At 41.1% G+C, this 144,179-nt stretch overlaps 2 protein-coding genes and 1 pseudogene across 3 annotated transcripts; 1 reads left to right on the forward strand and 2 right to left on the reverse strand.

The window, feature by feature from the left end:
* Positions 1-1,262: 1,262 nt before the first annotated feature.
* LOC109427366 (proton channel OtopLc) lies at positions 1,263-98,792 on the reverse strand. Of its 2 annotated transcripts, XM_062845037.1 has the most exons (9): positions 97,705-98,792; positions 74,525-75,113; positions 28,008-28,568; positions 27,809-27,926; positions 18,373-18,478; positions 18,076-18,285; positions 17,840-18,000; positions 17,551-17,716; positions 1,263-2,485 (listed from the first exon to the last, which is right to left on the reverse strand). In XM_062845037.1, the coding sequence occupies exons 2-9, from the start codon at positions 74,953-74,955 to the stop codon at positions 1,524-1,526; spliced, it is 2,715 nt and encodes a 904-aa protein (XP_062701021.1). In that variant the 5' UTR covers positions 74,956-75,113; positions 97,705-98,792; the 3' UTR covers positions 1,263-1,523. The 2 variants fall into 2 exon arrangements, with proteins under 2 accessions (XP_062701021.1, XP_062701020.1); XM_062845036.1 differs by having other exon boundaries at positions 17,840-18,285.
* On the reverse strand, positions 77,213-84,689 carry LOC134288734 (uncharacterized). The gene is made up of 4 exons (XM_062854505.1): positions 84,458-84,689; positions 84,330-84,396; positions 78,711-84,267; positions 77,213-78,617 (listed from the first exon to the last, which is right to left on the reverse strand). Exons 3-4 carry the CDS (start codon positions 84,008-84,010, stop codon positions 77,771-77,773), a joined length of 6,147 nt encoding a protein of 2,048 aa, XP_062710489.1. The 5' UTR covers positions 84,011-84,267; positions 84,330-84,396; positions 84,458-84,689; the 3' UTR covers positions 77,213-77,770.
* A 2,486-nt stretch (positions 98,793-101,278) lies between the features above and the next one.
* On the forward strand, positions 101,279-110,096 carry LOC134285283 (uncharacterized; annotated as a pseudogene).
* The last annotated feature ends 34,083 nt before the right edge of the window (positions 110,097-144,179 follow it).

Below are 144,179 nucleotides of genomic sequence, written 5' to 3' on the forward strand. Positions count from 1 at the left end.
TTTTTGTCTTTATTTAAGAGATTTTCAGCTTTTGAGAATTCAAACATTTCTTCAGAAGAAAACCTACATTTTGACAAAATAGTTTTTAGAAGTTTTGCCCGACATGTACACAAGATAACAGTGGAATATTGATAAAAAAATATGGAAAGAATTTATCAAAAACAATTGCGAGGAATTTATCAAAGATTCTTCAAAGTTGCTGCTCATTACAAATATCAGTAATGCTGAACAAAAGTATTTTAAAGTGGTCATGCAAACGGTTTTTGCAAAATCAATGAACAATGTACTTCAGAATAACTAGGGATAACTCCTCATGCAAAGCATTTTAGTTATATTACAATCAATGGAACCATAGAGTATCTTATAAACAATTTCAAAATTCTCTGTGATAGTTCCATAGAACTTCTAGTTTTTTTTTCATTAAATAGAACTGTGACTACCCAACCCAAGTAATATTTTGATGACCAATTAGTCTTCAAGAAGTTTTGAGAACCAAAACAAAACCAAATATTTTTTATTTTGGTTTTATGATGGTTTTAAGAAACACTTGTAGTCTATTTTAAAATAAAATGTTACTTGGTAAGTAACATTTTTAAGTCATTTTGACTAGCAGAGGTTCTTGGACCAACATGAATCCAAAAGAAAAGTTATAAAATTTCATGACGGTTCTTAAAACCTGTACAAGACTAATTGGCCATCAAAATGTTACTTAGGAAACTTGTGAGCTCAACCCTTCGAGAACATTTAGCAATGCAACATACCCTTAAACTCCTTCTATAAAACCCGTCTATCTGTCTACGCTACATCTTCTACTACGGCTCTAAATACGAACTGCTTCCGATTAAAATTCCTATCAAAAAATTGTGTGATTGTAAAATTTGTCTGAACTCGTGTGGTCGATTGGTGAGTGCATTAGTAAAATTAGAGCTTCGAAAAAACCGGTTCCGGTGGGCTATTGTATGTGTGTTAAAAATTGGACTTTACCGTTTCCTATACGATTACACTTTGTTGTCCCGTTTTTGTTTTCTGATTTTGTTATTCGACGTTTGGCTAGTATCAATTACAAGGTACATATTTTCTTCTCTTTTTTTTCAAGGGGTATCGATATTCCTAGTTTTATCATATTTTCGTCGACAGATGCTTATTTTGTTTTGTTTCTTTAACATGGTCTACATATCTTTTCGTCTTCTTCTTCTTCTTCGAGTAAACATTGAGTTCTTCCATCAGGATATTTGAGGTTTTATGAGAAAATGGTACAAGAGTGAAAGAGATGCTAAGAAGGGGTATGCTTTTAGTATAGTTGAGCAGAGGTTCTCCTAACAGTTACAAGGTGAGGAAATGGATTGTGGAAACAGTTAATACATAATGACTATAACGAACAAGGTGGTTATGGATTTTCCCTTCCAGTCCCATTTTCGGTGCGCAGCACCACAGCTAATCACATTCAACGACGACCACCGACCACCACCACCGATGTGTCGGCGGGTACCTATCTAGACAGTCCGGCCGGGTTGGGGATCGGATTACATATAAGCCGGTTTCATTTTGTACGCTCGTTTCCAAATTTCACACAGACACACGGTGCTGTGGAACCGGTAGAAGATGGCCAGCGGCATGGAGACGTGCGTGATGATGGTCCACGCCCAGAGGCCGTAGAAGTGCAGCTGGATTGGGTGCGACTCGGCCCGGGACTTTTCCAGCGTGTTGATGGCCCACATGGCTAAATTGCTGACCAGCAGGAAGGTCACGATCTCCCGGCCGGGTTTCTTTCGTATGTGCTCCTGGGTGGCAGCCGATCGCCGGCTGGCGTCCAGAATGAACATGGTTTGGCAGGCGGTTTCCACCAGCGATGCCAGGGCAGTGATAAGGACTAGAACGGTGTCCCTTCGCATCATGAACTGGCCGCCGATGACGGTGAAGGTACTGTAGAGGAACGATCCGGTTTGACCTCCAACCAGCAGAATGTCATCCAGGCTGAAACTCCGGAATGCGTCGTACTGCATGTGTCGGACTTGGATCATCCCTATTAGGGTTGCGGCGGTCGTTGTACCATACAGGGTCAGCTCACAGATGTTCACCTCGGTGACGGCTAGATTGACGAACTCAGGCCTTGAAATCAGTACGAAGAACAGAATCAACGAGATGATGGTCAGAACCAGGATCAGAATCCCGATGAAAAGCCCCTTGTGAGCTCCGGCGCAATCAACCGAGTAGTGATGGGGTGATCTCTTTAGTGGATGCAGCTCTTGTCGCTGCGGTGGATCTGTCTGAGGTCGGCTGATGCTTCGCCACATCACGTACAGAATGGCCGCACAGATCAGTGAGTATTCGATTGTGCAGGGAAACAGGAATGGCGAGGCATCCTGCACGAGGGTTCCGATGATGTTGGACCGCCGACACTCAAAGATATTGTGCGGGCCTTTGAGCCCTCGAGCTACTCGGAGATGTGCCACGGTGTCGGCTGGGTGAGGGATCATTTTGTGACCTGAAAAAGTAACGAATAAGATTAGTTGTGTTACATTTTTTTCAATGTTTTTGTTTCAAGAAAAGGAGAATGCTATTCTACAACTGAAATTGAAAAATTGATATCTCAGAGAAAGATTTCGGAACGACATCCAAGAATTAGAACTGAATTCTACTACGTAGTTGTACAAAATTCAAACTCTTTCCTTCTCTTGGTAAAACGTCCAAATTGGGAAAGCATCTGCTTCTTAGTTAAGAGTTTCATGAACTATTTCCATAGGCATTTTTTGTCGATGGACCTTGCTTACATTCGTTCATTGGGTGTCCGGCCATTTGTCCGAATGTGTTTTGGCCGAACGTCATTTAGCCGAATGCCATCTGGCCGAATGGGTCGTTCGGCCGAATGGCGTTTGGCCAAATTATTGTCAAAAGAATTCAGAGTAAGTTTTTGATATTCCAACTGCTAATGTGATCCTCAGAAATATTTCTGATAATAAACTGCCAACATTTTATCAAAGATTGTTCCTTCTTTGAGTCATAGGCTGTTCTTTTGAGTTGTATGAACAGGGACATGGTCACTTAAGTTCATCATTCATTTTTCGGCTGAATGTTGTTCGGCCAAATAACCTGGAAACCGTTTATCGCATGGCCTAAGAAGTCGAACAAAACTACGAAAGTCTTAGAGTGTAGAACACTGTGACAGGGTGTGAGCTTGAGCTTGATTGAACACCCGTTAATGCTCTTCCAGTACATATTGCCAGCTACACTCACACAAGAGAACCGCTGCCGGGGACTAGCAGGCAATTTCTGCGTGTGAGTGTTAGTGATTTTCTTTTTGTAGGTGACAATGACGCCTGCCACGTCAGGTTGCACGATATTGTGAGGAAGAGGAAGAAAGTGATTGTTGAAATCGATGGTATCTACATCAGACCGCGAGTATAGCTCTACGTCTGTACAAATTCATGCGGATGCCGAAGTGTTGGTGAAATATGTTTGGCAGAGGGTTCACACTTTGGTACATAAATGCCAGGCGTAAGATGAAGAATTAGTATGTTTATTATTCTGAATCTGAAGGTTCGTTATCTACCAGATGGACACTGTGCTGTGAATGTTGGAAGGAAGGAAAACGGATTTTTTCAACCTATTTCTGGTTCTAGTGATGGCTATTGACAAGCATATGAATATACATGAGTTGCATATATTAGAGGAGGGAGAAAGTACATAGAAAGACACAAAGTAGGAGGAAATGGACGGGCCAGAGATTGAACCCAGGACCAGTCTTGTTAGAGATCACAGTCATTTGAACGTTTTAGTCGATATTCGGCCTCCTTTGTCTCCGACATTTTGCACAAAAAGTCAAACGAATGCGCTTCACCACGATAGCGTCTTCGGGAGACGGTTCGGTTTTTATTATTCCTGTGTTCTTCCATAATGAGAGCTGTGTTGGCCAAATGTGTGCGGTATTCAATGCAACATGCAAGAATAAACTAATACTAACATTCATAATCGGAATTGGCTGTAAATATATGCGAAAATCTAGAATTAGACAAATGTCATCGTGTCAGATGACAATGATTTGACGCTTTCTTATGTTTGTTGAACTTTGTTTTACCGCTCGTGTTGTGTGCAAGAGGTAAAGGTAGCGCACGAATGTAACAAAGCAAGCTGACACTCGACTGCGGCAACGAAATGAAGGTAGTGAAAAATGTCGAATGTTTACAAGACTGCCTAGGACCTTCTGCAAACGAATCGGAAGCGGCAGCCACCACAAAACATGTTTATAAAAGGATATAATTCAACGGAAGCCGAATAGATAAATCGAACTATTCAACATTTCTCCCACTTTGACCGGTGCTTATTTAAGTTATACACGCAATGTTGTTTTATCGTCAAAAAGAATAAATGAACACTTACCTACAAGGAAGATATTCCAATATACACAACTTGTTGCTCCTGAAGGAATCACAGCAGGAGCTCCTGGAAGAATCTTACCAGAAAGTCATAAATTAGCACACCTTTAAACCCGGAAGGGGTTCAACCGTGGCTGCACAAAGTAAGCATCGAGTTTCAAAAAAATACGTCCACAAAGAACCCGAGATGGCTGGAACGTTGACCCCTTCATCATCTTCAAATGTCCGAGAAGCACCTCCCGCTGCTTCGGTACCAGGTGCCGAACCTCTCACCATCTCAACCAAACCATCAAACAGCAGAGCACATGCCGGCCCACTCCGATCCAAGGTCGTCTATTCAACATTGTCTCGCAGCAGCCGCTCCTTGAGCGCTTCTCCTTCAGTTTGGGGAAATCCAGGACGCAGCACCCACTGGATGACGGCAATCGCTTTTCTACACCAGGGATTATGGGATTCACTCAGACCATCTTCGAATGGCAACTCTCCAGCCGTTCCTAGCGGGACTAAAGCAACGCCACTATCAATCCACATCGCCATAATAAAAAAAAACTCACCTCTAGCTTGAGCTATCCGATTCCATACCAGACTTCTGGATCGTAAGGTTGGACCGGTGTGACTTTGATGGAGGGGTAGTTGCCATCGACTTGCGGTCTAACATCAGCAGACACCTGCTGACGACCTCTCTGATAAACTTCGTCAGATCCTCACAAGCTCACTCTGTGTCAGAGGTAGTTCTAATATAGTCTTAGGCAAGATATCTTAGTGCAAGGAACGAAGCGTTGGGAAGCATTCTCTGCCACCAAAACGGAAGAATCCTTTAACAGGGGTCGGAGGGGGGTTCGGACGTTACCACTTGGTTGAGCCGATTTGAGGCCGACTCCATCCTCGACGTTTTCTTCACCAACAGGGTGTACCATATGAAAAAAATTTAATTCAAGCGTGAACTGTAATGTTTTTATTATTTTAGATAAATAAATCGAAAAAAAAAAAAAAACATAGCAAGCAGCATCTTCTAGCAGATTGTCTACCAGAATCTCAGCTCGAACCACTTACCGATGGTGGCCAAAGTTGGCTCCCTGGTCAACTGGCATTCGACCACTCACTCGTACCCTCAAGTCGACTGGGGGCAGTTGCAGCGGTATGTCAATCACTGCTCAAAGTATTCGTGCAGATGCCCTGAAATTCACCGTGCGTCTTTGCATATTTTTATGAAATCCATACCAACCCTAACGACGAAGAGCACTCGACACGCCTGAAGACATCAACTGGCAGCATCGAGGCGAATATCTCCTTGACCCGAGAACAGCATGTACTGAAGTCCCGTCCGGCGAGTAACACTTTCACCTTTGATAGACTTAACAAAAACCTCATTCGTTTGTGCAACACCACTTCGCTGGCACAGCGAACAAGAATAAGGTCCTCAGCTCGTTACCATGCAACTCCGATCCCTACCTCCAAGTTGGAACCGCCCGGGATACGAGCCACCTGAGGGAAGATCGTCTCCGGTGTTCCCACCGTTTGCAGGCAGGGACGAGGGTTATGCTTAGGCATTTTACTGGGTCCCTGCGGACAGTAAACCACATGGTGTAAGGCCATGCAAGCCGGCCTTAAAAAAACCCGCATCGAATAATCCACAAAAGCATACAAACCGAGACCCATGGCAACGCCCTGCGAACAAAAATTACTTGCGATAGGAAGCTTGATACGTGAAACTGCAGATCCCTTTATTTCATTGAGAGCACCTGCATACTTGCCGATATACTGAAGGACCGCGGGTTCGGAATTGTGGCGCTGCAGGAGGCGCGTTGGACAGGAGCTCAACGGTGCGAACGTTTAGAGGGAATCATACCATCTACCAGAGCTGTGGCAACAAATGCGAGCTGGGAACAGCTTTTATAGTTATGGGCGTAAAGACCTCACGTAAGACACGAAGCCCGGATGACCACTACCTAGTCATGGTCAAAATGCACCAAAAACTCTCCGTGATCATTAACCGACGACGGTCAACTCGATGTAATCTGGAGCGACTGAAGCCTCAAATACAATGACGACGGCAAAACGGCAAGAATGGAACGGCAAATTCCCAAATGTATGGAGTTCTGAACAGTTGCTTACAATGCATTGAAATATGACAGCGCAGCGATGGCAACGGCACTGTACTCAAACGCACTTTCATCCAAAAGTCTGGAAAAATGCAAAACGGTAGGAACGACAGAAACGAATCAAAATATTGGCTTCTTCTTTTTGTCATTTTATTTATGATAAGTGCGCTATGTTTTCATCAGTTGGAAGATAGAAGTTTCTGGTTGAATTTTAAATCAAAAATCTTCCAGGATTTCTACGGATATATCTCAAAGATTCCATTCAAGAATTTATCCGGAAATTGCCCCAAATTCATTCCGACCCTAAATCCATAAAGTGCTTCGAAAATCATATTGCCGAAGTATTCTTCATGAAATATTCAAAGAATCCCTCCAGTAGTTCTTTCCTGGGTTTCCTGTGGGGGGTTTTCAGAGATTTCACGTTTTATCCAGTAAATCCTGCCTGAATTTAACAAATAGTTTTTTTTATGTGGTTCCTCAAGGAGTTCCTTTCAGTATTTTTGCAGTTCTGCGCGGAAATCTTTGATGATTTTTTTTCCAAGATTTCTCCAGGAAGTTCTTCCTCTTTGGATTTTTTCAGGACGTCCTCTATGGATTTCTCGAGAAATTTGGAGGAACCTCGGGAAAATTTTCTGGAGGTATTCCAGGAAGAATCACTAGAGGAAAACCTGCAGTATTACCTAACGGGATTCCTGCAGCAATTCATACAGGAATTCTCAGACACATTTCCAAAAGAATTCCTGGAGGAATTTATACAGAAATTCCTATAGGAATTCCTGGAGGAATTCCTAGCTAAATTCCTGGAGGAATTCCTGGAAAAAATCTTAGAGGAATTGCTGGAGAAATTCCTACAGAAGTTCCTGAAGGTCCCAAAGGATTTTTGGAGGAATTCCAAGAGGAATCTCTGGAAAAAATCTTAGAGGAATCTGGTGGACTTCCTGGTGGAATCCCGGGGGAATTCTTGGAGGAATGCCGAGAAAAATTTCTGCTGGTATCCTGAGAGGGATTACTGGAGGAATCCAGGGATGATTTCCTGAAACATATACCGGAGTTTTTATATCAGATTCTGATTTATCGACCGTATTCTTATCATTTTATGGCTATATCGATCTTTTTCTACTCAGAGTGTAAGGGAGTAGAGATCAAAGTGGATAATGAAATGATAGATATAGCCATAAAATAATTGAGTTATAAATAGAATACGGTCAATAAATCAGAATCTGATATAAAAAGTTTGGCTTAAAAAGAAAAGTGTTCTATCCAATAAGATCGAATAAAACAAATTGGAAGAACACGCCGCGATATAGGCATACTCCTATGAACGGAGTGCGAATTCCGAAAAAGCTACCGATCGATAGAATTTGTGATGAAAACAGAACAATACATAGGCAGTCGGGTGCCTGAAACTTTTGCCAGTCTTGGTAAGGTGGTATGAACTACCAACCAAGCCGATCTGTTTAAAAGCACAGGTCGCACGGCAGAAGTTTCACGCATTCGATGTATTCGTTCAATACATGGCCTACTTGCCTAATTTCACCTTCTATAAAATTTTCACACTTGTTCGCTACCTAGCGAATTCTATGATATCTATCATTTCATTATCCACTTTGATCTCTACTCCCTTATACTTATGAGTAGAAAGAGGCCGATATAGCCACAAAACCATCAAGTTAATTATAGAATACGGTCGATAAATCAGTACATGACATGTATTTTTACATTCCAAATAACTTTGTAGAAGACGCAAAAAATCTAAAAAATCCCGTTAAAAAGGTATGATGAAATATATGATTTCTAGGGGTCATGCACATACAACGCAATATATCTCGTAAAGTATGAGATTCAGCATTATGGCGTCTTTGACAAAGTTGTTCAAAACTGCATTTTACACTACTTTGTTGAAGACATCAAACGTCTATCTGCATTTTTCGAAAAAAATATTTTTTCATCTCACTTATAGGTGGATTGATCATTCAACTCTTTATGTCAAAAGAAGCGCCTTGTCTAATGTAGAAACTTCTCCGAAGAAACTATATCGCAAAAATCATCGGTTGAAACGTTATTAAAAAAGCTCGCGAAATCGGCAAAATAAAACACTGCGGATTTTTCAGAAACTCCTACAGAAATTCCTTCAGAAAATTTTCCGGAGAGGCTTTCAGGAAGTTGTTTTAGATATTTGTTGCAAAATTTGCTAAAATATAATTCCTTAAATATTGCTACAAATATTAAAAAGGTTATTGATTTAAAACAAACTTAGTCTTTAGTAGATTCTTTAAAAATTTCCTCCGGTGATTATGACAGAAAATCTTCGTCGTGTTGCTGCAGAAACTCTTCTTAGATTTTGAATATAAATTTATGCTAAAACAATTTCATATTTTTTTTCAGAATATCTTTCAGAAACGTCTCCAGGTATTCAATCAAGATTTTCCAAAGAAAATATCCATAGATTATTTTGTCAAGTTCTTTAGGAATTTCCTCAGAAATCTCCTCACAAATTCATTTTAGAAATCTTTCACGAATTCCTTCAGTAATTTCTCTAGCGATTACCTGAAAAATCTTCCAGGGATTCTTCGAGAAACTCGTGTAGGAAATTATTAAGAAATTGTTCATGGTGTTCCTACACAACATCTTCCAAGGATTCCTTTAAAACCATTAATTCGTCGAGAAATTCATCTACAAATTCCTTCAGAAATTTCTCTAGAGGTTCCGCTGGGACTTTTTCCACAAACTCTCTTAGAAAATCTCTCATGGATTGTTTCCAAAATTTAAACATTTTTAGAAAATCGCCTAGAGTCATAAAAATCGTCATAAAATCTTCCACGGATTCATTTAAAAATGTCTTCTTGAATTCTCTATGATAATCTCACATGGATTTCTTTAAAAGTTTATTCGCAAATCTCGTTAAAACTTCTTCAGATTTTCCTTTTTAAATTTTTCTAGAGATTCTCTAGAAATTTCATTAAGTGTTCCGCCAGAAAAATTTCACAGATTCCTTCAGGATTTTTTTGTGGCGGTTCCTGACCTCGTTTAGGAATTTCCCCAATGCTTGCATATATGATCTTGCATGGATTCCTTTGAAAAAATTCAAAATCTTTGATTTGAAACTTCTGCAAAAATCTATCCAAAACTTTGTAACAGTTCATTCTGAAAATGCTTTTAAGATTTCCTAAGGATTTCCCCCAGAGAAAATGTTCCACGGATCAATTCTCCCAGGTTTTTTTTTAATAAAATACTCAAGCGATTCAGCCCGATATTACTTCAAGAACTTCTACAGATATTTATCTAAAGATTTTTTAAGAAAGTCTTCACAAAACTCCTTTTAAAAAATCTTCAGAGATGTGCTCAGAATATCTTGATTTTGAAATTCTTTTTAAAAAATCCCCAGTCATTTCTAAGGAAATTCGGCAGGGATTTCATAATGATTTTTTTTTCAAAAATTCTATCGAAAATTCCCATAGTAATACACTCTTAAAAAATTAGAAATTTACACGTGACGTAAACCATCAACGTACGTAAACATTTCATGACTGAATGGTAAATTTGACTCAACTTTACATCCATCATGTAAGTTCGAGTTGGTTGCACAAGATGTCAACAAACTCATCTGACCAGGTAGGTAGAAACAGTTTCACATTTATCGTTCAGCTCACAACTTGCTGATATGGCCGAGAGGTAAAGACTGTGCCTCTCAATCAGCGGACCAGTGTTCGAATCCAGTTCAGTATTTTACATTCATATGTTTTATCTGTCGATTCGGCTCTAGCGATTACTAGCTCGACTTTATTTGTGATAAAAGATGTAAATTTGCGTCAAACGGGCCGCTCCTTTTATGTGCATCCAAGTGAACTTAAATTTACATGAATTTTTCTAAGAGTGTATCTTTAAAAATCTTCTATGGATTCCTTTACGAACCTTCACGAAGTACTACAGGGACTCTATTTCTCCATAGGCTGTTGCATGATTTCTTGCAATTCATTCAGATATTTTCTCAGGAAGTCCTCCACATATTGCTCTCATTTGAAAGTTTTCCTCGGCTTTCTGACGGAATATATTCAGATATCTTCATAGAAACATTCTCGAAATTTCAGCGTAGAATATGATGAGCTTTTTATTGAGAGGTCATTATTTTCTTGTTTTTGCTCTAGAAATCATCACATACTTGTAAACCAGTATGAGATAAATTTTACGATCAATTAGTGTTAAGGAGTTTTTTATTCCAGCAGGAGTTCTTCTACAAAATTTATCAAGAATTTTTTAAGGAACGCTTCTGGACATTTCTACAGGAATTTTCTAGAAAACTTCCAACAGATTCTTCTGGAAGGTCTCCAAAATTTTTTTTTCATAAAATCAGTCATTTCACCAAAGAATCTCTCAGCAATTGTTTCAGAAATTACTATAAAAGATATTCATTGGATATTTTGAAAGATTTTTTTTATTAGAAATTTTAGTATTTTGCAGATGCTTTAGTCTGACACAAATTTCGATTTCTGTTTATGTCATCCCCCCCTCGGATTTTTTTTGTTGTCGAGAAAATTTCTCAACAAATCCGATATCAAACATGCCTAATTGTTTGGATAATTTTTCATCAAATACATTTTTCACCCCCCCCCCCCCTTTGACGAGTCAACGAGGAAAGTGACAAAAGAAGAAAATGAGATTTGTTCCGACCTTACAATGTATTTTTTGAAAGATGTTCAAAACATTTTTTTCAGAAATTTCTTCAGTGGTTCTCCAAAAAATTCACCAGCTTTTTTTTATTTCTATAGGATTTTTGTGTATTCAGAAGTTGTATACATTTTTTTTTTAAGAATTTCTCAAGAGATATACTTAAGATTTCTTGCAAGGATTTCATCCGCAAATTCTCCAAGAATTTCTTCAAGGGATTTCTTCAAGAGTTACACCAGTACATACCTTCGTCGGCGGATTCTGCTGACTTTTTTTCTGAGTTATTCCTCCCAAAATTCCTATACGGTTTTCTCCAAGAATTTTTTTTTCCAGAAATTTCTCAAGCAACTTTACTGATCGGGGATGAACCAGCCTCGGGCTGAAAATCCACATAATAAAGAGCCAATAATAATAATCAAGCAACTTTTGCATAGAACTTTTACATAGAACAACTTCTTGAGTTCATCTAGAAAACCGTGAAATTTTTTTTCTAAGAATCCTCAAAGATATTATCAGAAGCTTTCAAGGCAGTCATACAATTTTTTTTTTTCGAAGAATCTCCTTTAAGGATTCTTTTAAGAATGCTTACGGTTATATTTTGTATATATTTTTGGAAAAACGTTTGTTGGATTTAAACATGGAAGAATATTTCAAGCAATGCCTACTGGAATCCCAGGAGAAATTTCAGAATATAATCCTTGTAGAAATTTGTGCTGGATTCCCTGGAAGAATTTTTGGGGAACTTTTGGGAGAATTCAAAAAGGAATCATTGTAGGGTTTTTGTGGAAATTTTTGAGGAATTTATGAAAATCTCCATCTTTTCGCCATTCTAAAGAAATCCCTAAAATTCTGAAGAAGTTTCAGGAGATATATTTGAAGAAGTTTAAGAGCAATATAACTAGGATTATCTGAAAGTATTCCTGAACGATTTTCTGAAGATATCGTTACTAGAATCCCTGTAGAAATCTCAGGTAGAAGTTATGAATGAATCTCTAGAGCAATATCTGAAGAAATTTTAATGCTATTCATGTAGGAATCCCAGGATGAATTTTAGTTGAACTTTCTGGAGAAGCACCTGAAGAAACTTCTCGCAAAACCTTTAGGGAAATTGCGAAGTTCTATAACAAGTTTGCTTCAGGATTGTTTGAAAGTATTCCTTGAGCAATCTATGAAAGTATTTCTGAAGGATTTCTACATGGAGAAACGTTCAACTGTCAAAATATTGGGTAGCACTGTTGAATGCTCGGTATGCCTTTAAAATGCTGATATAGTGCTAAATTATTGCTTGTATGCATACTGCCTTATCAGCATGTTTAAATAATGCAATTCAAGGGCTTTTATGTATTGTGAATGCTGATGATAGCTTATTTGCAATGTTATTGCTGAATTAAAGCTTGAAAATACTACCAATGCTGATTCGAGACCAATTATAAATGTTTATGGTTACTTGGGAGTACTTTCTTTATAACGTGTTCTCTCAATAATACGAATTTATATTCAAGAAAAACTCAAATGCACCATTAAACAAAATAAATATATTATATTTGAATGATGGAGACATTACTTTGATGAGTGTAAGAAGGGTTCTGTTCATCATAGGTGGATTAAATCAGGTTTTTTTCAGACATTTTCTCAGTGGTTCTCTAAAGAATTCATCCAATTTTTTTTTGTATCAGCAGGATTTCTTTCGGGATTTTTATGTACTACTTCATTCAGAAGTTGAATAGAAAATTCTTCTAAGAATTGCTTCAGAGGTACCCCCAGGGAGCGTCCATAAATGACGTAGCGTTTTAGGGGGTAGTCTAGGACTGTGTGACGAGCCATGTTTTAAATATGGGAAAACATGCAACGAGAGGGGAGGGGGTGTAAAAAATGGCCATAAAACGGACGCTTCCTCAGGAGTTCTTCCAAGGATTCCTCCAGAAAGTTCTCCAGGAAACCCTCAGAAATTTATTGAGGGATTTTTTTTCTAGAATTCCTCCAGTATCTTAGTCTTCCAATTCTGTTCTTTTTACGGTTCCTTTACGGTTTCCTTCATTAAATTCTCAAGAAGTTTTAGAAATACTTCTAGAGTTCTTCTAAGGAGTTTGTTTTAGTATTTTCCAGGCATTCAATCAAGAATTACTCCAGAAAACTTTAACAGTTGCTGTAGGATTTTTTCCAGGAATTCCTCCAGAAAACTTTTATGAATTTCTTCTAGGAATTCTGAAAGGTTTCACCAAAATTTAACGGGATTCCTTCAGACAATTTTTAAGCAGGGATGCGAACACTCACTTGCAAAGAGTTACACTCACTTACTGTTTTCTCAGCTCTGAAGCGTGCAATCAAGAAACGATGTATAGACAACTTCTGCCTTGTGGTTTTGTCTAAAAGTTTGCCGAATAGAGTAGGGGTCATACACGCATACCAAAGTCGTGACAGAGCTGTGAAAGTGACTCTCCACAAGGTGAGTGTAATTTACATTCACCTCGTGAAGAGTTGGCTTCGCAGCTTCCTCACGACTTCGGAGTGCGTATGCGACTCCTACTCTATTGGGCAAACTTTTAGAAAAAACCACAAGGCAGAAGTCGTCCATACATCGTTTCTTAATTACACACTTCAGAGCTGAGAAAACAGCGAGTGAGTGTAACTCTTTGCAAGTGAGTGTTCCCATCCTTGTTTTAAAGGGATTTTTTTAGAAATCCCTTCAGGGATTGTTTCATAAATTCTTCAGAATTTTTTTTGTAGAATTTCTGGAGCATTATTTTTCAATTGAGGAATGGAGGAATATCTGAAACTTTTCTTCTAGGAATCTCTCAATCTCAGAAGATTCATATTTTTAAATGTATAAATTTTATCACGAATAGCTGGAAAAACTCTTGGAGGAACCCTTGAAAGAATTTGAAATTTTTCAAAGAATTGTTTTAATAAATTTCTAAAAAAAAATCCGTTGAGGAATTGTTTGGAATCCTCAAAGTTTCGATAAAGGCTCTAGAGAAACTTTTGAAGGGTTTTGAGAAGCGTTCTTACCAGGAATTTCTGGAATAAACCCTGAACTAATTTCTAATTAAATCGTTATAAGAATCCCCGTAGAAATCTAAGGAAGAACTCATGAATAAATCTCCGGAGGAATATTTGAAGAAATCCCAAGATAAATTTCTAATGAAATTTTACGTGAAATACCTGAAGAAACTTTTCGGTGAATATTTGGGGGAAGGTGAAAGAAACCTTGTACGATTATAAGACCAAATTCCTAAAAAACTCTGACCGAATCTTTGGAAAAAAAATCTAAATGAGTCTGTGATAGATCTTCCAAAAATCCTGGGAGAAATTTTCTGTTTTTATTTAGTTTTATTTTCTGTTTTTCTTTTATTCTGCTCTGGAAAATCATTGCAGCTTTTCTAAAACAAAATCTTGGAGAAATTGTTGGCGGATCCTCAAGAGGAAATTATGAAAAAATAATCTGAGGGAAACAATTTTTGCTTATCTTCTTCCTTTGAAGAATTCCTGAAGTTTCGCAGGATTCTCTTTATTTTTTTATGGAATCATTAAATTATTAATTAAGACGTTCATGGAGTAATTTTTGTTGTAGCATTCCATGCAAGAGTTTCTGGAATAATATTTTGAGAAACGTCAGAGAAATGGACAGTAAAATATCTCAAAAGTAATTTCTGAAATCTCGTAAAAAGTTTCCGAACAAATATTTGAGAGATTTTTTGAATAGCCCGAAGAGAAATGTCTAGTTCTTGAAAAAAAAATATTTCTTTTTCAGGGACAAAATGAAGTTCCCTAAGTTTTCCTAGTTTTTTAAGGGGGTGATTTGAAAATTATAAACTCGAATTTAATTCAGTGATTTGGCGGAATTTTAAATAATAATTCCGAGAAATTTGTAGAACTAATCTCAGGAGGATCACTGCGAAAAATTATGTAAATAACTGGAAATGGCTGGAAAAAACTCGGGACCACGGGACTCCATGGGAAATGTCAGCAATAGATCCTGCAGAAACCCTTAAAGGAAAACGGAGAGAATCTCAGAAGAGAGTCCAGAAAAACTTTGAGAGACCTCTCAGGACGACACCGAAAGCAATCTTCTGCGAGAATAGGGGAAAACTTCGAGAGAAATCCCGCGAGAACCTTAAGGAAATATCCCAACTGAAACTCCTATAGAAATTCCGGGAGAAACCTTAGAACAAATCTCACGAAAATTTTGGAAATTTCTTCCTGGCTTCCTGTAAAGAACCCTCATTATAACGGTAAAATATTTGTATTGACAGTTCTTATTACAAACATGTAGTAAAAGCTAACGTCCGAGAGAAGTAAACACTACATATTCAAGAGCTTCTGTATTCATACCAACAATTTAGTTAACTCCATGAGCATTTCTATTGAGAAGATATACACCTAGTAAAGCTAATTGTGGAAACAACTGATTTATTGACAAAAGTATCTCTCTTCGGTTGTCTTCTCACTACGGGGTGATATGTAATAGTATCACCGACGTTTCAACCTACTTCAGGCTTGGGCCTTATTCAGGGACGTTATAGGAATACCAACATTCTAAAAACAGGAGCGCAGTAGGCGTAGCCGCGTGCAGACGTGTTTTGTTTTGCTCGTCGCGTTTCTTTCGCGTTCGCCAATTTTTTTTGTGATTCTGCCGACGGTTTGGCCGGTGCTACGCCATCCGGATAGATTGTATGTGTTTGAATGCCGCTGCTAAAGTAGTTCGGGTTCGGAAACGGTGCTGAAATTCGTTTCGAGAGTGTAGGAATGTGCCGTCTATTACGCGTTTTCACGTAGAGCGGTCAATGGCGCTACGCCTTCCGGTAGTTTTTCATTCCCTATGACTGCAGTTTTATTCCGTGTTTTTTTTTTTTACGTATGTGGTCATTAAACTACCACCATGCCAGCAATGGTTCGCGAGGGATTAGAGAATCATCCAGTGTGGCTCAGCATTCATATTTTCGTGGGAGCTAAAGTGACGTGTGTTCATATGATGACTCACTGCAAGCGCAACGGTGGCGAGACGAAGAGGAAGCCAAGGGGGAGTCGCTGAGCACATCTTTACTAGCGCCAATTATTTTCAGTGTGCCACCGGGTATTGAATTGTGCCTCAGTGTGCCCTGAAGTGCCACTGCTTGATGATTCAGATTTTGCTTGGCAACTACCAAGGAAACCAACTGTTTGTTTTCATTTTGCAGGTCAAATGCACATGGTTGCCTTGTTTTTTCACCCAAACTCAAGTGTCAAAATTGTGCCTCAGAGTGCCTCGGTGTGCCACACAGCGTATAGGACGGTGGTCTTGGCACCTCTTGGCACAATGTTCCAAGCGACTAGCCCCTTGGAGGAAGCCTGACTGCACAATAAAGACGTTGCCTTGGTGATGGCAGCGCTACCTTGGATTGGATGGATTCCGGTGAGAATGTTCCGATTACTTTTACTGAAACAAAATGAACTAAATACGCGCCAGATTCAAAGATTCTCTTTGAATCAGGAAGTGTGTTTGCATTATCATTATCCAAATGATAACGGTAATGTACACATGCGGGGCTTATTGTAAGTGAAAGTGACTTCTGAATGGACGTGTCTCTCCAGCCATTCTGAAATTGGTCTCTGAATCTGCAATAGAGCTATCACATTCTAACTCCCGGACTAAAGCTTTTTGCAAAAGCATCAAAATGATATTGCAGAAAACTTTCTTCCATAATACCACTGCCGGACAGTGGGGGTTAGTTGGATCACACACACACACACACACCAACATTCTAAAAACAATACTCACACTCAGTCTTGTTAGAGATCACAGTAATTGACATTTTCTTGCCGATATTCGGCTACCTTTGTCTCCGACATTCGCAATACAAGCAATCCATCTACCGTACGAAACAAAAATGTCAAACGAATGCACTTGACCACGATTGCGCCTTCGGGAGACGGTTCGGCTTTTGTTATTCATGTCTTCTTCCACAATGAGAGCTGTATTGGCTACATGTGTGTCGTATTTAATTCAACAAGCATTCATAATCGGAATCAGCTGAAATCCATGCCAAAAGCTTGAATTAGACAAATGTCATCGTGCCAGACGACATTGATTTGTCTCTTGTTTATTGATCTTCGTCCTACCGCTCGTGTTGCGTTGTGTCAAGAAAGCATGAAGCACAGAGGACACGATGGACGGACCAGGTGGAGCGTTATTTGGAGATCATTGGGCGTTGCCGAGGATAGAGAGAACCAGCTGCTATCCGAGTATTGTGTCTTTATATTGTTGATTATGTTATGTGTTCTCTTAATCATGATGAACACTAAATAAAAGTGTGTTTGTAGATTACCCTAGTGCTAAAATTCAACGAAAAATCATCAAAATGTCTTCAAAGAATCTCTAAAAAAAACTCTGAATGGAATAACACAAGCATTTGCAACAATCAATCACTCACCCAATCGATGCGATATCCGCAGCGTGCGATTCTCCGGATTGTAGAACGTCAAAATCTCGTGTTTGGTTTCCTGAATCAGCACCGAGAACCACACCGACAGATTGGTCCCGATCATGTGCATCAGTCCGAAGCGAGCCAAAATCTTGTGCCGGTAGACTTTGATTTGCTGCAAAACACGAATCAAACCCGGATCGTTAATCATCGTCGCATTTCTGTGAATCACGGAGTAGCAAAATCAAAGGAGAACGGCGAGACGGGACCGCTCATCTCACAAAAATTCCAACCTTACCTCATTGTTGAGGAATATGAAATACATTTGGATGAAGATGAATGCCATCCGGGTGGCCGGGGTAAGCGCGAGCAGCACGTTGTGGCATTTGGTGTCCCGTTCTAGCTCGAAGTACTGCCCAAACTCCAGGCCCGAGTAGATCATGCTGCCGATGCCGAATGCTGAAAACAAGAGAAAAGCGTTGCTCGTTGGTAAATAATGATCGTGTATCGTTCTTTCGCAACAACGCCACGTACCAACGGCGCCCATCCGCAGGTAGAAGCTGCCGAAGTGCTGGATCCGGGAGGCGGCTGACGACGACAGGGACATTCGTCGCACCGGAATCATGACCTTGGGCTCGGAGCTGACCGTGTCGTCTTCGCTGTCCGATCGTTCGCCGCTGTCGGTGGAACAGGTGGTGCTGGCGCGGTGGATGATCTTCGCTTTGGTGGGAGTCTGGTGGGAGTCTGGAATGTGGAATGTGGGTTTTCATTTTCATGGATGGTCGATTGTGCTGGTGCGGGTGACACGTGATCGAGAGAATGGGGACTTACTTTTCACTGGAGATACGAGGGGCGTTTTTGGGCGGCCCCACAGAAGCGTTGTGTACATGAATAACAGGAATACCATACTGCCTATGTAGAGATATAAATAAAAGCCCTGTGGAGAACGAAATGAGCAGAAAATTTCAATTAGGAATGTGGAATGATGAACTTAGCGAATCCAATTTTCTTTTGGCAAAAGTCTACTATAAACAAATTATTGTTTCTCAATCAATAGTTAGTGGGATTTCGGCTTTCAATCAAAGAACAGCGTTTATTTTCTTATTACATATCATCGCAATTTGCGAAGAAGTTTCTTGTCAATTCAACCCAAAATTCCGAGAATATCTTATTTATTGAATTCTTCCTCGTACCTTCCTGTAATTGTCCTGGAAACACTATGCTACTTCCCTGAAACCAATCAAAGTTCACCTGAAACTCCTCCAAATTCCCTAAGATTCTCTAAAATCGCATGAAAGCCCTTCCCTCACCCAAAATCTACTCTGGAAGTCTCATGCATACCAGAAATACTTCAAAAAATTCCTGAATCTCTCCTGAAACACCGCTACCGTCAACCTTCAAGAAAGCCCTTAACCCTCTGTGTACTCATAGAGGTCATCGAGTCACATTTCCAGAACACATCTCCAGAACTCCACAAACTCCAGAATTCATGAGACCCCCCTTTGTTTCACCCCCTATTTTTGGCTGGTTTATTACTACTTCCCTCCCCACCACTCTCTTCTACCAAGTGTCTTCAAACCCGCTCCCGTCCCACCACTCTTCAACCCATGGCTTTTTGTCTCCTTGTTGGGTCATCTGGGACCACTCATTGCTCCATATGAAATTTCTTCCTCAGAACCTTCTCTTCATTAATCCTTCCTGAGGCTTTTGGTCAAATTTTCGTGTTCTGGGACGTGTTTCCATGGAGCATCGTGGGTTGTTGTTTGGATTTCGCTTACCATATTGGCCATGGAAGATTTTCCAGTGGTATGATGGGGTCTTCAACCATTACGATGGAGCTCGACCAAAAGTGTACGGCGTCGAATTCCAATTCCAGTACTTGAGTGACTTTGGTGTATGAGCGAGCGGCGAGTTGTGCGGCGCACAGTTCAAGTCTGAGGATGTTGCGTCGTTTCAAGGGAGTGACCTGGGATTTTGCTGATATTAGTTGAACCTTCACCGTACCATGTCCAACCACAGTGGGTGCGTGCAACAACCATATGTTACCATGGACGCGTCTGCGGAGCAATGCAACTGCGCCTATACTGCATTTGGTAGAAATATGAATCGATTGACCTTGTAAGCTGCCAATTCGTTGATTTGAAAATGGAACTACTGCCACCGTTCTTGGAGATCCTTGGGTACTTCGTCGTCCCATCCGATCCCTATGAACCAGATACGTTGCATGATGACCTTTGCAATGATGATAACCGAAGAAATGAGTCCTAGGGGGTCGTAGAATTTTGATATGCCCGACTGGATTTTCTTCTTCGTCAGTGGGTCGTGAGTTTCCGTGATGCCAATGTCTAACTTCACGCATTCGAATTCTAGTTCCCAGGTGATGCCCAGCATTTCAACGATTTCGTTCGGATCGAAATTGATGAAGGATTGTGTCTTAATTTGATCTTCAGGAAGTCTTTGGAGAACCTCCAGACGATTATATGTCCATTTCCGTAAGGGAAGTTCGCCTTTGGTCATCAGATCACTCATCTCATTTCGCAAAGTAATAGCTGCTTACACTTTTGTCTTCCTCACCCAAGTAACATTTTGATGACCAATTAATTATGAAGAGGTTTTGAAAACCCCCTTAAAACCAAATATATTTATTTTGGTTTTATGATGGCTGTAAGAACCTCTTCCAGTCTATTTGACTGAAAAATGTTACTTGGGCAATGAAATCATCGACGTAGTAACATGTCGAAATTAGTAGTGCTGCCTTCAGGTAATGTTGTTCTTCGTCCTTGGCGAGTTTCAGGAGTGTTTTGGTTGCCAGATACGATGATGATACCAGTCCATAGGTATACGAAATTGGAAGGTACGAATGGGTTCAGATGTGTTGATCTACACAAGATTTGTTGAAGAGATCTGTCCCGATGGTGTACCGTCTTCTGACGATACATTTTTTTCCATGTCTCCAACCAAAGCCTCAGCATACCTCCGGATATGAAATGCAATGTGTAGAAACTACGACAGAGCCTGCAAGCAGTGCCTCATTTAGTAAGCACCTAAAGTTATCGCCGATCTGTCGAAGACAACCCTTAATTTTAAAGTTGTGCTGGAAGCCTTCAGAACAGGATGATAAGGCAAGTAGAAGCTTCATATGGGTTGTTGTTCTGAATGAAGAACTAACTCCACATGTTACAAGTCAAGGTACTCTTGCAGGAATTTGTGATGAGCCGTTCGATGTTCCTCGTTCCTTTCGAGACTTTTCTTTGAAACGATGTAGGGCCGACGCCTTACATTCTCCCAACATTTGATCGATCATCGGTTTCTTCGGCATTCTGACGACGTATCGCTCGCGTCGTTGTTGCATTGTGGAGCTCCTTGCAACCCTTCTCTTCGATAGAAAGTTGTTTCGAAATCGGTCAGCTCCTTAACTTCCCAGAAGCGTTCTATATAACGACCCAATGCAATGGTTCAGCTGAGGCACAGTTAGAAATGGTGATCCCAGAATGTGATTGATGCGCTTCCGGCTATGACCCACCCAGGGGGAGGTTGGGTTGCAGCAGAGAAGAGAAGGGCATCTCAGAACAAACCTAACACACGAAAAGTGATAAATTTTAAGCGTGAAAAATCGACTCGATTTATTTTGTTTCTACCCATTTCGTTTTCATCGTGTATAAACGTCAAAACAACTGCATGGCTCAAAGTGTATTGATTATTTCAGGTATAATCAAAATTAATTAACAGATGACGTCATATCGATGATTAATTATCTTATTCTTCGAAATTTTGTTTCATTGAGAGCATATCAATTGTTGTTTCGACCACTATTGCAATAATATGGTGCACGTACCAAAGATGTTTTTTTGCAATTGCAGGCTGTTATAAAGCATAATAATGGTGTTTTAACAATTTTTCTTGATTATCATAACGGTTTCATACATATTCCCATCACTATTGTATCGAGTACCCTATTTACGGTTTTAAGAGATAAACAACTTTGACTGTGTCCCCGAAATACATTCTAGTTAAACACATTTTTTTTGCGAATCAGTTTTTGAGTTGGTGTACCTGCCTCCGAAATGCTTTGCTTTTTCGTGTCAACACGGTTGAAATTTTCCGTGTAAAAAGTGTGGCTTCAACCGCTAGGTGTCGCGACCAACAGCATGAAATATTTATCAATTTCTGACTCGGGAGATGGCCTTCTCTTCTCTGGTTGCAGGCACAAATGTCTCAAATGGAGGATAACGTGGCTCTGGAGGCGGTCTTTCGGGTCTCAGACAAATCGAAGGCAGGCAAATAAAAATCCCAGTTTTTATGTAAATGGCGGCCTGGTTTCAGCGAAAATTACCCAGTTATGACCAAGTCTGTCTTACCATACAAATATCCAGCTCACTACTTTCAATCTAGTGCTTGACTGATTGTTTCCTACTGTTTAACATTACTCAAATGTTTAACAGTTTCTGAAAATCGTATCATAAATCACGCTTAAGTAATTCTTGCCAGAAGGCCTGATATTGAGTGTTCCAGGTTAATTTATAAAGTTCCAGTGTGTTTCATGGGGTTTCAGGAGGTTTCAAGGACGTTCTAGTATTGTTCCAGGGGTCTTAGAGTGTTTAAGGGGTCTCCAGTTAGCCTTGTGGATAAAGCTTCGGACCGTCAGTCCAGAGACGGCGGCTTCGATCCCCGTTCGGGTCGGGAACTCTTCTCGACTTCCCTGGGCATAGTGTATAATTATTCTGGCCTCACAATATACAAATTCATGCATTGGCAGGCAAAGAAAGCCTACTATGGAAGTGCTCAAAGAACACAAAGTTGAAGATAAGGCAGGCCAAGTTCTAGTAGTAACGTGGAGCCACAAAGAAGAAGAAGAAGGGTATTTAATGGGCGCTCCGGGGGGTTTCAGGAGGTTGAAGTGGATTTCACGCGCGTTCCGAGAGAAGTTCCAGGGGTGTTCGATGGGGCTTTAGAGACATTTCAGCGGTATTTCAACGAATTGCAGGATGCAGGAGCACTCAAGAGGGTATTTTGGGGTGCTCAGTGGATAAGAATGGGTATGAGCGAGTGGGCGAGTGGGTGTTCCATTCAGTTTCAAATGAACTCCATGGAGTATCAAGGGGTGCCAAGGAATTTCAGTTAGATTTTGAGTTAGATACTTACTTTTCTGAGGCGTTCCAGGATTTTTCTACGGAGGGTTTCAGAAGTTTCCTTGAAATGCCTTGAAACCACTTTGAAAATCTCCTGAAACGTTTTGAACTACCTTCAAATCTCAACGATACATCCCTGGAACTTTCCTGAGAGTATCCTGCAACCTTTTTAAATAACTTCAAAATCCTTCTGAAACAGCACGAAACACGCCTTAAACTCTTCTGAAAGCCTTCTCAAACATTCATGAAAGCCCTCCTGAAGCCTCTTGATACCCCATGGCCATGACAAGCCTTGATACGCCTTGAAACTTCCTAAAACATCAATGAAACACTCTTAGAATCCTGGGAACTTCTCCATAACCCTTCTAAAACTCCCATAAAACTTGAAAGTGCAAATCGGACAAGTTTGTAGCAGATTAATCTAAAATTTTCACAATCACTGTAAACGAACAAACAATTGGAAAGCATCGGTGGACATAAGGTTGATCTGACTTAACCTTTTGGAGCAGTATTATTTTGCCGCTTTGAAAATGAGTGTTATGCTCGATTTCATCGCCGGGATCATATACACTACCCGCCATAAATATGGAATTGAATATTGCAGCACCCTAAAAAGTTTTGCATCACCCTTATCTAAATGTGATTATTTCAGGTTCTTGAGGCACAAATCACTTATGACCCCTTTAATTCTCTTTGAAAATGCAACTCGTACCCACAAACTAATTGGTTCTATGTTTACTCCATCCATTTCTCCTCCTTATTTTGGGTGATGTAAAACTTTTTGAATGTTGCAATACTGAGTATTGCAACGATTCCATATAATTAGCGAGTAGTATATAATCACTTTGGCCCAAAGGGTTAAGGATGCACAAACCTCAAGAAATTGATGGTTCAGGATGCGTTCACCATTTGGATTCTCGACTACCGGTAACGAATGTGTTAATATCTCTTAGGAAACTCAATTAAGAGTGCTTCGCTTCTACCGTGGTGCATAATACCAATTTAAAAATGTGCATCTAGGCAATGCTGGAACCTAAAATGGGTAAAAACGCCATTTCCCTTCCTTCTTATATACCACCGCACAGTGTCTATCTATCACATAACGCCTATAGATTATACAATTTCATAAATAATTTTGATTTGAAATTATTATTGGAAATTTGGTTGAGTTTTTGGGTAGATTTCTTCCCGAATTTATGGCATAGTACCCGCAGAAATTCAAGGAATTCTTGAGGGAATGGCATAAGAATTAGATGAAGAATTTGAAATAGATCTTGAAGGACTTCAAATAGTGTTACTAAAAAGATTTGTTTTTTTTTTATTCTTAATCACTTAAGGTATCTTGATGCATCACTAGGCTTTCAAACAAATCATTGACTTTTTGCATTTCAATGATTGTTTGCCTCGCGTTTTTTGAAGTGATAAAAAACTTGTAATTCTGCAGCAGCGCAGCAGAAAAAGTATCATCGCAATCACTGCGAGTGAGCAAATAGGATGCTACTTTTTCATATGAATATTCGCTTTGGTGGCAGAGAATTATCACTTTGAAATTTCGAGCCACATATCCAACATGGCTGCCGGTGCTGATGATGCCGTAAAAAGCCGTAACCTAATTTACAGCTCTTTTGTCCACTAGGGCACTACGTGAGCGATTCCGATTGGACGCTGCACTTACACATTGTACAGCGCCTAAATGTATGCTTTTCTAATTCAACTATATCGAACTGGTGCCTTTGCGCTGCTTTCACTTTTCTACCCTGTCCATAGTAGAATGATGAGCACGATGATGCTGATGTGTGGCTGCTCTTCCTTTTCCAGTCCAATTGGGGGTCGTCCATTATGAGTTGCGGTTCGCCGATATCTAAAATTCCGAGTACGTTAGAGCTATATGCTCTGAAGAGGGTCAGGTGTCAGCTGCTCTCGGGGGGAAGAGCAACTGACAAAAAATTGCAAGTGCCGGGGCTGGGATCGAACCCATGACCATCCGCTTATAAAGCGAACGTGTGGACCACTGCGCCACGGGCCCCGACTAGATTTGTTTTGTTCGACCGAAAATTTCCGTCAAAAACATTCTATCGAGTAGTGTTTTCAATAAATCTTTTCGGGTCTCCCTTGAGTAAACAGCATAGAATAAGCGAGAGTTAGGGTTATGAATATGGACAGACTCTGGTCTCTATGTTCTATCATATCTCAAGTTCCATGATTTAAAAGGAGTATCCGAGAACCTTCTGGAGTTTAGTGCCATCTGATCTACAAATAAAATCAGTGATCTGTTGGAACATTATGGAAGAAATTTATGCTCACATAACCTCATGTAACTATGTGCTGTCAAGTGGTGAATTCATTGTCAGTTTGAGGATCTCCAAGAACTTCCTTGAGTATAGGACATCGGATCTACTAAGGGGCTGTTCATAAACCACGTAGACTTTGGGGGGGGGGGGGGGGTTGTCTGACCAAAGTCTACGCTCCATACAAATTTCAAATTGTTTGTATGGACAAAGTCTACGAGGGGGGAGGGGGAGGTCTGAGATGGCCAAATTTTGATCTACGTAGTTTATGAGCAACCCCTAACGTATTTGGATGTCTCAAATAGCTTTAGAACTAAGGTTCATACTCACACAGCTTTATTTAAACATTGGTAGTAGCGCTTACCAAAGTAGTGTAAAGTATGTAATATGCTTTAAACACCCGTGAAATTCACCTGAGATCCTCTGAAGCGCCCTATAACCCCTCTGGAATATGCTGAAACGCCTTGAAACGCTCTAAAACGCCTCTAAAACCCCCATGAAACCTCCGTGAGCCCCATAAATTCCCACTGAAACCTCCTCCAGCGCCCAGAAACACATTGAAACTCCTTAAAATGCTATGGAACGATAAGAAATGTCCATGAAACCTCTGTGAAACTAGCCTGAGCACCTCCAAAGTATCCTAAAACATCTCTCAAACGTCCCCTCAAACGTATGCGTTTTAGATTGAAATGCTATAAACGTCTCAGAAATCATCGTGGTGCTCACCTGAAAATCTATAAAGCCCTCGAAGCCACCTGAAACAACTTGAAACGCTTTGGAATATATGAAACGTGTTGCAGTACCTCTGAAACCTACGAGAAGTTCACCTGAGAGCCTATGAAGCCTTCTAAAAGCCCTCTGAAGCCTCCTGAAGCGCCTTAAAACGCTTCCTACCCCCACAATTAAAACTTCCTTGAAAGGATGGTCACAGGCTTCCTTCTTTACATCTGCTAGTCACTTGCCCTGACCAATCTTCTTTGCAGAGCGCTTCAGATGCCTTTCAAATCGGGTTATGGAGTGGTTCCTGGGGGTCTTAGGGGGCTACACAGGCTTTCCGGTGACCTTTAGGAAAGTTTCCTGAACCCCAGGTATCCCTTTTAGGATTAATAATGAGTTCCCGGGGACTTTGAAGGGCATTACGGGCTTTCAGGTGGGCTTCGGAGTTGTTTCATGTGAGTTTCAAAAGCGTTTCAAGGGTTTCACAGGGGTTCCCGAGGATTTCAAGGGCTGCACAAGCTAAATGGTGAGCTTCGGGGTGTGGAGGGGGTGTCAATGTGATTTCAAGGCGTTTCAAGGCTATTGAGGGAGATTAACAAAAGTTCCCGGGGGTTTTAGTAAACTTTACAGGCTTTCAGGAGAGCTTCAAGAGCGTATAAGAATGAAGCTCTTAGAAATAACTAGTTGCATTTGCAGATCCGGTGACCTATACCTAAGGGAGTTTTTGGAGATCATTGAACAGTCATTCAACTACCCACTTGACAGCACACCCGAGCAAAGCTTGACAGCAAATTGAAAACTAATTTTGATGTTGTGATATTGCAAATTATGATAACTCAGGTTGTTGTCATTTTGGTCGTTTTAACGGTTAAAACATCAAAGATGAAAGCAGAAAAATGTTCCGGTAACAGCAAGTTGAAAACAATTCCTGCCATCAGTGATATCAAATTGATAACTATTTTTGCTATCAGAGCGAAAAAATGGAAAAATCGTTAAATGTATAGTTTTTCGAATGATATGAAAACTTAAACGCAATATGTTAATTGCACTGATGGTATAGCATTAGTTGTATTATACAAGGTCGCCTAGAAGTTTTAAAATTACTTAAAAACTTTTATATATATTATAAATTGAAGTGACAGCAATACGAAATCAAAATTTGAAAACAAATTGAATCAAGACAATCTGATATCAAAATGTGATATCAATTTGCTACTGATTGCAAATCGTGTTATCGATTTGCTATCATTTTGTTATTAGACTTTGCTCGGGCAACGCTTCATGGGGCTTTGAAGATCCAATAGCTCTTATTCCAAAAAAAAGATCAGATCAGATCAGAAGATCAGATAGATGTGCATGACTCACCGCATGGTATAGCCAACCATTGCAGCCATTGCAAAATGTATTGGGCTTTGTGATCAAAATTGCGACCCATAGCAGGTCAGGTGTTCTGAACAGTGAACACACCCTTGACACACCCAGTTTTGAAAGATATTTGTTGAAAATCGGCGTGAGAGAGAATTCGATTGCCGTGAGAATAAATGAGAGTTGCGAATACTAGGAGTATGATATGATCAGAAACGCAGTTGCTGAGGATGACCTGGTCGGTTCAGGAAGTTTTCATAGTGGATATATTCTTGACTTCCTTGGGCATAAAGTATCTTCGAGCCTGCCACACGATATTATAACTTTGGAAGTGCTCATAGAACACTAGCTGAGAAGCAGGTTTTGTCCCAGCAGGGACGGTACGCCAAGAAGAAATCGAAATAGAAGATTTTTGAATCGAATCCGGCTGATAGCGGCTAACAGACCTGAATGAAGATCTTCCATCAAGGCTTTGTGCATCGGCGAAATCATTTTTGTGTTTTCAATAAAAAAATCCCGAAAAGCATATACACGCCAAGGTAATTTATTCTATTTTTATTTTTATGATCCAGCTCAACCAGCTCAAGTTCGTCCTCCCTGTCAAACCTGACCGGAAATCTCCAATTGTCCAAGGTCACTGCCGCCACTTTACCCACTAAACAAATCTCGTTATTAACAAATTCACGCCTCTCAACCACCACACATCACTCGAAATAATCCGTCAGTCGATTTTGTTCATCATCACCACTACCCGACCAGAGCACTTACCTCATAAAACGAAGGCGGAATGTAGGTGGAGATAACCTCGGCCATCGGGAAGGCAATCCCCATCACGACCAGCAGCTTCCCGTAGAGCGCCGACAGCGTCGTCGCCAGTGCTTCACCCCTGTCGTGGAGAAAGCGGGAAATATTATGTACCAGATTAAATTAGGGTCGTTAATGGTTAGGGGCTATCGGATGAACTCACGGTTTAACCTCCCGCTGCTGCTGCTGTTGGTGGTAGTAGATCGGTTCGGGGAGTCGCGAAGGTCGTCGGGTGGTGTTCAGGATCGGGTGCAGATGATGGTGGTGGGAATGGTAGAGCACGGCCAGGTGCTGAGTAGTGGTGGAACCGGTCGCGGTGGGTTGTCGCTGCAGGGCTCCGGGGGATGGTTGGGGAGGAGTTGGTGTTGACGAGCCCGGGATGATGACCACGGGATTCGTTTTGACGCTGAGGGTTGGCGTGTGAACTCGCTGGAAGGCCGACGAGGTTGAGGACGAGCCGAGATGCGTTTTGCTTTGGGTTTCCAGCGAGGAGCCGACGCGGGATTCTTCGCTTTGGAGGGGGAAGTCCTGCTGGTGGGGCTGAACGTCGTGGATGAGTTGATGAGCCTGTGGGAATGCTGGAGGTGTTGGTGTGGCGACTCCTGCCAAGTGCTGTGATGATTGACCTGGCGAGGAGTGATTGCTGAATGTTTCCGGCGAGACGATAGCATTCTGAGGCACCGATGGGGATGGCATCAACGGTTGCAGGGGAAGGTCGATGTCCCTGAAATGGAGGAGAAGAATAGTAGGATTAGAAGGTTTGTTGGACACTTTTGAAGTTCTAGATTGATTCGAACCCATTAAACACAATTTGTGGAATGGTACCATTCCGTCTTAACGATTTGATCAGCATAGTCTCCAGAAATCGTCGTCAACAACAGTCAGAAGCTCAAAGTCAACTGACCCAGTCGATTCCGGACTACGAGGACAGTTGCTCCATCTTTGTCATGCCCAGATTACGATCATAAACCAAAACGGAAGAGTCAGTGGATGAATATCATCTCTCTTTTATCGCCCGAGAGCAACAATTGTGTCTACATTAAAAATTGCCATCCCATGGAGACGCTTCATCTTTTTTGTACCAGCAACAGTAGTCTTTGCCCCGCGAGTAATCCAGTCGTCGATTGTCGTAAAATTATGCGAGACATATTTCGTGTATCGACGACCGTATACTTCCACTGTGATGCCCCCGACCTTGCTTCAGGTCAACACTGTTCAGACAAACTACGATTTGCACGCAAATGACCGGCCATCAGCTGTGTAGATGTCCAGCAACACTAGACGTATATACTCGACGATGATGGGCATTTGATGGGGATGGTTTACTTTCATTGGTAGTGTTCATCTCACTTTCCGTTGCCGGCGGCGTCTCGCAATTTTGTAGCCGGATGAAAATTGTCAGCTTCGTAATCATGCATAACTGTATCAAAGTCGCGGATTAAAGAGGAGCGTCGATGAACGAGATAGTCACGTGAATCGGAAATGATCAGAGAAGCTCAGTTAAATCCGAAATACAGATGAACAAACTCACTAACTCATTTTACAATGATTTATTACAAAACTTTTTATATTAAGAAATTTAAAGAGGAATAAGTAAAGCCATTCTTGCCAGAATCCCGATGAAAACTCCATCAAAAATTCCTCCAGGAATATCCATAGGGATTCCTGGAGAAATTTTCGGAGAAATTCCTGGAGGAGTTTCCGGAGGAATTCCTGGAGGAATTTCCGGAGGAATTCCTGGAGGAATTTTCGGAGGAATTCCTGGAGGAATTTCCGGAGGAATTCCTGGAGGAATTTCCGGAGGAATTCCTGGAGGAATTTCCGGAGGAATTCCTGGAGGAATTTCCGGAGGAATTCCTGGAGGAATTTCCGGAGGAATTCCTGGAGGAATTTCCGGAGGAATTCCTGGAGGAATTTCCGGAGGAATTCCTGGAGGAATTTCCGGAGGAATTCCTGGAGGAATTTCCGGAGGAATTCCTGGAGGAATTTCCGGAGGAATTCCTGGAGGAATTTCCGGAGGAATTCCTGGAGGAATTTCCGGAGGAATTCCTGGAGGAATTTCCGGAGGAATTCCTGGAGGAATTTCCGGAGGAATTCCTGGAGGAATTTCCGGAGGAATTCCTGGAGGAATTTCCGGAGGAATTCCTGGAGGAATTTCCGGAGGAATTCCTGGAGGAATTTCCGGAGGAATTCCTGGAGGAATTTCCGGAGGAATTCCTGGAGGAATTTCCGGAGGAATTCCTGGAGGAATTTCCGGAGGAATTCCTGGAGGAATTTCCGGAGGAATTCCTGGAGGAATTTCCGGAGGAATTCCTGGAGGAATTTCCGGAGGAATTCCTGGAGGAATTTCCGGAGGAATTCTTGGAGAAATTTCCGGAGAAATTCCTGGAGGAATTTCCGGAGAAATTCCTGGAGGAATTTCCAGAGAAATTCCTGGAGGAATTTCCGGAGGAATTCCTGGAGGAATTTCCGGAGGAATTCCTGGAGGAATTTCCGGAGGAATTCCTGGAGGAATTTCCGGAGGAATTCCTGGAGGAATTTCCGGAGGAATTCCTGGAGGAATTTCCGGAGGAATTCCTGGAGGAATTTCCGGAGGAATTCCTGGAGGAATTTCCGGAGGAATTCCTGGAGGAATTTCCGGAGGAATTCCTGGAGGAATTTCCGGAGGAATTCCTGGAGGAATTTCCGGAGGAATTCCTGGAGGAATTTCCGGAGGAATTCCTGGAGGAATTTCCGGAGGAATTCCTGGAGGAATTTCCGGAGGAATTCCTGGAGGAATTTCCGGAGGAATTCCTGGAGGAATTTCCGGAGGAATTCCTGGAGGAATTTCCGGAGGAATTCCTGGAGGAATTTCCGGAGGAATTCCTGGAGGAATTTCCGGAGGAATTCCTGGAGGAATTTCCGGAGGAATTCCTGGAGGAATTTCCGGAGGAATTCCTGGAGGAATTTCCGGAGGAATTCCTGGAGGAATTTCCGGAGGAATTCCTGGAGGAATTTCCGAGGGAATTCGTTTAGGAATTTTCGGAGGAATTTTCGAAGAAATTCCAGGAGGAATTTACGGAGGAATTCCTGGAAGAATTTACGGAAAAAAATCCTTGAGGAATTTTCGGGGGAATTCCTGGAGGAATCCCTGGAGGAATTCCTGGAGGAATTTCCGGAGGAATTCCTGGAGGAATTTCCAGAGGAATTCCTGGAGGAATTTCCGGAGGAATTAATGGAGGAATTTCCGGAGGAATTCCTGGAGGAATTTCCGGAGGAATTCCTGGAGGAATTTCCGGAGAAATTCCTGGAGGAATTTCCGGAGGAATTCCTGGAGGAATTTCCGGAGGAATTCCTGGAGGAATTTCCGGAGGAATTCCTGGAGGAATTTCCGGAGGAATTCCTGGAGGAATTTCCGGAGGAATTCCTGGTGGAATTTCTGGAGGAATTCTTAGGGGAATTTCCGGAGGAATTCCTGGAGGAATTTCCGGAGGAATTCCTGGAGAAATTTCCGTATGAATTCCTGGAGGAATTTCCGGAGAAATTGATTGAGGAATTTCCCAAGGAATTTCTGCAGGTATTTCTCAAGAAATTCCTGCAGGATTTTCTCAAAGAATTCCTGCAGGAATTTTTCAAAGAACTCCTGCAGAAATTTCTCAAGGAATTCCTGGAGGAATTTCCCAAAAAAAAAAAAAATCCTGGACAAATTTCTCAAGGAATTTCAGGGGGAATATCCCAAGGAATTCCTGAAGCTGTTTCATAAGAAATTCACAGAGGAATTTCCCGAAGAAATTCCTGAAGAATTTTTTGGATTCCTCCAGGAATCCCTCTGGGAATTCCTCCTGGAATCCCTTTGGGAATTCCTCCAGGAATCCCTCTAGGGATTCCTCCAGGAATCTGTCTGGGAATTCCTCCAGGAATCCCTCTGGGAATTCCTGCAAAAAATTCTCAAGGAATTCCTCCAGGAATACCTCTGGAAATTCCTCCAGGAATTCCTCCAGGGATCCCTCTGGGAATTCCTCCAGGGATCCCTCTGGGAATTCCTCCAGGAATCCCTCTGGGAATTCGTCCTGGAATCCCTCTGGGAATTCCTCCAGGAATCCCTCTGGGAATTCCTCCAGGAATCCCTCTGGGAATTCCTCCAGGAATCCCTCTGGGAATTCCTCCAGGAATCCCTCTGGGAATTCCTCCAGGAATCCCTCTGGGAATTCCTCCAGGAATCCCTCTGGGAATTCCTCCAGGAATCCCTCTGGGAATTCCTCCAGGAATCCCTCTGGGAATTCCTCCAGGAATCCCTCTGGGAATTCCTCCAGGAATCCCTCTGGGAATTCCTCCAGGAATCCCTCTGGGAATTCCTCCAGGAATCCCTCTGGGAATTCCTCCAGGAATCCCTCTGGGAATTCCTCCAGGAATCCCTCTGGGAATTCCTCCAGGAATCCCTCTGGGAATTCCTCCAGGAATCCCTCTGGGAATTCCTCCAGGAATCCCTCTGGGAATTCCTCCAGGAATCCCTCTGGGAATTCCTCCAGGAATCCCTCTGGGAATTCCTCCAGGAATCCCTCTGGGAATTCCTCCAGGAATCCCTCTGGGAATTCCTCCAGGAATCCCTCTGGGAATTCCTCCAGGAATCCCTCTGGGAATTCCTCCAGGAATCCCTCTGGGAATTCCTCCAGGAATCCCTCTGGGAATTCCTCCAGGAATCCCTCTGGGAATTCCTCCAGGAATCCCTCTGGGAATTCCTCCAGGAATCCCTCTGGGAATTCCTCCAGGAATCCCTCTGGGAATTCCTCCAGGAATCCCTCTGGGAATTCCTCCAGGAATCCCTCTGGGAATTCCTCCAGGAATCCCTCTGGGAATTCCTCCAGAAATCCCTCTAGGAATTCCTGCAAAAAATTCTCAAGGAATTCCTCCAGGAATACCTCTGGGAATTCCTCCAGGAATTCCTCTGGGAATTCTTCCAGGAATTACTCCAGGGATCCCTCTGGGAATTCCTCCAGGGATCCCTCTGGGAATTCCTCCAGGAATCCCTCTGGGAATTCCTCCAGGAATCCCTCTGGGAATTCCTCCAGGAATCCCTCTGGGAATTCCTCCAGGAATCCCTCTATGAATTCCTCCAGGAATCCCTCTGGGAATTCCTCTAGGAATCCCTCTGGGAATTCCTCCAGGAATCCCTCTGGGAATTCCTCCAGGAATCCCTCAGGGAATTCCTCCAGGAATCCCTCTGGGAATTCCTCCAGGAATCCCTCTGGAAATTCCTCCAGGAATGCCTCTGGGAATTCCTCCAGGAATGCCTCTGGGAATTCCTCCAGGAATCCCTCTGAAAATTCTTCCAGGAATTCCTCTGGGAATTCCTCCAGGAATCCCTCTGGGAATTCCTCCAGGAATCCCTCATGGAAATCATCCAGGAATCCCTCTGGGAATTCCTCCAGGAATCCCTCTGGGAATTCCTCCAGGAATCCCTCTGGGAATTCCTCCAGGAATCCCTCTGGGAATTCCTCCACGAATTCCTCTGGGAATTCCTCCAGGAATCCCTCTGGAAATTCCTCCAGGAATCCCTCTGGGAATTCCTCCAGGAATCCCTCTGGGAATTCCTCCAGGAATCCCTCTGGGAATTCCTCCAGGAATCCCTCTGGGAATTCCTCCAGGAATCCCTCTGGGAATACCTCCAGGAATCCCTCTGGGAATACCTCCAGGAATCCCTCTGGGAATTCCTCCAGGAATCCCACTGGGAATTCCTCCAGGAATCCCACTGGGAATTCCTCCAGGAATCCCTCTGGGAATTCCTCCAGGAATCCCTCTGGGAATTCCTCCAGGAATCCCTCTGGGAATTCCTCCAGGAATCCCTCTGGGAATTCCTCCAGGAATCCCTCTGGGAATTCCTCCAGGAATCCCTCTGGGAATTCCTCCAGGAATCCCTCTGGGAATTCCTCCAGGAATCCCTCTGGGAATTCCTCCAGGAATCCCTCTGGGAATTCCTCCAGGAATCCCTCTGGGAATTCCTCCAGGAATCCCTCTGGGAATTCTTCCAGGAATCCCTCTGGAAATTCCTCCAGGAATCCCTCTGGCAATTCCTCCAGGAATCCCTCTGGGAATTCCTCCAGGAATCCCTCTGGGAATTCCTCCAGGAATGCCTCTGGGAATTCCTCCAGGAATGCCTCTGGGAATTCCTCCAGGAATCCCTCTGAGAATTCTTCCAGGAATTCCTCTGGGAATTCCTCCAGGAATCCCTCTGGGAATTCCTCCAGGAATCCCTCATGGAAATCATCCAGGAATCCCTCTGGGAATTCCTCCAGGAATCCCTCTGGGAATTCCTCCAGGGATCCCTATGGGAATTCCTCCAGCGATCCCTCTGGGAATTCTTCCAGGAATCCCTCTGGGAATTCCTCCAGGAATCCCTCTGGGAATTCCTCCAGGAATCCCTCTGGGAATTCCTCCAGGAATCCCTCTGGGAATTCCTCCAGGAATCCCTCTGGGAATTCCTCCAGGAATCCTTCTGGGAATTCCTCCAGGAATCTTTCTGGGAATTCGTCCAGGAATCCCTCTGGGAATTCCTCCAGGAATCCCTCTGGGAATTCCTCCAGGAATCCCTCTGGGAATTCCTCCAGGAATCCCTCTGGGAATTCCTCCAGGAATCCCTCTGGGAATTCTTCCAGGAATCCCTCTGGGAATTCCTCCAGGAATCCCTCTGGGAATTCCTCCAGGAATCCCTCTGGGAATTCCTCCAGGAATCCCTCTGGGAATTCCTCCAGGAATCCCTCTGGGAATTCCTCCAGGAATCCCTCTGGGAATTCCTCCAGGAATCCCTCTGGGAATTCCTCCAGGAATCCCTCTGGGAATTCCTCCAGGAATCCCTCTGGGAATTCCTCCAGGAATCCCTCTGGGAATTCCTCCAGGAATCCCTCTGGGAATTCCTCCAGGAATCCCTCTGGGAATTCCTCCAGGAATCCCTCTGGGAATTCCTCCAGGAATCCCTCTGGGAATTCCTCCAGGAATCCCTCTGGGAATTCCTCCAGGAATCCCTCTGGGAATTCCTCCAGGAATCCCTCTGGGAATTCCTCCAGGAATCCTTCTGGGAATTCCTCCAGGAATCCCTCTGGGAATTCCTCCAGGAATCCCTCTGGGAATTCCTCCAGGAATCCCTCTGGGAATTCCTCCAGGAATCCCTCTGGGAATTCCTCCAGGAATCCCTCTGGGAATTCCTCCAGGAATCCTTCTGGGAATTCCTCCAGGAATCTTTCTGGGAATTCGTCCAGGAATCCCTCTGGGAATTCCTCCAGGAATCCCTCTGGGAATGCCTCCAGCCCTCTGGGAATTCCTCCAGGAATCCCTCTGGGAATTCCTCCAGGAATTCCTCGGGGAATTCCTTCATGAATTCATTGGGGAATTCCTCTAAGAAATCCTCTAGGAATTCCTCTGGCAATTAGTCCAGGAATTCTTCTGGCAATTCCTCCGGGAAATCCTATGGGAATTTCACCAGGAATCCCTCTGGGAATTCCTCCAGGAATCCCTCTGGGAATTACTCCAGGAATTCCTCTGGGAATTCCTTCATGATTTCATTGAGGAATTCCTCTAAGAACTCCTCTGGGAAATCCTCCAGGAACTCCTCTGGGAATTCCTCCAGGAATTCCTTTGGGGATTCCTCTTGGAATTTATCTGAGAATTCCTCCAGGAATTCTACTGAAAATTCCTTCAGGAATTTCTATGGGAATTCCTCCAGGAATTCCTCTGGGAATTCCTCCAGGAATTCGTCTGGGAATTCCTGCAGGAATTCCTCTGGGAATTCCTGCAGGAATTCCTCTGGGAATTCCTCCAGGATTCCTCTAGGATCTCCTCCAGGAATTTATTCAGGTTTTCCTCTAGGAATTCCTCCAGGAAATCTCGTAGGGAATATCTATAGAAATTATTCTGGGAATTCCAGTAATTCATCTGGAAACTCCTCCAGATAATTTTCCTGAGAATTCCTTTAGCAATTCCTCTGGGAATTCCTCCAAAAATTCCTCTGGAAATTCCTCCAGGAATTCCTCTGGCAATTCCTCCAGGAATTCCTCTGGCAATTCCTCCAGGAATTCTTCTCTCAATTCCTCCAGGAATTCCTCTGGCAATTCCTCCAGGAATTCCTCTGGCAATTCCTCCAGGAATTCCTTTGGGAATTCTTCCTGGAATTCCTCTGGGAATTCCCCCTTGAATTTATCTGGGCATTCCTCTTGGAATTCCTCCTGGAATTCCTCCTGGAATCCCTTCTGGAATTCCTCTGGGAATTCCTCCTGGAATTCCTCTAGGAATTCTCCTGGAATTCCTCTGGGAATTCTTCCAGGGTTTCCTCTGGAAATTTCTCCAGGATTTCCTCTGGGAATTTCTCCAGGATTTCCTCTGGGAATTCCTCCAGGAATTCCTTCAGGTTTTCCTCTTGGAATTCCTCCAGGAAATCTCGTTGGGAATATCTCTAGAAATTATTCTGGGAATTCCAGCAATTCATCTGGAAACTCCTCCAGATAATTTTCCTGAGAATTCCTTTAGTAATTCCTCTGGGAATTCCTCCAGGAACTACTCTGGGAATTCCTCCAGGAACTCCTCTGGGAATTCCTCCAGGTATTCCTCTTGGAATTCCTCCTGGAATTCCTCTGGAAATTCATCCTGAATTCCTCAGGGAATTCGTCCTGGAATGCCTCTGGGAATTCCTCCTGGAATTCCTCTGGGAATTCCTCCAGGAATTCCTCTGGCAATTCCTCCAGGAATCCCTCTGGGAATTTCTCCAGGAGTTCCTCCAGGAATTCTTCTGGGAATTCCTCCAGGATTTCCTTTGGGAATTTCTCCAGGATTTCCTTTGGGAACACCTCCACGAATTCCTCTGGGAATTCTTCCAGGAACTCCTCTGGGAATTCCTCCAGGAATTCCTCTGGGTATTCCTCCAGGAATTCCTCTGGAAATTCCTGCAAGATTTCCTTTGGCAATTCTTTCAGGAATTCCTCTAGCAATTAATCCAGGAATTCCTCTGGCAATTCCGCCAGGAATTCTTCTTGCAATTCCTCCAGCAATTCCTCTGGGAATTTCTCCAGGAATCCCTCTGGGAATTCCTCCAGGAATCCCTCTGGGAATCACTCCAGGAATCCCTCTGGGAATTCTTCCAAGAATTCCTCTGGGAATTCCTCCATGAATCCATTGGGGAATTCCTGTAAGAATTCCTCTGGGAATTCCTCTGAGAATTCCTCCAGGAATTCCTTTGGGAATTCCTCTGAGAATTCCTCCAGGAATTCCTCTGGGAATTCCTCTTGGAATTCCTCTGGGAATTCCTTCAGGAATTTCTGTGGAAATTCCTTCAGGAATTTCTATGGAAATTCTTCCAGGAATTAATCTGGAAATTCCTCCAGGAATTCCTCTGGGAATTCCTCCAGGATTCCTCTAGGAATTCCTCCAGGAATTCCTCTAGGAATTCCTCCAGGAAATCTATTCTGAATATCTCTAGAAATTATTCTGGGAATTCCAGGAATTCATCTGGAAACTCCTCCAGATAATTTTCCTGAGAATTCCTTTAGTAATTTCTCTGGGAATTCCTCTGGCATTTCCTCCAGGAATTCCTCTGGGAATTTCTCCAGGAGTTCCTCCAAGAATTCCTCTGGAAATTCCTCCAGGATTTCCTTTGGGAATTTCTCCAGGATTTCCTCTGGGAACACCTCCAGGAATTCCTCTGGGAATTCTTCCAGGAACTCCTTTGGGAATTACTCCAGGAATTCCTCTGGGAATTCCTCCAGGAATTCCTTTGAAAATTCCTTTGGCAATTCTTTCAGGAATTCCTCTTGGAATTCCTCCAGGAATTCCTCTAGCAATTCATCCAGGAATTCCTCTGGCAATTCCGCCAGGAATTCTTCTTGCAATTCCTCCAGGAATTCCTCTGGGAATTCCTCTTGGAATTCCTCTGGGAATTCTTCCAGGAATTCCACTGGGAATTCCTTCAGGAATTTCTATGGGAATTCCTTCAGGAATTTCTATGGGAATTCCTCCAGGAATTCCTCTGGGAATTCCTCTTGGAATTCCTCCAGGAATTCCTCTGGGAATTCCTCCAGGATTCCTCTAGGAATTCCTCCAGGAATTCCTCTAGGAATTCCTCCAGGAAATCTCTTTGGGAATATCTCTAGAAATTATTCTGGGAATTCCAGGAATTCATTTGGAAACTCCTCCAGATAATTTTCCTGAGAATTCCTTTAGTAATTCCTCTGGGAATTCCTCCAGGAATTCCTCTGAGAATTCCTCCAGAAATTCCTCTGGGAATTCCTCTAGGAATTCCTCTGGCAATTCCTCCAGGGAATTCCTCTGGGAATTCCTCCTGGAATTCCTATAGGAATTCCTCCTGGAAATGCTCTAGGAATTCCACCAGGAATTCCTCTGAGAATTCTTCCTGGAATTCCTCTGGGAATCTCTTCTGGAATTCCTCTGGAAGTTCCTTCTGGAATTTCTCCTGGATTTCCTCTAGGAATTCTTCCAGGACAAGCTCTAGGAATTCCTCATGGAATTCCTCCTTCCTGAATTTGTTAAAGAATTCTTCTGGACATTCTTATTTTCTTCGCTGAATTTCTGGTGAGATGGATAAATTCATTCCTAGTACTAACATATTTCCGAAGAAAACCTCAAACTTCTTGTTGTTATTATCATTACTGTCATTGGAATCAAATTCGATTCGGTTCAATTTCAAATGAAATCAATTTCTGTTTGTCTTCTCTGGTTGCGAAAACATTCAATTTCCAGAAAGTCCTCTTATTCAGCAATTCTGACGCTGATCAAATGACCATCCTGAATCAACGGTTTTTGGTCAACAAAATCGGATTATGTTTGCAGATATTTTTCCGCATATCTTCCACGTTTTCTCACTCACTCACCACCACCCTCCAATCATTACCTCGTTATAGTCGGAAGGACAAACAACAAGTCCTTCTTCCAAATCAAGCACTGTGTGTGTCGTTCGTTCGGTTGTTGGTGTAACATTCCGATGATGATAATTTTGTTTTTCTTTTTGGCTACCGACCCAATTTCCCATTTCTCAAGAATTGGATTTTCTTTTGGCATATTGCGAAGTTTATCGGTGACGACGTTGGCGGTGCGATGGAAGAGGATGCCGGAAAATCAAATAACAAAACAAGCTGAAGGCGTTCGGTGACAGTCCTGGCGTATCGATATGTGTGATTTTTTGGAAGGGTGCCATTTCTTGACCCAGAACCATGTCATGTCATACCAAACGATGTTTAATGAAAGTTTTCTTTGTGGGTTTTAAATTTAACTGTGGCTTTGCTTAAAAACAGATTAGAATACCTCATTTTATACAAGTTACATCTATCCAACATATAATTTTGATTGACAACGTTATTTACTGGTAACACATACTTACCTTCAGCTTTAAAAGATGCGATATGTGAAGTGGGCCGCCTAGCATTGAGTAATTTCGCGAATGAAGAGCACCAATCTATTCATCCATGCCCATTTTCGCAGATTTTTTCTCTCGGGCAGACGAACTAAATGTTCATTTCCGGCTTCCTGCCCCCATTTGCAATTCAATTTTCCACTTCGGTTCAAAGTCATCTGGTCCGACAAAGCTGTCTACCACTGTGTCGCTTTTCATCTGTAAGCTTCCACTGTGACTGCTGGGGTCAATGGCTTTCATCACATTCATTCAAACCAGACGCTTTCATTTCGTACACGTGGAAAACGTTATCCCAGCTTAGGAATCAATCGTTTCGAAATGACTGCGAGGCACTTATATTGGCAATAGCAATCCTCCCCACCCACCATCAAAGTCAAACCTCACAAAGTCAAGTGCACATCCTCCCCCCGATCACCGACCGACCAGTGGTGGGAAAAGTACCAATAGAAAAAGCTCGGGTAATTACAGTTTTCTTTCAGCCGCTTTCGAAAGCCACTTCTGGGCAACACCTCAAAGGCCACGGCTGCTGTGTGGCGGCGCTTCAGGCATCGAATGATTTCAATGGCATAATCCAAAACATAATCGCCACCACCCGACGTGGCGGTGCGCCGGGAAGGATGAAAAGCGCTGCTACAACCACGACGATGACGACTCACTGTGATGGCGATGAATGGAACGACCACATTAGAGCAGCGTGGGGTAAAGCGTTCAGTGGAGAAATGTTCACGAACATGAGGAACTCGTAAGTCACTGCGACCAGCATATGGAAATGGTAAAAAGAGTTTTGTAAGAAATTATGTGAAAGTTTATGATCCCTGGAACAACTCCGGGGGGAATCACTTGAAAAGTCCTTTGAAAAATCGCATGAGTAGTTCCTGGAGGAATCCCTAGTGCCTTTTAGAATCCTTAAATGAATCCTTCGAGGAATCCCTAAAGTAATTCCTGAAGAAATTCTTGTAGGAATCCCTGGAGGTATCCCTGGAAGAATCACAGGAAGAATCCCTGAAGAGTCACTGGAAGAATCGCTTGAGCAAACTCTGGAGTAATTCCTGGAAGAATACCTGCGGAGGAATCCTTGGAAGAATCTCTGGAGGAATTCCTGGAGATATCTCTGGAAGAAAACCAGGAGATATCACTGGAGGTATTACTGGAAGAATCCCTGGAAGAATCACTCGAGCAATCCCTGGAGGAATTCCCAGAGAAATCCCTGAAGGAATCCTTGGAGGAACCTCTGAAGGAATCAATCTTCGGAGCAATCCCTGAAGAAATCCCTGATGAAATCCCGGGATGAAGCATAGGAAGAATCCGTGGAAGAATGGCTTGTGCAATCTCTAGAGGAATCATGAAAGGAAACCTTGGATGAATATCTGAAGGAATCCCAGAAAGAATCCCTAAAGCAATCTCTGAAGAAATTCCTGGAATAACTTGTAACCGTTTGGTTACAAATTGTTGATTTTTGTTTTGTATTATATGTTGAATGTCGGACCCTTCACGTTTCTTGTGTAAGAACAATAGAAGTACCACAGAAGCGTTAGGGTCCTGTGCCGCTGTAACTGTGTAAGTTCGCTACCAAAAATCAAACATAAACAGTTGGAGCGAAATATTGCATACTATGATGGTAGAAAACGTAGAATGACGGAATGAGGGAATAATTCAACAGAACGGCCATTACTCAAATTAGGCCACTGTTAACCAGGCGTCTGTGTGCTAAAGGACAAGTTTTGTGCAGTAGTGAGTGAACGAAACCAACCCCTCCCCCTTTCCCTTTGCAAGAGCTGAGTGGGTATTTGGGATTATTACACGTTCAGGTAATTAAAACTCTCTGCACATATAGGCGGTAAATTAATACCATTTGGTTCCAATAGGACCTCTTTTGTTTGGACTTCAAAAAGGTCTACCGTCCAGCACACGGCTCGGCCCGTGGAACCGGGAACGGTTCCCGCGCCTAACCGTCAAGGAACATCAGTCCTCATAGGAGGACGTACAGCTCGGGCCGAAGGCCCTAATTACCAAGGAGCTTTCCCCTCTCGACTTCCCAAGGTGGCCATGCCACGGTCGGTCGATTGCGCCTACGAGGGAAGACGCCAGTGACCCCCCCCCCCCCCCCCCCCCAGCAACGCCCGCTGGTCCCGTCGGCCGAGTACCGGCCTAGACACCGCTCGCCCCGCCATCCGGCGAGTTTTCCGGCCGCACAGCTCGACAGGAGTCGCTGTGTCGGCCATCGAACCCACCATCAACACAGCAGCGGTATGTACCGGTACCACCGAACATAGAATAGGTCACACTTTAACAAATTAACACAGAATTATACACAGAACAACACGCACACGCCACAAATATAGGGTTTTAATAAATTATATGAGAAATGTGAAAGTTCTTGGTGTAGTGTTTTTGTATCGCGAAAGTGCCCTTGATTACCCAGTAGCTAGCCGACCCTGGGATTGCCGGAGAGTCTCTTGCGTCTTGAGTCGGCCCGGCACTGAAGATTGTCGATTAGTTTCAAACCCTGGAGGATTCACTTGAGAAATCCTAGAAGGAATCCCTGAAATGATCCATTGAAGAATAGCTTGAACCATCTCTAGAGGAATACTTGGAGGAGTCCCTGGAGGAATCCTTGGAAGTACCTCTGAAGGGATCCCTGGAGAAATTTCGGGACGAATCACTTTAAAAAAATCCTTGGTAGAATTGCTTGAGCAGTTCCTAGTGGAGTCCCTAAATCTCTGGAAGAATCCTTGGAAAAACTCCTGGAGAAACTTCTGGAGGAATTCCCGAAGGAAACCCTGAAGGCATTCTTGGAGGAATCCCTTGAGAAATCCCGGGTGGAAATACTGAATGAATTTCTTGAAAAATGCTTGAGCAAACTATGAAGGAATCGCTTTGCTGTTGGAAGTTTTCGAAGAATCTCTGGAGCTATCGCTTGAGCATTCACTCCAGAAATCCCTGGAAGAATCCGTGGGAATCTTTGGATAAATCTTTGGAGGAATCCCTGAAGGAATCCCTGAAGGAATCCTTGAAAGAATCCCTCGAGAAATTTCGGGAGGAATCACTGAAAAATCCCTGAAAATCGCTTAGACAGTTCCGAAAGGATGTCTGGTGGAATCCCTGGCGGAAACCTTAGAAAAATACCTGGAGAAACCTCTGGAGGAATAACTAGAGGAATCCCTGAAGAGATCCCCAGATGAAAAATCCCTGAAGGAAACCACGGTGGAATGGCTGGAGAAATCCCTTGAGGAATCCGGGGTGATCCAAATGTGACATCCATCATTTTTCGTGAAAATTAGACTCCCCCTCCCCCATGTTTCACGCTTTTTCGAGTACCTGATACATGGAGTGTCACACTTTCTAAGAACCCGCCCCCCCCTTCTTTCCCACCATAAACGGTGGACGTCATATTTTCATGACCCATCCTTGGGGGAACATATGGAGCAAACTCTGGGGGAATCCCTGAAGAAATCCTTGGAGCAATCCTTCGAGACATCTCTGAAAAATCCCTGAAGGAATCTCTGGAGAATTCGCTTGAGGAATCCCTAGAGATATCCCAGAAGGAATCCTTGGAAGAATCCGAGGAGGAATCTGTGGAGGAGTATCTGAATCTACTCTTGTATCTCTTTACTTTATCGATGTAATGTTTTCACGATTATTTCTGCTGTATCTCATTATATTTTGAGTATTTCTTTGTGTGTAATGTTCATCCAATGAAATACAAATGATCCGAGAATACCTCTACGAGTTCCTAGGGAATGCCTCCAGGACTTCCCATGAAATCCTTCACGAGTTTTCCGGTAGTTTCTCGGAAATTTCTTCAGGAGCTGTGCTGGAATTCCTCCAGAAGTTCCTTAGGAGTGACTTCAAGAACCTTTCGAAAAATCCTGCAGGTGTTCCACGGGAATTTCTCCGGAAGTTTCTTGGGCATTTCTCCGGAAGTTCCCCGAGGATTCCACGAGAGTCCCCCAATAGTTTATCCAGGAGTTCCCAGAAAGCTTCTCCAGGTAGCTTTTCCAGAAATTTTTCTCCTTAGATTCCTCCAGGAATTTTCCTAGGGATTTCTCCAGGGATTTCTCCAGCGAATTCTCCAGCTGCTAATTTGTCTAGGAATACATCAAGGGATTCCTTCGAAATCTCCAACACAGTGTCCTACAGAAATTCTTCAGGAATTCCTCTACTAATACATCCCGGAAATTCTCCAGCAATTTCACCTGGGGTTCTTCTAGAAATTCCTTCTGAAATTCTTCCAGGAATGTCATCAGTCATTCCTGAAGAAATGCCTCCAGGGATTCCCCAGGAATTCTTTTTGGACCAACTCCAGGATATATTCCAGAAATTTCTCCAACATATTCTCCACGAATTCCTTCAGGAATAACTTCAGGAATTCCTCCAGGAATTACTCTACGAATTCCTCCTGCAATTACTACAGGAAATCCTCTTGGAATTGTTCTGGAAATTACTCCAGGAATTCCCACAAGAAACATTCCAAGAATTCCTTCAAGAGTTATTCCACGAATTCTTCCTGGAGCAACTGCAGGAATTCCTTAAGGAATAGCTGTAGGGATTACTACAGAAATTTTTCCAGAAATCCTCCAGGAATTCCTCCAATAATTTCTCCTGAAACTCCTCCAGGAATTCCTCCAGAAATTCCTCCAGGAAATGTTTCAGAAATTGTTCCAGGAATTCCTCCAATAATGTTTCCTGGAAATCCTCGAGGAATTACTTCAAGAATTATTGCAGGAAATACTTTAGGAATTCCGCACGTGAATTCCCTCAGGAATTATTTAAGGAGTTCGTCCCAGGAATTACTCCATGAATTCTTACTGGATATACTCCAGGAAATCCTTCAGGAATTCCTTCATAAAATGAAAATTGAAAAATAACATTCCTCTAGCAGTTTCTCCAGGAACTCCTCAAGGAAATCCTTCAGGAATTCCTCTAAGAATTCCCTCAGTGACTTTCTGTTGCAATGATTGATGTTGAGATACTTTTTCCATTGATATAATTACCGTCTTCCCCAGTTGGTTTGGACGACTGCACATGCAATATGCAAACCAACGGAGTTCATTTTTAATTTGAACTTCCAGTATCCTTGTAACCTTGTTTGCTGTTTTGTTTTGATTTGCATTTCGTTTCATGAGCAGAATGACGTTTGAACCATTTTAAGTTTGATCGATGTACAGATTAGCGGGTGTCGAATAAAAAAGTATTCAGATTAGTTGCGATCAAACCAACGGGGGTAGACGGTATAAAATTGGTTAGCTTTTTTGTAACTTGTTGGAGCTTACTACGAGTGAAACGGTTGATGAACCTGAGATTTTTTTTCTCTTGTTGCGAGTAATATTTTCGGTGAATTCCTTCCTTGTTTTCTGGCCGATTCATAAGGAAATCTAAACGAAATACAAAACTAAAATCGAAATTCAAAACCACCATATACGAAAAGCAAAGGAAAATTGTGAGAGATTCTTGGAAGCTGCTTCCTATTACATGTCCTACGAGAATTCGTAGCAATACAGGTTGAATTGAAATTGAGATTTTTAGCGAAGTTATTGAAGATGCACTACAGATTCCTTTTAAATCAAATGCCTGGAAGGATTCTGGTTAATCGAGGGTAATCGAAACTAACCCTCTGCAAGAACCTTGGAAATTTATATAGCGATGTCAAAATTTTGCGATGCACCAAGTGCAACATGGTGCACGATCTGTAAACCCCCGTCTTGGAGGAATTCCTGGAGGAATTCTTGAAGCATTTTTTGAAGGTACTTCTGGAGGAATTCCTGTCAGTAATCCTGTAGGCATTTTTGGAGGAATTCCTGAAATAATTTATTGAAAATTCCTTGAGGAATTTATAAAGGAATCCCAGGTCAAATTCCTCAAAAGATTTTTTTACAGAAGTATTGGAGTTAGTCTTGGAGAAATGCTTTTTAAAGGTCCTGTCGAATTTCTTGTAAGAATTTCTGGTGAAATTCCTGAACAGATTTTTGTAAGTTCTTAGCAGAAGCTTTGGAGGAATGTCTGGAGAAATTCTTGGACAAATTGCTTCGAGAAATTTTTGGAGGAATTCTTGGAGGAAGTCTCGGAGCAGTTCCTGGAGAATTCCCTGAAAAACTTCTCAAAGAAATCCCTGCAGTTATTTCAGAAGTATTTTCTTAAGGAATTTGTGGAGGTTTCCTGAAGAATCTTAGAGGTATTCGTGGCGAAATTTCTGGTGTATTTAAGGTATTAATTCATGAAGGAATTTCTTGAAAAAATCCCTGGAGGGTATTTCTGGTGAAATTCCTGAATTTCTTGGCAGAAGTTTTAAAATATCCCTGGTGAATTTCTTGGAGAGGGTCCTGTAGGATTGTTTGGAGGAATTCCTGGAGGGGTTCTTAGAAAAATGTAAAAAATATGACTTAGAGGAGCTTCTGGATGAATTCTTGGAGAAATTCCATGAGGAATTTTTGCTGAAGAAATTCTGAACGGAATTTCTGAAGATATTATAAGAGGATAAGGGCCCATATAGCCGAGGCGGTAAACGCACGGGTATTCAGCATGACCATGCTGAGGGTGACGGGTTCGATTCCCGGTCGGTCCAGGCTCTTTTCGTAAAGGAAATTTCCTTGACTTCCTTGGGCATAGAGTATCTTCGTGCCTGCCACACGATATACGCATGCAAAAAGGTCATTGGCAGAAGAAGCTCTCAGTTAATAACTGTGGAAGTGCTCATAGAACACTAAGCTGAGAAGCAGGCTTTGTTCCAATGAGGACGTTACGCCAAGAAGAGAGAGAGATTATAAGAGGATTCCTGGAGGACTTCCTGAAAGAATTTCCGGAATCATTTCTGCGGGAATTTCTGGAGGAGTTCCTGGAGTAAGTTCGGGAGGAATTTTCGGTGTAATTCCTTAGGATTTTTTAGAGGAATTTCTGAGTAAATCACTGAAGAAATTCTCGGACGAATTCTTAGAGCAATCCCAGGAGTATTTTGTTGAGGAATTTCTAAATGTTCCTGAAGGATACTGAAGGTATTCATGGAAGAATTTCTGGAGAAATTCTTGAAAAAAAAAATCTTTAAAAATCCCTGGGGAAATTCCTTGATGGATTCTTCTTCGAATTCCTGAATAAGTTTCCGGAGGATTTCTTGAAGTAATTTCTGTAGAAATTCCTTGAAAAAATTCTTCACAAATACCTTGAGGGATTTCTGGAGAAATGCCTGAAAGTAATCTTGAATGAACCCACGGAATAATTTTTGAAAGAATATCTGGAGGATTTCCTGCAGGTTTCTGGAGTAATTCTTTGAGGATTTTTTTGAGAAATTCCTAGAGGGAAAATTACCAAGAGGAATTCTTGGAGGAATTCCTGGAGAAATTCTTGGAATAATTCCAGGAGGAATGCTTGAGATTTTTCTGGCAGAGGTCTTGGAGGAATTTCTGGAGAATTTTTTGGAGGAATGCCTAGCTAAAGAGATTTTTTGAATAATTCTTGGAAGAATTTTTATAGGAAAATCTGGTGAAATTCTTGAAGAAATTCCTATGGGGATTTTTGTAGGAATTTTTGATAGCATTCTTGGAGGAACTTTTGAAAGAATTGTCGAGGAATTTCTTGAAAAAATCCTCTTGAAGGAATTATTTTCAGAACTTCTTGGAGGATTTTCTGAATGATTTTTTGGAGGGACTACACCGATAAAGGAAAGTGATGCATGAGTAGAGCTTCAAGGTCTTAAAAGCAGAATAGTATTGATGACAACACCAAAAGAATGGATAACTGGATAACTGACACTGAGGAAGATTACAAGTGGTAGTCGAAATACGCGTATCTGTCAAAGGATAAGCAACATGGGGCGGAATTAAAAGGTACGAAACTGATTACACTCATTCGAAGAGGGTATTCTGCTGAGAGAGTTCGAAAAGTCGGTACAAGACCAAAAGAATGTTGCTATGTTTTCAGAATTGCACTACGAGCATATGCTACAATGAAAATATCCTAAGATTTACAGATATTGCGACCCATACTTCAAAATAAATTGGGGCAATTTGTGTGCCAAATATATAGCTTATAATTTGGTTATACCTAGGCGTGTATTTTTGGGTAATGTAACCTATTTTCGAACGCAATTTCACTCGAATGGATCGTTTTTCAACAATTGTCACACTCACCATGTATACACCCTGATTGGCACCGGAAAATGTCAACAAACCCACTCCAGCAGATACCTAGAAGCAGTATCATATTTATCATTTACCTTCTAACTCGGTGGAATAGCCGAGATGTAATAGATATGGCTCACAATTAAGTATATGAATCCATGTCAATGTTTTACTTTTATATAATTTATCTACCGTTCCGGTTCTAGCGATTGCAAGACCCACTTGCTAGACCCACAGCTGCGACAGGTTGATTTACTGCGTGGAAAGGATGTTATTAGTACATCGCCTTTACGACGCGACTAATATGCAGCGAAAATGATGTGATATCACATTTTTTTTTGCTGTGCAACAACACATTGAAATACTCGTAAGATAATGAGGTGCAACAGACACAATCGAGAAAGAATTATGTCGATAGAGTGAAAAGAAACGATACTAGAGATTGTAGACCTTGCAGGTCACAATTCCAGAATAGTTTGGAAAGCCTGGAATATCCCATGAATGCACCAAAAGCATTAAAGCTGTGCACTGAGACTTCATCAACAGTATAGACTACACTTGAGACTACATTCCACGAATATGTTTTACAAATAAAACATGATACAGAATGTAGATTTCGTAACCCTAACTTAAAACTGTATTGGAGGCCATTTGTATTTGACGGAATGTCCAACTACCACAATATCGAGTTGCTCGAAGCATTGCGAGGTCTAATGAACATCGACGTGACTAAATTTCTTGAACAAAGTGAACACTAAAGATGCCAGATGTTGTGGATCTTTGGAAATTGATTCCAGAACAGTTTGGATGCGTAGATCACCCAATTCATGTACCATTCATTTTCTAGGGGTGCTTTTAAGCTTTTTGAGTACCGTAGACTATGTTCTGTGATCATTCATCGCGTATACATATAATTTGGTTTAGAATGTTGGATTTATGACACAAACTTCGGAGTACTTAGAATAGCTCTGGGATCGTAACTTCAACAGACTATGATGCCCGTTTGAGCATGTGCCCCGCGTTTTGTGTTTTTTTCGTAGCGCAACTGGGAATTGAACTCATGACCATCCTCATATACAGTGAACGTGTGATCTTCGCGACTAAGAGGCCATGGTTTTTAAATAGTTTGTCTTCAAGATGGAAGAGATTATTTATTTTTTTGGTCCCACTTGCCTCGGGATACCTTATCCATAGATACAGCTTTTTTAAATTCTTCAATCACGTTACCTAATTTACAGCTCTTTTTGTCCACTAGGGCACTGAGTGAGAGATTCCAATTGGAAGCAGTACTTACACTTTGTACAGCACCTGAATGTATTCTATTTTAGTTCTACTATATTGAACCGGTTGCCGTTGCACTGCTTACACTTTCTACACTATCATGGTGGAATGATGAGCACGAGGATGTGTGGCTGTTGGTTGTTTATTTTTTCCAGTGCGATTGGGGGTCCATTATGAGTTGCCGTTCGCGGATGTTCATGTATCCGGATCCGTTTGATCCATGGGCTCAGAAGAGGGTCAGTGGCAACTGCTCTCAGGGGGAAAGAGCAACTGACGAAAGTGCCGGGGCTGGAATCGAACCCATGACCAGCTGATTATGAAGCAAACGTGTGACCAATTGCGCCACAGGTGCCGGCAGAGATGCAGCTTAATATTCTATTAAAATTTAAGAAAATCAGTTCCTGAAAATCCCACTTTTTCCAAATTTTTATGTTTAATGTTTTAATAACTCTCCAAGCATTAATTCGGAAGTTTGTGTAACATTGATATTTAAACCAAAATGCTAACTTCCTGTGAAAAAATATCCAAGGTACATGAAATGATCGATAAAAATGAAAAATTTTGACACCATGTCCCCCATGACGAAAAGAACGAACCTGCCGAAAATAGAATTCTTGAAACCGTAACAGATTTTTAAGGAGAAGAATTTCACAACAGAATTTGCATGACATGTTTATTTTTCCCATAATAGTTCTTTTATCTGCTGTACTCATTTAAATCAAATTTATTAAACAAGATAGAAATGATTATTATACTTAGTTGATAGTATTGCCGTAGTTACATTTCATGCAAATGTCAGAGAGATCTGTTGTTAAATTTCTGGAGTCAATTTCAGAAAATGCTCGGAGTATCTGAACTTTAGAAAATTTCTGGCAAAGTTCCTTAAGGCAAAACTGGATGCATGTCCTCTTTTTTTCATCGAATAATGGGGCAATATTTTCGAAATCAGTTTCCAAACACATTCAGAAATAGGATCAAGGTTTTTCCCGATTTTGTCGTTCCTATCTGATTAGCCATTGGCAAATGTAAGTTAGATTTTTTGAAATTATCGGATATTTTCCGTCTGATATGACGAACCCGATTCTTACCCTAGAAAAATACAAAGTAGGAGCATAGGGGCGAACCAGGGTTCGAGGCCCGGGACCTTTTGTATATGAATCAGAAGCAGTAGCCACTAGATCACCAAGCCCGTTTATAGTTTCTATAGTTTCTGTGATCCAGTATGAGGTAAACTGTAACGTTTTATTTTGGAATCATTATTCAATTCAATTCAATTTATCATTAAATATGTGTTGGTGTGGAATGCGACAAATTTATCGAAATCGTACTGAGATCGGTTATGGTTCATACATTTTTCCTTAAATAACCATTTGCGAGATGCCGAACAGAAATAATTTTCAATGCTGAACCATTACACGACTAAAACTTGTCATATCCTGCTGGAACAGTGTGGTGGACGATAACTAGGATCAGCATCCACACAACTAAAAGTAACCGAACATATATTTTTGGACAGGTATTAGCGAGTAAGTAAAATCTCAAATCGACCACGTTCTGATTGACGGACGGCACTTCTGCGACATTATCGACGTCAGGACCTATCGCCAACATCGACGCCGACCACTATCTGGTGATGGTCAAACTGCGCCCAAAACTCTCCGTCATCAACAATGTACGGTACCGGTGACTGCCACGATACAACCTAGATCGACTGAAACAACCGGAGGTCGCCTCAGCATACGCGCATAATCTCGAGGCTGCGTTTCCAGACGAGGGCGAGCTCGATGAGGCCCCTCTAGAGGACTGCTGGAGAACAGTGAAAGCAGAAATCAACGACGCAGCCGAGAGCACCATCGGATACGTGGAACGGAATCGACGGAACGAATGGTTCGACGGAATGAATGATTCGCAAGGTGGAAGCAGCACTTCGATCAGCACCTTAATGGCGTGGAGAACGTAGGCATGGTAGACCACGGCAACGGAGGAAACGACGACGCCAGTGCAGCGGAGAACGGAAATGAACCAACTCCCACGTTGAGGGAAGTTATGGATGCCATTCGCCAGCACAAAACCAACAAAGCAGCTGGTAAAGTTGGTATCGTAGCTCAACTCATCAAAATGGGCCCAGAATAGTTGACCACCTGTCTGCATCGGCTGATAGTCAGGATCTGAAAAATCGAACAGCTACTGGATGAGTGGAAGGAAGAAATAATCTGCCCCATACACAAGAAAGGCGACCATTTGGAATGTGAGAACTTCAGGGCGATCACTATCTTGAATGCTGCCTACAAAGTGCTATCCCAGATCATCTTCCGTCATCTGTCACCTAAAACGAATGAGTTCGTGGGAAGTTATCAAGCCGGTTTCATCGACGGCCGGTCGACAACGGACCAGATCTTCACCGTACGGCAAATCCTCCAGAAATACCGTGAATATCAGGTCCCAACGCATCACCTGTTTATCGACTTCAAAGCGGCATACAACAGTATCGACCGCGCAGAGCTATGGAGAATCATGGACGAAAACGGCTTTCCTGGGAAGCTGACTAGACTGATTAAAGCAACGATGGACGGTGTGCAAAACTGCGTAAGGGTTTCGGGTGAACAATCCAGTTCATTCGAATCTCGCCGGGGACTACGACAAGGTGATGGGCTCTCATGCCTACTCTTCAACATCGCGCTGGAAGGTGTGATGCGACGAGCCGGGCTCAACAGCCGGGGAACGATTTTCACAAAATCCGGACAATTTGTGTGCTTTGCGGACGACATGTACATTATTGTCAGAACATTTGGAACGGTGGCAGAGTTGTACCCGCCTGAAACGCGAAGCAGCAAAGGTCGGACTGGTGGTGAATGTCTCAAAAACAAAGTACATGCTGGTAGGCTGAACCGAACACGACCGGATCCGTCTAGGTAGTAATGTTACGATAGACGGGGATACTTTCGAGCTGGTGGAGGAATTCGTCTACCTCGGATCCTTACTGACGGCTGACAACAACGTGAGCCGTGAAATTCGGAGGCGCATCATCAGCGGAAGTCGGGCCCACTACGGGCTCCAGAACAAACTGCGGTCGAAAAAGATTCACCCACGCACCAAATGCACCATGTACAAAACGTTAATAAGACCGGTGGTCTTCTACGGACACGAGACATGGGCCATGCTCGAGGAGGACCTGCTAGTACTCGGAGTTTTCGAGCGACGCGTGCTAAGGACGATCTAAGGCACAAGAAGGCGTGGAGCGCAGAGAGCACGATGGACTGACAAAGTGGAGCGTGACCTGGCGAGCATTGGGCGCGACCGAGGATGGAGAGCGGCAGCCACAAACCGAGTATTGTGGCGTACTATTGTTGATTCTGTCTTGTCTTAAATGTGATGTTGAACAAATAAATGTATGTAAGTATTAGCGAAAGATAAAATCAATTAAGGTTTTAGTTCTGCGCAGGGTATCATTTTATAACGCCTAAAATTGGGTGATCGCAACATACCCACAAGAAGACGTGTAACGTAGTAGTCACGATGGACGGGCTAGATAAAACCGGAGAATTACTAGTTTTTGCCCCACCATACTCTACGTTTATTTTCATTTCAGTGTGAACTGCATGAAGGCGAAAGCAAATGCGGAAACTCCTTCCACTTTCGCGCTACTAACCATATTCTCTCACCGGTATAGCCATTTTTCACCACCATTGCAGAACGAAGCCAACGACGACAGGACGTTGATCCATTTGCTCCACTACTACCTGTTGTACTGTGGAGTGGGAAACGGGCGTCAGCAATTTCCTTTTTCCTTTTCAGTTACAGAAGAAAAAAATAGATTTCTCTTGGTTGCTCAGGTAGGTCTGTCCTACACTAGGACAGACTGATGGAGCTTTGCTAATAACTCCTGTGGGAACGGATGCCATCAGCGTTGCAAAGGCAAGTTGTAACGGAAATGGTAGCCATTTAAAAGCGGAGCCTCCGTGAATGAGTCGATTGATCTTTGTTCTTTTACATGCTGGTATAAAAGTTCAATTCATATACCATCAGTCTCATCCTCTGATCTTTTGATTGAACAAGGTAGACCCAAAACATGATCAAATCAAAACGATACAAATCGTTACCAATTGTTTCCCAACGTCAGCTATCGCGTACCCAACTCAATCAATCCGACTGACAAACTTCGTTCTTAAAGGTCGCCAGCACGTGCCATCCACCGTTTGAACTTTGTAACTGAAAAGGTCCGCCAACCGGTGCGGTGTCAGCCAAAATTGATTATCCCTTCTACCGTTTCGTCGACAAATTAGATTCGTTTGCTTCTAGCTCGAAGAAAAGTCCAGTTCTGTTAGTCTAGTCTAGTCGGATGGGTTGGGTATTCCATGTCGCACCTTTAGCGAAAATTTATATCGTCCGTCTAGTCCGATTACCATCGGTCGTCGATCGCCGGTTGTCATCCATCCTCCCGTGTGTATATTCTTAGCTAATGAGAGTGTATGCCGGGAAGCGACGATGGGTACAACGACGTGACAATGCTGCGATAATGGAAAAACTTTTGGGACATCTCCCGGCGGGAGTTTGATATCCGATAGCCACCAAGCCAGACACACAAGATTAATTAATTCTAGATTGAGGTTGGGTGGGGTTCAAGTTCTGTATACCGAGGAAAAAACTCGTGACTCGTGGTCTTCCTGGAAGTGACGGGAAACGTTACTTGTCACTTGTCTGGTCTGGTCATTGTCATCAAAAACAACCAATAAAAGTAATGATTACTATTTTTGAAAATCACATAATAAATATAAAAAACTGCTTTAATGTGATATAACTTAAGGCGAAACTGGAAGCATTTTTTCATTTTTTTGGTTTTGATTTTTCATTCAATAACGAAGCAATATTTTCAAAATCGGTTTTCGTACACATGTAGAGTATGGATCAGGGTATCTTCTGATTTTTTTTGTGGTGGAAAATGTTTTCCATTTTTGCAGAAGCCATTTTTTTGTCAAATTTTGTTCAAAAATGGTTTCTGCAAAAACGAAAAAGATTTTCCACAACAAAAAAAAATCAGAAGATACCCTGATCCATACTCTACATGTGTACGAAAAACGATTTTGAAGATATTGCATCGTTATTTATTAAAAAATCAAAAACCAAAAAGTGAGGAAATGCTTTCAGTTTCGCCTTAACCCTTTGAAGCCGGAATTTTTCCAAGCGTTCTTCTGGAGTTTTTTCTACGGTTTTCTGTAGTATTCAATAGTATAACAACGGTAGAATATTATGCGGAATATTTTTTCTGGACATCCTAGGTCATCCAAACTATTCTTGAGTTTAGATCCTAAATTCTGCGGGTGTAACGGTAACTAATTTCATTATACAAAGCTGCGATTTGTAATCTATCATGACCAGTGTACCTTCTGAAAATTCTGAAGTCTATGGGTGTAACGGTAACTGATTTCATTATACAAAGCTGCGATTTGTAATCTATCATGTCCAGCAAGTCTTCTGAAAGGTAAATAGACAATATCAGATCAGTCGGGATATCCTAGGTCATCTAACGGTAACTGATTTCATTATACAAAGCTGCGATTTGTAATCTATCATGTCCAGTAAGTCTTCTGAAAACTCAATAGACAGTATCAGATCATTCGGGATATCCTGGGTCATCCAAACTGTTCTTGAGTTTAGATCCATGAGTCTACGGGTGTAACGGTAACTTTTTTCATTATGCAAAGCTACGATTTGTAATCTATCATGTCCAGTGAGTCTTCTGAAAATTCAATAAACAGTATCAGATCATTCGGGATATATTAGGTCATCCAAACTATTCTAGAGTTTAGATCCTAAAGTCTATGGGTGTAACGGTAACTGATTTCATTATACAAAGCTGCGATTTGTAATCTAAGGACCGTATCGGAAATTAACTATAAACATTCAAAATGCTCTATCTCGACGCACGGTTGGTCTTTTCATTCCAGTTCTTCTATGAAATCTTCACAATATAGTTAAATTTAGAACAGCTTGAAGAAATTTGGAAAATGTTTAGTATTATTGAAAATATGGTTCTATGAGTATACCACACAAAATAACAATCTGTACAAACTGCATGTTTTTCAAATTTTTTTAACGTTTCAAACATTTGTAGCGAAAAAAATTTGTACGAGGAAAAATCTGGAAAATAATGATTATTACTAGCAGTTATGTACACATAACATATCACTCAAAACCGACTTTTAAAATTCTTATTTAGGATAGAAAAACCTCCAACATTAAGGATATGGTCAATCTCAAAAAACACCTAATTTGTGGTCGAACTTTGACGCTCTGTTTTGTATATCTTCAGAGGTTATAAAATTCCGTTCTCTGGTAAAACTACCTCTTCAATAGGTTTAAATACATATCCAATGGAAAAAAATGCAAATTTTTAACTTTATGTATTTTTTATTTGCGTAATCGTTCTTTGAAGACGCATAAAAAAAGAGTTCCTCGAAAAATGGCTTTTTTTCATTTTTAAGAGTTGCCCTAAGTTGCGGAGGGAATTTTTCTTGATAAAAATAATTTTCCTATATCATGAGCATTCTGGAAAAGAATATATTTGCGCAAAAATGAAAGAAAAAATTGAATATTTTCCCACAGTTTTTGCAATTTTAAAATTTTTGGAGGTGTCCAAAATTTTAAAAACATATGTGCAATCTATGAGATAAAAGTCCAAGTTAAATGATTATTTTTTGAAAATCAGAACTGCCATTCTTTATTTGAGACATTTATATAGTATCTCCAAAAATAAAGTTATGTTTATTTCGAACAGATTATTTTTCAGGCAATTGTGAACGTTTATCGTTAATTTCCGATACAGTCCTTATCATGTCCAGCAAGTCTTCTGAAAGGTAAATAGACAAAATCAGATCAGTCGGGATATCCTAGGTCATCCAAACTATTCTTGAGTTTAGATCCTAAAGTCCGCGGGTGTAACGGTAACTGATTTCATTATACAAAGATGCGATTTGTAATATATCATGTCCAGTATGTCTAGTGGATGGTAAATAGACAGTACCAGATCAGTCGGGATATCCTAGGTCATCCAAACTGTTCTTTAGTTTAGATCCATAAGTCTACGGGTGTAACGGTAACTATTTTCATTATGCAAAGCTACGATTTGTAATCTATCATGTTCAACAAGTCTTCTGATAGTTACAGTGCTTGTTTTTATCAACTAAACTTCTAATGAACCACTGACATCAATGGTTCGAACGTTTACGTTAGTAGAGAGCATTTTTGACTTTGGAGAGACATTAGGGCGTTTCAAAAATAAAATACGTCGTTCTTCTATTTTATAACTTGTTTTTGTTGTGTGAATCTTAGGATTTTATTTATTAAGACTATGTAGTCAGATGGATTAAATTAAATAAATAAATAAAAAAATAATAGTAAGGAGCCCATAATATCCCAAAAATATACAACAACGCGTATTGTTCCTCTAACTGCTTTGGTAAGTACAGTGGATTATGTAACACCTTAACGTAGTGCAAAAGCTATTATCACAAGTGTAGACCTGAAGCTATGGTCTCCGGAGTAGTGATGTTGATCTGGAAAAACTCAAAACTATCATTACAAATTTTTCGTCTAAAGTTCATTGTGAGACCAACTACTGTTACTATCAAGAGCTAAACTTCAGGATAGTTTGGACGGCCCTCAATGTCCCAAAGGTTCATAAAAATATATAGTAGACTTTAGGTTGATCCAGTCATCGCTATTGATTATGCAGCGTTACTCAGTATAACAGATATGGATACAGCTACGAGTGTAGACCTGAAGCCCTGAACTCCAAGGAAGTTTGGCTGACCTGGAATATCCCTGTAGTAACTCTAAATGACATTTGGAATCTCAAGAGCTTCACGGATCTCAGCAGACTATGCTATGCTATTATTTATGGTGAAAACACATAATATTTTTCTTGTAGATTTGAAGGATTTCATTATAGAACAGTTTGGACGACCGTGAATGTCCCAAAGGGTTATAATAAAAAAGTAGACTTCAGATTGCTTCATTAACTGCTGTAGATTATGCAGCGTTACTCAGTATAACAGATATGGATACTGTTACGAGTATAGACCTGAAGTCCTGAACTCCAAGGAAGTTTGGCTGACCTGGAATGCCCCTGTAGTGTCTCTAAATGTCATTTCAGATTTCAAGAGCTTCGCGAATCCCAGCAGGTTATGCAATACTATTATTTATGGCGAAAACACATAAAGTTATTCTTGTAGATTCTTGTAGAACCTGAATGTCCCAAAAGTTTATAATCAAAAAATAGACTTCAAATTGGTCCAGTAACTGCGGATGATTATGTAGCGTTTCTCAGTATAACAGATATGGATACTGTTACGAGTGTAGACCTGAAGTCCTGAACTCCAAGGTAATTTGGCTGACCTGGAATATCCCTGAAATGTCTGTGAATGTCATTTGAGATTTCAAAAGCTTCGCAGACCCCAATAGATTATACAATACTATTACATATGGTGAAAACACATAAAAGTATTCTTGTAGATTTGAAGGACTTTATTATAGAACAGTTTGGACGACCCTAGATGTCCCAAAGGTTTATAATAAGCTCTTAGACTTCAGATTGCTCCAGAATCTGCGATTAATTATGTAGCGTTTCTCAGTTTAACAGATATGGATACTGTTACGAGTGTAGACCTGAAGTCCTGAACTCTAAGGTAGTTTGGCTGACCTGGAATATCCCTATACTGTCTATAAATGACATTGTAGATGTCATGAGCTTCACGAATCCCAGTAGTTCATGCAATGCTATTATTTGTGGCGAAAATACATAAAATATTATTCTTGTAGATTTGAAGGACTTCACTACAGGACAGTTTTGAACATCTAGAACATCCCAGAATATAAAACACCTTTTGATATTCTTGACGAAGGCTTAATGAATACATAAAAACCTAACCCACATCCAAGTTCAGCTTTTAGAACAACTGGTATGTCAATTATTTCGTTTTTTTTTTTTCAAATTTCATGTTGTTCAGGATGTTCTAGGTTATCAATGAAGTCCCAAATACAAATATTCCTATATTTCCCTAATAGAGGACTCAATTTGCAACAACTTTTCCGAAGACAGTATTCTGTTTTATGGAATGAGTGAATTTATGCAGCCGTTTCTCTGTTGGGGTCATATATGACCCCTCCGACTCCAAAGGGTTAACCAAAGGTCTGCACGGGCTTTCCGAAGAGCTTCAGGGGAGGTTTCAATGCCTTACAAGGCTTTACAAAGCGTTTCAGGACTTTTCAGAAGGTTTCATGGGGATCCAATGAGTTGCAGGATGTTTCAGAAGCTTTTGAAGAAGTCTTAGGTGGGCTGTGCAGATTCTCAGGTGAACTTAACGGGGGTTAAGGGGGTTTCAGGAGGTGTTTTAAGGCGTTATAATGCGTTTTAGGGCATTTCGGTGCATTTCCGGAAGTTTCGGAGAAGGCTTTAGGTGACTTTTGAGGCGTTTCAAGAGATTTCAGAGGGGTTTCTTGGCGCTTCGAAGGCTTTCGGAGTGGCTTTAGGGGAAGTTTTAAAGCGATTCATGGGCGGTTTTTGGGCGTTTTAGGCGGTTCCAGAAGAGTCCTAAAACAATCCAGACAGATTGTACTTGTAGATCCGATGACCTAATAGCATGAATTTCATTCAAACACACAAGTTATGCATGATTCAAGATTGTGTTTAGTGAGCCTTGAAAAGTCAATAGTCACAAAGGGATTTTCAAGAGATTTCAAGAGGGGGAGTTACTGGATGTTTCTTTGGATTTTCAGTGGTGTTTCATGGACAGTACTATGTGTTAGGGGTATTTCTGGAACATTACAGAGGGCTTGAAAGGATTTCAAGAAGTTTTCGAAAACATTTCAGGGGATTTAGATGGGAGTTAGAGGCGGATTTAAGGTCGTTTCAAAGGGTTGCAGGGTATTTCCTGAATTTCTCCCAAAATACTCTATATTTGCATCTCAGGAGCATTCACCTGAAACCTCCTGGAAAACCCCTGCTACACCCCTGCAACCCTCTGAAACTTACAACACTCCCCTAAATCCTGCTGAAACCTCCTACGATCCTTATCTGCTGAAAATTCTCTGAAACTCATCTAAATAGCACTAAAAATCCTCTGAAATCTTCTAAACTGTGGAGCCTCGTAGACATGCGGTAAGAGTCACCATGGGGTGAGGGTTTGATTCCCGCTCTAGGCAATGAAACTTTTTGCGGGACTAGTTTCTCCTCCATATTCACGTGCCCGTTGTCTAGTGATGAGTTTCCCTTGGCTGAAGATGGTGTCCGTATATTTTTTGAAACTTTCTAAAACGCCTCCAGAACCTCCTGAGGCCAACTTAAATACCCTGAAACTCCTGTACAGCCCCTGACACCTTCTTGTAACGCCTCTGGACCCTCGTGAAAGAACCTGTAATACCCCTGAAATTCCCCGGAATCATCAAAACCGCCTCTTGCACACCCTCTAAACCCCTGGAACCCTGAACAACATATTGTTTTCAGATATTATTAAGAGGGTTTCAGAAACATTTCTCAGGAATTCACGGGGTTTCAGAGGACCCTAAACCCCTTGAAACGTCTTTGAAACCCCATGAATCTGTTTGTCACCATCCAGAAGCGAAAATAACAAACCTGTTTGTAAACGCCGCCAGAAAGAAGCGGGGTGTGAGGAAATGTTCATCGACTTAAAGGCTGAAAGAAGGCTGAATAGTGCAGACATTTTATGGAATTTCATGGGGTTTCGAGGGGTTTCGGGGGTCTCAAAGGATCTCAGAGGCTTTCAGGGGTGTTTCAGCATATGAGTGGAACGCTTTAGAGCAGTGATACTTAGGCCCATTTTTTCAACTGCTCGTATTGAAATACCTGGGTCGATTTGCGAAACACTCAACACGTTATTCTTGATTACTTCTGAAGTAGAACAGCTTTCATAAGAAACATGGCAAGGAATTCTATGGCAACATAGAGAACTGGACATCACGTGCGGCCCGCGGGTTGCACTATGGTGGCCGCGGTTTTAGAGGATTCCAAGGTGTTTTTGTTGAATTCAGTGACTTTTTGGGGGAAACGGCGGTCTCCAGGGGTACCCAGGGGCATTTCTGAAGGTATCAGGGGGCGTTTCATGGGGTCTTTGGGAGCCTAAGGGCAATTCAGGGTATTTTCAGGGGTGGCAGGAGTGGATTCAGGGAATTTTGGACCGTTGCAGGGACGTCTCAGGACGTCAAAGCGATCTTGACGGTTTTCAAAGGCGTTTCATGACGATTTATGGACAAGTCAAGATCAGGCATCAAGGATTTTCAAAGGTACCCAGTGTCATTTTTGGGGTTCTCAGGGGGGTAGAGAGAACATTCAGAAGCATTTCATGGGATCTCAGGGGAGTTCAGCGGTGTTTCAGAGGTTCCAGTAGAGGATGATTGGCGCTTAAGAGCGTTTCAAAGCAATTCAGGGGGTTTCAGGGAGTGTGAAGATGTTTTACGGACGTTTTGAGAGGTCTGAATTGCATTCAGTGGGGTATCAGGAGTGCTTATGGGGATTGAGGGGGTCTCAAAGCTAGCTATTTAGGGGATTCTGGTGGCTTCAGAGGGATTTCAGGGGCGTTTCAAATAGTATCTGGAAGATTAGGCTTATAGGAATGGTTCATAGCGTTTCTCGAAATTCAGAATGTTTTGGTGCATTTATGGGGTGATTCAGAGGATTTCCCAGGAGCGTGCTTGTGGAGATTTCAGGATATTTCCAGGAGCTTCAGAGTTTATCAGAAATCTTCTGGTGGTGTCAGGGACTTGTCTGTGGTATTTCAGGGGTTTTTCAGGGAGCCTCACTGAAACGGCATTTAACTATTTAGAGCCGGATAGGTCATATATGACCCCGGCGATGAAACTGGTCATAATAAACGTGTTCCAGACCAGCGCTGTTGCGGTAGCGGCGGCCAAATAATGGAGCTCCTATAAATGGTTCACCCTCTTGAAACGCCTCTGAAAGAGCTTCAAACTGCTTTTGGCCTGTGATGTATAAAATCTGAAATCAAACATTTGGGCACCAGTAATTGGCTTCTTTAGCGGTGTTGAGATAGTTCCATTTTCTGAATCTGCATTCCAAATGGAGCCGAAATCCAAATTTTCATAAATTTTGGTGTTCGGAAACCTATTTAAAAATCGATTTGAAGTGTGTATGGGAGCGATTTGTCGAATCATCCCTCATCGCATTTTGTACTGGGCGGAGCTGTCAAACAGTTGCCCAGCTGTCAAAAGGTGATTTCAAAAAATCTCTTTGTAATTGAATTTAGGTATCAAAATAAAGTTCTAAAAATCTGAAAAAATCATGCTGGCTTAGAAAAAGGTGCTTTTTCGTATAAAATCAAAAAATCAATACATTGTTCTAAATTTAAAAACCCAATTGAAAAGGCGTAACTATCCCTCTCTCTCTCTCTCTCTCTCTCTCTCTCTCTCTCTTCTTGGCGTAACGTCCTCATTGGGACAAAGCCTGCATCTCAGCTTAGTGTTCTATGAGCACTTCCACAGTTATTAACTGAGAGCTTCCTCTGCCAATGACCATTTTGCATGCGTACATCGTGTGGCAGGCACGAACATACTTTATGCCCAAGGAAGTCAAGAAAATTTCCTTTACGAAAAGATCCTGGACCGACCGGGAATCGAACCCGTCACCCTCAGCATGGTCATGCTCAATACCCGTGCGTTTACCGCCTCGGCTATATGGGCCCTAACTGGCGTAACTATCCCTATGTATTCTATATACAGGCTACCAGATACGGAAAATGCTCCTTTTTACCTTTTCAAAGAATGTAGTATTTTCAAAAACAGTCTCGCTTTTGAAAAATGTTGGATCCGATTTGCTTATGCTCATTTTTAACTTATTTGAGAACTCCTTATAGCTAGGAATTCAGATATTAACATGCACACTTTTGGAATACACTTTCTATCACTATACCGAGTCTCCTTCTCTTGAATGTCAGAAAACCCTTAAACATCGTCGAATCACTTATGCATTTTCTGGTGCACAAATCGGAACCAAATGACAACATAAAATCAGCCACATGCAAAGCAATGAGTGCCATCATCTCATTAAAAATCAACTTGACTGAGTCTCTTCTACGCCAGATTCAGCTATGTATACATACACAAAACCAGCTGCTTCAGCTTCCGATGATTCTGTTGTAGGTAGGTAGCTGATGCTGCTGTCGCTGTCACAGCCCTACTACTCTCGTTAAAGTGATAGCGTGCTCGGAATAAATTATGTCAAGTGATTTAAATAATTTTGCTCACGCTTGTTGTTTGGCAGCTCGAAAATTTGCGCCCTCACCCGTGGATTTGTTTGCCCCGTAAAAAGTTGCGCCGCATCGTGTCGCGCCGGAGGGTTGGGTTGAAGCTGAACACTACTGGCTGGCTAGCGCTGGCTGGCTTTGTTGTCGCTTGTTTTACCATCCCCAAGAGATTTTGTCACAGTCTACGCGAATATCGTTGATTGTGGGTGGGAAGAAGATAATAAATTTTCCTATCGACTCTCCCATTATTTACTTTGGAAAGTTGGTGTCTGCGTGAGTTAATAAAGTGCACTGAACTTGGCAGAATTTTGGAACAGCTCCTGCTTGACAGCAAAACGAACAGCGGTGCACAGGAAATTTTAATCAAGTACTGTCTTGGGTAGAGCTGAATTCAGCAATTCTTCAACACTTAGGACAAACGAGCGGTATGCAAAATGTACTTCAATCCGTAATTTGCCTCTACAAAACATATGTTCTTATAGAGGTTTTATCTAATTCCCGTCTAGCAGCACCTACCAATAATGCAGTTTATTCGACATCACAGTGCAATGAAAAAGTATCTCTCTGTTATTGTGAATTACGATGTTTCGTATGCAGAAAATCCACGCACACATTTGCTAGCATCCTCCCTAGACGAAGACAACAATAAACAAATTTTTTACCGACCGGAAAAAGCTATTGTTTTGTTTAGCTGAACAGCTTTTGCTGCATTCTGCAGCAGTGAAATCCAACTTTGAAGTGCCACAGAGCTTTAGTGTAAATCGCTCGGTTGGATCATCAAATGAATCTGACAATTATGGGTCACACACAATTATTAGTCACTTTCCACTTTAATAGATTAATTCTAATTAATTACAAGCTTTTGTTAGCCATTATCATTTTTCGTTGATGAGTTGATTTGTTTTGTGTCACTATACGTATCGCACACGGGCTTATACGTCGAAACATACATATTTTCAGTAATTTTTTGTTCGGCATAAAACTATCTGTCAAAGTAACGCTTCGATTGTGAACATCAGAAAGTGAGTGCGCTGATTTCGTAAGCTCTGTAAAGGCGAGCTTTAGTGATTTTCAAGTGCGAAATGGTATCGTCACCAGAACAAAAGTATAATTTACGTTCTAAATGTAAAAAATCATGTGACTGCTGCTAATTAAAGCTTATTTCAGGCAAAATTTAAATGACTCATTATTGTGACAAGGAACACCGAAAATCACACAATTATGGGTCACTTTTTGTGCAGCATAATATTGACAGTTCAGCGTACATGGGCATTGCATACTTTTAGGCGTTTATCAGTGGTTGGGGGCTGTCCATAAACCACGTGGTGATGGGGGGGGTTCGGCCAATGACCATTTTGTATGGACAAATAAAAAAATTTGTATGGACAAATGACCACGCGGGGGGGGCTAAAAATTCCCAAAAAAATGACCACGTGGTTTATGGACAGCCCCTTGTGTTGGAGATTTTGTCCCAATTTTGAAAAATTGATTCCAAATCGTGAAAAAACGCTTCGTTAAGAGGTTTGAGACCAGTTTTAGATTCTACTATAGTTGATCTATCTAGAATAAGTGACCATTCATTGAAAAAATAGACAAAACATTATTGTTCAGCCGATTCCTCTTGAGTGACCCATAATAGGCAACAAATTGACCCATAATTGTTACACAGCCAATTTTGACCCATGATTGTGGTTTTCATTATTCACCAACATTTCAGTAATATTCACCGCCTAAAGTGAATTTTACAAGCAGATTTTTATATAAAACAATAAAAAGGAGTTTCAATGAAGAGAATATAAAATAAAAATAATGAAAGTGTTATTTTTGTATGAAAAACGATTCATATTATGAAATGATTGTTCCTTGAGTGACCCATAATTGTGCAATGAGTGTAAGTGAAGTGAAATTGGAGTGTGAAATTTCGCATAATTGTGCGATTTCCAGTCAAATGTCATAATCAAGTATAATTTTCCACCATCCTTCAGGTGTGTTGGTGCATGTTCCAAAGAAAGTGTTTTGAAGATATGCAAAGTTTCATTCATAGCCAAAGAACTCTCTCTCTCTTCACAAGCCAGTATGTTGACAGTAACTCTCCAATGAAAAGAAAACTCGCAATTAATAATTCTTAGCAATTAACAATCCTTCCCCTGGGTTACCTCGCTATTAAGGTTATAGGTACTCAGGGTCAAATATTTGACAAGGAATGAACTGAAGGGCCAAAATATGTTTGGCACTAATGAAAATCTGATCAAGTCAAACAAATGCTTGAGCATTAGTTTGCTTTGTCCAACATTCGACCCTGTGTACTAAGGACTGTATCGTTAACTATAAACGTTCACCACTGCCTAAAAATATTCTACATATTCGAAATAAACATTATCTTATTTTTGGAGATACTATACAAATAGGTGCGTGAAGAATTAACCAAAGTAAAATTCACCAATAACAAAAAAAAATATTATTTAAATCTTTAAAACAAAGAATGGCAGTCCTGATTTTAAAAAAATAATCATTCAACTTGGACTTTTAGCTCAAAGATTGCATACATGTTTTTAAAAATTTGGACACCACCTAAAAATTTGAAATAGCGAAAACTGTGGAAAAATATTTAATTTTTTTTTCTCTTTTTTTTTGCGCAAATATATTCTTTTCCAATTTCTCTGCTTAAAATAATGTAAACGTTTAAATTAAAAAAAAAATGCATTTTGTAAAGATTGTAATTTTGTGTGGTGTACTCATAGAACCATATTTTCAATAATACTTAACATTTTCCAAATTTCTTCAAGCTAACTATATTGTGAAGATCTCATAGAAGAATCGGAATACAAATACCAACCGTGCTTCGAGATAAATCATTTTGAACGTTTATAGTTAATTTTCGATACACTCCTTAGCATGTTAATCTTCTTCTGGCATTAAGAAAAAGTTGAATGGGCTTATTATGACCCAGCAATTCAAACTCTCATAGAAAGATGGACAGTTCACCGATTCTCGTTGTCAATGCCGTATTTAAAAGATAATTCTGTTAATAACAGTGGTTCTGGGAACATTGCCACCAAGATTCTGCCACATGGGGAGCCATGACGGACATGTAATATAGCATTATAATGTGACAGTAGGTGTGAAATATCTTGCGTTCTTCAGAAACATACTGCCTTCCGCCAAGTTGCGCAGAAGACTACGAGATTTCGCATCGAAAACAATTCAGTTCATGATTCACTCACAGCGCTAGTGTGCTTAGGAGCTTCCAGTTTAGTCTTATCGTCGTACATCTCGCGTTCCCTAAGTGGTCCATTAGCAGGATACTGTCTTCGGCAATGTTGCTCAGAAGGAAACACAGGAAACAGTTCAGATCGAAATTTACTCATTACGCGGCGCTACTGGTGAAAAAAAGCTATCAGTTTGGTTCTGGACGAATAAGAAGAATACTGTGTTTGACAAAGTTGCTCAGAAGTATGAAAACTTTCATCTAGAAAAGAATTTAGTTTGAAATTCGCCCACTACGTGGCGCTTATGTTCTTAGGAGCTGCCAGTTTGGCGTACAGGGTGCGTCATTAGGGTTTTTGTAAGAATATCTAATTGTATTTTTACTGGAAATCCTTTGAAAATTTCTGTTGAAATTATTTCTGGAAGCTACTGTGATTTCTCCAGGTATTCGTGGTGGAAATCCACGGAGAAATCTAGCTGGATTTTTTAATGCAGTTCCTGCTAGAATTCCTTAAGGGATTTTTTAACGACTCTTTGAAGCTATAACTGCAGAAATACCATACCATACCAAAAATGCTTGAAAAAATCCTGGTAGGACTTCATGAATTAATCCTAGACACAATTTCTGGAGGTTCTTCAAATCCTTCAATAAATGACTGGAGCAATTTCTGGGAAAAAACCCTTGGAGTAATCCCAGCAGTATTTTTTAACAGAATCCCACCAGACGTTTCTTGAGGAATTCCAAGAGCATTTCTCAAAAAAAAAAAATCTTCCAGCATTTTCTCCTGGGATTTCTCAAGAGGATCCTCTTGAAGTTCTTCCAGAAAATGCTACTATGAGTCCTTTAGAGATGCTTCAAGAATTCCTCTATAGGAATTGCTCTTTGTATTCCAGTGATTTCTACTGAGATTCCTTGAAAAGTTCCAACTGAAATTTCTCCAGGAATTCTTGCTGAGATTTATTAGGCATTTTAGGCAGGAATATCTCCGTTTACTACTCGTAATTGTATTCCAGGAATTCCTGGATGATTAGCTGCAGGCTGAAAACCCAGGAAATATCCTAGACCATTCTTGCCATATATATCTAAAGGGATCTCGGAAGCAGTTCAGGAGCAATCCCAGTAGTAGTTGTTAGAATAATCTAAAGATGATCCCTAGTAGAAGGAATTGTTGCACAAAACGGTAAAAAGTTATTGCAACCATAACAAATTTCAAATGCTCCATAGAAAACCAAAAAGCGATCCATAAAGAATGAACATATGTTCCATGAAAATGTGCAGTGTTACCCATAAATAATTGAAAAGGTTCCATAATTTATAAAAAATGTACCGGTAAAGCATAAAATTTTCTCATTAAAAGTGAAACTTTGCACCAATAAATAATACTGAAATGCTCCATAATAAAACACAAATGCTGCATAGAAAAATGCAAACGCTCCATGAAAATTAAAATTGTACCCATAGAAAATTGAATATTGTTCCATAGAAAAATGAAATTGCACCATAAAAAATTGAAATTGCACTATAAAAAAGAGACAAATGCTCCATAAGTATTATCAAACTGCACCACATAAAATACAATTTGCTCCATAAAAAATTGAAAATTCTCCATAACTTAAAATATTTGCACCACCAAAGCAGTGCAATGTCAAGCAATTTAGCCCTGTCGAATTAAATTATGAGAATATGCTATCTATGGAGGATTTTCAATTTTTCTTGGAGCAATTAATATTTTCTATGGTGCAGTTTGATAATATTTTTGGTGAATTTATCTATTTTCTATGGTGCAATTTCAATTTTTAATGGTGCAATTTAATTTTTCTATGGAGCAATATTCAATTTTCTATGGGTACAATTTTAATTATTTATGGAGCGTTTGCATTTGTATATAGAGCATTTGTTTTTTATTATGGAGCATTTCAGTATTATTTATTGGTGCAAAATTTCACTTTTAATGAGAAAGTTTTATGTTTTACCGTTACATTTTTTTAAAGTATGGAACGTGTTTAATTATTTATGGGTAACACTGCACATTTTTATGGAACATATGTTCAATCTTTATGCAGCGCTTTTTGATTATCTATGAAGCGATTCTATTTGTTTATGAGTGCAATAAATAGGCTGCCGCACAAAACTGTGAAGGAACCAAGAAAGCAATTCTTGAAGGAATAATTGAAAAATCTCTGAAGGAACCACAGGTTGAATTTCTGGAGATTTTTCGAGAACAATATCAAAGTAAATATTGGAGGATGTATTGAGGAGTTTTTGGAAAATCCCTGGAGGAGTTCATGAAGATATTCTAGAAGAAATCTCTGGACAAATCACAGGAGGAATTCCTGCAAGAACTTCAAGTGGACTCCCTGGAGAATTCCTTGAAGTTATTTCTCAGCTGGAATTTCTACATAAATCAATCAGGCATTTCAAGAAAAATATTTGAAAAAAATGTCTCTGAATTATTCCAAAAATACCTGATGAGGCTTTCTTCTAAATATTTTTGTTATAATTGTTCCAAAGGTTGAGAGCTCTCACCAAGATTACATTTTAGTTTTAAAATCGCTTACTATGCGTTGCCACTGCACTTACTAGCCAATAAATTAATTAGTTGTTGTATATCTCGAGTTACGGAACACTGCCTCTGGGAAAAAAGTTGCTCAGAATAATACAAACTATTGCATAGAAAGAAAAAATAATTCAAAATCCGCTCACAACGTAGCGTCTGTGTTACGTAGAGTTATCACTTTGATCTAAGTTACATACATACATATCTTCTCTGTAGTTGCTTTTGCATTTTTTTTTAGAAATTAATGTAGAAGTTCGAGCAGCACATCTTTTGGGGATATCTTCAAAACTTTCTTTTCTTCGCCATTCTTCGCCAATCACACTAGAATTTTTTTTTTTGAGAATTACTTTGCGAAGAGAATGTGTCAGCGATTGTTTCTAAAATTGATTTCGAAAAATCTTCGGTAAAAAAAATCAAGTTTTCTTTAAGAGTTTCCTTAGAAATTTCTTTGTGCATTTGTGCATGTTCAAAAAATCACTGCCATCTTGGATATTCTGGTCGCCATTTTTGGACTCCATACCGTACATTTTCTACACATTAAATATACCCATATTTCATGGTTTTAGAGATTAAACTACCGTGAATCGCAAGTCGGTCCGATATGTAAAAAGTAGGCATTGGGGAAATGGACTCTGAAGATTTCAAATTCAGTTTATATATGAAACTTTAAAAAATCGCCACGAAATGAAAACTTTTAATTATGGGACAATCTGATTTTGTGTTGTTTTTAGATTTTTCTGAACAAACTATATGCTTTTACTCACGCAGCTGAAAGATCATCCAAAGAAAGATAGAAAACTGCTATAAACTCAATTTTGCCCAAAATGCAGATGGGACCCATATTGCAAAGTTTTAGAGCCTAAAACACCATGAGGCACCGACGTCTAAAATTTGGAGTCGCCATCTTGGATTTCAGGCCACCATCTTGGATATTCTGGTCGCCATTTTTGGATTCCGGACATCTTCCTCATACGAAATATGCCTCATATTGTACGGTTTTAGAGCCAAAAACTTTATTAAACAGCCGCCATCTTTAATATTAAGCTGCCATCTTGAATTTTGGGCCGACATCGTGAAACTTCCCGTCTCCAGAGTTGATTTTCCCACAAAATTCATCAACCATCAAAGGTTACCAAAATATTCGCAGTTTGATGTGTCGGATGATAGGGCTTGGTTCAATTTTATTCACAACCAGTTCTACCGGAGCTTGTCCGGATCACTAAGTTGGCCATAACTTCGGAACGCCTTGACCGATTCGGACCATTTGTAATAGCAAACAATGCGGTAAAATTCCGGTTCTATTCGAGCTATAATCCGAATAATCGGCCAATGGGAAGTATCTTAAAAGTGAGTGAACGGTTTTTGCGCACAAACATACATACATACATACACACATATAGACATCATCTCAATTCGTCGAACTGAGTTGATTAGTATATGTGACTTGGCCCTCCGAGCTTACTATCGAAAATTCGTTTTTTGAGTGAACATATAGCCAATCAGTTCACTTAGGTAAACGAGAAAGGCAAAAAACTGGTAATGTCTTTGGAATAATATTTGGCGAAATTTGCTCTATAATTCATTGGAAATGCTTTCAGTTGTTTGTATTGGAATCGATACAATTACTTTGGAATCGTTTTGATGAATTATTGGGCATTTTTTTAAGATTATTGTGTTTGGCAACTCTTTTGCAAACTTCCTCGGCAATTATTTTCGAGATTGATTAGGGTAAATGTTCTTTATTTATTCAGCAATTTTTTTTATTTGAAATTCATTTGACAAATACTTTGAAATTGCCATGGTCACTACGTTTCTATTTTTTTTTGGTTTAATGATTCGATAAAAACTTCTTATAATTACAAATAGACTTTAATGTTTAAGATTTGGAATCAATTTTTTTCCGACTTACATTTAGTTCATTTCTTGTTCTTCCTAGAACTTATTCTTCCTGCTTCTAATTCGCACTTATTTTCTAAAAATTTCGCTTCTTCTACCTGATGTGCGGTTATTCCTAGAATCTTTTAATTATTTGTTGGCTTTAGTTCATAGGAAAGAAATACATTTTATAGAACTTACCGGAGTATTTTGGTATTATATTTAAGGTAGAATTTCCAATTATTTAATTCAATCAAACCTAGCAAAATTAAGGATAGTTCGTGGAATTTAAATTCACACATTTTAAGGCCAATATTAACGTAACCTTTTAGTCAAATATACCGTGTCAAGGGCTAATTCAGTTTAAGGTTGATAAGTAGCGTAATAAGGGTGAAATTCGGCTAAATTTTATAAACATCAAATTCAATGTAACTATAGCTATCGTTTGCTCGTATGTAGGATATAAGAATTATTGCTAGTCATTCCGTGCCTCATTGACGTACCTGTCACGGTCCACATGACAATGATGGGTTATTTTTTATATGATGTTGTCTCGGTGAGTGCGCCGACCAAGCAGTCGTGACACCTAGTGTTCAATAGAAAACATTAAAAAATCATCATTTCGTGAAAGTTCCGTTTCTCGAGAATGGCTTGACGGATCTTCGTTTATTTCACATCCCCTAAAACTCCATGGTACACCTTTTCTTTGTATTTGATTTCGTACATTTTGCCGATATTTCGAAGTGAAGAAATCAAGCACTGTGTTTCATAATAAAGCTTAGTTTCTTGTTGCCAAGTAGAGCGCTCAAGTAAAATTCCACCTTTTTCCACAAGTAATTTTGACAACTGATTCAGTATGGAGAGAAACGTTACTTTTCCTTACGGAATAATAGCGCGGACTATTTATCCGCAAGGAAAAGTGACAGCTCCATTTGATTCGCACGGAAGGCGTTACGAGTGTTACACTTTTTTCCTTGCTTGCCATCTGCGAACTGCACAAGTAATTTTGAAGCGGAATCAATACTTGACCATTACTTGTCCTATCTTTTTGCACAGTACGTACGCAGTGGAAACTAGCCATAAACAAAAAGTGCCAGTAAAAAAAACAAAAAAAAACAAATAAAAAATACATGAAAAAATTTAGAATTTTTTTCACTTTTCATGTATTGTCAATGTCTTGGCCACATTCTTTCAAATAATGTTATCACAAATTTTGGGCAAACATATAAATATTTTGTCTCACAGTAGCATTTCAAATTACAAACATGTGAGTGAGCTTACGAAGTGTTAAATACATGGTTTAACAAATTGGCGTTATAACTCATAGCGGTGATTATACCTCTTCACTTACTATATCAGTTTAACTCGCATTAGTGTATACATTAAGTCAAAAATACACAAGTGCAAAAATAAACTTGTTTAAAAATATACCTCGCCATTTTCCATAATATTGAACGGTCGGCGATGGTCAATAGCTCAACCAGCAATAAATTGGAATCGATTTTCCTGTCCGTTACCACTTATCCACATGCTAGTATCCTTTCCCTCAAGGAATTTCCATTCAATCCACGTACACCTCGTATCCCAGAGAAAAAATAAAATATATGCCAGTATTTCAATTCAATTGGCTGCCTTTTTCCGCCCTCATCCTTCATTGGATCCTTCCAGACGAAACGGAATGCCAATCAATAAAAAGTAAGTGATATTACCGCCAAGTCGCCCCTTTGTCTGTTCGATCCTTCCAGTCAGTAGGACACGTACGGTGATAAATCCCACACGAGAATTTGCTTTTGAGCGATTCCAAGCAACAGCATCAAAATTAAGGAAATTTTTTAATTCATGATTTTCTATTGAACTGAAACTTTGCACAGTTTTTAAGTTCCATCTAAATCGTCATTTTCCGATATCAAATTTTTATTTTGAATCACGACTAACTTTTCAAAAGGGTGTATGTGAAAATGGTTCAAAAATATTCAAAAATCTGCACAGCCAAAATGGTTCGTTCGATTGCAATAAATTTTTCAGCAAAGTTAGATAACTAAATGGTGATTCCTAAGAAAATATACACTGTGAAAAAACATCTTTTTTAACATTAAAAAATATCATTTTTGTCACAAAAACTCAAATAACTCAAAACCCTATCTTTTTACCAACGTATTTTTTTAGGGAAGACGGTCCATTGTATTAGCAATCTACCATAAAAATTTGGTGATGGTAAACTAATAAACAAAAAAGTTATAACATTTCAAACATTTCACAATTTTCACATTTGGTAAATATTTTTTTCTGTGTAAATTATTTCGATCAGAAATCGCAGTTAGATGCAGATTTTATTGTTCAGCAAAGTAAGATAACTAAATGGTGATTCCTAAGAAAATGTACACTGTGAAAAAAAAATCTTTTTTTAACATTAAAAAATATCATTTTTGTCACAAAAACTCAAATATCTCAAAACCCTATCTTTTTACCAATGTAATTTTTTGGGGAAAACGGTCCATTGTATTAGCAATCTACCATAAAAAATTGGTGATGATAAACTAATAAACAAAAAAGTTATGACAATTCAAACATTCCACAATTTTCACATTTAGTAATATTTTTTTTTTAGTGTAAATTATTTCGGCCGGAAAGCGCAGTTTGATGCTGATTTTATTGTTAATGGCCTTGCGTAAGTAAAACAATCTGTTTTTATTATGTATTATGTATATTATATGTACAGTACTGTTCCGATTTTATCACGCCCTCCGCGCATTAGTCGTTTATTGATTAATTTGCTGTTACATTTGAGGACAAGTGTTTTCCCTCTTCTTCAAGATGAATGTTGAAAGCGTGTTTTGCAACGTTAAAAATATTGAAATGGGTATAAATGTTGAAGTATATTTCAAAGCATTTTTGAAAAGAGGCGTGATTAAATTGTTTAAACAGATGTCGCTGATGGTACGGTGGCATGACTCTCTGCACTTAGCACTTCTGGCAATTTCTCAGTTGTTGTCGTTTTCGAACTTCCTGCGCCCTGCTTTACCGATGATATACAGATGGCTCGTTTGTCAAAGTCTAGACGGCAGGACGTGCAAATGCGTAAATTTGTATTCAATTTGGGCATAACCAGTCTCTTTCAGTTTATCTATGAGATTTCGTAACTCTTTTGAACATTTTTTTTCACAAGCGGTCTACAAGAGAGCGTTGAGTTGAAGACCTTTGAGAAAGCGACTGTTCATGTTGTTCGTTAGATTATAATAAACAAAATCACTTATTAGTTTTAACTGACTAGTTTGGTGTTGTTTGCTTGGACGAAGAAAAAATTTACTATAAAATTTTTAATATCCATAGCGGTAGTATTTTTTTGCTTTTTCGTGAGCATTTTCATGGTATGTATACACTATACACACAAACAAACGTAACACTGACGAAATTTTCATTGACCACGCCTTTAACGATCATTTTGAATCTTGGTTGTGGCTTTCATAACCAGAAGAGTGCCCATCGTTTTTCTTTGCGTTTGACGTTTCACACTAGCGCCTTCTGATGACGATATTGCACAACGCAGTGTTTCGTGAAACATTTCCACCAGGTGGTGGTAGTGTGAACTGGGCGATGGATTTTCACGAAAATTGTTCTTGGCGTTTTGTCTGTTTGTCTGTGGTATGTACCTCTCATGCATTTGTTGTTGTTGAAGTTACTCGCATTTTTCCGATCATAAAGTCTGTTCTCTAAGGGCCGATTTCTTCACCTCGGCTTAACCCGTAAGCCAGGCTTACCCATATAGTTAAACCTGGCTTAACGCCTAAGCCAGGGTGAAGAAATCGACCCTAAGAGGTATTTTTTTGCAGATCAACTAGACGTATACGCGTATATATAAAACTTTTATTATGCAGCTTTCGTCTTCAAAATAAGTTTAATTCCATTTTTCTTATGATCAACAGCTTTTCAACACTATCAAGGGATTTTTTCACCAGTCACGTACAATAAAAAGTATGACAATCTCAATATTTTTGATCACAACACTGGATCGCGTGTAAGGTTCAAATAGATACTATAGTAATTATAAATAATCAAACAAAAATACCATGAAAACAACTTGTTTAATTCATGCGGTAGCCTTTACAATAAAATCAGCATCAAAATATAGTTCTCGAAATAATTTACACAGAAAAATTTTTTTTTTTTTGTTACTAAATGTAAAAATTGTGAAATGTTTGAAATGTTATAACTTTTTTGTTTATCAGTTTACCATCACCAAAATTTTATGGTAGATAGCTGTTATAATGGGCCATTTTCCCTAAAAAATTGACGTTGGTAAAAAGATAGGGTTCTGAGATATTTGAGTTTTTGTGACAAAGATCATATTTTTTTATAGTAAAAAAAGAAATTTTTTACAGTGTATATTTTCTAAGGAATCATCATTTAGTTATCTAACTTTGCTGAAAAATTCATAACAATCGAACAATCCGTTTTTGCTGTACAGCTTTTAGAATATTTTTGAACTATTTTCGCATACACCCTTTTGAAAAGTTAGTCGTGAGTGAATATGAAGGTTTGATATCGAAAAATGGCGATTTAGATGAAATTGAAAAACTGTGCAAAGTTTCAGATATTTTTGAAATGGTCGCTCAGGATCGACTGACATGACTCCGTGGAATTCCTCTTTTATTTCAGCTTCTTATCATTTAATACGATCATTCATAACGCACCCACATTCGAGCAAATGTTTGGTTGGAATGTTGCAGCTAGGGACAGAGGAAAAAATATGGGTCAAATAATGCACTTGTTCGTTTAATGCTCCCCTCCGCGTGTGGCTGGCTAAATTGGTCGATTACTGTTGGGGCAGAGGTTCTCAAACGTTTGATGCGCAGCACGGTGCCAAACAGTTTGAAAGAACAGAAGCTCTGGAAGGTCTAAACCATCTGCCCTTGACCATTTGAAACAATTGCGTTCGCTGTGTCGCGATGATTTTTATTGGAAGAGAGTGGGGTGCGTTTACTAACCTGTCGTCTATGTCCAGCGTCGGCAGCGGAGGCAACGGCATATCCATCCCGGCGGCGACCGAAGGAATCGGGTGATCGCCCAGCTCCGGCATCGGTGGTGGTACCGGTTCCATCTCCTCCATGTCATCATCTAAATCTTCGGGATCTTCAGGAATCACAACGGTTCCCGAATGACTAGTACCGCAAGCGGACATAACCGTAACGTCCGGTATACTGGCGGTGGTGCTGCTCGTGGTGATGGGGACCAAGGTGCTCGGAGTCGTGACGGTCCCCACCGGTGTTTGGCAACTGTTGGGTGCACCACCCGAAGCTTGGGTCACGACATCTTCGATATCCGAGTCGATACCCTGGGCAAAGTCCATGTAGAATGAGTCGCGGGAGTCGCTCGATCCGCGACGGAGCTTTAACGATAAATCCGGTGAACTATCCATTTTTGGTTTGTGTTTGCACTATTCCGAGACAGAACGAACTATTGCACTTTCACTTCACTCGACTCCGGTCGAGGGTGGTCTGGTGAGAGTAATATACGGTTGTACGCTCGCAGATCCGGTGAATGAAACGAGCCACAGATGGAATGGAAGGACCAGCACTGTGTACGAGATATTTGATTGTGGTAGAAAGCGGTAATTGTGAAGTGGACTACATCGTAGTTTTGTAAACAATCAATTTTCTTGTGAGATGGTAACTTTGGGTTTTCTCTTTTTTCAGGACTATGTTCAGCTCAAAGGAAGATTACTGCATGCATGTTTAATTTAAGGGTTCTCTGTAAGGATTTCGTAAACAAAACGGCTAAAATACCTCTATCTTTTCTTATTTCAACAACATTTCGTTTTGAAGTGGTTTCTGGAGGGTGTCCGGCCATTTGGCCGAATGCCATTTGGCCGAAAGGGTCGTTTGGCCGAATGCCGTTTGGCCGAATTTTTATCCAAAGGATTTGGAGGCGTGTTCAAACTCTAAATAACATTCTAGCTGCCAACATGATCATCAGAAATATTTCCTTCTTTTAGTCATAGGCTATTCTTTCTAGTTTTACCATCAAGGGATTAGTTGGCGTTTGAACTGAGAATATTTTTGTCGGAGATTTTTCCTTCTTTGAATCTAGGCTATTCTTTCGAGTTATACTGATATAGGAAACAGTGGCATGATCACTTAAGTTCATCATACCTTTTTCGGCCAAACGGCATTCGGCCAAACGGCATTCGGCCAAATGGCGTTCGGCCAAATGACCCGGAACCTTCTGGAGAAACTTTCGAGTTATAACGAAAGTTTGAATGAGCCAACAATTGACCGAAGGGTCCGCAAACATGGTTGTGGGTCTAACTAACGGGAGTTCCATAAATTTGATTAACCAAATGCATTTCCTTACTGTTTTGGGGAGAATTTTCAGAAAATCGACACCTCAAACATTTTTGAAGAAATGGTGTAAATAGAGGGACGGTCTCAGTGAGAGCTACCCAATAAAGCTCCTGGAACTCCCTGAAACGCTTTGAAACACCTCTTCTTCTTCTTCTTCTTCTTCTTCGTAACGTCCTCACTGGGACAAAGCCTACTTCTCAGCTTAGTGTTCAATGAGCACTTCCACAGTTATTAACTGAGAGCTGCCTTTGCCAATGACCATTTTGCATGTGTATATCGTGTGGCAGGCACGAAGATACTCTAAAGCCTGTATCCGCAATAATCTGGACACAGAAGTACATCTGTAGCTCTGTAATGAATCGGTAAAATTAGCCAAATAATTGACTGAGAACCCTTTGGTGTATGTTTATTATTTGTGCCAAATTTCATAAAAATCGATACATTACTTTTAACTGTGGATGAAAAACAAGCAGACGTGGTTTTAAGCATTTTGTACAATCATGACCAATTTTCATTCGCATAGTAGATGGTTCTTTTACGCTACAGTTAATAGTTCTGTGATGATAATTATGAAATTTTGTTAGCAGTTATGATACTTATAGAGACACTTTCTTGCAAAATTTCATCAACTTTTATCCATTGGTTTGAATGCTACTGGTGTTGATAGGGGTGAGTTTTGAAGAAAAAATTTCGTGTTTTTCATGTATGATGTTTGCCTATTCATAACTTTTGAATTTCTTTGCCAATTTTCATGAAATTTTCACAGAAGGTAGTTGATTATTTGTATATTATATCTGCAAAATTTGATGATTATTGGTATAGTACTTTCAATAGTACAATCGAAACAATAAAGGGTGCTGACTAATTGCTGTCTGAGGGGTTAAAATCACGTTCACTCCCAATACATGTTTCGAATATAAAATTGTTGATAGTGCATCGATTTTTTTGAAATTTTTCCTATGCAACGAACATAGATTGAGAGGTTTGTGTTTAAAATGTCAGCCTTTTTCTTCGCCGAATTCAAAAGTTACAGCGCTGACAAGCAAAACAAGGGGCTATACAAAATTCAATGGCGCACATTCTACTCTTTAATTGCTACAACAAAAAGTACGGCACCGATTCACATGAAATTTTGTAGGTGAAATGAACACATCTTAAGATGTTATTTAACCAAATTTGAGCAACTTTAATGTATCTATTGAAGAGTTACAGCTGTGTTTCTGTGTCCCGATTATTGCGGATACAGGCTTTATACCCAAGGAAGTCAAGAAAATTTCCTTTACGAAAAGATCCTGGACCGATCCTGAAACACCTCTAAAACCCCCATGTGGCCGCAGGAAAGGAAAACTAGTCAAGATCTCTTCAGCGAACAGTTTTATTCCTATCGATGTTGCTTTTAAGCTAGAAATTATCGTAAGTTATCAATAGATCAACAAATTTGGGGTACAATTCGACTTACAGTTTCGTTGACTATTTATGTTTTGTCCCTTCTCGACTTCCACTTATGATTACCACTTCGAATTCACTATATGATCTGCTTTGTAGGAAATATTCTGATAATTAATAATGCAATTTGACATAGTCTTACTTACATACAATCCAGAGGAGAGTAAAACGTTATTTCCTCCGTACTATAACGTTACTCTTCCGTACTCTTAGTTAGCTATAGGAACAAATTATGGCTTAGAAATTATTACGAAATAATTCAATTTTCATCGTACTTACATTAGGAATCAAATTACACAATAATTAGAAATTATTTCCTCGAAATTATCGAACCACAAAACTACGTATGCAAAATATTTTTTGTCTGTTGAATTCTGCAACTCATTTCATCTGACGTTTACTTTAATGATCTTTCGTTACCCTACCTAAACACGCATCTACGATCTACGGATGATCTCGGCCGTCACTGGGTTCCGCACACATCGTCGAATGATCGGCCGTGTTGCCAGGGCTAACATCCCCCGACCCGTAAAGTTGCCCGGTTCCGTCAGCTTTACTGGCTTCTATCACGTCTAAAACGGCTAGCTTTGCTACGGCTCGTCGGAGTATTCCCCCTCCAGCAATCTGGACATCAGCTTGTCTTATTCGCCCATCGACTCCTGGAATCAGCTTAACTACTTTGCCTCGTACCCAGCTATTTCGCTGCTTGTCATTTACTATAAATACCAAAGCACCTTCTGACAACGGCTGAACATCTTCGAACCATTTCGTCCTGCGAGTGATGGTGGGCAGGTACTCGCGGATCCACCTAGTCCAGAATCGGTCAAGCAACAGTTGACACTGATCCCAATCACTTCGTAGTCCCATTCTGTCGTCTGTCGGTGTCTTAACGGCTTGCTTTACTCCTGACGAACTTAGAAGCAAAAAATGATTGGGAGTCAAGGCTTCCTGATCACAGGTTTCTAATGGTATATATGTCAACGGCCTGCAGTTCATCATCGATTCCGCTTCAGTACACAAGGTCTGAAATACCTCCTCCGTAGGGGACCGCAGATGACGTAGACCTTCCATCGCTGCCTTGATTGAACGTACCAAGCGTTCCCACACGCCTCCCATGTGTGGAGAAGCTGGGGGGATAAAGATCCACTTTGTTTGTGCGTCGGTGAAAGTTTCGGCTAATCCCTCGTTTACGCTCGCAAGTTGTTCAGCCAATTCCCGACACGTTCCTTGAAAATTGGTCCCGTTATCTGTATATATCTCAGTAGGGGCACCTCTACGATCGATGAACCGCCTGAAAGCAAGCTTACATGATACTGTAGACAACGACGCAACCACCTCGAGATGCACGGCTCGTGTGACCAAGCAGGTAAACAATGCCACCCACCTCTTAACATTGCTTCTTTTGACTTTGATCGCAAACGGGCCACAGTAATCGACTCCTACTTTCGAGAACGGCCGTTCAAATGGAGTCACTCGTACCGTGGGGAGAGGAGCCATTCTGGGCACCCTTGGCTCTGCCTTGCGTACTAAGCAGAGCTTACATCGTTTTGTTACGCTGCGCACCAAAACTCGCAGATGGGATACGTGAAATTTTTGTCTTATTTCATTTACAACAGATTCGTTGAAACCATGCCCAAAACGCCGATGATACCATTCAACCAGAAGTTCAGTTACATAGTGCACCCTTGGGAGAATAATTGGATATTTCGCATCAAAGGACGCGAAAGGAGACGCTTCAATTCGCCCTTCCATCCTTATCACTCCAAATTCATCAAGGAATGGCGAAAGCTTACGAATCTTGCTGGACTTATCGAAGTGTAGCTGTCGTCTTCCCGTTCCCTTCGATTGTTTCTTCAACTCTACCAGTTCATCTGCATATTCATCTGTCTGCGCCAGTTTCCAAAGTGTCCGCTCCGCTCGTTCGAAATCTGTTTGATCCAGCAGACTTTTTCTCTCCTCCTTTTGTGCTCGACAGCAATCGATAAAATGAAATACATATGCCACACTCCGTAAAAGGCGTTCCCATTTTGAGAAACGTGAAATATCGATGACTGCACGACATACTATTTCCTGGTGAGTGTTACTCGATCGCATCTCCACTGTGGTGTCTGATGGTAGACACTTCTGTCGAGGCCAGTGTTCTTCCGGTTGATACAAAAATTCTGGACCTTTGAACCATCTACTGTCTGGTTCTAATGCCGGTCCGTTGCACCACTTCGTTGCTTCATCGGCCACATTCAGCTTGCTTGGCACCCAACGCCACTCGGAAACTTCACTTGTTTCCAGAATCTCTCCTACGCGCACTGCCACGTACTGTCGATACTTGCGGGTGTCTGATCTGATCCACGACAGTAGCGTACTAGAATCACTGTGGTAAACAGTACGCCTTATTGGAAATGTGTGATTATCCTTGATCGCCTTGGCTAGTCGGCTGCCTATAACACCCGCTTGAAGCTCCAAACGCGGGATTGACAAAGATTTAAGCGGAGCAACTTTGGCTTTGGAAGACACGAATGCGCATCGTGGTACACCCCGCTCAATGATGCGAAAATAGGCGACACATGCATATGCCGACTCACTTGCATCAACAAATACATGAAGCTCAAGAGCTTGCAGATCTTGTACGTTATATGAAGGGAAATAGCATCGTGGAACACGGACATTTTGAAGAGTTGAAAGTTGATTGACCCAACGGTTCCAGCGAACAGAAATCTCTTGCGGAATCGCTTCGTCCCAGGTTACTCCGCTGCGCCAAAGATCTTGTAGTACAATTTTGCCATGTATGAGGAAGTTGGATATCAAACCATGGGGGTCGAACAAAGTCATCAGCAATCGTAGAGCGCCTCGTTTAGTTACCTTCCCTGCTCCGAAGGCCATTTGTTGCAGATCGTCTGGTAGAACAACGGAAAACGTGAACGTGTCATCAGTCGGCATCCAGGTCATCCCTAAAACTCGCTCGGTTTGGCTTGATTTGTCTCCACCGATTATCTTCTCTGTAGTTGCCGATTCCTCCCCGATTCGTCGCAAAATTTCTTCCGAGTTAGAACGCCAGTTTCTTAGTTCGAAGCCAGCCTTGGAGTGTACCACTCGGACGTCAATTGCCAAGTTCGCCATCTCTTCCTCCGTGTCTCGACTATCCAAATAATCATCCACGTAGTGGTTTTCTATTATCGCGGATGCTGCTTCAGGGTAGAGTTCTTTCCATTCGATAGCGTTGACATTCTTAACATGTTGTGCTGAGCATGGAGAGCACGTAGAGCCAAACGTTGCCACATCCATTATGTAGGTCTCTAGTTCTTGTGATGGATCAGATCGATACAAAAATCGTTGAGATGTACGGTCAGCTGGGCGGATTTTGACTTGATGGTACATCTCTTTAATATCGGCCGTGATACAAAATTTGCGTTCACGGAATCGGAAAAGAACCGATGGTAATGAGGTTAGCATATCCGGCCCTTTTAAGAGCATTGAATTGAAGGACACACCATTAACCTTTGCGGCCGCGTCCCAAATGATCCGGACTTTTCCGGGCTTTTTTGGGTTGGTCACTAGACCCAGTGGCAAATACCAAGCGCGTTTTGTATCAGCATCTTCCAATTCTCGGCTGCTGGCTTTATGTGCATAGCCTTTCGATTGGTACTCGATGATCTGCTTATCCAGATTGTCTCGCAACTCCGGATGTGCTCGAAGTCGGCGCTCCAAGCAGTAAAACCTTCTGGCAGCCATGTCATAACTTGGTGGAAACTCGAACTCATCGTAGCGCCAAAGCAAACCGGTTTCGTAATGCCCGTCGTTGCCCTTCCTTGTGGTTTCTAGTAGAATAGCTTTGGCGCGAGCATCTTCAACGCCTTCTGGCAAAGGTCCGCTTACTATTCCTACGTTTTCAGCTGCAAAGAAGTCCTTTACCAAGTTGTGTAGCTTTTCATCGGTTGTGCACTCACATATATGGAATGAGTGAGACGCGTTAGATTCGGCCATGTTGCCGAATACTGTCCAGCCCAGTCTAGTCTTGGTCGCTACAGGCTGATTACCACGACCTACACGACATTTCAACGGAACCGCAAGTTGCAGATTGCTCAGTCCGATTAACAACCTCGGAGTTGCGTTCTCGTAGCTACAGATAGGCAATTTCTGCAAATGGGGAAAGCTTTCTGCCAACCGAACGTAATCCAATGTTTGAAGGGGCAAGTCTAAACGTCCAACAGTACGCACGTTCATTAAAGGAAATCGTTTGCCACCCCCGGCTCCACTTATTTCCAGATTGATCTGTCTAGAGTTTGCCTCTTCTCTAGTGACGTTCGAAGTCCACTTCAAACATAGATTTCTTTGTTCACCTTTGTTCACTCCCAGCAGATCGGCGATTTCTTCGTCGATTAGCGTTAAATCCGATCCTTCATCTAGGAAGGCAAATGTCTCCAGTTGCGTTGTTTTGCCGTACAAAACAACAGGGATGATCCTGAAAATCGTTACGCTTTTCGGTTGACGGTGTACGGATACTACGGCGACATCGGATGATTCGGGAACTCCAGGATGTAGAAGCGAATGATGATTGTCGATACACCCGCTAACGTCGCAAGATCTTGATGTCCGGCATGGCCACTTACCGTGAGGTACGAGACATTTTGGGCAAAGTTGGTGTGTTTTCACAGTTTTCCAGCGGTCACTCAAGGAAAGTGATTTGAACTCGAAGCATTCCTTTACTCTATGTCCTGTTCTCTGACAAACGAAACAAGGCTTTACCGTACCCGCAGTTTTGCTGCTACTATCGCTACCGCGTTGACCTAGCGGTTTGTAATCGTTTGTTGAGCTGTGGGCGTTCAGGAACGACTTCTCCTTTGAGTTCTGCTTCTCGTTTCTAGATGATTGTTGAATATCGAGATCACTGAAATGCGTAACGTCGCTTGCTGCTGAAATGATCGCCGACATATAGTTGCTGAAGGTTTCCAGGTCGGCAGTAACCATGCGCTTCTTGTAGAGTGCCCAATCCAGTCGGATATTCGCAGGAAGTTTACTAACCAAATCGTGCAGCAACGAAGGATTTGTAAGATGAACTTGTTGATTGGCCGCCTTCAGATGTCCAACTAAGTTTTGAACAACAATCCCGAAGTTTATCAGCGTTTCTAGCCTGTCCGACTTTGGAGCCGGAGTGTTTCGCACTCTAGTTAGTAAGGACTGAATAAGCCGTTCTGGATTGCCGAAAAGTGTCTCTAATGTATCCAAGACTTGCGGAACCGAAGATGGCAGCAGCAGATTGCTTCGTACTACCTCCAATGCATTCCCACGCAAACATTTTTGGAGTCGCATCAAATTCTCGGCCTCCGTGTAGCCGCACATCACTGTCGAATTACGATAGCTGCTAATGAATATAGGCCAGTCTTCTGGGTTTCCCGTGAAGACTGGGAGTTCCCTTGGGACTACCTGTCTCGCTGCCATCTGCTGCTGGTATTGACCTAGAAAAGGTTCCGATGCTCCGTTGTATGCTCCATTTGCCAGTAGTGAACGGGATTGGCATGCATATGGCAAAGGTGGCTGCCAGGATGGCAAGTGCTGTGCTGGCGCGTAAACCGGATGACGTTGTAGCTGAGGTGGTTCATTTAAAAACCGTTGATCTGCTACTGTTGGTAACGCTGAATCTACTCTCGCTACTGGGGGCTCCATCCAAGTCGGAGCTGATGGTGGAAGCATAGTCGGGAAAGCAGCTGGGGCATCGTTAATGTGGACACGCGAGGAAAAGGATTGGTGTAGCGCTGAATCAGGCGCGGCCAATCGTGCCGCTGTCGAGTTAGCAGATAATTTCGGCGGCGCATTCCCACACGACACTGACGGTTGAATAGTAATCGGTGCGGACGATGATACTGTGTGCGCGGCAGCATTCGAAGGTATCAACAACGAACTGTTTTCTGCAATCGTCGGTAGCACCTTCGTTCCTCCATACTGACCTCTTTGTTCCGCCCCTACTGTACTATCACTCTTCGAAGAAAGTTCTTGTACCGGAAGTAAGGGGTACATATTTGGCCTTTGTTCTGCTTCCCCAGTATTCTGCTTTGATTCGCCGGTACTGACCACCTTAACTCCGAGTGAGCTCAACGGAGTTCCGTGTAGAAGGTTGTTCTGGATCCCAGTTACCGGCGGCTGTGGTAAACTCACTATCGAATCTCCTAATGCCGTATCTTCTGCGGAATTTTCTCGCTGCCCTGCATCCATCCATGTGCTAACCTTATCCAGACTTCTCTGACGACTTCCTCGGCTTCTCACGCTACTGGCCCCATCCTCTAATGTCTCCGACATCAGTAAAGCGTATTTTTCGTCGATATATTTCTCTGCTAAGTCCTCCTTCTCCTTTTGGATACGTTCTTCTCGTAGCCGCTCCCGTTCCTGCCGTTCGAGCATATGCTTCTCCTTAGCCTTCTGAAGTTCTTCCAATCGCATCAGTTCCAGTCGCATTCTGGTCGATCGAGTACTGCTCGTAGATATAATCGATTTTGCCGTCCCACTTATGGATAGAGTGCACGCTACGCATGACCAACTGCCATCTTCGATCTCCCCAGTTCGACCCGCACAAGCATCGTGATACCAGCGCCGACATTGGTAACAAACGACCGTCGCCCCGCCGTCGGAATTGGGTTTATTGCAACCAGGACAGCTCTGCTGGATACATGGTTGAGATCCTAATGCTGTTGCCATTGCTTGCCGTGCACCTGCTAACAGCTGGTAGTTGAAACTCTTAAAAGATTGTGGCCGCAGGAAAGGAAAACTAGTCAAGATCTCTTCAGCGAACAGTTTTATTCCTATCGATGTTGCTTTTAAGCTAGAAATTATCGTAAGTTATCAATAGATCAACAAATTTGGGGTACAATTCGACTTACAGTTTCGTTGACTATTTATGTTTTGTCCCTTCTCGACTTCCACTTATGATTACCACTTCGAATTCACTATATGATCTGCTTTGTAGGAAATATTCTGATAATTAATAATGCAATTTGACATAGTCTTACTTACATACAATCCAGAGGAGAGTAAAACGTTATTTCCTCCGTACTATAACGTTACTCTTCCGTACTCTTAGTTAGCTATAGGAACAAATTATGGCTTAGAAATTATTACGAAATATTCAATTTTCATCGTACTTACATTAGGAATCAAATTACACAATAATTAGAAATTATTTCCTCGAAATTATCGAACCACAAAACTACGTATGCAAAATATTTTTTGTCTGTTGAATTCTGCAACTCATTTCATCTGACGTTTACTTTAATGATCTTTCGTTACCCTACCTAAACACGCATCTACGATCTACGGATGATCTCGGCCGTCACTGGGTTCCGCACACATCGTCGAATGATCGGCCGTGTTGCCAGGGCTAACACCCCATAAAACCTCCATAGAATTCACTTGCGAACCTCTGAAGACCCCTTAAGCGTCTCTGAAACGCGCTAAAATGCATTAAAACGCTTTTAAACGTGTTGAAATGCCTATGAAACCTCCGTGAAATTGCCCTGAAAGCCCAATCAATCCTCTGAAATCTCCAGAGGCACCCTATAATGCATTGAAACGCTTTAAAATACCTCTGAAACCACCCCAAAATCATCGTGAAATTCACCAGTAAGCCTCTGATTTCCACTTAAACTCCCCTGAAATCTCTTGAAACGCCCTTAAGTGCCTTGAAACGCAGTAGATCGCCTCTACACCTCCGTGAAATTCTCTTGAGAGCTTCTGAAGCCCCCTAAAATCCCTCTGAAACTTTCTCAAATGCTATGGAACGCATTAAAACGCCTGAAAACGCTTTGGACGCTTTTTAAACCCCCATGAAACATCTGTGAAACTAGTTTGAGAACCTCCAAAGCTTCCTAAAATACTCTTTAAACGTCCTGGAATGCTTTAAAATGTCCCTGAAACCGCTCAGAAAGCATCTTGAAATTCACTTGAGAGCCAATACAGCTCGCAACAACGCCTCTGAAACCTACTAAAACACCTTGAAACGCCTCTGAAACTCACGTGAAGTTCACGTGATAGTCTGTGAAACCTCCGACGAGCACTGAAATGCTTTGAAATCTGAAAGCCTTGACCTCTCTGCACTTTTCATCTGTTAGCTTTTTTCCCTTCTCAAACTTCTTTGCAACCTTGAAATGCGTTTACACTACCCGTCATAAGTATGAACTCACAAAGAGTATTGCAACAATATTGCATCCCACACCTCAATATCTCCAAAACCTGAGGACTTACAAAGATGCTGTCTTCAGCAAAGTTATCCAGAAACCTTAAATCAACAACTTTTCTGAAGGCGGCATTTTATAGGTATTCTGATTTTCGAGATATCTAGGTGAGTCAGGGTAATACACTATTGTTGCAATACTTGTTCTGTTTTTCCTTTGAGGTTTTCAGATCGTGCATCGCGGTGCACTTCTGCACCATAAAGCTTTACCAAGAGCACCGCGAAGTTGGAAAGTTGGAGTTACAAATGTGATAAAAAATAATGTTTGTAGTTAATTTACTATCAACGTGAGCATCTGATAACAATGTTACATGAAAATAGTATATGAAGTATGAGATTTTGAAAACCTTCATGAGAACAAGTTTTGAAATATTGCAGCGAATAAATAGTAAAGTTCATAATGATTTTCCAAACTATTACGGGAAAAATCGACCAGAAGACTACATAAATAAGAAACGAATTCTAATAAATCCTTCAAAAATATCCCCGATACTAAAAATCTTCCATTTCAAGTATTTTTCAAGTTATTTACCAAGCATCTTATTGAAAGTTTCTTGTGACTTTTTTAAACTTTCCTTTCTTGAAACAATTTTGTTTGGCTTTAGGCCATACCAAAAATCATAGCAGTAATCCAGTAATAAAAGCTTTCAAAACAAGCTTCAATTTTTTTTGAAAGTGTGCTCCACTTAGCATTTTATTTCCAAAAAATGCCCAGCGAGAATTGTTTAAGCACGAGCATCGAATCGCTATGCGGTCTTCGACTAAGTTTTTCGGTACACTCATGGTTATATTTGAACATGTAACGTTTACATAGTTTAATAGATACTCTCAAACTCTGCTCACTGAAACCTCCAGAAACCACACGAAACCTGATGAAACGCATCAAAACTCCGCTAAATTTATCTGATATCAAGGAAATTTCTTTTATGCAATTCAGTATCATAATTTATATTTTATCTAACTCATTTTGGTATCATAATGACCATTTTTTCCGAACTGGTTCATTATGCAACTGAAATGAGTTGCATAATGAAAAATAATTGTATAAAGTTCATAATGCAACTCATTTCAGTTGCATTATGAACATTATGCAACTCTAATGAGTTGCATTATGAAAAAATCATTGCATAAAATTTTGTATGGAACTCGTTGCAAAATTCGATTTTTTTCAGCACTCTTCGTATTAATCCAACTCGGCAAGCCTCGTTGGATAAATGTACGACTCGTGCTGAAAAAATCAACTTTTTGCAACTTGTTACATAAATAACTATTAAACCATTGAAAACTCCTCTAAAACTACTTAAAATTTCGTGAAACCCCCTAAATTGCCTTGAAACCCTTCTGGAGCTTTTCAGACTCACCCGCAGTTCGCTGCAAACCTTCTGATGCACCCTTGAACCCCCTGAAATCCAATGGACCACCTTGAAGCCCACCTAAAAGTCCTCTGAATCACTCGGAAACTTCTCGGAATTACCAGGAGCATCTCTAAAACTTCTGGAAACCCCCTGAATTGTTTTAAAACCTATCTTGAACTTCCCTGAATTCCCTTGAAACCTCATGGTACCTTTTAACACATCTTGAAAGACAAGAAAACCTCCCAAATATCCTCCTGAGAGCCTCACAAATTTCTTTTAATTCCTTGGGGAGTCCGCTGAAGCCTCCGGGAAATCCTATGAAGCTCTTTTGAGGCTCTTTAAGCATCTAGAAACTCTCCTGCAATCCCTGCAACGCATTGAAACGCATTGAAACTTAAAGAAACTCCCTCTGACTCCCTTGGTAACTCCCCTGAATCCCCTTAAGCTATCTGAAACCCCCTAACACCATCTGATACGCTGTGAGACCCGTTACACCACTTAGAAATCCCTCCGAAGCTATCTTAAATCTTTACTGAGAGTCTCTGAATCCTTAAACTCCCTTGAGCCTTTTGAAACCAGCAAAGCATTAACATTTTCTAGATTTCTACTAGAGTGGGTCAACGTTGTATGGAGAAACTTCAAATTTGATCGTATCAACCCGGAACAAAGCTTTTTCAATCTATATTAGCGTTCAAAGCAACTGTGCAAAATTTGGGAGCGATTGGTTGCTTCCCCGTATTCCGCATTGCGATTGAAATTTGTATGGAATTTTGTATGGGAAAACGTGCTTTTTTGCATTTTTTCTCGTAAATTTAAATTTGTCGTCTAAAACGATCTAACTAATGACGTTAAAGTATAGCCTAGGATATGCTGAAAAACTTTTCCGAAGACCGCAAAGATATCCGACGCATGTGAAAAAAGTTATTCGCCTGGTAACTTAGGAAAAAAATTGAGATTTTATTATTGATGTTATTCCTTTACATGTTAAATGTTAAGCACCACCGGGCAATCTGTACGTTATAACTTTCTTCACAAGTGTCGGATCACTTTGCAGTCTTCGGCAAAGTTTTTCGGCATATCCTGGGCTATATTTTAACGTCATTTGTTAGAAAGTTTTAGACGAAAAATTTCAATTTATAAGAAAAATGCAAAAAAAGCATGTTTTCCCATACTAAATTCCATACAAATTTCAATCGCAATGCGGAATACGGGGAAGCAACCAATCGCTCCCACATTTTGCACAGTTGCTTTGGACGCTAAAATGAACCGAAAAAGCTTTGTTACGAAAAATCGACTTTGTTGACCCAGTCTATTCTATATTAGCGTGGTTCAAAAAATCGTTTTTGCTCCACACCATTTATTCGATTTATAACCAGATTCTATGCCTTTTTCCAAAATTTGAGCTGAATTGATTGAAAATTGAGAGTGCACAAGCCCTTCAAAGTTTGTATGGGAATTACTATGGGAAAAGGACGTTTTTCATTCAATTGACCGTAGCATTTCCCCAAGTACCCTAGAGTGTTAGTTGACCTTTGGTACTCCTAGGATACTCTATCAGCTACAACTTTGTCGAAGACCACGTTGAAATCGGAGTCCTCATTAATTAGTTACCGATTTCTATCCAACTGGAGAAACTTTAGCAGTGATCATTCAGCTTCCCAGCAGGCAACATTGCTGCACATGGCGCCAAAGATAGCATACATAAATCATGGCTACTATGCTTCAAGGCAAATTGCAGTGATGCCCATCGAAAAGTGTAATCATCATGATCAAAGATTTTCATTCTGGATAAAAATCAATAATTAATTAATGAGGCGTCCGATTTGAAAGTGGTCTTCAGCAAAGTTGTAGCTGATACAGTATCCTAGGAGCATAAAAGGTCAACTAACACTCTAGGGCACTTGGGGAAATGCTACGGTCAATTGAATGAAAAACGTCCTTTTCTCATAGAAATTCCCATACAAACTTTGAAGGGCTTGTGCACTCTCAATTTTCAACCAAATCAGCTCATTTTTTGGAAGAAGGCTTAGAATCTGGTAACGAATCGAATAAGCGGTGTGGAGCAAAAATGATTTTTTGAACCACGCTATTCTATATATTTATGAAAATAGAATCCCAAGATTGTTCGGGCTACTATGGTCACAGCTGTAAAGGCGCGGGTATTCAGCATAACCATGCTGAGAGTGACGGGTTCAATTCCCGGTCGGTCCAGCAACTTTTTATAAAGGAATTTTCCTTTACTTCCTTGGGAAGAGGGTATCTTCGAGCCTGCCATTTTCTCACGATGCACACTTCAACGAACTATAAAGATGGCCTATCACTGATATCCACACAGCATCCCAGTCAACACTGTTCTGACAGAAAATGGAAAGTGTCAGTGGTGCCACAGAGCGTACGCTCACTTGGATCACAGTATGCCTATCAAAATCAGCGATTTGATTACCATTGACGTTGATAGGGTGCAGCACTGCTTCTTAGTAGATAACTGTGAAAGCGCCCATAGAACAATAAACTGAGAAGCAGGCGTTGTTACATTGGAAACTTTATGTCAAAAAATAGAAGAAAAATGTTGTTTCTATATGTAAAGCAACTTTCTCAAATCAGAAGTTAATTTGTTGTGAAAGGAGAAAACTGAATAAAACATTGACTGTCCTACCAGAATGAAGTAAGATAAGACAAATCTACAAACTCTCCTAATTTATGGAAACATCTTGGAAGCACCACATTGATTTTATTCCTATATCATAAGGGGCTGTTCATAAACCACGTAGACTTTTTGTGGGAAGGGGAGGGGGAGGGGCGTGTTCTGGCCTACCCTCCATACAAATTTCAAAATTTTTGTATGAACAAAAGTCTACGAGGGGGGAGGGGGAGGGTCTGAGATGGCCAAATTTTTGGTCTACGTGGTTTATGAACAGCCCCTAAGCCCCGAGCTTAAACTTGTGTAAAGCTGAATGCTTCATACACTCCCGTGCAAAAGTTTGGGGTCACCCCCTCAAAAACATGGAAATGTTTTTTGGTCATATCTCAGTCATCTTTCACTTAATCCACTCGTTCTTAGACTTTATCGAAAGATAAAGAGTAAGATTTGATTCGTAGGTACTTTTTACAAATTTCATATGAAACTTTTAGTATAAAAAGTTCACCTAAACTTACATGTTTTTCCTAAATCTGTACGAAAAATTGTTTTCCGTGTAATTCAAAATTTGGTCGACCAAATTTTAAAATTAAAGTTGCATTAGGACCCTATTTCTATCCTCTTTGAAAGCCATTCATTAAATTTAAGCGGAAAAAATCATAACATAATTTAAATTATCGAGTTAAGTTTACAAGTCACCGTGCAAAAGTTTGGGGTCACCCCTTAGTATGCTGCATCGTGCAAAAGTTTGGGGTCACCTTTGAAATGAAGTCGGAGTCGAATTTTTATTCAAATCGTCATTTTTTTGGTAAACACCAATTCCTTCTATGATAGTTGAATAGCAAGACACAGAAATGGTTATGAAATGTTCATAAACTGAGTTCTAGACTAAGTTAAGTTAGAAAATGGTACAAAAATCCATACTGAAACAGCTAAGTTCGTTATATAAAGTGCGAAAGAGGATAGACGTGAGATAAAAATGACTAATTTGTCAATTCTAACCTATATAGCTGTAAGTGTTAATACCACAAATACACCATTATTCCAAAAACCATTACAACGAATGTCATTTCTCCGAATGTACTATTACATTCGAGATTTTGGGTTTTGGTGCAAAGCAAAGGGATAACTTTTTGATGAAAATTTCATTTAAATTAAATTATGTAACATTCCTGAAACTTATGGATTTTGGGGTAATGGTATGTTTGTGGTTATAACACTTACAGTTATATAGGGTAGAATTCACGAATCAGTCTTTTTTATTTCAGTTCCATCCTCTTTTGCACTTTATATAACGTACTTTGCTGATTTAGTATTGATTTTATATAACATTTTCTACCTTAACATAGTCAAAAGCTTATTATGAACATTTCATAACCATTTCTGTGTCTGGCTATTAACCTTTTGGAGCCGATTTGTTTTGCCGCTGTCGACGCAACCTCGCTGGTGTCGAACACGTTTGTTATGCTCAGTTTCATCGCCGGGGTCATATATGACCCCTCCGGCTCCAAAGGGTTAAACTATCAAAGCAAGAATTGGAGTTGCGCCAAAAAAAATGACGATTTGAACAAAAATCCGATTCAGACTTCATTTGGAAGGTGACCCCAAACTTTTGCACGATGCAGCATACTAAGGGGTGACCCCAAACTTTTGCACGGTGACTTGTAAACCTAACTTGACAATTTAAATTATGTTATGAATTTTTCCGCTAAAATCTAATGAATGGCTTTCAAAGAGGATAGAAATAGGGTTCTAGTGCAACTTTTATTTTAAAATTTGGTCGACCAAATTTTTAATTACACGGAAAATAATTTTTCGTACAGATTTAGGAAAAACATGTAAGTTTAGGTAAACTTTTCATACTAAAAATTTCATATAAAATTTGTGAAAGGTACCTACGAATCAAATCTAACTCTTCATCTTTCGATAGAGTCTAAGAACGATTGGATTAAATGAAAGATGACTGAGATATGACCGAAAAACATTTCCATGTATTTGAGGGGGTGACCCCAAACTTTTGCACGGGAGTGTATATGAATATCTTTGATTAGCCCGTTAACTACCAAAGTACACCAAAACCTCCATTTAGGTAACGAGTCGGGACTGCCTAAATTGAATTTTTAACTAAATGGATTCATTACCAAAATGGATTCAGTTCATTACCTAAAGGGATTTGAAGATTGCAAAGAAGTTTAAGAAGAGCGAGTGACCTGGAGATTTAAAGGGCGTGGTTTCAGAGGTATTTCATGGGAGTTTCAGGAGAGGAGGGGGTGGTATTGCTAGAGACGTTGCACTGGGGGGGGGGGGGGGGGCTTCAGGGGTACTTTCGGGGAGTTTCGGAGGGTCTCAGGTACGTTAAATAAGGTTCGAGGGCGTTTTAAGAAGCTTCAGTGGATTTTTGACGGGTTTCAGACGCTTAAGTAAGCTACAGGGAGATTTCAGCGGCGCTGTGTAAGCATGACTTTTATTTAATCATTTTAGAACACAAGATATGCATGTAGATTCGATGATTTATGCTCAAGAAAGTTCTTAGAAAATCTTAAACAGTCCCAAATCAATCCCATCCCCCTAATTGCTCCTCCTGAGCACGCCCAGAACTCTCCTTAACTCCACTTGCAACTTAATCCCCTCAAACCAACCTTATTCATAATCTAAAACACTCCAACAGATCTGCACACAATTAGATTCCATTTAGGAAACGTAACCGTCAATCAACCACATCTGCATCAGCCGAAAATGGAGACGGAGCCTTCTTGATGTGCGGAACAAACGTAGCGCCGACATTGCGCATTGCGTCTGACCATCATCTCCTAATCGGCGAGATCCGACTGCGCATTGCTAGGATCCATCGAGAAGAGGAGAAAATCGGGCTCCGGTTGAACACACGCCGACTGGAAGACGCTGCGGTGAAAAGGTCCTTCGTCGAGGAGCTAAAGAACCGTGTTGCGAATAAGTATCCCAGAAGGTGGAAGCGTAGAAGATCAATGGATCGCCATCAAGAATGCCTTCATCGCCACCGGCGAGAATAGTTTGGGTAAGCTACGCACCCGGAGAAAGCAGTGGATCACAGATAGTACCTGGAGGAAGATAGAGGAGCGAAAGAACGCCCCAAGCCGCGATAGAGCGAGCGAAAACACGAGGAGCCAAAGTCGTAGCCCGTCAGCGCTATTCGGCTCTCGAGATGGAAGTGAAACACTCATGTAGACGGGACAAAAGAGCGTGGGCGAACTTCCTAGCCTACGAAAGCGAGAAAGCCGCAAACACCAGCGACATCCGTCTCCTCTACGATGTCTCACGTCGTCTTAGTGAGACCAAGATGAATGCTACGATGCCCGTGAAAGACACGTCTGGACAGTTACTGACCGACCCGGCTGACCAGTTGAAACGCTGGTTCGAGCACTTTGGAAACCTTTTTCAAGTGTCGGCCACGCCAGCAACACCTCAGCATGATCTGTCAAGGGTTCGACGCATTAGCCGTGTCAACACCGAAGCTCTATCAGTGCAAGGGAAAGAAACAACCATCCGTAGCATGAAATCGAACAGGGTCCCATTCGATTGCATAGCAGCTGAGATGCTCTAAGCTGACCCCGTAGTAACCGCACACTACTGCATCAATTATTCCGCAACATAGGGTCAAGTGGGGTAAGATGCCATTTTTCAAACTTCCATCGTTTTCAATGATAATTAGCCTCATTTGTTAGGCTTTCAAAGTGGTAACAGCAACTAGACAATATTTGATCGATACTTCAGCAAAACTATTCACTAAACTATTGCATTTTCATTGATTTTCAGCGATTTTAAAAACTGATTCGTAAAACGGAAGTGGTGCAAAACGACCGTCTGCCATGGGGTAAGATGCCACTTCATGAAAACATTCAAAAATTACGTCCATCAGTTTTCGGGCATTTCCGACTCCTTTTCCCCCCTCTGTCCCGCTTTTTTCGTAAACTCAATAAATGGAGTGTTACCCCCCTCCCCACAAAATGATGATCGTAATATTTGAATGACCCCTAACATGGAAAGCGTAGACATCAACAACCATGCGTTTCCATGTGTGCCTCAATCTCGTTGGAAACACTTGGCTGGTAATAAAATCACCAGAAAACCATAATTGCAAGCACGACAAACCGGAAGTTGCCAATTTTCATTGGGAAATCAAAAGATTGTCCGTGGGTTTGGTGGCCTAGCTTCTAAAATAATGTTCGATGCAAACATATATTGACGCCATTCACCTACAGTAATGATCAAGTCCCATACAGGAATGATTTTATGAGTTGGGCCATTTTACCCCATCTTGGCATTTTGGGCTCTGTTCCCCTACAGGGGATACTCAAAATAACTGGGATAGGTAAAATTTTCACTTTTCAAAAAATGTTCAACTCGCTGTAACTTTTCGAAAAGGGCATCAAATATTCTTAAATTTTTACTGTAAGTTCATCAACTAGTTGTGTATCAGTGGTCAAAATTTGGAAAAGATCGAGCCATTCTACACGAAGTTATAAAGGTTCCAGAAAAAGGTATAATTATCCGATAGCCAACTTTGAGCTGTTATATCTCTGGATTCAATGAACCGAATGCAATGAAATTTTGATCATTTATGACTTATATAATGAGCTATCAAAAACTTTTGACTAAACTTAAAATTCTTCACAAGGAAGAAAATAATTACGATTGGATTATTTTTTCTAATATGCCACCAATTTATCCAAAACTTCATCATCGCTTCAAAATTCGAGATAGTAATTATAGTTCATTTAAATTCCCTCTAATTTAATTCAATATGAATATGTTTTGGAAGGAAGTAACAAAATAACCGGTATTAAATTGAAAAAGCCGACATTGCGTCTGACCATCATCTCCTAATCGTCGAGATCTGACTGCGCATTGCTGGGATCCATCGAGAAGAGGTGGAAATCGGACTCCGGTAATGGGATGCATATGAAAAATAGATAAATTTACTAAAAAACATAGAATAAATGAAACCGCCACAACTTTTTTTCTTATTAATAATTCAAATTAAGTAAACTGTTTTTCAAAGCTCATTATATTAGTCACAAATGATCAAAATTTCATTGCATTCGGTCAATAGAATCCGGAGATATAACAGCTCAAAGTTGACTATTGGATAATTATACCTTTTTCTAGAATCTTTATAACTTCGCGTAGAATGGCCCGATTTTTCACAAATTTGAACCACTGATACACAACTAGTTGATGAACTTACAGTAAAAATATGAGCATATTTGATGCCCTTTTCGAAAAGTTACAGCGAGTTGAACATTTTTTGAAAAGTGAAAATTTTACCTGTCCCAGTTGAGTATCCCCTGTATGGGAAACGGCTTCATTTCCGGTCGACTGGATGCAAGGCGTCTTAGTAAAAGTACCCAAAAAGGGTGACCTGACTGTATGCGATAATTGGCAGGGCATCATGTTAGAGAGTATCGTTCTCAAAGTCCTCTGCAAAGTGATCCTTAACCGGATACAGGAGAAGATTGACGCAACTCTCCGACGACAGCAAGCAGGATTCCATGCCGGACAATCCTGTGTGGACCATATTATCACGCTTCGTATCATCCTGGAGCAAATCAATGAATTCCAAGAGTTTCTCTATCTGATGTTCATTGATTACTAAAAAGCTTTCGACCGTCTCAACCACGGAAACATGTGGGAAGCCCTCAGGCCCTGAGAAAATTATCGGCCTCATTGAAGCACCGTACAGGGCATTTTCATGCACAACGGTGTTTTGTCCGATCCCATCCGGGTCGTTGCTGGAGTGAGGTAAGGATGTATACTATCACCGCTACTGTCCCTCATCGTAATCGACGAGATCCTGGTTGGTGCGATTGACAGTGAATTAAATCGTGGATTGCTGTGGCAGCCCATTACCATGGAGCACCTAAATGACTCCGGAATGGCGGATGACGCTGCTCTCCTAGCTCAACGGCGTGCTGATATGCAGAGCAAGCTCGATGATCTTGTCAATCGCTCCTCAGTGGCAGGTCTTACCATCAACGTCAACAAGACTAAATCATTGGATGTAAACACGGTAAACCCTTCCAGCTTTACGGTAGCTGGGCAATCAATGGAGAATTTTGAAAGCTTCCAATATCTTGGTAGTCAAATGGCAGCCGATGCCGTCACCAAGATCGACATAGGTGCACGGATCAAGAAGGCGAGTACTGCCCTTGCGAGTTCGAGAAATATATGGAAAAACAATCACATCAGTCGACGCACCAAAATCCGAATTTTTAACTCGAATGTGAAATATGTGCTGCTATACGCTAGTGAAACCTGGTATGTATCAGTGGAGAACACGCAAAGGCTGCAGGGCTTCATCAATAGATGCCTGTGGTATACACCGTGTCCAATAAGTTCTCATACAAAATACAAATTTAGAAATTATAATTTTATTTCACATCTGTTATTCATATTTTTAAAATGAATGCATGTATTGAAGGGCCACACATAACTGATTCAATAAAGCATATGGTTTAGAATAACGATATTTTTTGTTTGTTTTTAGAAGCCTAGCAGTACACTTCCGTTTTCTGAAATCCGTTTGCTCCGGCACGCAAGAAAAATGTTCGAAAAGTTCTTCATTCTACGGTAGCTAAATAGAGTTCATAATGTTAAATTTTGAGTTTTTATCCCCAGTATTGTTCCAAATGGATATACTAAGGTTAAATTTAAGCAATTTTATTGATTATATTTTAAGAAATTTACAAGTAAGCTCAACTTGGGCTGATTTCCTTGAAAATGACCGTTATATTAAAGATAAACATCATAAAACGTAAATTTTAAACCAAATTTACCACAATAGGGACACAAGCATATTTTAGAAGTGAGAATAATGTGAATCAACAAGATAATATGCAGCCATGCTTCTTTAACACAACAAATTTCATTAAAACAGGTAAATGGACATTTTTGTTTAATTTACGTTTTATTTTGTACAACATAAAACGGCTTCGTACTTCACCAATACAGAAAGTTATATTTTTTTCTCTTCTGAACATAGTTGCTACTAACAATGGTGAGGACAGGAACCTAATTTGTTTCAACCTAAAACCTTTACCTGTTAAAATGAGATGAAATTCCAATGAAATGGCATGCGTGCCAGCTAAAATCGACTTACGACACATAAGCGATCAGCAAAGAAGGATAAAGGACAGTTAATTCCAAAACATATGCTGTATTTGATCAATGTTAGTTGTTCTTTTAATAAATAAACTTACTTTGAAAATCCTAATTACAGATGAGAAATGAATTCAATTTGATTTTGTATGAGAACTTATTGGACACGGTGTATAATTCGTGCATGGTGGCCTCACAATTGGATCTCCAACGTGGAGTTCCATCGTCGATGTCATCAAAAGCCGATAGCAACAGAAATTCGGGAGCGAAATTACTGTAGGAATATCGAAGACAAATACTGCAAAAAATCTATTGAAGGATTTCAGGAGAAATCAATGAAAAAATCTCAGAGGGAGTCTCTAAAGGAATGCTGTGATGATTCTCTGAAGAAAATCTATGAGGAAAACCTAGAAGAAATGTCCAATTATTCTTCTTCTCGCGAGAAATCAGTGAAGGAAGCCAGTAAGAATCCTCAAAAGATGTTCAATGAATAACTGAATGAACTAATCCCGAGTTAAATCCCTAAGGGTATCCCTGGAGAAATTCCTGATGTAATCTCAGGAATATCAATGTAATCAATGAAGGAATTCCGGAAGGATCCAGGAATGCCGGAAAATGCCGGGAATCAACGGATTACCGGGAGGGTTCAAACAAAGAACTCCAGGAGGGATTCCCATTGGAGTTCCAAAAAAAAACCTGGAGGAATTCTTGTCGGAACCTCTAAAGTAATCAAAGGAGAACCTGAAGGAAATCCGAAACGGACCATTGGAGAAATCCAGGAAAGAATATTAAAAGTAAAATAGGCTTCGAAGTTAAGCCAAATAACTCGCTGATTTTGAATTGGAATCCGGGGGAAACTCCGGCTCATGAATAAACTAGGGATGCCACTCCGATGCATCCTCTGCTTAGATAACACAAAAATACATATAAATGATGTTTTTGAGTAAGACAAACAGAATATTTAGTTTTACAAAAGAGTCACCATCTCACAAAAGAAAATCTTCTTTAACACAAAGCAAATGCATCAACATCTTACTTCGAACATAGCGCGCGTCCGAGATGTCCTTACGCACCCACACTTGTGTGAGTCTTCACACTTTTCCTGTTATCACTGACGTCACAAACACATTGCTCTCTCACACTTGATTAACTGTTGTTCAGCTTTCACTTCCTAGCTGCTTCGCCTGTGTTCCGCCTTAGCTAGCTTATCTGTGTGTGCTTATCGCACTGCAAATCCGGAGAAAGTCGTCGTCATCGTCCTCGTATCATCGAATAACTCCGATAGACACTACCGCTTCCAAGCAGAGTGGGAGCGATATCCGCCGAGTTCCCAGACTCCGACGTTTTCACTACATCCGTCTGTAGTACTATCGTAGTACACTCCTTGGGCCACCGCCCTCTCTTCACCTTCAGCTAGTTATCCTTCCTCTCCCCTTTGGGGCACTTTCACTAGATTTTCTTCCTACGAGGACAAAATTTTCATCTGCTGCTTCACCACCGCAATCCAATTTTCAAAATATGAACTCACATGCACCGTATCTACACAAAATTCCACCACAGCCGCCAACAACTTTCCCATATCCGGATGGCGGAGAAAACTCAATTATGCACAGCCGACAATTGCATTTTCCACAACCCGACACCCCCAACAGTGCCCTAGGGGGCTTCCGGCCCCAACCGAACTGCTTCCCTCCAAATCAATCCAAATCCGACCCGAACGACCTCGGCAGTAAATTCACTTTTATGCTTCCACCCTCAACTTGGCCAACTTGGAGGATCCTTGACTGGAACTGAACTAAATCTCTGTGGGCAACACACTCCACACACTCGACACTGGCACTTCAAAGGACCGAATCACCCAAACGACCCCTCTGCTACATGCTCTAATCTGAAATAGTGGCAGACAGAACCGACAGAAGAAAAAAAAAATCGTCAGCCACACTAACTCGAACTAGGTTTGAAGCAGAGATGCTGCCAATGCTACTCGGAGCAGAACCACGACGATACTGACTGACCCGTTTTCCAGACTCTGCTGCTGGCTAGTGTGGATTATCGGAACGACACTGACTGAGCCAACCTAGACACTACTGTGACTATGTCGGTCCAAACGCATAATGACGAAACGGGACGACGACACGGGGGGATGAGCAACACTCTCCAAAACTCTCTCAGCCTCTCACATTCAGAAAAAATAGGAAAATTGTGGCGAGAAGCGTGCGATGGGGATCCGTTGTTGTGGCTCTCCGAAGGATTTCCATTCTCCGCGCGGAAATTTTGCAACCCTGCGCGCGGAAAAAAAATTGGCGAACAGTGAGAGATGTCCTTTTTGGTGCTCTGGAGAGCGACGAGCTCTCTCAATTTCCAATTCAAAAAGGCGAAATTTTCAAAACATTTTCACACAGCCACAGTAGTCTGAGAAGAAAGTGTGACGAAAATGGGGGATAGCGATGAGTTGTGTTCGTTCTCTGCCTTTTAGTACGTCGGTATCTGGTAGCTACTACGGTGCCCTATCCAGTTCCTATCCATCTGTATGCTGGATGGAATTGACGATGACGATGACAATTTTTGTGTGTGAATGAACGGCGGCGAGCGAGGGTCGAGAAAGGGAAACACCAACAACTGTGTATGCGCGCGCGTTCGATGAAAGAGCACAAACTTGGCCATTTCTGATGGTTTATTGCGTCCAAATTTTATGACTCATGTGGTGGAAGATGACACAGAAGGGACAATATTTGGTCAATGTTTCTATTGAAGCCGATGTTGTGTTTCTGGGAAGAGTTAAGATATGATACATGGATTACTGATGGGTTTTCTCGGAAGTTAATCTCTTCTTTTTACTACAGTACACTATTGTAGACCTCAGTGTGATTCGTGGTACCGATGCCAGCCAGAAGCAAGATGCCGCTTTTGTCTGTGTCGATCAGGAGCGCATAATCACTGGATAGTTACATGAATATTCGTCGGGGAGCTCATTCCATATTATTTAAATAGTTAACAGTATTCTAAATTGATACTTGAAGGGCAACAACTCGTATCGGTGAGTCTAAGCCGAATGAATAATCCGTCTTTACTGGACTCGTTCCTGGGCCAATCGTTTCCAGTCACCCTGAACGTTTGAAGTCATCAGTAGATCGGCTCCAGAGGCACGTTCTTCGTTCTCCGTTCACGTATCAAACACCAACTTTGCAGGGTTGTTATCCAGCATTCTTGCATCTTTGGTTCGTATTTATCCGTATGCACACCGTTCTCCTGCACACCGCCAAAAATCGTCCTTAGCACGCGTCGCTCGAAAACTCCGAGTGCTTGCAGGTCCTCCTCGAGCATGGTCAATGACTCGTATCCGTAGAGGACCACCGGTCTTATTAACGTTTTGTACATAGTATATTTGATTCGTGGGCGTATCTTTTTAGACCGCAGCTTCTTCTGGAGCCCGTAGTAGACACGACTTCCACTGATGATGCGCCCTCGAATATCACGATTGACATTGATGTCAGCCGTCAGTAAGGATCAGAGGTAGACAAATTCCTTCACCACCTCGAAGGTTCTCCCCTGCTACCTAGACAGACCCGGTCGTGCTCGGTTCCACCTACCAGCATGTACTTTGTTTTTGAGGCATTCACTACCAGTCCGACCTTTGCTGCTTCGCGTTTCAGGCGGGTGTACAGCTCAGCCACCGTTCGAAATGTTCTGGCAATAATGTCCATGTCGTCCGTAAGGCACACAAATTGACCGGACTTTGTGAAAATCGTTCACCGGCTGTTGAGCCCGGCACGTCGCATCACACCTTCCAGAGTGATTTTGAAGAGTAGGCATGAGAGTCCATCACCTTGTCGCAGTCCCCGGCGAGATTCGAATGAACTTGATAGTTCACCCAAAGCCCTTACGCAGTTTTGCACACCGTTGCTTTAATCAGTCTAGTCAGCTTCCCAGGAAAGCCGCGGTCGATGCCGCTTTGAAGTCGGTGATGCGTTGGGACCTGGTATTCACGGAATTTCTGGAGATTTTGCCGTACGCCGAAGATCTGATCCGTTGTCGATCGGCCGTCGATGAAGCCGGCTTGATAACTTCTAACAAACTTATTAACTTTGGGTGAAAGACTACGAAAGATGATCTGAGATGTCACTCTGTAGACGGCATTCAAAAAAGTGATCGCTCTGAAGTTCTCACATTCCAAATGGTTGCCTTTCTTGTGAATGGGGCAGATTACCCCTTCCTTCGACTCCTCCGGTAGCTGTTCGGTTTTCCAGATCCTGACTATCAGCCGGTGCAGACAGGTGGCCAACTTTTCTGGGCCCATCTTAATGAGTTCAGCTGCGATACCATTCTTACAAGCTACTTTTTTGGTTTTGAGCTGGCATCCTTAACCCTCCTCAACGTGGGAGTTGGTTCATTTCCGTCCTCCGCTGCGTTAGCGTCGTCGTTTCCTCCGTTGTCGTAGCCCCGACGAACCGACGTGACAGTAGTGGTGTTTCAAAACTGTCCCCTCTCAATTTAACGGTCGGCCAGCAAAGCGAGCGAACCTTTCTGTCAAATCAGCGCAGACGCGAACCTCTTCCTATATGAATACACGGGGGTTTGGGGTAAAGCTAGTAGGGTAAACGCTCCCTTAGTGGTGCTAGTACCAATAGTGGTTGCAATGCAATATAACACATGATATTCCGAAAATTACCTATACTAACACCATTTCATTGAATAAAAATTATTCATTACTTTAGTACGCAACGATTGAGTGATAAATTTACGTGTTTTGTCCCTTAACATGTTAGAAATGTGATATTTAAAAGTTGTAGATAATTTGCGGTGAATTTCTTAAGTTTTTCTAAGTAATGACCTCATTTACTTAAGCGTAAAACACGCCATTTAGGCAGTTACTTCTAATGTCATTGATTCCAATATGTCAAAACTTGATGAAATTCTTGAAATTCAGTGGATTTCAGCAATTACATTTCTTATTTTGTGATTTTTTCCCGTTGTTCCATTATGGGCACAAGAAATATGCATGTTCCCATAGTGGTAGTATTCCATTGTTTACATGTGAGAGTCAACCGAAAATAATAACAGTGAACATTTTTTGCAGTTTTCTGGTGTAACAACAGGTAAATATAATAAATTACAGCTGGTAACATTACATTCAGACTATTAAATTCATTACAGAATGGATTCGTCGACGAAGGCCGCTTCAAAATACGACGAAGCGGCAATTTCTCGCTGCATGGAGCTGGTGACTGTAGTGTCTTATCCCTTACTACTTCATAAAGAAATGCAGAAGTGTTATTTGTCTAGTGTAGAGAGAGATGCAGGGGGGCAGAGAAGAAGCAGGGATTGCAAGTGAGTGAGTACGTCGATAGCGCGGTGGTGTTTTTGCTTCGCAATATAAAGTTACTAAAGCCGACCGATTATCGAGGAATCATTTCCAACGACGTATCCGAACCCCACAAAGTGGCGACGAGGATTGAGGATTACAGGTGAGAAATGAATTTCCGCGAAAAATTGATTCGAAATGGTTACTTAGGGGAAATTTTCTGCTGGCATTGCGCTGGAAGATGGCGTCAGATTTTTGCGCAAGATATTTACTGATACGTAATAGTATGTGTGTAGTGACAAACTATGAAACCAAAGAGATGTGAGAGGGAATGTTGAAAAAAAAGAGAAAGAGGTGGCAGTGTGATGACAACGAGGACAACCTATCAGATACCGAAAAAATGCGTTGTTTACAGTGGGTGGTAATGAAGAAATCTGTAAATTTTCTAGTGCGTACCTGTTGAGAGAACAGGAGGGGATCACAAAATTGATTCCGGGTCACAGTGAAGTTGTTTGTACCTGTAACTGTACAGGAGGTGAATGTTCATTCACGGGTACCGTTTGATGCAATGTTTGAATGTACCTGCTTGAAAAGCAGGAGGGAAGTATTGGGTTATGCTTCCGGGCTCTACTGTTTATATTTTAGTGGGTATCAGCTTGGTGAAATACTAAACGTACCTGTTTGGAAAACTGGAGGGGGGGGCATTTAGATATGTTTCTGGGATGTAAATACTATACACGGTTACAGAAGTTACACAGATTTGTGTACTACTAGATCAGCCTCACCGCTGTGTCAAATGTACACAGATACTTTTCCGGCTCCAGCGGTGGCATGAAAACAAAATTAACAATTATTTTTGCACTGATCGATTCCTGATAATGCATGTCATCGTTCAGAGAAAATTAGTTCTGAACTTTGCTCCCATACCAGCGCTAGAGCCAGAAAAGTGACTGTGTACATTTGACACAGGGGTGGAGGCTGATCTAGTAGTACACAAATCTGTGTACATTGTACACAAGCCTGTGTACATTGTACACAAGCCTGTGTTGTTTCATTTTAGGGTGTATGCATTTGGTACGTGCCTGTTCGACAAACAGGAGGTGAAACAATATTTCACGGGTGCGAATAAAAGATCTTCAGATAAGCCTGGTCCGACGTTTCATGATGTTCGAAATAAAATAAATATAATATGATTTTTGATAAATTTCGTGTTCACTGTGTTTTATTATTATTGTTAGTAGGCACAATAAAGAAAATATGGTTTAGGATTTCCGATATTGTGCTATAATTGCAGATGGAAGACTCACGACCGCTCCCACAATTTCGTTGTGACGAAATTGAAAAGCAGAAGCTATTCAAGGAGTGGAAGACATGGAAGGGTGCTCTAGAGTGCTATTTTGATGCCTACGGGATATGTGATCAGAAGCAAAGAAGAGCAAAGCTGCTACATCTAGGAGGTCCGCAGTTGCAGCGTGTATTCCAGAACTTGCCAGACAGAGAGAATTTCCCACTAGTTTCTCTGCAGAAGCAATGGTACGATGTCGCGATCAATGCGTTGGATGCATTCTTCCAACCATATCGTCAGGACTGCTTAGAAAGGTACAAGCTGCGGCAGATAAAGCAGAAGGAAGGAGAACGATTCGCTGATTTCATCCTACGTTTGCGGCAGCAGATCTCAGATTGCGGATTCGACAAATATGCGGAAGAAGTAAGAGAGGTACTGAGCGAAATATTCCTCATTGATACCATTATCAAGGGTTGTCAGTCTCAAGAACTGCGGCGTAGAATACTGCAACAGGACAGATCCTTGGCGGAGATTGAATCATTGGGCGTGACACTGGAAGGTTTAGATCATCAGGTGAAGGGATTTAACAGGAAATGCGAACAAACTGATTTCGGCCAGCAGGTTTTGAGAATCGGGAACGAGCCTACTCCACTGCAGAAGAAATTTCGGTCTAATCCAACAGGCTTTAGGGCCAAGTTTAGCGGAAAGGACGGCTATGCCTGCTACAACTGTGGTCGTCGCGATCATATTTCCACTTCAGAAACCTGTCCCGCTAAAGGAAAAGTATGCCACGCCTGTAAAAGAGTTGATCACTTCGAATCGACCTGCCGATCTCGCAAGAGAAAACTACCTTCGCAGACGAAAACCGTGCGAGCTGTAGAGCGATCTGGACCTGAACCTGAAATCAAAGAAACGGAATCCTCTAAAACCTACTATACGTTCCATTCCGGCAACGAAACCAACGTTCTGCCTTGCGAAGTCGGGGGGATACAGTTAGATCTACTGGTAGACTCTGGCTCTGATGTGAACCTTGTACCTGACGAAGTATGGGAAAATCTCAAGCAGTCTCGTCTTGTGGTACAAGAGTGTGTGAAAGGCAGCAGTAAGATTCTCAAGGGATATGCAAACGACAACCCTTTACCTATACTTGGAACCTTTGTCACTGATGTGAAGGTTGGTGAAAAAACCGTCCGTGCTGAGTTTTTTGTCATCAAAGGTGGACAAAGGAGTATTTTGGGGGACAAAACGGCCAAGCAGTTGGGAATTCTTCAAGTGGGCTTGCACATCAATAGCATTGCTCCCCAGGTCGAGCCGTTTCCGAAAATCAAAGACGTACAGGTACACATCCACACAGACCCCGAAATCAAGCCTGTGTTTCAGCCGGTACGGCGTATCCCGATTCCTCTCGAGGCTGCAGTCGACAAGAAACTGAATCAACTCTTAGTAACGGATATTATCGAAGTTAAGCACGGTCCTGCAACGTGGGTTTCCCCTCTCGTAGTTGTAGGAAAAAGTAATGGCGAACCGAGAATTTGCCTGGATCTGCGACGAGTTAACAAAGCCGTACTGCGAGAACGTCATCCGATGCCTGTGGTTGATGAGTACCTGGCTCGCCTGGGTAGAGGAAGAATCTGGAGCAAGTTGGACATCAAAGACGCTTTCCTTCAGGTAGGTATTTGAATAAAACTGAATAAAGATTTACCATTTAGTTATAACGTGTTTGTTAGGTTGAATTAGCGCCCGAGTCGAGAGATGTAACTACATTTATCACGAACAAGGGACTTTTTCGGTTTAAAAGGCTTCCTTTTGGACTGGTTTGTGCACCAGAGTTATTCCAAAAGGTTATGGATCAGATATTGGCGGGTTGTGCTGGGACGTGTTGGTATCTGGATGACGTGATGGTCGAAGGAAAGGATCTACAAGAGCATGACGAAAGGCTGAACGAGGTGCTGAGACGTTTCAAGGATCGGTCAGTCCAACTTAACTGGGACAAATGCGTATTCCGTGCAGATAAAATTGATTTTGTAGGTTACACAATTTCCGCCGAAGGTATATATCCATGCAGTTCCAAGATTGATGCTATTCTATTGTTTCGTCGACCTGCTACCGAATCGGAGGTTCGAAGTTTCTTGGGGTTGGCGAATTATTTAAACAAATTCATTCCTGACTTGGCTACTCTCGACGAACCTCTGCGCCAGTTAACAAGAAAAGGTTGTGCTTTCGTATGGACTGACAAACATCAACGATCGTTTGATCAAATCAAGGCTGCTATGGCAAGTGCCCGGTCATTGGGTTTCTTCAATATTGAGGACCGCACAGCTGTGATGGCTGACGCTAGTCCTACGGGACTTGGGGCTCTACTCTTGCAAACAGATAGAGCAGGATGCACCCGAGTTGTCAGCTGTGCTTCCAAGTCGTTAACAGAAACGGAGACAAAGTACTGCCAAACTGAGAAGGAAGCATTGGCGGTTGTTTGGAGTGTTGAACGTTTTTATACATACCTGTACGGAAGTGAGTTCGACATTTTGACAGATTGCAAGGCCTTGGAGTTTCTGTTCACCGTACGCTCGAGACCTTGCGCTAGAATCGAGCGATGGGTATTGAGACTTCAAGCATTCGATTACAAGGTGGTCTACATACCTGGAGAAAAAAACTTAGCAGATGTTTTATCTCGGCTTGGGACGCATGAACCGATACCTTTCGATCCATCGGAAGAACTCGCGATTAGACAGGTTGCATTATCGGCGGCAACAACAGCTGCGTTAGGCTGGAATGAAATAGCTAGAGCATCGCAGGAAGATCCGGAGATTTGCCGTGTGCTGGAGTGCATAGATCAAGATAAGGATGACGACCTTCCGTTATCTTTCCGTATTGTTGCCAATGAACTTTGCCGATGTGAGGATGTTCTTCTACGAACTGACAGGATTGTTGTACCTGCTGTGTTACGTAGTCGGGTTTTGTGTGTTGCTCACGAGGGACATGTCGGAATACGAATGATGAAGTCTCACTTACGGTGTGCTGTATGGTGGCCTAAAATGGATTCCGATGTAGAGGATTTTGTAAAGAAGTGTCGTGCGTGTACTTTGGTTTCTGCACCTGATCCACCTTTACCGATGGTTCGAAAGGACATGCCTTATGGACCTTGGGAGGACATTGCGGTAGACTTTTTGGGACCATTACCGGAGGGACAGACACTGTTTGTTGTCGTAGACTTCTACAGTCGCTTCATTGAGGTTTGTGAGATGACACAGATCACAGCGAACGCAACTATCTTGCAACTATCCAAAATCTTTTGCCGTTATGGTGTGCCCATAACTCTACGCGCCGATAATGGGCCTCAGCTGAGCACTTCTTGCGATGAATTCAGGTCGTTCTGTGAAGAGATGGGTATCCGTCTAGTGAACACCATACCATACTGGCCACAGCAAAATGGGGAAGTAGAGCGACAGAACCGATCCATATTAAAGAGATTGAAGATTGCTCAGGAGTTAGGCCAAGACTGGAGAAAAGCGTTGGACCAATACATTCTATCCTATCATTCCACTCCTCATCCTACAACGGGACGTTCTCCGTTCGATTTGATGTTCGGAAGGAAAATCCGTAACAAATTACCCCAAATTCCTCGCGAGGTACCCGTTGATGAAGGAGCTAGCGACCACGATCGTCTGCAAAAGGAAAAGGGGAAGGCTTATGCTGATCAAAAGCGACGAGCTTGTCAAAGCAGTATTGAGGTCGGGGACAAGGTGTTGGTCAAAAGGTTCCGTAAAGAAAACAAACTTAGTACAGACTTCTCCCCTGAAGAACATACCGTCATTCGCCGAAGTGGAGCCGATGTGACCGTGAAGTCGTCGACAACTGGCAAAGAGTGTCGCCGAAATATTGCCCACCTCAAAAAGTTGCTAGGCGCAAGTGGAAATGAAGCAGTTTCACCGAATGAAGAAGCAGGGATGAGTCAAGAAGCTGAAAGCTCGAGCAGAAACATGGAAGTTCAAACAGGAACATCAGATGCTGGGGAACCAAGTGATCAACGATTACATTTGCAGCGGAAGCGGAAAGAGCCTGTTAAATTTGCAGATTATTTGCCACACTAAAGAAACTTAAGGGGGGGTTGTAGTGTCTTATCCCTTACTACTTCATAAAGAAATGCAGAAGTGTTATTTGTCTAGTGTAGAGAGAGATGCAGGGGGACAGAGAAGAAGCAGGGATTGCAAGTGAGTGAGTACGTCGATAGCGCGGTGGTGTTTTTGCTTCGCAATATAAAGTTACTAAAGCCGACCGATTATCGAGGAATCATTTCCAACGACGTATCCGAACCCCACAGTGACCTCCAAACAAAAAACGTTGTACGCTGCGTGCAAAGCCTATGGCATTCCTCAGTCTACCGTTCGCTACCGGCTTAGCGGCAAATGGACCACCAAAGTAAGAAAAGGTCCGCAAACGGTTCTTACTACAGCCGAAGAACACAAACTTGTGCAATACGTCATCAGTATGCAGAGAAAAGGTTACCCGGTGGTGAAAGAATTGCTGCTGCACAAGGTGAAAACCTTCTTCGAAGCTTGTCCTCGTCCAAATCCTTTCACAAACAACAAACCTGGTAAGTTTCTACTTTCCATACACTTGATTAGTTCTCTCATATTTGTTCTTTATTACAGGACAAAAATGGCTAAAGGGTTTTCTTCGCAGACATGGTTTGCGGCAATCACGTCCTACATGGAGGAGAATGACCTTATGGCAGCTGCTTTGGACCCAACCCGAGTCTATAATGGCTATGAGACATCATTCTTCTTACATCCGAAGACAAAGGCTGTACTTGCTTGTCGCGGAAGCCAAAATGTCTTCGAAGTCGAACATGCTGACAGTCATAAAAACATCACCGTAATGTTTATATTCGGACCAGATGGATCTGCTGTAGAACCGGGAGTTGTTCTTCCAATGCAGCGTTTGTCTGCAGAGCTTCTACGCATGTTTCCTGGAGATTGGGGAATTGGCAAAAGCTCTAAAGGATGGATGGACACTACCAATTTCATGCTGTACATCCGAAACGTTTTCCTCAAACATCTTCAAAAGGGAAAGGTTAAGCTTCCGGTGCTGTATTTCGTTGACGGTCATTCCTCCCACACAGCTGCAGAAGTGGCCGAATTATGCTTGGATTTGGGTATCGTACTTATTGCGTTGTACCCGAACACCACTCGCATCACCCAGTCTGCAGACGTTGCCATATTCAAACCCCTCAAAACTGCGTGGAAGAATGCTGTAACTGACTGACAGGATGATCACAGAGGAGAAACTCTCACCCTGGGTCACTTTCCCGCGGTATTGCAAGAAGCAATGAAGACTGGAATAAAAAAAAACAGTATCATTAGCGGATTTAAAGTGTGCGGTCTTTTTCCTTTCGGACCGGATGGTGTTGACTATGAAAAGTGCATTGCTAAATCAGTAGTCCGGAGTACAACGGTCCCTGCCGTATCTGACGTCAACGGAATCGAGGTGGCTGAAACTGACGCAGTGTCACCTGCCACGGTTGAGATACCTCCCGAAATGAATATACAGCTTGATGCCCAAGACGTGATTTTGGAGGATTCAGTCATCATACCAACGTCAACGATCCAAGCCGCGATTAATTGCATTGGCAGGCAGCGCATCATTGGGTTCAGCGAAGGGTCTATCATCTCGGAAGAAGGCAAAGTTATCAAGGATCTGTATGACTTGTTACTTGTGCCATTTGATACGTTCAGCGTGGAAGCGAATTGCGAACCACTGGAAGTATGTTCCATGATATCCAACCTTGAAGAGGATTCACCTTTTCTCGATGATGGGGATGATGTAACGTTCCATGAGATGGAAAGGGGAACTCTTACGAATTTCACGACATGGATGACGGAACATTGTCTGAGGCGGAATGGGAAGACGAAACTTCTCCCAGGATACTGAAAGAAAGAACTGATGACAACTTTGCAGGTCGTAAAATGAGTATTTCCGAACTACTTCAGATGCCACCAACTCCACACAGAAGCAGTATTCACAGGAATTACAAAAGGAAGTACTATCCAGTTTTGACGGCATCGGAACGGCTCGACGAAATTCGTCGCATTGGACAAGGAAAATGAAGTAGTGAGAAAGAAAGCCAAAGTCGAGGAGAGAAAACTTGCGAAAATACGAAATGAACAGCTTAAACTTGAAAAGCGGAAATCAAGAAGAAGAAACGAGAGGAAGCCGAGAAACTGAAAAACGATAAAGCTGAACTTCGAAAACAAAAACAGGAACAAACTGAAGAACGGAAGAAGAAGAAAGAGAAAGACAAGCAAAGCAAGGCTGTAAAAGCTTGTAACCAAAAACGGGATAAGCTGAAATTGTTGGAGGCGTTGAAGCTTTCCTGGAAGGAGTGACTAATGACTGTAAATCGCACTTTTGAACATGAAATTGATTTTTATTTGTATTGTTTTATCACGAAAGACAAAACCATGATTTGCCTTCGAAGTAACTGTGAATTGAATAATAAACGTTGATGAATAATTTTCTTTTTTTTATATAAATGTCTGAAATAGAAATGTACACAAAGGGTTTTCTTGGGAGAGGGCATTAAATTGGAAATGAGGCTACGTGGTTAATGAACAACCACAAATCTAACACCTAAATAATTAAGTAAGGTTCTTTCGTCTATCAACTTATTTTATAATACGATTTGCGAATATCGTCCAGTGAAAACTATACAATAATTGAAAAAATAAACTCAAGTTGAGCAGGGTTTCAGAAATGCTTGCTACTGCCTCACGTATATAGCGCATATAACCGAAGTGGTAAGCACGCAGGTATACAGCAAGACCATGCTGAGGGTGGCGGGTTCAATTTCAGGTAATTTTCTTGATATAAAATACAAGATAAAACATCTTCGTGTCAGCCAAACGAGATACAAATGCCAAATGCTCTTTGGCATTGGAACCTCTCAGTTAATAACTGTGTTACTGCTTGAGAAAGCTAAGCCAAAAAGCAGGCTTTGTCTCAGTTGTGACATTAAGCTTAGAAGGAGCTTTGCGAAAACAGAATTTCATCAAAACTCATTCAATTTTCTTAATTACCACCACTATAGGAACACGTTGCCACCATTAGGGGCCGTCCATATACCACGTGGACAGCTTGGAGGGGGGAGGGGGTTATCGAAAAGTCCATGCTTGTCCATGGAGAGGGGGGTGGGGGTTCGTCAAATGTCCACGTGGACAACATTGACATATAAATTAGGAAACAAGAATATTCAAACGAAAAAAATTATGGCGCATTTATTGATGAGATTCTCTTCAACAGTTCTTTCATACATTTTATTTTATTATAAGGACTGTTCAATTTATAAAACGGACAACTTGTTTGTGCGATATCTTTTTTATTTTTCAATAAAATCATTATCAGTTTTATGCATAACTTTCTATAGCTATTCTCAAATGTAGGAAAAATATAACAATAAGCCAAATGTGCTTTATTGTGTAACTGAAGCGGTTTTCGTAAAACATCAATAAAAACCCATTTCTCAAAATTCGACATAACTTTCCACATACTAAACATGCATATTTTCATAAAGTTTTCAATGTATTGGAACCTTATACTATTCTACTAAATGTAAATCTCAATAGTTGAAAAGTAATAATGAACCAAGCAGTCTCCAGCTTAATATAGTAAGTTATCTTGTTTACAAAGAAATTATTAAAACATATTTATTTAAGTCCTGTGATGCAATAGCACAACGGATTCGGCTGAAAATTTGTCCAGAGTAGAAGAATATTGCTTTCTGAATGACGCAGAAGAAAAAAATACTTTAATCGCATTCTTCATCAAAAAATCAATCCATAAAGATGGTCATAGTAAAAAAAACCCATACTTTTTGCTCCATTTATGCAGATTTTCGACTGTAAAATTTGCATTAGGTTGCATTGTTATTTGGAAGAACCTTCAAAGAACGAAACTGTTTTGATTACTGTGCCTGTAATGGCACACAGTAACCAAACCAGCAATGCTATAAGGAAGCAGTTTTCCGCATTTGAAACCACATTATTCCTACTTTCGACTGGATGTATAAAAAAATGTTTATTGAATATGTTCATGCCCTTTTTGCTTTACAATTGAATTTTATTCAAAAAATCGAATCACACTTGAGACTTTAATATTTCAACAACTAATTTTCCAATTGAGTTGAAACTTCGCCAGAATATTTATTACTCATGCTGCTGCAGCATGGCACATACTTTTCTGATATTGAAAACGATATACCATATGTGAACAGTAATTTTATATTTATTTCCAATTTTCAGTAATCGTAAAATTCACCTCATTTGACACCTGGCCGATTTTCTATGAAATAAAACTATTTTTATTCGATTCAAAAATCATTACTTTAATGAAAGATGATGTACTGAACAACGAAGCAAGGGTGGTTAAATTTGAACTACGCGTCTTCTTTTTATAGCCTTGTAAAGTTGTCCGTTTTATAAATTGAACAGTCCTTACATTGTCTTTTATTTAGTTGTAAGTTACTTCTTCAAGGATCATGGTATTGATTCACAGACTAATTTATTTTAAATTATCAGATTTTCTTATTACTTATTATTTTATTTTATTTTATCTGTATTAACGAGATTTTTAGCCCTGGGCTAGTTCATATCGGGACCCACGCTTTACTTCCCTTCCGAAGGAAGAACTTACGTTTTGGGTTTTGCTAGTTTGTCGGAAGTGGGATTCGATCCCTGGTCCTCGGCGTGACAATCAAGTGTTCTAACCATCACACCAGGTCCGCTCCCCTTTCTTATTACTTAGTTTTCTTCATTGAGGAATATTCTGGAGATTTGAAATGGAGTGTAGACCATGCAAATGTTGGTGTTTCAGTCAGGAAATTTTCATTGAAGGTCTGTATGGATTTTTCGAAGTTTCATATCAAATTTTTAAACTACTTCAAAGTTTCAAAACACATGCAGGGATTTGCAGGCTTAGCTCAAAAACTTTTTTTTGTAGGTTCTTTTAAAATTTAAGATTTTTTTCAATGGATATTGAAGTCTAAACCACAGCAATACAATTTAATCTTGTTTTTTTTTGTAAGAATCTAAGAAATATAATCTTATCTCAACAAAAATCTAAGATTCAAAATAACCTTATCTCAACAAAACAAACAGGCAATCATAGATTGAACAAACATTCTAAACAACACCGTATTCAACCAGAGGCTGTACAGATTAAGCATTGAACAATCACTAACATTAGGCGATGGACATTACACGAAAAACACCCAATGAAGAATTTTTCGTTTGACGAACATTTTTCACCAACTGGAGCAAGAATCGAACCCACACTCTCACAAGCATTAAGCTAATTTAAAAACAATGTTGAACACTTGTAGGTACTTATTTTGTGCTACTTGTTTGTATTCTATGTAAAGCTATAGAGTATTTGTATTTTATAAAGTTTTCTATTATATTTAAGACATTGTTTACGGAGAAAAAAAAAACAATATAAAACAAATACTTTTCAAAATCACTTTTTCCATTTTAGAAATTTGAAAAAAAAACTTTTTTTCGGATGTCCACGTGGACATTGGGGGAGGGGGGTAGGGGTCAATGAAAAGTCCACGCTTGTCCACGGGGAGGGGGGAGGGGGTCAAAAACCATGAATTTTCTGTCCACGTGGTATATGGACGGCCCCTTATAGGTACCATACAACCACTATAGGTACAATTGGTTACCGTGGAAAAAATGAGTTTGTCTTGGTATTTTACGGTATTAATGGACAAAATGCGTGTTTTTCAAACATATCTACCACATTTTAACAAATAGTGTGAACGGTTCTGAATATTTACGTTTTTTAGAAAGATTTTGACTTAAAACTTCATACACCTTGACAAAATGTGCCACTATTGGTACATTTACCCTAAATCATCGCGAACCGTTATTGAAGTGGCGACAGTGTTCGGCTATTTTTCATCATGGCGTCACGGATAACGAATTTTAAATTTGTTTGTTCTAGCTGTCACGTCGGTTTGTCGGTGGTCGTAGCCTCCCATGCCTAAGTTCTCCACTCCATTCAGGTGCTGATCGAAGTGCTGCTCCCACCGTCCGTCAAGAGACCTCCGTCTTTATCCCTGCATATTTCGGCTCGCGGCACGAAGCCGTTGCGGGATGCGTTGAGCTTCTGATAGAACTTCTTCACACTCCGCTTCTTCCAGGCGGCGCTTTTTCTCCCGAAAGAGGCGGGTCTGCTGTTTCCGTTTCTGTTTGTAACGTTCCACGTTCTGTCAAGTCCCTTGCTGCAGCATTACCGCCCTCGCTGCGTTCTTCTCCTCCAGAACCATTCGGCACTCTTCGTTGAATTACGTTCCTCGTACCCGATGGTGCTCTCGGCTGCGTCGTTGATGGCTGCTTTCACTGTGCTCCAGCAGTCCTCTAAAGGAGCCTCATCGAGCTCGCACTCGTCTGGCAACGCGGCCTAGAGATTCTGCGCATATGCTGAGGCGACATCCGGTTGCTTCAGTCGCTCGGGGTTGTACCGTGGCGGTCGCCGGTACCGTACATTGTTGATGACGAAGAGTTTTGGGCGCAGTTTGACCATCACCAAATAGTGGTCGGAGTCGATGTTGGCGCCACGATAGGTCCTGACGTCGATAATGTCGGAGAAGTGCCGTCCGTCAATCAGAACGTGGTCGATTTGAGATTCCATCTGCTATGGTGATCTCCAGGTGTAACGATTTTTTTTTATTCCTGTTCGGGTTTGTCACTGCGACCAGTTTTTAGATCTATTGTGACATTACCCGTATCCTTAGTGTAGTGCAGTGGTCACAAAACTGCGGCCCGCGGGCCGCATGCGGCCCTCGAGAAGGTTTAGTGCGGCCCGCGATCTGATTTTGAAATATATTTGAAAGATTTCCAAAACTAAAAGCAAACATTTTTATCAAAGCCCTTTTGAGAAGTAAAGAATTAATTCCCAAGCGAAAGAACAAGTAAACAAAAAGCTAATTTAATTCAGTATAGTTAACTTTAAAAATCATTTTCATCTGCAACATAATTATATGCCCAAAAAAATATGACTTTTTTAAAATTTTGACTCTGAAACATTATTCTGTAGAATATAAAGCATGACTCGTATATCCAAGTTAAATCCTGAAACTCTATTAAAATTTTATCAACATAAATTCTTAAATGCCTTGCGGCCCGTATCCTTCTTGTAAAATTCAATTGTGGCCCACGTAGACAGTAAGCCTGAGGACCACTGGTGTAGTGCATGTCGCATTACTCAATTGCCATTGAGGGGCAATAAAGTATCGATTTTGATACAGTTTTTGTTTTGTTTTCTTAGAAAACAAAACAAGAGTACTGATATTGGCCATGCATCGGAAACCTAGCATCACCCTTGTTTTACTGCTAAATTCTCGCCAGTAGGAAGTTTAGGACCCGGGTTTTAACATTAGCAGCAATATAATTCCAATAATGGAACATGTGTTCAGTAGTAAGGATTCTAGTATGTTCCTTGCGTACTAGCACTTTCCAGTCTTCGAAGAGTTAGTACATACATGGATCCCTAACCCAATTTGATTTCCTTTGCATTGAGTTTAGCCTCAGATGGTGAGGTTTTTAACTATATGTAAAGTAAAGTTGGTAAACTCAGTTTAATTCAAAAACTGGAAGTCTCCAAAACACCAGTAGTAAGGACTAAATACTATGATTCCTTGAATTATCAGAACACATATTCCAAAATTGAAAAGTTGGACTAGATTTTGGTTTGGTAGATCTATTACCGTAACGCAACCCAAAAGGCGATACACCCACGCTACGGGCTCCGTTAAAGATTGAGCATCTTTTAAACCCCCTCAACCATTCATCCCTCAGCACGGGTCGCCTGACACCTTGGATTGGGGTTACCTGTTTGGTGGACTTTTACCCCCGGAACAGGTGGTCCGTAGTGCTATTCTAAGCCGGCAGCTACACGGGCAGGGTGTAACGATACGGGAGGCTGTGTTGGAAAAAGGTGCTACGTGTGGCCATATTTTTGGAGGCGGCGAAATCAATGAGTCGTAGGACCGTTTTCAGCTGGTGGGCGCTGCACTTACCAATCGTTGGTCTGAATTCCTCCTCCTGGCCTACCGGAGCGTTCAAATCTCCTATGATGATCTTGACGTCGTGGCTTGGGCAGCGATCGTACTCGTGTTCGAATGCGTGTTCGCGTAAAATGCGTTTTTGTCATCATCAGTACTTCCGGAGTGTGGGCTGTGCACGTTTATTATGCTGAAGTTGAAGAATCGGCCCTTGATCCTCAACTTGCACATTCTTTCGTCGATCGGCCACCTACCGATCACGCGCCTCTGCATGTCGCCCATCACTATAAAAGCTGTTCCCAGCTCACGTGTGTTGCCGCAGCTCTGGTAGATGATATGATTACCTCTAAACGTTCGCACCATGGATCCCGTCCAACACACCTCCTGCAGCGCTACGATGCCGAACCCGCGGTCCTTCAGTAGATCGGCGAGTATGCGGGTGCTCCCAATGAAGATGAGAGATCGGCAGTTCCACGTACCGAGTTTAGAATCGCAAGTCTTTTTTGTTCGCTGGGGTCGTTGCCGTTGGTCTCGGTTCGTATTATTCTGTTGCTGATTTTCCGTTACAATGGTTTTTTACGACTGGCTCGTAGGGCCTGACACCAACCCCCTACTTTCCGGAGGACCATAGCGCACAGTTGAGCTTAGAAAAAGACACTATACCGTCTTCAGCCAGAGGCTGCACAGACTGAGCATTACGATATGGGTATGTGTTAGGATGTGGTGAGGGCAAGGTGGTTTTGATTCTGTTGATGGACTTATGAACTCATCCACCGATGAACGGAATTCGCTCTGCCCGGGAATTTTGATACTGGAGCGGGGTTATTTCCAAACATAATTGGACGATTTTAATTGGGGGCCAGCTCTAGTGTCGGAATTCTAGGACCGAGTAAGTTCGGTTCACCGGTGGATGAATCCATACTGCGCAGCGGTGAACTGAGTTCATTCGGTTTGCGGTTTTGGTGCAAAAGTGGGGCAGTTTCTAACCAGAATCTTGATATTCTTATTGGGGGTGGCCCTGCTGAGATGTCGGGGTTTTCGTGCTGGGTGGCTTTAATTCGCCGGTGGAACCGTTCATTATAATAGTGTCCCGACAGCTTTAACTTTTATGTGTGATGTGGATCGCTAGGGTAGCGGGACCATCTGGGTGAAATTTATGTTGCGGACACTTTTTCGATGTAGCGCGATACGTGGTAAGATACGCCTTGTTCAGGGACTATTGTCGGTTGGTTTGGAGTTTCGGCCTAATATCTGAAAGAGGCCTGTCTGCTTTTGAGGCGCGTTTCTTTCTATGTGAGGCCCATCTGCGTCCGCCTACGCATGTCAGAACAACTATCAGAAAGAGTAAGTTATCTGTTAAGTGTGTTGACGTGTTTGGTGGGTGGATGCGGGTGAGCCCTGCAGAGGCGGAGACGTGTTTGTTTTTAAAAGGCAGTTAGGCCCTTTTCTTAATTACATGCATTGTTAAAATAATACTGTATTCCTGACCATTCCTGTACCAAAATCCTATTTCCTCTCTATTTTCGAGGGCGTCGGTGAGTCGCTGTCACTTCGATGAATAGTTATCGCTTCCCTACTATCCCTTCCCATCCACATAACGTGTTTCTTATCGTTTCAGAGAGCGATCAATGGCGCTTAAGCCTAGGCTTGTTAGCCAGGACACAGTGTAAAAGCCTGTGCCCCATCCCGGACTAAAAAAAACCCATGGAGTGACAAAATTTCTTAGCTATGTCACTCCCAACGTTGGTGTTTAAATATACTAAACCACTTTCACTCACTCCAACACAACTACATGATTAACTCAAATACCCTTACAATACAATCTTGTCGCATCACTCGCTTATAGTGATTCCCAAATCATCCCATTCCAAATATCCAACTCCTAGACACCTATGGGAGTGTCGGTGAGTCGCTGACCTCTTGTAAAGTAGGTGTCATATCATCACATCCGTTCCTATCCTCGTAACGGAGAAGATGGGCGTGGCCGGCAATGGAAGTTCTCATGTCTTTTTTACTTCAACCTCTAGTTGGATAGCTGTTCCTTCCCAAATAGCATTCCATAAGCAATTAGAAAAGGGGTATTAAGGTGACTTGGTGCATCACAGAATTTTCATAGGAATCATCTTGGGAATCATTGACTTTTTAATTTTCAATGATTGTTTGCCTCGCGTTTTTGAAGTGATAAAAAACGGGAAATTTTGCAGTCACGCAGTAGAAAAAGTATTATCACACTCACCACGAGTGAGCATATGGGATGATAGATTTTCATCCGAATTTGCGCTTTGGTAACTTTGAAATTTCGAGCGAGATTTCAATGATGCTGATGACGCACTACGCGTCGTTAAAGTTTTAACATGACAACTTTCAGTATGCAATCTACGAATTACTCTGTTACCACGCAACGCAACGCAACTAAAAGGATAAACATCGTACATTACGAGTTTAGAGACTTTTAAGCCTTGCATTGCGATTTTCGAACGGTAATTTCGAGTCGGTAAACACTGCAACTCTGCTGAGGAATTCCACGGAGTCATGTCAGTCGATCCTGAGCGACCATTTCAAAAATATCTGAAATTTTGCACAGTTTATCAATTTCATATAAATCGCCATTTTTTGATATTAAACCTTCATATTCACTCACGACTAACTTTTCAAAAGGGTGTATGCGAAAATAGTTCTAAAATATTCTAAAAGCTGTACAGCAAAAACGGATTGTTCGATTGTTATAAATTTTTCAGCAAAGTTAGATAACTAAATGATGATTCCTTAGAAAATATACACTGTAAAAAATTTCTTTTTCTACTTTGAAAAAATATGATATTTGTCACAAAAACTCAAATATCTCAAAACCCTATCTTTTTACCAACTTCAATTTTTTAGGGGAAATGGCCCATTATATCAGCTATCTACCATAAAATTTTGGTGATGGTAAACTGATAAACAAAAAAGTTATGACATTTCAAACATTTCACAATTTTTACATTTAGTAACAAAAAAAAATTTTTTTCTGTGTAAATTATTTCGAGAATTATATTTTGATGCTGATTTTATTGTAAAGGCTACCGCCTGAATTAAACAAGTTGTTTTCATGATACTTTAGTTTGATTATTCGTAATTACTATAGTATCTATTTGAAACTTAGACGCGATCCAGTGTTGTGATCAAAAATATTGAGATTGTCATACTTTTTATTGTACGTGACTGGTGAAAAAATCCCTTGATAGTGTTGAAAAGCTGTTGATTATAAGAAAAATGGAATTGAATTTATTTTTAAGACAAAAGCTGTATAATAAAAGTTTTTTTTATACGCGTATACGTCTAGTTTATCCGCAAAAAAAATCCCTCTTACACACTTATTTCTGAATTGCCTGTTCGGTACTTTTTTGACGAGATTATAACAGCAGTACGATCTCGGTAGTTTCGGTAATCGATTTTACTGAGGCTCAGTAAAACAACTGTCAAAATCGTATGGAAAAGGTAAACAATGCATTTTTGCTGAACGAGTTCGGTGCTCAGCAGTTTTAATCTCGTCAAAAAATTACCGAACTCGGTAATCAAAATTAAGTGTGTAGAGAACAGACTTTATGATCGGAAGAATGCGAGTAACTTCAACAACAACAAATGCATAAGAGATACATACCACAGACAAACAGACGAAACGCCTAGAACAATTTTAGTGCAAATTCATCGCCCAGTTCACACTATCACCACCTGGTGGAAATGTTTCACGAAACACTGCGTTGTGCAATATCGTCATCAGAAGGCGCTAGTGTGAAACGTCAAACGCAAAGAAAAACGATGGGCGCTCTTCTTGTTATGAAAGCCACAACCAAGATTCAAAATGATCGTTGAAGGCGTGGTCAATGAAAATTTCGCCAGTGTTACGTTTGTTTGTCTGTATACATACCTGACAATGCTCACGAAAAAAACAAAAAAATACTACCGCTATGAATATTAAAAATTGTATAGTATTTTTTTTCTTCAGCCACCAACACCAAACAAGTAAGTTAAAATTAATAAGTGATTTTGTTTATTATAATCTAACGAACAAGATGAACAGTCGCTTTCTCAAAGGTCTTCAACTCAACGCTCTCTTGTAGACCGTTTGATGAAAAAAAATGTTCAAAAGAGTTACGAAATCTCACCGAAAGCACCATAGATAAACTGAAAGAGACTGGTTATGTCCAAATGTCCACATTGTGTACAAAATTACGCATTTGCACGTCCTGCCGTCTAGAATTTGACAAACGAGCCATCTGTATATCATCGGTAAAGCAGGGCGCAGGAAGTTCGGAAACGACAACAACTGAGAAATTGCCATCAGCGACATCTGTTTAAACAATTTAATTACGCCCCTTTTCAAAAATGCCCTGTAATATTCTTCAACATCTATACCCATTTCAATATTTTTAACGTTGCAAAACACGCTTTCAACATTAATCTTGAAGAAGAGGGAAAACACTTGTCCTCAAATGTAACAGCAAATTAATGAATAAACGACTAATGCGCGGAGGGCGTGATAAAATCGGAACATTACGGTACATAGTATATTATATTATATGTATATATAATATATAATAAAAACAACTTGTTTTACTCACGCAAGGCCATTAACAATAAAATCAGCATCAAACTTCAATTTCCGGCCGAAATAATTTACACTAAAAAAAATTATTACTAAATGTGAAAATTGTGAAATGTTTGAGTTGTCATAACTTTTTTGTTTATTTTCATGGTAGATTGCTAATACAATGGACCGTTTTCTCTAAAAAATTACGTTGGTAAAAAGATAGGGTTTTGAGATATTTGAGTTTTTGTGACAAAAATGATATTTTTTAATGTTAAAAAAGATTTTTTTCACAGTGTATATTTTCTTAGGAATCGCCATTTAGTTATCTAACTTTGCTGAACAATAAAATCAGCATCAAATCGCGATTCCCGGCCGAAATAATTTACACAGAAATTTTTTTTTTACTAAATGTAAAAATTGTGAAATTTTTGAAATGTTATAACTTTTTTGTTTATTAGTTTACCATCACCAAATTTTTATGGTAGATTGCTAATACAATGGACCGTTTTCCCTAAAAAAATCAAGTTGGTAAAAAGATAGGGTTTTGAGATATTTGAGTTTTTGTGACAAAAATGATGTTTTTCAATGATAAAATAGATTTTGTTTCACAGTGTATATTTTCTTAGAAATCACCATTTAGCTATCTAACTTTGCTGAAAAATTCATAACAATCGAACAATCCGTTTTTGCTGTGCATATTTTTGAATATTTTTGAACCATTTTCACATACACCCTTTTGAAAAGTTAGTCGTGGCTCTAAATAAAAATTTGATATCGAAAAATGGCGATTTAGATGGAACTGAAAAACTGTGCAAAGTTTCAGTTCAATAGAAAATCATGAATTAAAAATTTTCCTTAATTTTGATGCTGTTGCTTGGAATCGCTCTGCTGAAGATTTATCATCAAACAGATTCGACTTTGGGTCAGTAATAATTGATTATTCACGAGTTGAAAAGTACGCAACATATTCAGCTTTCATTTTGTCTGCAATAAACATTTTCGAGATCATGTCATTATCTGTTACCAGTAGGGAAAAGAGCAATCGTCGCGCCTTCTTTATTGCATGTTTTGTGCCTCTTTTGTCTGACAATTTTCTTCACTGTACACGAGACAACGAACAACACACATAACACCCAGGCCCAATGGAGAATTTTTCGTTTGACGAAAAGTTTTCTCCGACTGAAGCGGGAATCGAACCCGCACTCCGAGGCTTATGAAACGCCTAGACGACTGACGCCGCCAACCGCATGGCCACGAAGCCCACAGCTTAGAGTACTTTCCTGGCACTCGGAGGTTGATCAGCCGCCCCTAACATGTGGATCAGTTGATGTTGTGAGCCGCTCCTCCTGGAGAACAGACGCTCAGGTTTGCCGAAGCAAACCCCCTTCCATGTCAGCCTACGACCAAAGTTCCCACCGGGGTTGTTTACCCGATCTTCCCTAAGGTTGCTCATAGTTTCCGGCCGGTACCATGAGGAGGTAGGGATAGGAGTTGCTGGCCAGAGGCTAGTGGATCACAATGGGATCTGAATTGCGTAGCATACCCAGTCTTTACCGTGCTTTTTTTTTATTTTCTACTAATCAAGTCTGATCGATAGCTAACCATTTTCCAATGTTTTTGAAACAGCTTTGCCGTTAAATAGCATATATCTGGAGTTTTGTCCGCCATTTTGAATTCCCATACACATATATCCATTTCCACAACCTAAGGAATGTGCATGTCAAAATTTGGCTGAAATGGGTTGCGTCATTCTATAGTTATGCCGAAATAGACATACATACATACAAATATGTAAACACACAAATGGACAAACATACAAAGACATAAACATTTAGACATACAAACATACCTCATACTTCCACTGATGATGCACCTTTGAATTGCACGACATCCGGTAGGTTCAGTTGATATACAGTAGGGTCTCCTATTAGACGCTGCCACCCACTTTACGCTCACCACGTTTTCCAGGCTATCTTCTTAGCAATTTATTTACATTGTTTTGTATGTGATGAGTCTATAGTAAGGACTAACTTCGCTGAAAAAATCAGATAGATTGGATGCAAGACAGCTAAGAAATTGCGGTGGGCGTAAAGTGGGTGGCAGCGTCTAATAGAAGACCCGACTGTAGGTCACACCGTGGCGGTCGCTGGTACCGTAAATCGTTGATGACAACTGATATAATTGCAAGCAAAGTGCGAAAAATGATGATTTTTGCCACATTTGAAAGGATCATTGAAACGCCCGGAATTGAAGAGATTGAACACCTCTTTTACTTTCCATTGCTGTTAGTTATGGATAGTTAGATGGATCCCCTACATATATTTCAAACAAAAGCGAAAAATGTATACATTGAAACCTAATGTCGGTTATTTTTATGTACTTTTGCACCTTTTTTTAATTAAATGAAAAGACACTACACCGTCTTCAACCAGAGATTGAACAGACTGAAAGATCACTAACATGAGAGAACCCGACAACCCACGAAACACCCAGTGGTCCAGTGGAGAATTTTTCGTTTGACGAAAAGTTTTCACCGACTGAAACGGGATTCGAACCCACACTCCGAGGGATTCGAAACCGCTAGATGGCTGACGCCGCTAATCACACAGCCACGAAGCCCTATTCAGAACCGGTATTGGTCGGTGACTATGGCATAGCGAGGGGATGTTGCAGGGGCGTTTCAAAGGGTCCCACGGGGTTTATGCGGGAAACCAGAAGATTTCAGGGGCGTTTCCATGGGTTCCAGGGAATACCAGAAGGTCTCCGGGGTGTTCAAGAGCGTCTAAGAGACCGGTCGGCAGGCTTCAGGGGTTCCAGGGGGTCTCAGGGGAGTTTCAGAGTATCTCAGAAGGGTTCCAGGGGACCTTGGAGTACCAGAGGAGATCTCAGGGGCGTTTAGAAGGTACCAGGAGGTCTCAAGACTTAAAAAGGTCTCAATGGAGTTCCATGGGAACTCACGAACGTTCAAGTGGACCTCAGGGGCGTTATAAATGACCTCAGGGCCGTTTCAGGGAATCCAAAGGGTTTCAGGGGGTAAGTGTAGGTCTCAAGAGAATTTCAGGGGGTTCCAAAGGATCCATAGAATCCCAGGAGCGTTCCAGGTAGTCTCAGGGGCGTTTTAAAGAATTTCAGGGGCGCTTCAGGGGGTCCAAGGTTTTTTTTTTGAGGATTTCGGAGGCATACCAGACAGTTTTCGAGTAATTTTAGTGGTTTTTAGAGGAATAACAGATGCGTTTCGGGGTTTTCGGAGGATCTCAAGTGTGTTTCAGGGATGTGAAGTAGCTTCAGGTGGACCTGGAGATCGACAGAGGATTTTTGATGGTTTTATAAAGCGTAATAGGTGCGTTGTCAGTGATTTCGAAGGGTCTCAGGTGCGTTACATGAAGTCTGAGTAGATTTTAAGGGAATTTCGGAGACATTTAAGGATTATTTAGAGAATTTTCGGTGGGATTTAGAAGCGTTACGCCGGCGTTTTTGGGGGATTCGCAGGGTCTTAGGTGCGTTACATGGGGTTTAAGGGAGATTTCAGCGGCATTTCAGGAAGTTCCAGAGGATTTTCAGCGGTTCCAGAAGTGTTACATTGGGTTTCAGGGAGATTTTCGACAGTTCCAGACGGTCTCAAGTGCCTAACTGTCTGCCCCTTAACCGCCCTGAAATCCCCAAGCAATCCTATTTTCTGGAAATCTTTATAATACGAAGGTTATCAATCATCTTCACAAACCGGAGATCTCCATCTTTGATTAAAAAATGGTGTAGGATATCGGATTCCCACATCATCAACCAGGTCTGAGCATATTCATTTGTCATTAGAATTCTTGAATGACTAGACGTGGGCCGTAACTACACACCACTGTGATTTCATTGGTTGACAAGATTTGCCCATCTACTTCATTTTTTTTGCCTTGTTCAAAAAATGTCATCGTCAGCCATGAATATTTCTTCAGGTCATAAGTCATGTACATACATGATAGATCTTACATCATACACCAATCATGATTATCGTGTAAACTAATGTTTTTGACAGTACATTTTGCATCACTGTCTGCAGGAGAGATTTAGGAGTATGAGAGGTGTGTTAGGAGGTCCCAGTGGGTCTCAGGGGCTGCCAGAATGTCTCAGGGGCGTTAAAAGACGTTTCAAATGAACTTCAGCGGGTCTAAGGGCCATTTCATGTAATCTCAGGAGGTTTCAGAGCGTCTCATTGGATTTCAAGGCAGTTCCAGAGGGTCTCCGGATGCTTCATGTTCATATTCTTGGAACGCCCTGGAATCCCCGTAATCTTTTTAAAGTACAGTCTGGGACCATTTGGGCAGGTGGACCTATTTTGGGCACTTGCAGCTTTAACTCAGCTTATTTTGAAACGATTGACTTGATTTTTGGGACACGTTCAGGTGCGTTCAAAAATTAAAGTCAACCGGTCTGAATTTGACTAAGTTAAAGCAACAAGTACCCAAAATAGGTCCTCCTACACAAATGTTCCCAGAACCTACCCCGATTCTTCACTCCTGAGACCCCTTCACCAAAAATATAACAAGGGATTATTTTTCAAACAACTTGAAACGCCCCTGAAATATCTTGAAACGTTCCTTAAATTTCCATAATCCCATTTAAATTCCCTTAAAATCCACGTAATCCATTTGAAATGCACTTGAAACCACTTAGATTTAAGGTTATCTTTCAGGAACCCCAGAAACGATTCTGCCCTGAAGTGCCTCGAAACGCTCGAAACGCCCGAGAAACCCCCATAATCTCTTGGAAGGAGCTTGAAATCATCATAATCAATTTGAAGTATCCCTGAATCCCTTGGAACGCCTTTAACCCTTCTGAGATGTTAGGTTTCTCGCACCACGATGGTAAAGTGTGCGTTCAGCATGCCCATCTGGGTCATATTGGCCCAAACATCCTACTAGGGTTGAAGGACTTCAGAAACCCCAGAAAATGCACCTGAAAACCCCTGAAACACCCCTGAAATGCTATCGAACCTCCTAAAACCTCTCGGAATGCCCTCGGAAAATCTCTCGGAATGCCCTCAGAACCGTTCCTGGAAACCTCTGAAACTCTCTGGAATGCCTTGAAACGCCTTAAAAGGCTCCTGAGACTACCCCTAAGAATCGCACTTTAAGCCTCTTGGAACGTCCCTGAAACCCCCTTAGGGGCTGTCTATTAATTACGTAAGGGAGTTTTCGCGATTTTCTGACACCCACCCCCCCCCCTTGTAAGATTTTTTGTATGAGAACCCAAAAATTTTTGTATGGCGCGTAAGATTTCTCAAAAACCCCCACCCCCCCCAGAAACCCTTACGTAATTAATGGACAGCCCCTTAATCCGATTAAAACGGCAACATAACCTGACGGAACCCCATTGAAGGCTCCTGAAATCCCCTGAAGCCCCTTCGAATCCCCTTTTCTAGGTTCTCTTGGAACTTTCTGGAAACCCCTAGATGTTGACAAATTTGGACGAATTGTGTCAGAAACAGATTTCTTTTATCATGTCGCACCATTCGGAACACTTTTCTACGCCTTGAACTGAACAACGGATAGATAATGAAGCATTCGTATGCACAACAGCAATAAACTATAAGACCAATGTTTCCCGGGAGAGTTGCCGATTCCCGAATTACTACGAGGGAACCAAGTCAGTGGAACGCTCTCTTCGCCATAGTTGTTAAACTGTGAGCGTGACTCTGTTTTCCTAGACAGAAGAGAGACATTTTCATTCCTTCACTGTATGGTTGGAAAAGCCATGTTCCTGTATTGTTTACATGTTTCCGCATGCTCTCGCTCAGCTCTCTCGCTCGTAGTTCAGTTTTCCTCCCTCGGAGGAAAGTGAACAACTTCTCAAATTGGGTGTGTTACTTCAGACTCGTTTTCATCGTCAGCGTCGTCGTCCTCGTCGTCCTCATCATCACCATCTCCTCCGGCACCGAAACTTGTGACTTGTGTTGTGTTCGGGAGGATGGTTGTTTATCATATCATGTCGTCATCATCAAGCCACCCAGCGGAGAAGATGCAATCGGTGAGCTCACTTAGTCACGCGCCACTTGAACTCTGTGCACCACGTCGTTGATGACGGTGATGACGACGACGACGGCGACGGCAATCCGCCGCGCCGCGTCGTTGGTGAAGAGTTGAAGAGAGATTATACACGGGTCGTGTTGAGTCGAGATGGATTTTCCGGGGGACGTTTCAACACTCGTCTTTTAACTGGGGCCAGAAGGACATGCATCCCCTTTTCTTTGCATGGGGAAAATATGAATTCACCTGCATGGATGGATTGCAATTTTGGCTCGAATGAGTGCGTTCAGTTCCGGTTGTATGTCGCACAGTGGAGCACCTAGTACATCAAAACTGATCAAAATTATTTTGACGCATTTTCACAACCCAAATTAGTAATGAAACGTATTTCATAGTTTTCGTATTTTTTTATTTCGTCATTAGGGTGACCAATTTTATGATTGTAAAAGTCAAGATTTTTCGAAACTAAAATTTTTCAAAAAATCACAACTTTTGAACCAGTAGACCAATTTTAAACTTCTTTTTTTTGCTTGAAAGCTGTTGAGTTCTAGTTTTCAGCAAAAATACGTTCAGAGGACCAAATAGTGTTTTAAGGCAAATAATATCATATAATAATATAATCATCACGATTTTTTCAAAGTGTTGCAACTTTTGAAATCGGAAACATCCGGAAGGTTTTCTTTCTGCATTTGAAAGAGGAACAATAGTTTCATCATACACTAAACGCAGATTTTCCGGAAACAGCCGGAAAATCAACTTTTTTCATTTTGAATGTACGGTAAAGGATTCCATCAAATATTTTTTTCAATATTTTCATATATTGTATGTAAATTCAACGTCAATTTGTTTGGGTTTCAAATTAACAGAACAACAACATTAACATTCTTTAACAAACTGCATTGTTGAATTGATTGACTATCAATTTCATTCACTTTGTACGGTCAAAACTAGCACGCGCTGTGAGTTATATCAAAGAAAACGGCTATACTTCAGCTTCACTTAACCTCTTCTGATAAGCGTAAACAAAACATTTGTACACTGCTTAGCTGTCAAACGATTACACGATAACTACACTTGGCAAAAACACAACGGAAAACCCAATTACTTCATTTTGAGTTTTTCCACTTATGATCAGGTTTTGATGTGATTTACTCCAATGTGTGTCGTCTAAATACAACGCAGATGAGATGCAATCGACCACAATGGATGTGTTCAGGGTTGAGTCCCCAAAGTGTATGACTTCAAAAGTCCGTATCCTTATGGACTGCTGATTCAACCCTGAACTCAAAGGCGCCACAACAGAGAACCCACCTTGATTACAGCTCGCTACGCTTCGCTGCGCTGGCAAGCAGCGACGATGGGGTGAGGTGAAGTGGTGGCTCAGTTACGAAGGATAATGCTCTGGCTCTGTTTTTGTTATGACGCCTCAAAGCACCTGAACCGATGCTGCGCTGCATCATTCCTCAACCCTCGACCCTCATCTCTCATGTATGGCCGCCACGGCAGGCCATTAGACGGGACACACGACAACAAGCTACGTAGTCGTGGAGTTGTCGACCAAAACAAAGGATGCTGCTTCATTCCGCTCTATATTCTCTGAGCAGTGGGAGCAAGTGTGTGTTGGTTGGTCGCTATGACGCCTATTTATCCGGTATAGTGGAAAACTGGGAAAACTATAGCGATGACGACACGACGAGACTCCAACCACACAGGTCACCGAGCGATGATGAATGGGTGCGGTAAGCACGCTCCGGTCGACTCTTACCTCCACCATATGGAGGAGGGTGTGAGTAAATGCGTGGTGTCTTTTCTGTACCGAGTGAAAGCACAAAACTGGAAAATTAATGATGAAGAATAGTTTTCGCAGTCTTTTCTGTGGTGAAGAATGCATTGTAGTTGAAAAAAGGGGTGACATTTCACGCTCTGCAGATTTGTTTCATATTAACGAAGCATGAGGACGTATGAAAAAGTATACTAGGTGTAATATGTGTGTACGATGTTCTTTAAAATACAAGTGCCTCAGGTGTTTCGTGTTTTTCCAACCAGGAGATGAACCCGCCGGGTAATCAAGATAAGCTCAGAAAATTCATTTACCGAATTTACAAACGATCATCGTGTCGGCATTTCACGGAACTACTAATTATTTCTACATATTATACATAAACGCAGTCCATAAACGAAGAAGACTCATTTTTGGGCATCCCTTCCTCTTCGGACACATATGTATATTAACTTAAATAAATCTGACGGCATAAATATATTTATGATTGCTACTTCGTGGTTACACAAAACCATTGAAACTTTCTCACTGTGCATAATTCAATGATTGGAGTTATAGAAAGTTTGGAGGACCACAGCCATCATGGAACTATTGAAGAAAATCTAGAAGGAATTCCAGAATAGTTCCTTAAACACCTGATGAAGAAATTGTTAGAGGAATTCCTAAAGAAACTCCTGTAGAAACTTCATAAGGGACTCCTTGAATAATTATATAATGAATGACACAAGAAAACGTGGAGGATTTCCATCGCAGCAATTTTTGGGAGCAGTGCTTGAATCTGAGTGAATATGAAAAATGCGACCAGTTATCAGCGCCAGCAATCACTACGAAGGAACACGCAAAAAGACCAAAGAAAACCCGAATCAACTGTGACCGCTGTTTTCCATCGGTCAGTTGGCTTGTGGAGCAAACTGACTGATGATTAGTTTCAGAGAGGCACCATGCCGCTGAGTTATCGTTTCTCACTCTCAGTAGTATATTTGACTGCTCATGAAGCAAGTAAGCAGCCAATGAAGGCATACAGCTATCGTTCTAGGTTGAACAGCGCCGGTTCAAGAGGAACAAATTTTGCTTCGTTTGAGGAAAAACGGCAAATTTTTCAAGAACTTTTTGGGAGAAATTCAGATTGGACTTCCGGAAGAATTCCATAAGGATCTGCATCTGAAAAAAAAATATGCAAGCAGTTTCTAAAAGCATCTCGGGAGGAGTTTCCTGATGAATTCCAGAATGAGTTCCCGAAAAAACTCAGCAAGAGATTCCTGGAGGCTCTCCGCAAGAAAGTATTGAAGGAATCGGAGAAAGAGATCTAGAAGAAAAGCCGGAAGAAGTTCCCGAAACAATCCTGTAAAAAGTTTCTGGCAGAATCCCGGAAGGAGTTCTTGAAGTAATCCCTGAATCAGTTTCCTGAAAAATCCCGAAAAAATCTTGAAAGAAGTTCTTAAAGCAATTTGAGACGAAGTTTTTAGGTGGTGAATTTCAGGAGGGATCCTGGAATGAATTCCTGAAGCAATCCAGGAATGAACTTCTAGAGGAATCCCGGAAGAAATTTCTGGAGAAATTCATGGGATTATCCCAGAAGAAATTTCTGATGTTATTGCGACATTTGCACCCATTTAGACTCGGCCGAAATTCATTATCATCACAGTCGAATTTCGCACACGACTTCGCAGCGGCTGGCATACACAAGTTCGGTTGAGTTCATGACAGGGGAGTCGGATGCACAACAGGTAAACAAAATAAGTTTGATTAGTGTGAAATTTCGCTGGGAAATGATGATTCAGTGGATTCTCAAATTATCACAGTAGTCTAAACATTAATGAGAAACCCAATATCTCAGAAGATAATTTTTAATGAATCCCAAAATTAAAAATTTCAGAAGAAAGAACAATGACAGCTGAATAACAGCTTTTTCAGCCAAAATATTTATCTTTTGTTGGGAACTCCTCGCAATCACCAGATTTTAGCCTCACGAAACACAAGACAATAATATCTCATTCATTGCAAGCAAAACAAACTGCGATCCTTTGCTGATCAGTTGTCAAAAACTAGTACGGGATAATCGCGACGAATTCATGCCTCTAACATTTATTTCTTTTAAAATTAGTGTCCCGGCCGCTATTGAATCTTTCATCATTGCTCCACACTTTTGGCCCGACGGCGTTTCAATTAAGCCGTTTGCAGCTAGAAATGCTTCATCCAATCGTCATTTTTTATCTGCACGCCGTCCTCAAGTGGCCTTGAATACACCGTCACCCCGACAACGTTCTGCGCTTCAAATCAAGCATCGACAACGGATAATTTCACCACTCGTGTCTCCCCTCCCGTTTCCGAACCGAGTAGTGTACCCTCAAATGCCGAACCAACAGTACCCAACCAGATTGATTCCACAAGCCACCAGAATAACTTCGACGATGGTGTAAAGCTATTGATTCACTATCAAAACCTAGGAGGAATTAACACATGCATTTCTGATTATCGCTTGGCCTGTTCCGACTCCAGTCATAACTTTCGCTTTTACGGAAACGTGGTTAAATGATCATACAAATTCAAATCAACTGTTTGATTCTAACTATAATGTTTTTCGCTTAAACCGTAATCCCAACAATAGTAGTAAAACTTCCGGTGGAGGGGTACTATTGGCTTTACGTGCCAAATTCAAAGCCCGTCAGCTGTCAGTTCCTGATTCGGCAGCAGTAGATGTAGAACAGATTTGGGTAGCTGTAAGTTTTCAAACCCATACACTGTTTATCTGTGTGGTTTATTTCCCCCCTGATCGCACTGAAGGCGTGAATGTAGATCAGCACATTACATCACTTAATTGGATCATCACTCAAATGAAGATTAAAGATAGTTTGCTAATCATTGGTGACTTCAACCTTCCCAACATTAAATGGAAGCCCGGTCCTTCGAATTATTTGTACCCTGATATGGCTTGTTCTTCGATTAGTTTATCAGCTGCGAAGCTAATTGATGGCTACAACTTGGCGCGCGCTATGCAGTTCAATTCCGTGCTCAACGGTAATGGCAAGATGCTAGACCTTTGTTTTGGCGGCATTGAAGCAGATGTTAATTATGCACTAATGGAGGCTCCCTCCCCTCTTGTGAAAGCGGTGCCTCACCACCCTGCTTTGTTAATTGAAATATCTGGTGCTTCGCCCTGTGTGTTTACGGATCCTGTTGAAACACTTTACTACGATTTCAAAAGCGGTGATTACTGCGAGATGAATTCGTTCTTCTCGAATATTAACTGGTGTGACATTATCAACTTGGACCTCAATTCATCGGTTGTCACGTTTTCCAACATTGTTCTCTATGCAATTGATCAATTCGTCCCTAAACGTTCACGCAAACCGCCTGCAAACCCACCATGGAGTAACAATCAACTAAAGAGATTGAAAAGGGTAAAACGCTCTCTCCTTCGTAAATACTCGAAACTCAAAACGCACCGTTGCAAACAAATGTACCTTGCTGCTAATTTTCGATACAAGCACATTAATCGTAAACTGTTCCTTTCCTATCAACGTAAAATCCAACAAAAATTACGCCATAAGCCTAAAGAGTTCTAAAATTACGTGAATAAACAGAGGAAAGAGTCTGGCCTTTCCACTGTCATGTTTAAGGGAAACATTGAAAGTTCATCTGCAGGAGGTATTTGCGATCTCTTTCTGAATCAATTTTCAAGTGTGTTTACACAAGAATCTCTACATCAACAACAAGTAAACGATGCCGCAGATAATGTTCCTCTTCGTCCTCCAGTTGGAGACCACCCTACTGTCGATGCAGCAACAGTCGCAAATGCATGTTTTTCCATGAAGTCTTCAACTAGTTCTGGTCCTGACGGTGTTCCAGCGATTGTTCTGAAAAAATGCTCCAGTAGTCTTTTCATACCTCTATCTCGTCTCTTCAACATATCTCTACAAGCCGGGATTTTCCCAAGTCACTGGAAGAGATCGTATGTCTTTCCTGTCTATAAGAAGGGAAACAAACAGGAAGTCAGCAATTACCGTGGTATAGCTGCTCTATGTGCCGTTTCAAAGCTGTTCGAAAAAATTGTCTATGATTTTCTATTTTACGACTGCTATCAAGTCATCTCTGAATGCCAGCATGGTTTTTTGCCAAAGCGATCAACGAATAACAACTTGATTCTCTACATATCATTCATAGCTGGTACTTTACAGAATAGACAGCAAGTAGACTCGATTTATACTGATTTTTCGGCAGCCTTCGATAAAATCAATCATAGGATTGCTGTTGCTAAATTCGAACGCCTTGGTTTTTCGGGACCATTCTTGGACTGGCTTCAATCCTACTTGAGTGACCGTGAAATGGCCATCAAAATAGGAGATACTATTTCACACTTCTTTCCAGTTACATCAGGCGTACCTCAAGGTAAATAGTCACTTAGGCCCTTTAATATTTTTAGTGTACTTGAATGATGTGAATCTGCAACTCAAATCACTCAAGCTCTCATTCGCGGACGATTTCAAACTCTACTGGATTGTCATTAGCAACCATGATGCTTTATTCTTGCAATCCCAGCTTGATGTGTTCGTAAAATGGTGTGATACGAATCGTATGGATCTCAACACCTCTAAATGCTCCGTGATATCATTTTCCCGAAAACGCTCAGCGTTTCTCTTCGACTACAGGATCGGATCTACTATTCTTAAGCGAGACATCGTAGTCAAAGACTTAGGTGTATTATTAGATTCCAAGTTCACTTTTAAGGATCAGGTCGCATACGTTACCTCTAAATCTTCCAAGATGTTAAGCTTCATCTTCCGCGTGGCTAAAAGTTTTAAAAATGTACAGTGTCTAAAATCTCTTTATTGCTCACTAGTTAGGTCAGTTATAGAATATTCAGCAGTTGTTTGGGCACCGTACTACCAAAATAGTATTTGTCGTCTCGAGTCGATTCAACGTATATTTGTGCGATTCGCATTACGTCATCTCCCGTGGAGCGACTCTCAAAACTTACCAAACTACGAAGATCGTTGTAGACTTATTGGGTTAGAACTCCTCCATGTACGGCGTGAAGTTTCAAAATCACTGTTTATTTCGGATCTTCTACAATCAAGAAATGATTGCCCTCCGTTGCTTTCGCAGTTGCCTTTGAATATTCCATACCGTCGACTTCGGAATAATTCTTTTCTTTTTCTTCGAGGTGCTCGTACAAATTATAGGCATAACGAACCGTTCCTGGCAATGTGTCGCACCTTTAATCGCTGCTTTTCCGAGTTCGATTTTCATCTCTCTCGGGGTACTCTCAGAAAAAAAAATACTACCAGATACTTGCCTCCCCTTCGCCTTAAAATCGGCCTTTAGTTTCGATAGTTTAAGTAATTATAAGCTTTCTGTAATGTTAGATTTAAGCAACAATTGTATCATTAGGAATCCATGTATTATTCTGTTGGTACGAAAAGAAGAGGAGGTTTTGCGCCCATTTGGGAAAGGACTACATGTTGTTCTACTCAAACGGGTGTTCCCTTCTCCAAATAAAGATAAAGATAAAGGAAATCATTTATAAACTCTCTGTATTCGACAGCTAGCATTGGGTCGTTAGCCAGACACCTTTCAATCAATCGGAAGCGATGAAGTGCAGTTCGCCGACTGTTCGCCACCTTCACCAGAACTTCGTTCTTGGACGGTATATGTACCATGTACCGCCCATCTTCACAGCGAATAGCGGTGTTGGCAAAGAAATTCTCACAGTAGGCGTCTATTGGAGATTGCACAAGTCCTAGATCCTCCTTAATGACCCAAAACCGCTTATACTGCGTTGAATTTCGGAAATAGTAGCAACGTTGCAAATTACAGGGGTCTTTGATAGTCCTTGGCGTATTTTGCCGCCCACCATCACGCCAAAGACAGAACTTACAAGTCGTCGTTCAATTGAATACAACCAGCAACACTGAAGAAGTCGAAAACATCGTTGCCTCCCAGCACAAGATCAATGGGTCCGTTCCGTATTGGTAGAAATACGGATCTGCTAACTGAATTACCGTTGGAAGTGACCAACAAGATGCGTCTGTTGTTATCGATGGAAGATATACGGAGATCTTGGGAAGGACGAAGGCTTCAATTGTGATGACGTAGTGCGATATTCTGGACTTCAAGGGGAACTGTAACTTGCAGCGAACTTCGGAGGCAGCTTCACCAATCTCTGCGATCGGCAGTTTGATTTTTCGCCAAAGAATCTTCATTCGCTGGGTAACTCATTCCGTTGTGGAACAACACTCGCTGCCTAAATCCAGCAGCGCTCGAATGTTGTGACTAATAGAACTTTCGTTCTCATGGGTTCTAACGAACCACATACAGCTAGTAAGGCCCGTATGAACCGCTGTGTTCGAAAATAGCGATTCTTGATTCAACTGCAGAACGATTGATATTGAATGACTGCTGCTTCGATCTTGAAGCGTGCGTAGGACAGTTATGTGTGGTGTCGTCGTCCGAAACGATTGTGCTACTTTTCCCTGAAAGTCGGGTCCTCGAATGTCGTTTCCCCGAATGCCAGTTCCCCGAAAAGAATATACATTACATTCTTGCTCGAAATGATCACTTGCCACAAGATGTTCGTGCTCCTGTTGACTAGGTTGCTCAAAAAGTTAATCGATCACAATTCGACAAGTAGTTAGGGTCAATTTGGTTCTAGAAAGATCGAGCAACAATGGAAAGATAGAGGCATATTACCATTCTTCATTCAGATGTGTTTCAGCGGGTGTGAGGAGCACTTGAACTTGAAAAGGCCGCCTATAAAATAAAGAAAGGGAATCGACATTCGGGGAAAAATAGCACAGCTGTCCGAAACAGTTGTAGCAGTGCTTATTCCATCGAATAACTTGTTCTTTTTCGTCGATCGTCATGTTGTAGAATTCATCACATTGATAGAGTAGATGTTGGCCAGTGCATGCTAGGCACTGCTATGCTCCCTAATGAGGATCTCCGTGATTCGCTGACCGAAGAGATTTGGATGTCCTCGTTGGTTCAACCGTTTCCATTGACTTGCTGCTCACAGTTTCGAACACGTTGACTCGACGCTGCGAAAAATCAATCAACTGCTGAAATATGATAATGACGGCAAGGCCGAAAAAAAACCCAAGTTAAATGTCTATTAGGATAATATAATGTGTCTCTTCTACAGCATAGATACATTGAGAAGATCATAAACAGCATGGTCATTATTCGCTGTCTGTCCACAATCCATTTCTGTACAATGGTAAGGGAGTGCTATTGCCAAAGCTATGCGTTGGAAGTGCGTTCCTCAGCACTAAAGTCCCCAAATATTTCGTGCCCGTTTTGAGCAGGCCTTTAGATTTAACCCACATTTCATGGCTCTATGAGTTATCACGGTTTTTGCGTGACATAATTTGTTTATCACCCCTTATTATTGCTGTTCTACAGATGAATAAGCCGCTCATAAACTTGATTTTGAAAGTTTTGGCTGAATAAGCTGTTATCCAGCTGTCACTGTTATTTTGGCACTGCCAGATCGTCATCAACTGTGCTAATTTTGATGTGCTCCTTCCTCGTGGCTGTTGTCGTTTGGTATGTCTGCCAGGAAGTTTTCTTCTCGCTGAATGTGAAGTTCTATGCTGCGCACCATTGACAGTTAAAATCTCCACACATCGCTCCGATCCATGCTTTCCTGCATACCAGCAATCATCAGCGGGGCACCGCGCACGTCAACCACGAATAAATGTATCGTAGTCCACATGATTTTAACATGTTTGGAAAATTGACACTTTTGGGCACTCTGACAGATCTGGGATGTGCACGACATGCTCGAATTAGTCGTTAAGTCATTACCATAAGTTATGACCTGAGCTATTCCTGAGATATACTAGGAAACTGATGACGCCTCACAACACTAGGTTTACGTCTCATCGAAGTTCGGAAGTCGGAAAACATTCGTATATACAACATTTTAGTAAATCCATAAACTCATTTATTGTATGTAAGATGTATGCTGTTATCTTGGTATGGATTATGATTATGGTTCCACGGCCGAAACGAAGAGAGACTGGTGAATGAGTCAAGGTCACTGCCCAAGTAACAATCCTAATTCTATTTGGTTTTATTTGTTTTTATGATAGTTTTATCGGAACATTGCATATTCTAGTTGATCTTATCGGAGTTTCAGCTGAGCATAACTATTCTTCATCAATATGTGGTTTTAAAAACACCTCCAAGAATACTTGAGGTTCAGTTCATAAAACCATAAACACAACAAGAACTGTTGAACTTATTTTCAGTTTTATAAGGTTCTTGTAGTTATCTTCAATCATCCGTTCTTGATCAAGAGCAACTGTTCTCGCAAGAGAACAGTTGGTACATGAAAAATACAAGAAAAAACTCAAGCATCAGATTTTGATTCTCATCGTTCCATTATTGCTGCCAATCAAGAACACATTCCCGGAAACCCAATCGCGACGCGGTGCAGTGCCAAGTTCCTCCGGTTACAGCATCCGAAATGAGGTTGGTTTGGTCATCCAGGACGTCGATTTCCTTGTAATCGGGAGTCAAATAATCGACCTGCAAAATCACTTACCTGTTGGAAATGCTGACCGGAGGAATAAGGCGCTGCACCACATCAAGGGCGGTTCCCGAAAAAAGGTCTGCCTGGTTGGCAGCGGTACCGGGGATGATTAAAATTAACGCACGAAGTTCACAAAATCCACCGCGGTGCGATAATTTATTGTTTGTTTACAATTTGGCGTACATGATTTATGACGTTCTCGGCGGAGTTTGCATAAACCTACATCAAGAACGTTATAAACCTGAGTACTCTTGAATAATACTTCTTACCCTTGCATAAGATGAAATAAATTTAAGACGTTCTTGATGGAGAACAACCAGACTGCACTGAGAACATTATAAATCCTAGTATTCTTGTGTTATGCTTTTAGCTCTGGCATGAGTTGAAAGAAATTTAAGACGACCTGATGGTGATGTTGATTAAAACCATCGATGATGGACCGACCACCGGCCTAGATTTCAATGGAAGCCATGTTGAGAAAACTCATGAGCAATGTTCGCATGACAAGGAATAATATTTTTAAATATTTTATTAGTGCGTTATAATGGAAGCGCGTTGCAATTTTTGGAAGTATCTTGCAACATATATACGATGAATTTTGATTGGCATTTGGCACCCTTGCTACATCCCGGAAATATTTCTAATTTGTGTGATAAATTAATCCCGATTACAACAATGTGTCACTTTCATTGTGTTTTAATTTCAATTTAATTCACCAAACTTTTCTGTCGACAAAGCTGCATCAGCAAATGACAAATTTATTATCGTTTTATCGTGCACTTGAAGAATTCTACAAGGAGAGAGCAATTCGCCTTGAGGACAACTTGGGAAGTACAACAAGTTTTAAGAGAAATTTAAAAACAACTCTCCAAGAGCATCTTAGGATGGGCCTCTTTGATCTTATGGCGGGTTTATGGTTGAGTTGATGTCGTGTTGTAGAGCAATTTGGTTTATGCATGGTTTTAAAGAACAGGTGTTGAAGAATACTTCAAAAGCATTATAAAATTAATTTTGTTACTTGGGTGTGGTACTAGAGAGAAGTAAAATAGAAAATCTCACACCTTCAAGCTTACAAACAATTAGGATTTGATATTTTCAATCGGTAAAAAGGACAGCACTCCCAATCCTAGTTTTATTAGACCGCCCAAAGCTTCGCTGCCTAAGCGACTGTCAAAAAAGCGAAGGAAAAGTAAAAGCAGAAGTACGAAAAACTTGATCTAGAGATGGGAGAGTCAGTCGATTGACGGATGCGGACAGCAGCAACATTATTCCTTCTCCGAAATTTCACTCACTAGGAGAGCACATTAAAGGGCCCATATAGCCGAGGCGGTAAGCGCACGGGTGTTCAGCATGACCATGCTGAGGGTGACGGGTTCGTTTCCCGGTCGGTCCAGGATCTTTTCGTAAAGGAAATTTCCTTGACTTCCTTGGGCATAAAGTATCTTCGTGCCTGCCACACGATATACGCATGCAAAATAATCATTGGCAGAGGAAGCTCTCAGTTAATAACTGTGGAAGTGCTCATAGAACACTAAGCTGAGATGCAGGCTTTGTCCCAATGAGGACGTTACGCCAAGAAGAGAGAGACACAGAAAGCACATTGCGTCGCTTTCGATACTACAACATGCTGTGCTAACATCGTCAAGAACTTCAAATTTGGATTTTGGAGAAAGCTTCGAATTGTGATGATTTCAAGGCAATGCGAAACTTGAATATGAAGTCATTATCTCTTATAAAATTTTATAAACGTATCAAATACAATGGAAAAAATCAAGAAAGAAGAAAGAAAGAATTTCAATCTTGGACAATTAGTGCTACTAGAATTGGAGAAGACTCCATTGAATTCTAGATAGAAAATTTCGATCGGAATCCTTGTTGCAATCTACAGAGACTCCTCTAAGGATTCGTAACATTAATTTCTTCAGGAATTGCTCCAAAAGTACTTCCAGAAGTTCCTCCAATAATGCCTTCAGGGATTTCTTCCAGGAATTCCTCCAGAAAATCCTAAAGGAATTTTCTCGAAACTATTCCTGGAATTCCTCCAGGGTATCCTCCACGGATTCTTCCAAAGTTTCTCCAGGTTTTTTCAAAAATATTTACAGAAGTTCCTCCACTAATTTATTCAGGAAGCCTCATATATTTCTCCAGAAATTTCTCAAATAATTCCTTCAGGAATTTATCCAGTACACACTCCAAGAATTCCTCCTGAGATTCCTCCTGAAATTTCTTCCAGGATTTTTTTAGGAATGTATGCCACAATTCCTCCGATATTTCCTCCAGGGATTCCTCTAGGGATTGCTTCACGGATTCCTCCAGAAAAACTTAAAGGAATTTCTCACGGAACTCATCAAGGAATTCCTCGAGAAATTCCACTAAGAATTTCTGCCAGAATTCCCCGGTAATGTCTCCCGGAATTCTTGCAGGAATTCCTCGAAGATTTCCGGCAGAAATTCCTCCACGGATTCCTCCAGGAATTTATCCAGGAAATTTTCCAGGTTTTTTTTTCAGGAATTCCTCCATTAATGAATTTTTTCAGAAATTCCTCAAAAAAATCCTCCAGAAATTCCGCCAGGAATTCTTTCAGAAATTCTTCTAGGAGTTCCTTCAGACCTTCCACCAGTAATTTCTTCAGGAAGTCTTCAGATATTCCTCAAATAATTCCTCCAGAAATTCCTCCAGTGAATTCTCCAAGAATTCCTCCAGAGCTTCCTCCTGAAATTTCTTCTAGAAAAAAACCTTTAAGGAATGTCTGCCAGAATTCCTTTAATATTTCCTACAGGTATTCATCTAGAAATTCTCCACGGATTCCTCCAGAAAATCCTAAAGGAATTTCTCCCGGAACTCTTCCAGGAATTCCTCGAAAAATTCTGCGAGAAATTCCTCCAGGGAATCCTCAACACATTCCTTCAGGAATGTCTTCAGGAACTCCACCATGGATTCATTAATGAATTTCTTTAGAAATTCTTCAAAAAAAAAAAATCCTCCAGGTATTCCTTCAGAAAATCCTCGGGGAGTTTTTTCTGGCATTCCTCCAGAAATTCCTCCAAGATGCCTCCAGGAATTTCTTCCAGGAATTCCTCGACGGATTCCTCCAGAAAACCATAAAGGAATTTCTCCCAGAACTCCTCCTGGCATTCCTCCAGGAATTTCTCCAGTAATTTCTTCAGATTTCCTCCAGGATTTCATTCAGGAATTTCTCTAGACAATCCTCTAGAAATTTCTGTCAGATTTTTTCCAGAGAATCCTAAGGGAATGTTTTCCTGAACTCTTCGAAGAATTCCTCCAGAAACTCTACGAGGAATTCCTCCAGGGTATCCTCCATGGGATCCTCAACGAATTTATTCAGTTTTTTTTTCAGGAATTTCTTCAGGAAGATATTCAGTTATGAATTTCTACAGAAATTTCTTTTAAAAATCCACAAGAAATTCCATCGGTAATCCTCGAGGAGTTCCTTCAGACATTCCTCCAGAAATTTCCCCTGGAAGCCTCATATATTTCTCCAGAATTTCCACAAATAATTCCTACAGGCATTCCTCCAGAGATTCCACCTGAAATTTCTTCCAGTAAAAATCCTCTGGGAATGTCTGCCCGAATTTATCCAATATATTCTTCACGGATTCCTCCTGAAAATTCTAAAGGAATTCCTCCTGGAACTCTTCCAGGAATTCCTTCTGGAATTCCTCGAGAAGTTCCTCTAGGGACTCCTTCATGGATTTCTCCAGGAAATTTTCAAGTCATTTCTTCAGGAATTCTTTCAGGGATTCACCCATGAATTACTTCAGAAATTCCCGAAAAATTCCTCCAGAAATTCCTCCAGAAATTCTTTCAGGAATTCCTCCATAAATACCTCCAGTAATTCCTCCAGAAAATCCTCTAGGAAAGAATTCCTCCAGGGATATCTCCATGGATTTCCGCAGGAATTTGTCCAGGATTTTTCTTCTGGAATTCCTTCAGAAATTCCTCCATGGATTCCTCCAGGAATTTCTCCAGGAATTTCTCAAGGAACTTCTCCTCGAAATATTCCACATAATCCTCAATCAACTTCTCACGGAACTCTTCTAGGAATTCCTTCAGGAATACCTCCATGGAAGCCTCCAGAAATACCTCCAGAATTCCTCCTGGAACTCCTCCAGGGATTGCTGCAGAAATTTCTCCAGAAAGTTCTCTGGAAACTTCTGCCAGAAATGCCTCCCGGAAGCCTCAAATATTTGGCCAGAAATTCCTTAAAGAATTCCTCTAGTTATTCCTCCAAGAATTTACCAATGAATTCCTCCATGAAATCCTCTAAAAATATCTTCAGGAATTTCTCCAGAAATACCTTCCGGAATGCAAAGAGGAATTCCTCAATCATTTCTCCAGGGAGTTTTAAAGGGATTCTTCAGGTATTTCTAAAAAAAATCCTCCAGGACTTTCTCCAAGAATTTCTCTAGGAATTTCTCCAGGACGCCTAAAATGTTTCTCCAAAAATACCTTAAAGACCTTCTTCGGGATTTTTTCCTGGAATTCCTCCAAAATTTCCTGCAGAAATTCCTTCTGAAATAAATTTCTACAGGAATTCCTCCAGGAATTTCTGCAGGGATTCCTCATGGAATTCCTCCTCGAAAATCTCGAGAAAATCCTAATGAAATTTTTCCCGGAACTCTTCCTGGAAATCCTCCATGGATTTCTATAGGATTTTTTTTCTGGAATTTCTTCAGGTATTTCTCCAGAGATTGCTCCTGGGATAACTCTAGAAATACATCTAGGAATCCCTCTAAGAATTCCTCCACGGATTTTTTTAGAAAAAAAATTCTCCCAGAACTCTTCTAGCAGTTCCTCGAGAAATTTCTCCAGGGATTTCTCCATGGATTCTGCCAGGAATTTCTACAAGAATTTTTTTAGGTATTCCATGGATTCATCCATGAATTTATTCAGATATTCCTCAAAAATCACTTCAGAAATTCCTCGAGGAGTTGCTTCAATAGTTCCTCTAGAAAGCGACAAATATTCTCCCAGAAATTTCTCAAAGAATTCTTCAAGGAATTCCTCCATAAGTTCTTCCAGGAATTCTTGCATATTTTTTACAGCAATTTCTCTAGAAAAACCTCTTGGATATTCAAAAGGGGTTTCTTCTAGGGATTTCTCCTGGGGATCCTCCAGAGTTTTCTCCAGGGATTATTTTAGGGCTGCAAAACGGTGAGTCTATAAGGAAACCGTTCTTCCAGGGATTCTTCCAGAAATTCCTCTAGCAATTCTTCAAGGATTTGTTCTGAAATTTCTGGAATTGCCTCCACGGATTCCTTCAGGATTTACTCCAACTCATATTGTATTGAAGATATTAGATGAAGGAGAACTGCTTGCCAGTTGGTTGGATGAGGGTGTCCTTTTTTTTATACACCTATACAAGAAAGCGTATCGACTGATGTGCGGAAGCTACACAGGAATAACACTTCTCAATTCAGCGACAAAAGCTCTTGTATTCTGTGTCAGGCTGAGGCCGATTGAGGAGTCTTTCGCCGTCGAATATCAGGCTGGTTTTCGTGAGGGTTGATCAACGACGAATCATTTAATCACCCTACGGCAGATTCGAGAGTACAACTTCATCGAAGACGATTTTTTTTATCTTGGTACTCTAGTTACGTGCGATAATGATGTTACTCGCAAGGTGAGGTTTCTGTTGCAAATCAGACCTTTTTCGGTCGGCAAAACCAGCTGAAGTTCTGAAGGCTGCGAACAAAGTAAAAACTCGCATTATTCAAGACTCTGATTACGGTCACTTTATACGACCATGAATCGTGGACGCTGGAAGAAGTTGATTGGAGTGCCTTTGGAGCCTTTGAACGTGTAGTGTTGCGATCAACACTCGGCGGTATACTGGAGGACGGTATCTGACGGCATCGCAAAAAGCTACGAATTGTACGAAGTATAGACAGAGATGGATAAATATTGTAAAGCAAATAAAACACGGCAGGATGCGGTGAGCTGGGTTAGGAGCTCGTATGCCTGAGAAACGGCATCAAAAACTAAATTCAGCAGAGAATCAAGAAGAGGACGTTGGCTTCGTGGTAAGCAACGCATACCTTGGCTTTTTTGTGGTTGAGGACTCTAAGTGTTCATGGCGACTGGAAGTGTTTGGCCTACGACCAAGACCACTAGTGGAGGCAAACGCTTCATTCGGCGTAGACTCACTGCTACAAGTTGCAGCCCTCAAGTATTAAGTAAGCCCACCATGTATCAATGCGAATAATTGAGTCAAGCTTACGAAGAAGCGAGTACAATGACTCCAAGAAGGACTCAAATCAAAAACTGAAAACTTCGGTACCGTAGAGCAAATGTCATAAGAAAAACCCTAATTAATCCACCTAGTGATGGCGCCTTTCTCGTGCTTTCGGAACCCCATTTCAACAAAACTCAAGGGACATGTTGATGAATTCGCACTTTCAAACGTTTAACAAAAATCAATTTCATGGCACCAGATATGATTCGCTTAACTGGCTTATGATGTTTGATCATTGAACTTAAAAAAACAATCGCAATCTTGTATTTTGAGCCACTCTTTTGGATTTAAGTCCGTAATCTTGGATATTCTGGTCGCCATTGAACCCTAGCCATCTTCCGCATACCAAATATACCCATACTGCATGGCTTAATCAACCACCATCTTGAACTTGAAGCCGTTATCTTTGATTTTAGACCTCCATCTTGGATATTTTGGCCCCCCATTTTCGGACTCCGGACCGGACATGTGCTTCATATCAAAAATATTAATTTTTCATGATTTCGGAGCCTTTGACAGCCGCCATCTTGAATTTTGTGACGTCATATAGGATATTCTGGTCGCCATTTTTGAATCCAGACTTCTTCCCTATACCAAATATACTAATATTGTCATCTGGAATTTTAGACCGCCATGTTGGATTGTGCGCTGCCATCTTGAAAATTCTAGTCGCAATTTTTGGACTTCTGACACCTTCCCCATACAAAATATAGCCATATAGCATGGCTTTTGAGCCCAAACACTATTAAAAAGCCGCCATCTTGAATTGGGAGCGGTCATCTTGGACTTAAGACCGCCATCTTGGATATTCTGGATGCCACTTTAGGACTCCAGACATCTTCCCTATACCAAACATACCCATACTGCATGGTTTAAGAGCCTAAAACGCTATTCAACAGCCGCCATCTTAGATTTAATACCGCCATCTTGGATATATTGATAGTAATTTTGGACTCCGGATATCTTCCCCACATCAACTATACTCATATAGCATGGTTTTAGAGCCTAAAACACCATACAACAGCCGCTATCTTGAATTTGGAGCCGCCAACTTGGATTTGGAGCCGCCATCTTGGATTTTATACCACCATCTTGGATATTTTGGTCGTAATTTTTTTAACTCCGGACATCTTCCCCATACCAAATATACCCATATTGCATGGTTTTAGAGCCTAAAACGCCATTCAACAGCCGCCGTCTCGAATATGGAGCCGCCATCTTGAACTTTGGGCCGACATCGCGGAATTTGTTATCTCCAGTGTTGATTTCTGCACAAAATCCGTCAACCATGCTTAAGGTTTCAAAAATCACCGCAGTTTGATGTGTCGCATGATGGGACTTGGTTCAGTTTATATATGGCCAGTTCTACCGGTGCTGGTCCAGATCACTGAATTGGCCATAACTCCGGAACGCCTTGACCGATCCGGACCATTTTCAATAGCAACCAATGTGGTAATGTTCCGGTTCGATTCGAGCTAAAATCCAAAAAATCGGCAAATGGGAAGTGCCTTAAAAGTGAGTGAACTTATTCTGCTCACAGACATACATACATACCCACATACAGACATCATCTCAAATCATCGAACTGAGTCGATTGGTATATGCGACTTGATCCTCCGAGCCTTTTTTCGAAAAATCGTTTTTTGAGTGAACATATAGCCTTTCCAGTACACTTAGAGTACGAGAAAGGCAAAAAAATTGAAGGGC

The sequence above is a fragment of the Aedes albopictus genome, chromosome 1 (assembly GCF_035046485.1).
Source record: "Aedes albopictus strain Foshan chromosome 1, AalbF5, whole genome shotgun sequence".
Classification (NCBI taxonomy): Eukaryota; Metazoa; Arthropoda; class Insecta; order Diptera; family Culicidae; genus Aedes; species Aedes albopictus.

Bases quoted from the DNA above. Each gene is read 5' to 3' on its own strand.
- LOC134288734 (XM_062854505.1), bottom strand. From the start codon at position 84,010: ATGGCAACAGCATTAGGATCTCAACCATGTATCCAGCAGAGCTGTCCT. The intron at 78,618-78,710 runs GTGGGTGGCATT...GCTTGCTTTCAG, and splicing joins AAAAGAAGCAATGTTAAGAG to GCGGTTCATCGATCGTAGAG.
- LOC109427366 (XM_062845036.1), bottom strand. From the start codon at position 74,955: ATGGATAGTTCACCGGATTTATCGTTAAAGCTCCGTCGCGGATCGAGC. The intron at 28,569-74,524 runs GTTAGTAAACGC...CCTCCATTTCAG, and splicing joins ACGCTGGACATAGACGACAG to GGACATCGACCTTCCCCTGC. The intron at 27,927-28,007 runs GTGAGTTCATCC...TCTCCACGACAG, and splicing joins CAGCAGCGGGAGGTTAAACC to GGGTGAAGCACTGGCGACGA.